At 38.2% G+C, this 144,179-nt stretch overlaps 1 protein-coding gene, 1 non-coding gene and 1 pseudogene across 6 annotated transcripts; 1 reads left to right on the forward strand and 2 right to left on the reverse strand.

The window, feature by feature from the left end:
• Positions 1 to 12,542: 12,542 nt before the first annotated feature.
• LOC129463391 (uncharacterized) lies at positions 12,543 to 12,623 on the reverse strand (annotated as a pseudogene).
• A 5,743-nt stretch (positions 12,624 to 18,366) lies between these two features.
• On the reverse strand, positions 18,367 to 83,998 carry FOXN2 (forkhead box N2). 5 transcript variants are annotated; one of them, XM_055240862.1, is made up of 8 exons: positions 83,799 to 83,884; positions 70,081 to 70,222; positions 64,085 to 64,264; positions 51,992 to 52,542; positions 38,839 to 38,939; positions 35,307 to 35,371; positions 24,599 to 24,667; positions 18,367 to 22,738 (listed from the first exon to the last, which is right to left on the reverse strand). In XM_055240862.1, exons 4-8 carry the CDS (start codon positions 52,526 to 52,528, stop codon positions 22,215 to 22,217), a joined length of 1,296 nt encoding a protein of 431 aa, XP_055096837.1. In that variant the 5' UTR covers positions 52,529 to 52,542; positions 64,085 to 64,264; positions 70,081 to 70,222; positions 83,799 to 83,884; the 3' UTR covers positions 18,367 to 22,214. The 5 variants fall into 5 exon arrangements, with proteins under 5 accessions (XP_055096837.1, XP_055096838.1, XP_055096836.1 ...); XM_055240863.1 differs by having other exon boundaries at positions 64,085 to 64,267; XM_055240861.2 differs by lacking the exon at positions 64,085 to 64,264 and having other exon boundaries at positions 83,799 to 83,939.
• On the forward strand, positions 57,931 to 58,070 carry LOC129463395 (U4 spliceosomal RNA). Its single transcript, XR_008651164.1, has one exon. It is a non-coding gene; the product is annotated as a U4 spliceosomal RNA (small nuclear RNA).
• Positions 83,999 to 144,179: the final 60,181 nt, after the last annotated feature.

A 144,179-nucleotide genomic window follows, 5' to 3' on the forward strand; every position in this document is an offset into this window, starting at 1 on the left:
ATCCAGAGGAAGATTTATTAAAATTTCCATTCTAATTGAGATTTTGTCAAATTTTCTACATATTTCTAACAATTTTTACTTTGTTTTAGCTATAAACATTCACAACTATTATAACATCTTCTTCATGGACTATGAAAGAATGAAATATCCTTCCTGGCCAGGTGCGGTGGCTCATGCCTGTAATCCAAGGACTTTGGGAGGCCGAGGTGGGCGGATCACCTGAGGTCAGGAAGTCAAGACCAGCCTGGCCAACACGGTGAAACCCTGTCTCTACTAAAAATGCAAAAAATTAGCCGGCGTGGTGGGTGCGCACCTGCAGTCCCAGCTACTCAGGAGGCTGAGGCACCAGAATCGCTTGAACCTGGGAGGCAGAGGTTGCAGTGTGCCGAGATCCAGCCTTGGAGACAGAGTGAGACACAGTCTCAAAAAAAAAGGAACAAAGAAAAAAAAAAAGAAATACCCCTTCTTATTCTAACTTTTTGCCTTAGATGCTGTCTTCTCTGATATTAATTTTACTACCTTTATTTTTTGCAGGGGGAGGCTTGTTTGCTATGTTTGTCTAGTCCTTTATTTATATTTTTAGTGTTTTTAGTTTTGTTTAAATATGTCTTGTTAACAACATACCTAATTTTGTTCTTTAAAGAAATCATTTGAAAGGCGTTAGCAGGAACTTTAGCATATTCACATTTACTGTGGCCACTGTTTCCACCACATTTTAAGTTCCTGCGTGGGGATCTCCCAGCATGCAGGGATCCTTTGTCTAACTGGAGAGACAAAGAAGTAATGCAGATGATTTGAGCTCCTAGAATGTTGGCCTTCAGAATTTGTCTGATCCAATCTTCTCTTTGACTTATGAGGAAACAGAAGGATACCAGATCATGCCATTTAATGGCAAAGCTTGAACTAGCAGCTAAATTTGAACATAAGACTGTGATATCTAACATAATTTCATGAAGATCTTGTTAGGGTCAAATTAAATCAGTTATAAGTCAGTACTGGCTTTCCCCCTTTTTCGAAAATTTATGACATTGTTTGGCACTCAATAATGTTTAATGTCATTGCACATTTAAAAGCACAGTGTAGTCTGCTGTTTCTCACGGAGTGATCCTGTACTGCTGAAGGCACAAATAAACACTTTTAGATATATTCACGTACATTAGGACAAATATGTATTTGTTCTACACATTAAGGAGTATTATGAATAACACTAAGATAAAAGTGCATCAATCTAAAGAAAAATATTAAAGAAATAGCACAGGTGACAGTATGAAAAATATGAAGGACAAGTTTGGGATATATTTGTTTCAGGATAAAAACGTTTTCAGAATAAGAAAACTGGTTTGATATCCTGGATCTGCCCTTTGTGAGGATTAGATAAGATGTAAAATGCCTGGCTTAGTAAATCTTTGGCTGTATTTTCTCTAGTTTATCTTGTGTTAGTCCTGGCTCCTTAATTAGATTGTAAAAACTTTCAATGACAGAACAAAATACAGGTTGCAAAGCAATAATCACTATAATATGAGATTTTTATATTCCAGAAGAAAAGTGGTCACAATGAGCCAACCACGGCCTGGTTATTTCTGAACAGGATCAAATTTTTATTTTTGCAAACTCATTATAGTCATCAACTACATTGGCACCAACATTGAATACAGGTTTAATGTTACTATGGGTAAGGCATATAGCAAGGGCAATGGAAATGGTCTTTGCTCTCTACATGATTACAATCTAAATTAGTCTCCATATTGTGCTAATTATAGGGACACTTGGCTATGCTTTTAACTAGATGTACGAATTGGTTAGTTATTTGGGTCTCAGTTTCCTCAACTGCATAAAAACTGTTGTACTGGATAACTTGTGAGGTTTCTTGGCCAGGTACAGAGGCTCATGTCTGTAATCCCAACATTTTGGGAGGTTGAGGCAAGAGGACGGCTTGAGATGAAGAGTCATGCCACTGAACTCCAGCCTAGGCAACAGAATGAAATCCTTTCTCAAAACCAAAAATCAAAAATCCCTGTAGGTTTTCTGACAATTCCAATGTATTATATAACTCTCCTATTGGATTCCCCTAAGTAAATACTGTTAATTAATTAATCAATTGACTAATGCACTCATGCAAAGAGACATGTGCACTTACTCTGTGCCTGATACTGTTAGAGAAACATGGTACCCACTGTTCTCAAAGAGCCCACTTAATAAATGCCTGTCAATCACTTTTTGATCTGACTAAAAAACAGTAGGGTTTATCTTAAGAAAATCATTATTACTGTGTAACTGTTTGGCGGCAGAAAATAATATTAAACAATTAGCTCTCACAGGCTGACAAAATACTTGCTTCATGAGAAAAATTTTAAATGACATTTTTTCTGGAAACAAACCAAAACAATCTAAATGAGGCGATTCTGGAAATCCAGTTTGGAAACAACATCACCAGTTCACACCTGGGTCTGTCCAGCCTGTGCTAAATTCTACAGCAAGAGTCAAGTGAAAGAGGAGAGACAATCTTGCAGAGCTTTTGGCTAGTGGGGGCCACAAGATATACTTGCAGTGCCCCCCACCTAAGAGCTCACAGAACAATTTTGCGCAAATTAGGAAAAAGCGCCTCCTCCAGGCAGACAAATTACAAAATGGCACCCCATCAGGGCAACCAATTAGATAAAGATACCCTTCTCCAGACTGCCCTAACAAGGGTATATCTTGGCAAGGGGGCACAGGCTGATTTCAGTCCCACTCACCCCCTTCTGTAGTGTGGCTTTGTGCAGAGCACAGACTACAAGACCTGTGCAGCAGCCTGGCTTATGGGGAGCAATTGAATAACAGTTCTAAACACACTGGGGGGATCCTCATGTGACTTAAACTGTGACCCTGTGAAAAAGCAGTTTTAAAGATTTCTAACTCCACCAATCTTTTCAAACTGAGTAATGTTCTTAGTCTAAGAAGGAAGTTTCCTCACAGTGCCTGAAAAAACATGGCTTTAGAAACAAGCTGCCTATTCACATTAGGCTTTTGTCCAGAGATTACTGCCATTTCAGCAATGAGACACCCAGACAGTGTGAGGGTTAAATGTTTTAAGATTCTCTTCCACTGAAGGCTGGATCTTGTTGCCTAGTGACTGCTGCGTTGCTTGCTGCTGTCACTCACCTTGTCTCCGGAGTTATCCTACTCTCATAAGGAAGGTTATGATTGGACAAAGGTGACATCATAGCAAATAAAAGAAAGGCATCTCTTTGTCAAGACAGCACCAATAAGATGACTCAAGAGTTGGTAGCAAAGTGTTTCGGTTCCTTTGTTTCATTTCTGTAACATAGAGCTAATAAATTTGATGAAACATTTTCTCCATTTCTTTCGGAACCAATATTGCAGGTATTAGTAGTGGATTTTTGCCCATAAAAATATTTTTTGACAGCATATGGATTGTCTTCACATCCATTTAATCAATCCTAGCCCAGCCAAAGCTATTCTCTGCCAAGCACTTGGTCAGCACTCGAGAAGCTGAATAGATTACAGGCAGAAAATGACTAGCAGGCAGCTCATTATCACACCATTGGTTACAGAGTGGAATTTCACACAGGGCAGGTTCTTCTTGGTGCTTATCTGAGAAGTACCTAAAGTGGTTCCAAAGCATCAATTTCTAGGACAGCCTTATAATAAGACTTCAGAGTACATACATGAGGCATCGAAAGAGTAAAAGAAAAAAAAATCGATTAAAGTTAAAAACATTATCTACTTTTAAAACCAAGCAGTTGGAGAAATCTCACACATGTTTAGATAATAAACAAACATAAGTTCTTTGATTACTTTTGAATTGACTTCACACATTTTGCAGTGCTTCGAAAATCAAGCCTGATAGTCTTTTATTTTATTTTTAAATTTATACCATGTACTCTTGAATATTTCAGCCATTGAAGATATTAGTTATGCAATTGCAGTGTTGGTTGCAGGTTCATTATTGCCAAGCTGCTATATTAAATCATCTGTTAAATGCTTTCTTTTCTTAGTAAATATTCATGATACAGCATAGCCACAGCTGCTATAATTGAATAATTGCTTCCAATTAATGCTCTATTTCAAAAGCTGCAACTCCATATAGAGCTTATAGTTGAGTCGTAACAAAGGCAAACCCCCAAGGGAAACAGAAGAGAGTGAGAATTCCTTTCTGCAATTCTACTAGAAAGCAATTAGAGAGAGAGAGAATACTAATGAATTATATATGGCCGTGCTTTTACCTCCACTGATAAAGAGACTGTAGTATGTCAGCTGAAATGTGTCAGTACACCGTTGCCTCTTCCAACAGCTGGCTGAAAGTATTTAAACATTGTAATTTCTCATTTGAATAATCAATGATTGTTCTTACAGTGAATTAAAGCTGACTATACATTTCCTGGGGAAAATTCATTTAAATAAGGGAAAGATAGTATTTACACAGAATCAGATTACAAGGAAACACAGAATTATCATCATATACTTTCATTCAAGAAAAAACAATTTATATATAATTTCCCTTAAAAATTCAGATTGGTGTGCAAGTGAAGGCAGAAAGTGGGTGGCAGTCCTTTAAATTAAATCAATATGATGTGAGGTGAAGTTTTCCTACTGACATGCTTCTTGTTCATTTGACTAGAAAGATACCAAAACATGTGAGTTCTTAAAGTGTGTGCTGGCTGGCAGTTACTTGAAAGATTAGTAAGTGTTTCAGCCAAATTATGTTGTTGTAGAATTGATAGGACTATAATTTGATCAAGATTCAGCTTCTTACTTACTTTTTATGAGATGCAATACTGTAAGCATTCTCTTAAGGGCTTACTTGAGAATGCTTGAATTACTTAATGAAATCTATCAGGCTAATTGTAAAGTTACTCTTCTCTATTCCCTTAATGTCCTAAAAAACTTGGATGGCTTAGTTCCAATTACATTTAAAAGCAGTAAGTATATATTTTAATATACTTTTCAGTAATGTAGGCTGACCTTTAAACAAATGAGAATAGGTAAGATTTTACCATATAAAACCATTTGTTAATAAAGTAAAGTAATCTTTGGGAGGCCAGGGCAGGAGGATCGCTTGAGGCTAGGAGTTCAAGACCAGCCGGCACAACACAGTGAGATCCCATTGCTACAAAATAAAAAATAAAATAAAAAAGAAATTAGCAGGGCATGGCGATGCATGCCTGTAGGCCTGACTACTCAGGAGACTGAGTTGGGAAGATTGCATGAGCTCAGGAGTGTGAGGTTACAGTGAGCTATGACTGTGTCCCTGAACTCCAACCTGGGTGACAGGGCAAGACCCTGTCTCTAAAAAAAAAAATAAGTAAATAATTAAATAAGGTGCGGTAATAAGGATACCAGTTTAGAGAAACAACTCCTTCTTTCTTAACTTCCTGGATTATATGTTTCATGATTTAGGAGTTATTTTGGCTTGAAGGGTAGCTATAACAGATTATAGTACATAGGATATACTGTTTTGTCAGAAGGTATTTGACTAAGAATTTGTATTTAAGATTTGCTATGAGCAATCTTCAAATCTCATGACACAATCGTGACTCTTTAAAATGTACATTTGGTTCCCTGCTCCCCTGATCTTAGGTTCTAAGTTCTTACCACAGCACCGGCAGAGCTCCACACATGACATGGTCCCTGGAACCTGAATGTTTCTCAGTTGTCATTTCCTACGAGTCTTTCCATCACAGTTTCCTCCAGGTACAGTAGCTCTTACTCTTGCAGTTCCTGTAAACACATGCACTTCCTTTACCTTCCCTGGTTCCTGCCTAGAGGCTCCTCCTCTAGATCCTTGCAGTCTCCTGCACATCATTCCATTCCCTGCTCTGCTCAGATGCCCAACTTATCTAAAATAGCAACTGTCAACCTGATTCTACTTCCTCTTCCTCACCTTATTTTTCTTCATAGCATTTATGACTTCTCATATTTTATTTCAATTTCTTATTTTATCTATTCTCCTCCCACTAGAACATAAGCTCCATGAGGGCAGAGACTTGTCGTTTTGTTCGCTACCAACTGCCAAGGCCCAATACAGTGGTGGGGCTTTAACAAGTGCTTCATGTGCTGGGCGTGGTGGCTCATGCCTGTAGTCCCAGCACTTTGGGAGCCGAGGCAGTCGGATCACCTGAGGTCAGAAACTCGAGACCAGACTGACTAACATGGAGAAACCCCGTCTCTACTAAAAATACAAGAAAACTAGCCAGGCGTGTTGGCGCATGTCTGTAATCACAGCTACTTGGGAGGCAGAGGCTGGAGAATCACTTGAACCCGAGAGGCAGGAGGTTGTGGTGAGCCGAGATTGTGCCATCGCACTCCAGCCTGGGCAACAACAGTGAAACTCCATTTCAAAAAAAAAAAAAAGTGCTTCGTGTTCTGGCTGGGTGTGGTAGCTCATGCCTATAATCCCGGCGCTTTGGGAGGCTGAGGCAGCTAGATCACTTGAGGCCAGGAGTTTGAGACCAGCCTGGCCAACATGGAGAAACCCTGTCTATACTAAAAACACACACACACACACACACACACACACAAAATAGCCGGGCATGGTGGTATGTGACTGTAGTCTCAGCTACTTGGGAGGCTGAGGCATGAGAATTGCTTGAATGTGGGAGGTGGAGGTTGCAGTGAGCCAACATTGCACCACTGCACTCCAGCCTGGAGACCCCGTCTCAAAAAAAAAAAGTGCTTCATGCTGATTTGTTTAGCAAATGAATCAATGGCCAAACATGTTCTTGTGCTTGTATATTCCTATAATCTAGAGGCAGTAAAGCCTGGTAATTAAGGCACAAATTCTGGAATCAGACTTGGTTTTTTTAATCATTTACTAACTAGTACAACCATGGGCAATTTAAACTCCTCAAGTCTGCGTTTCTCCATCTATAAATGGTAACATTTACCTCATTAACTTCATAGTGTCGATGTGAGGATTAAATGAAATAACAAACAATATATAAATGCTTGGCTTGGTGATTGCCATGCTTGGCAAATAGGAAATACTCAATAAGTAGTAGTTATTCCATTCCATTCCATGTATTCTCTTTTTTTTTTTTTTTTTTTTTTGGAGATGGAGTCTCTATCACCCAGGTTGGAGTGCTATGGCATGATCTCGGCTCACTGCAACCTCCATCTCTCAGGTTCAAGTGATTTTCCTGCCTCAGCCTCCTGAGTAGCTGGGATTACAGGTGCCCACCACCATGCCTGGCTAATTTTTGTATTTTTGGTAGAGATGGGGTTTCACCATGCTGGCCGGGCTGGTTTCGAACTCCTGACTTCAGGTGATCCTTCTGCCTTGACCTTTCAAACTGCTGGAATTACAAGCGTGAGCCACTGCACCTAGCCTACATTCCATTAATATCCTTAATGAAGTTTTTTTTTAAAAAGGCCATTGAACTTCTAGTGACTGATTCGCCACATCCACCCAACCCTCCTCAGAAACCTTTTAATATTTCTTTCTTTTTCTTATTTATGTATTTATTTATTTATTTATTGAGACAGAGTCTCACTCTGTCACCTAGGCTGGAGTGCAGTGGTGTGATCTTGGCTCACCACAACCTCTGCTTCCCAGGTTCAAGCAATTCTCCTGCCTCAGCCTCTCAAGTAGCTGGGATTACAGGTGCACACCACCACGCCCAGCTAATTTTTGAATTTTTTGTGGAGACGGAGTATCGCCGTGTTGGCCAGGCTGGTCTTCAACTCCTGACCTCAGGAGATCACCTCGGCCTCCCAAAGTGCCAGGATTACAGGTATGAGCCACTGCACCCAGCCACCTTTTAATACTTCTCTCTAATCCATCTCATATTCTACATGGGAGTCATTAGTACCAGTTGAAGGTTTTTTTATTCAGCCATCAGCTCTGAAAGTAATAGAAATTGTCCAATTTATTTCAATTTTTCACGTTAATAACAAATTTGTATTATTTCTCTTACTCTGCAGGTCAAGCAGGACAAATTATTTTTGTTTTGCAAACACTGAATTAGAATACCAACAAGCTCTTCTCCCATCTGCTATATGTGCATGATTCTTAATGCTCCCCACCCAAGCCCATGTCCTAGGCAATCACTGATCTGCTTTCTGTCACTATAGAGAGGATTAGATTTGTCTTTTTAAAAATTTCATGTTAATGGAATCACATATGTGTATTCTTTTGAGATTGGTTTCATATACATTGTATCAGTAGTTTGTTTCTTTTTATTTCTGAAAAAAATTAAAAGTTTTTTGCTCCATTGTAGGAATTCAGCATAATGTGTTTATTCACCTGTTTTTCTTTTTTAATTTTTATTTTGTTTTGTTTTGAGATAGGGTCTCGGTCTGTTGTCCAGGCTGGAGTGCAGTGGTGTGATCACAGCTGACTACATCCTTTGCCTCCTGAGTAGCTGGGACTACAGGTACACAACCACCATGTCTGGCTAATTTTTAGTTTTTAATTTTTTTGTGTGTGTGCTATCTAATAAATCTTTGCCTGCCTCAAAATCAGAAGGATTTTCTCTTACGTTTTCTTCTAAAAGTGTTACACTGTTAGCTTTTTTTTACATTTACATCTGTGATTGATTTCAAATAAATGTTTATGTATGGTGAGAGGTAGGGGTCAAGGCTTATTGTTGATACATATCTAATTGTTCTAGCACCATTTGTTGAAAAAAATTATCTTTAATCCTTTGAGTTAACTTGGTACTTGTCCAAAAACAGTTACTTATATATATGTGAGTTTTTATTTTCTGAACTATTCTGTTCCATTGATCTATATATTTAGATTTATGCCAATACCATACTGTTTAATTATTGTAGCTTTATAGCAAATTTTAAAGTCAGGTAGTATAAGTCATCCAATTTTGTTTTTCTTTTTTTCAAAAATATTTTGGCTATTCTAAGTCATTTGCATTTCTTTTTTTTTTTTTTTTTTTTTTGAGACGGAGTCTTGCTCTTTCTCCCAGGCTGGAGTGCAGTGGCACAATCTCGGCTCACTGCAAGCTCCGCGTCCCGGGTTCACACCATTCTCCTGCCTCAGCCTCTCCGAGTAGCTGGGATTACAGGCGCCCGCCACCACGCCCGGCTAATTTTTTGTATTTTTTAGTAGAGACGGGGTTTCACCGTGGTCTCGATCTCCTGACCTTGTGATCCGCCCGCCTCAGCCTCCCAAAGTGCTGGGATTACAAGCGTGAGCCACCGTGCCCGGCCTGTCATTTGCATTTCTATACAAATTTTAAAATCAGCTTGCCAATTTCTTTAAAAAAAAACCAGCTAGGATTTTGATTGAGATTGAATTAAATGCATAGATCAATTTGGAAAGAATTGACATCTCAACAATATTTAAGTCTTTGAATCCACGGACACAGTGTTTATCTATCCATTTATTTAGATCTTTCAAGGTTTTATCAGCAATGTTTTCTGGTTTTCATTTATTGTACATGTGTTGCGCATATTTTGTTAAATTTATCCCTTTGTATTTCATTTTTTGTATGCTACTGTTAATGGTATTGCTTTTTAAAATTTAATTTTCCAAAAGTTTGTTGCTAATATAAATACAATTGATTTTTTAAATAATGACCTAGTATCTTGTGGCATTGCTAAATGTACTTATTAGTTCTAATAGCCTTTTATAGATTCCTTAGGAATTTTTACATACATAATCATGGTGTCTGTAAATAAAGATGGTTCTATTTCTTCGTTTCCATGCTATATGCCTTTTATTTTCCCTCCTGCTCCTCTTTTTCCTCCTCTTCCTCCTTCTTTTTTAGTTTTTCACCTTATTGCAGTGGCAAAGACCCTCAGTACAATATTGAATAGAAGAGGTGAGTGTGGACATACTTGGCTTGTTCATTATTGGGAGAAGGAGTCAGTCTCTCACCATTCAGTATAATGTTTACTCTAGATTTTCAATAGATGGCTTTTATCAGGCAGAAGAATGTCCAGAACTGTAAAGAGTGTGAGCTTTTATATTACTTTCAAGCTAACAGGCTAGCCTGCAATAGTTTCATGGATGCTGGCAAGAGACATCAGACTTCTGGGTCAAAGACCAAAGAATTTCTTATAGCTCAGCAAGCAACATCAGCTTCATGATCACATTGGTTCTCATCACTCCTTTGGGGTTATGCTGAGTAGCCCAGGTGGATGCTGCTTAGGAAATCTGAATATTTTATAAAGGGTACAAGCAAACTTGTCCAACCTTTGCCCCAGAGTAAGCCATTATCTTTATGATACTGGACAGCAAACAAACTTGTCCTCTTCTCTGGAGAGAGACACTATATCTACTTTTCATGGCTGCTCACTATACAAACATCCTTGAAAAGACAGTCTGGAAAAAAACACTGTCAGTGCCTCTGTTTGAAAGACATGCAAAAATGTATGACACTCTCCTTTGCACTCATTAGGATGATTATTATGAAAATAAAACACATAACAACAGAAATTAAGTGTTAGAGAGGATACGGAGAAAGTAGAACACTTGTGCATTGCTGGTGGGAATATAAAGTGTCTTAACTGCCGTGGAAAGCAGTTTGGTGGGTCCTCAGAAAGTTAGGCACAGAATTCCCATATGATCCAGCAATTCTACTTCTAGGTGTCCCCAGTAAATTGAAAGCAGGGACTCCAACAGTCACTTATACATCAGTGTTAATAGCAGCATTATTCACAAGAGACAAAAGGTGAAAACAACCCAAATGTTCATCAACAGAAGAATGGATGAACAAAATATATTGTATACAAACAATGGTGTTTTATTTAGCCTTAAAAAGAAATAAAATTTTGACACATGCTACCACATGGATGAAACCTGAAAACCTTATGCCAAGTGAAAATGAGCCAGACACAAAAGGTAAGTTACTGTATGATTGATTGCATGTATAATGAGGTACCTAGAATAGGCAAACGCATGGAGACAAACAGTAAAAAGAGGTTACGGGGGTGGGGCAGGGAATGGAGAGTTAGTGTTTAATGAATACAGTTTCTGTTTGGGATGATGAAAATGTTCTGGAAATGGGTATTGGTGATGGTTGCATCACATCGTGAATGTACTTAATGTTACTGAAGTGTACACTTCAAGATGATTAAAATTTTATGTTACATATTTTACTAGAATTAAAAAATTGCAAAAAAAAATACATCCATAGAAAATTGTCTTCCAGTAAAAGCACTTCCTTTAATTTCTGGTTTGGTTAGAATTTTTTTTTTTTTTTTTTTTTTTATTATTATACTTTAGGGTTTTAGGGTACATGTGCACAATGTGCAGGTTTGTTACATATGTATCCATGTGCCATGTTGATTTCCTGCACCCATTAATTCGTCATTTAGCATTAGGTGTATCTCCTAATGCTGTCCCTCCCCCCTCCCCCCACCCCACAACAGTCCCCGGAGCGTGATGTTCCCCTTCCTGTGTCCATGAGTTCTCATTGTTCAATTCCCACCTATGAGTGAGAACATGCGGTGTTTGGTTTTTTGTCCTTGCGATAGTTTACTGAGAATGATGTTTTCCAGTTTCATCCATGTCCCTACAAAGGACACGAACTCATCATTTTTTATGGCTGCATAGTATTCCATGGTGTATATGTGCCACATTTTCTTAATCCAGTCTATCGTTGTTGGACATTTGGGTTGGTTCCAACTCTTTGCTATTGTGAATAGTGCTGCAATAAACATACGTGTGCATGTGTCTTTATAGCAGCATGATTTATAGTCCTTTGGGTATATACCCAGTAATGGGATGGCTGGGTCAAATGGTATTTCTAGTTCGAGATCCCTGAGGAATCGCCACACTGACTTCCACAATGGTTGAACTAGTTTACAGTCCCACCAACAGTGTAAAAGTGTTCCTATTTCTCCACATCCTCTCCAGCACCTGTTGTTTCCTGATTTTTTAATGATGGCCATTCTAACTGGTGTGAGATGGTATCTCACTGTGGTTTTGATTTGCATTTCTCTGATGGCCAGTGATGAGGAGCATTTCTTCATGTGTTTTTTGGCTGCATAAATGTCTTCTTTTGAGAAGTGTCTGTTCATGTCCTCTGCCCACTTTTTGATGGGGTTGTTTGTTTTTTTCTTGTAAATTTGTTTGAGTTCATTGTAGATTCTGGATATTAGCCCTTTGTCAGATGAGTAGGTTGCAAAAATTTTCTCCCATTGTGTAGGTTGCCTGTTCACTCTGATGATAGTTTCTTTTGCTGTGCAGAAGCTCTTTAGTTTAATGAGATCCCATTTGTCGATTTTGGCTTTTGTTGCCATTGCTTTTGGTGTTTTAGACATGAAGTCCTTGCCCACGCCTATGTCCTGAATGGTATTGCCTAGGTTTTCTTGTAGGATTTTAATGGTTTTAGGTCTAACATATAAGTCTTTAATCCATCTTGAATTAATTTTTGTATAAGGTGTAAGGAAGGGATCCAGTTGCAGCTTTCTACATATGGCTAGCCAGTTTTCCCAGCACCATTTATTAAATAGGGAATCCTTTCCCCATTTCTTGTTTTTGTCAGGTTTGTCAAAGATCAGATAGTTGTAGCTATGCGGCATCATTTCTGAGGGCTCTGTTCTGTTCCATTGATCTATGTCTCTGTTGTGGTACCAGTACCATGCTGTTGGTGCTCTACACGTTCAGAGAAACTTCTCTAGTAACACACTATAGAAATGATCCCTGAAAGTATAGTCTTGGTTAGAATTTTTATTATGAATGATACTGAATTTTGTTAAAAGCTTTTCTATCTATTGAAATGGTCATATTTTTTCTTCTGCCGAGACCAGCTCAGTTGTGGAGACCCTAACCCAGCGGCGCTAGAGGAATTAAAGACACACACACAGAAATACAGCATGTGGAGTGGGAAATCGGGGGTCTGACAGCCTTCAGAACTGAGAGCCCCAACAGAGATTTGCCCACATATTTATTGACAGCAAGCCAGTGATAAGCATTCTTTCTATAGATTAACTAAAAGCATTTCTTAGGGGAAATAAAGGGATGGGCCAAAACAAAGGGATGGATCTGGCTAGTTATCTGCAGCGGGAACATGTCCTTAAGGCACAGATCACTCATTCTATTCTTTGTGGTTCAGGAACGCCTTTAAGTGGTTTTCTGCCCTGGGTGGGCCAGGTGTTCCTTGCCCTCATTCCAGTAAACCCACAACCTTCAGTGTGGGCGTCATGACCATCACGAACATGTCACAGTGCTGCAGAGATTTTGTTTATGGCCAGTTTTGGGGGCCTGTTCCCAACGTTCTTCTTCTTGCCTCTGCTGATATGGTGAATTATAATGATGATTTTTAGTATTGAACCAACTTGCACTCCTAGGGCCAGCCCCATTGGTTATTGTCTCTTTTTTATATTACTGAATTTTATTTGATTATATTTTGTTAAGAATTTTTGTGTCTATATTCATGACGAATATTGGTCTGTAGTTTTTTGGTAATGTCTTTTTTTTTTTTTTTTTTTCTGTGAGACTGAGTCTCACTCTATCGGCCAGGCTAGAGTGCAGTGGCGCGATCTCGGCTCACTGCAGCCTCTGCCTCCCAGGTTCAAATGATTCTCCTGCCTCAGCCTCCCAAGTACCTAGGATTACAGGCACGTGCCACCACACCCAGCTAATTTTTGTATTTTTAGTAGAGATGGGGTTTCACCATATTTGTCAGGCTAGTCTTGAACTCCTGACCTCAAGTAATCCACCCACCTCGACCTCCCAAAGTGCTGGGATTACAGGCATGAGCCACTGCACCCGGCAGGTAATGTCTTTACTCAGTTTTAGTATTAGGTTAATGCTAAACCTATAGCCTCATAAAGCAAGTTATGAAATATTTTCTTGTCTTTTTTTTTTATTGCTTTTAAGGAGTTTGGGTACAATGGTATTATTTCTTCCTTAAATAATAAATATAATTCATGTGAAGCCATGTGGACTTGGAGTTTGCTTTCAGTTTTTTTTTTTACCAGACTTTTTAAAGAGTCATTTTAGAGTTAAAAAAATTGAGCAAATAATACAGATACTTTCCATATACCCTGTGCCCTGCACAGTTTTCCCTGCTGCTAACCTCTTACACTAGTATGGTACATTTGTTACAAGTAATGAACTGCTATTGATACATTATTAACACAAGTTTATACTTTATTTAGGCATTCTTAGTTTTTAACCTAATACCATTTTTCTATTCCAGGACCCCATTCAGGATGCATCCCATTTAGTTGCTGTGTCTCTTTAGGGTTCTTTTGGTTATGAAAGTTTCTCAGACTTTGATTGTTTTCAATGATCTTGACAGCTTTGAGGAATACTGGTCAGGGTTGTTGTAGAATGCCAAACTACTAGAATTTGTCTGATTTCTTTTTAAAAATTAGGCTATGAGTTTTGGGAGGCAGATGACAGAAGGAAAGTCCGTTTCTATATAATATCAAGAACACGTGCTATCAACGTCAGTCATGACTGCTGATGTTGACCTAGGATGCCTGACTGAAGTAGTGTCTGTCAGGTTTCTCTACCGTGAAGGTACTACCCGCATCACTGTCCCTTCCACATTAAACTCTGGAAGGAAGCCCTTATGCAAGCTCACATTTAAGAAATGGAAAGTTATGCTTCCTCCTTTAGGGTGGAGTAGCTGCATAATTTATGTGGAATTCTTCTGCATGGGAGATTTGTCTCTTTTCCCTCATGTATTTACATATTCAATCATTTATTTATATCAGTATGGACTCACAGATATTTATTTTATACATTAAGATATAAGACTACAATTGTTTTGTTTTGTTTTTGAAATGGAATCTCGCTCTGTAGCCCAGGCTGGAGTGCAGTGGCATGATCTCGGCTCACTGCAACCCCTGGTTCAAGCAATTCTCCTGCCTTAGCTTCCTGAGTAGCTGGGATTACAGGTGCACACCACCACGCCCAGCTAATTTTTGTGTTTTTAGTAGAGACGGGGTTTCACCATGTTGGCCAGGATGGTCTTGAACTCCTGACCTCATGATCTGCCCTCCTCAGCCTCCCAAAGTGCTGGGATTACAGGTGTGAGCCACAGCACCTGGCCAAGACTACATTTTTATTTTGGTGCTCATATTGTTCTAGCTTTGGCCATTGGAAGTACTTTCAAGTGCCAGTTGTTTTAGGTTTTGTTTTTTAATTAATAGACTTTATTTTTTTAGAGGACTTTTAGGTTTATAGAAAAATTGGGTGGAAAGTACCAAGAGGTCTCTTATGCCCTCCTTTGTGCCCCCTACCACAGCCCCAGTTTCTCCTATTATTGTCTTGCATTAGTGTGGTACACTTATTACAATGGATGAGCCAGTATTAATACATCACTAGTAACTAAAATCCATAGTTTACATTAGGGTTCACTCTGTCTGGTTTTAATTTGTGGGTTTTGACAAATGTATAATGATAATATACACCATTACAGTATCATGAAGGATGGTTTTACTGCCTTAAAAAGCCCTTGCTCCCCCACAACCCCTGGTAACTACCGATCTTTTTACTGTCTCCATAGTTTTATTTTTTCTAGAATGTCATATACAGCCATGAGCTGCATAATAATGTTTCAGTCAAAGGCAGGACAGACCACATAGATGACAGCGGTCCCATAAGATCATTATGAAGATGAAAAATTCCTATCACCTAGTGATGCCTTAGCCCTCATATTATCATAATACATTCTGTGTTTATGGTGATGCTGGTATAAACAAACCTACTGCACTACCAGTCATATAAAAGTATAGCACATACAATAAGGTACAGTACAGGATACTTGAAAATAAATGACTATGCTATTGGTTTATATATCTACTATACTTTTTACCATTATTTTACAGTATACTCCTATTAAAAAAAAGAAAAGCTAACTGTAAAACAAACTCAGGTCCTTCAGGAGATATTCCAGAAAAAGGCATTGCTATCATTGGAGATAATAGCGCCATACATATTATTGCCCTTGAAGATCTTCCAGTGGGACAAGATGTGGAGGTGGAAGACAGTAATACTGATGATCTTGACCCTGTGTGGGCCTAGGATAATGTGTGTGTTTGTGTTTTAGTTTTTAAGAAAAATGTTTAAAAAGTAAAAAGAAAAATTTGAATAGAACAAAGCTTATAGGATATGAAGAAAAAATATTTTGGTACAGCTGTACAACGTGTTTGTGTTTTAAGCTGTGTTATTACAAAAGTCAAAAAGTTAAAAAAAATTTAAAGTTTACAAAGTTACAGTAAGCTAATGTTAATTTATTGTTGAAGAAAAAATTTTTAAATGAATTTAGTATAGCCTAAGAGTAGTGTTTAGAAAGTCTACAGTAGTGTAATGTCCTAGGCCTTCACATTCATTCACCATTCACACTCACTGACTCACCCAGAGCAACTTCCAGTCCTGCAAGCTCCATTCATGGTAAGTGCCCTATACAGGTGTATCATGTTTTATCTTTTATACTGTTTTTACTGTACCTTTTCTATGTTTAGATATGGTTAAGATACACAAATACCATTGCGTCACCACTGTCTACAGTATTTGGGACAGTAACATGTTGCATAGATTTGTAGCCTGAGCCATAGGCTATCTACTATATATTCTAGTTGTGTAGTAGGCCATACCATCTAAGTTTGTGTAAGTACACCCTATGATGTTCCCACAATAAGAAAACTGCCTGATACTTTTCTCAGAAGGTATTCCTGTTGCTAAGCGATACAAGATTGTAGTTGGAATCACAGAAATGAGCCTTCTAAGGCTCAGTAGTGAACCTTTCAACTAAGTCAAAGATTGGCTTCTTTCACTTAGTAATATGTGTTTAAATTTCCATCATAGCTTGATATCTCATTTTTTTGTTTTTTAATTGTGGTAAAATATATATAACATTTACTATTCTTGTATGTACAGTTCAATAGTGTTAAGTACATTCACATTGTTGTGAAAACAATCTCTAGAACTCTTTCATTTTGCAAAACACAAATTCCATGCCCATTAAACAACTTCCCATTCCCCTCTTCTTCCAGCCCCTGGCAAACATCTTTCTACTTTCTGTCTCTATCAGTTTGACTACTGTAGGTACCATACAGCATTCTTCTTTTTCTGACTGGCTTATTTCACTTAGATATAATGTCCTCAAGTTTCATCCATGTTGTAGCTTGCGTGAAAATTCCCTTCCCTTTTGAGGTGAAATAATAATCCATTGTCTGTATGTGCCATATTTTATTCATTCATCTATCGACAAACATTTGTGTACCTTCCACCTTTTGGCTATTGTGAATAATGTTGCTCTAAACATGGGTAGACAAGCATCTCTTTGAGAACCTGCTTTCAATTCTTTTGGGTATGTGCCCAGAAGTAAAATTGCTGGTCTATTTTTAATTTCTTGAGGAACTTCCATACTGCTTTTCAGTGACTGCACTATTTTGAATTCCACACTACTTTCCATAGTGGCTGCACAAGTGTTCCAATCCTTGCCAACACTTGTCATTTAGTTTTGGTGGTGTTTTTAACCTTTTAATAGTAGCCATTCTAATGGATATGAGGTGGTATCTCATTGTGATTTTTATTTGCATTTCCCTAGTAACTAGTGATGTCGAGGATATTTTCATGTTCTTTTTGGCCATTTGTTTATCTTCTTTGGGATGTCGATAGCTTTTAAAAAAATTGCTGTATAATAGTCTGCTGTCTGGATGTACCAGTTTATACATTTGCCTACTGACAGACATCTTATTTGCTTTCAAGTTTTGGCAGTTACAAACAACGCTGCTGTAACAATTGTGGGCAGGTTTTTGTTTAGACATGTTTTCAACTCATTTGGGTAAATATCAATGAGTGTGATCTGTTTATCTTTTCTGGTGAGGTGTCCGTTCAGGTTTTTAGCCCATTTTTAGATTGGGTTTTCTTATTGTTGCATTTTAATTCACCGAAGTTGTTGAACTTATTGGCATAAAGATCTTGATGACTTTTTTTTTTTATTTGAGATGCAGTCTCACTCTGTTGTGTAGACTAGAGTACAGTGGTGGGATCTCAGGTCACTGCAACCTCCGCCTCCCAGGTTCAAGCATTTCTCATGCCTCAGCCTCCTGGGTAGATGGGATTACTGGCGTTCGCCACTATACCTGGCTAATTTTCGTATTTTTGTAGAGACGGGGTTTCATCATGTTGGCCAGGCTGGTTTCATATTCTACTGCATTTTTCCCAGTTATATTTCAAAATATTTCAGGTATATGTAAATTAATAGGAAAAGAAGTTTAACTTTAGGAAGACAGTAATTTAATGTTTTAGCTTTCAATAATTAACATCTAAAAACCATAAAAAACACTTTAAAAAAATTTTTGAAATTACACTGTATTTTTCATTTCCTTGACTCCAATTTGAATGGAAAGTGTGTGTAGAAGTATAAGCCATCACATCTGCCCTACCACCCTTCTCCTGTCCCACCCTATCCTACAACAGATCAGAGAAAGCACAAAAAATGTTATAAAACCAAATTTATTATGCAATACTTTCTCATAATGAATTGCATCTCTTTGGTAAAAATAAACTTTATAAACATTTTAATAATCAGAGATTAGATACAAAAACTAAGTATTTGTAAGTTGTTTTTAATATGAGCAAAGACTGGCAACTGAGAAGTGGTTCACTTGTGACTGGTCATCTACTGGCAGTTATAACTCAAACCGGGACAATTTTTATGCTACATCAGAAAAGGATAAGGAAACAGTTTGATAACAAATTTGTTGAATCAGAAAGCATTCTTACACTTTCATTTCAAAATAAATAATAGTTACAATCAATTGGCAATTATACATTTTCATACACTATATGATGGCAACATAATACTTTAAGCACTTAGTTTAATAAGAAATGTACAACGATTTAAAAAATAAGTTTTGACTATGGCACTGGCAGTTAGATGCAAAGAATATGCTTTAAGAAAAAAATGGCAGGTATAACATTAAAATACTCGAATTCGCCTTTCAATAAATATTTTTACTACATCATTAACATACTGAAGTAAACTTGGTTTAAATCAAAGCTTACACATTTCAAACTAAAAAAAAAATAAAAAAAAAAACACCTGTAAGATATATGTAAACCAGAAAGCCTCAAAGTTTCTTAGATAAATGCTATGATCTTCACAAAAGGGTGTTAAGTTGTTGTAGCATTTAAGACAATGGTCTTTACAGCTTTGTGAAGTATTCACATCTGTTGCTTAAATTGCTGGGAAAGGCCTCCTGGTCTACCAAAACCAAAACACATACATTCCCTCCTTAACACATTCTCTAGTTTGACTTTGTGCTAAAGTATATTTAACCAAACATCTAGTATGAGCCCTTTACATAATGCCTCAGAAAGTAGCAAAAGGAAAAAATATATATACTAAACTTTACTATATACAAAGGAATCCAAGTTAAAAGAAGTCATGCTGGCCATGAGGACAGGAAAGGCTTGAAGGTGGAAAAAGGGAGGTGATCTACCTTTTCCATGAATTCAGGTAATCTGTTTTCTTTCTCTGAATTTGAAAAGTAAAATAATAACTGATTTAGTAATATATTGCACAAAAAAACTTCAAAAATATATATTCAAGAAACGCTGATTCTGTTTGGGATGTGAAGATGAACAATTGTGTTGAATCAAAGCTTTTTACTAGGGATCTATTATAAACTGGAATCAGCTGCAACAAAACATACTCTTTTGACATAAGGCAAATTATATGTTAGCTTATATCACAGTTTTAGGATATGTTGGAAAACATGTAACCTCCTTGGAGTTTCTAAGTTGACTTTATTACAGGAAAATTTGTATATTATAGGGAATACAATTTCCAGGCCATAGGACTTGGAATGACTCTACTTAATTGTGTGGTTATTAGTCATGTTTCTCAAAACACCTGAGGAATGAGAGCATAATCTCAATGGAAGTAGTAATTGGAGGACCATAATTTAAAAGTTCTTCCCCTTGAAAATAACTGACTTGGTATATTAGCAAGTGGAAGGTGATGCATTAAATTATGTTTAAGAAACTGTAAAATATTGTATAACCTCTCCCTGTTAGCTTTCAGTGCACAAGGGTTTATCATCCTGGCTAGTGATGAATATAACTTAAATATTTAAATTCATGGGAAGAGTGAATAAAAAGGAAGAGAAAAATCAAAAGATGTGAAGAATTACTGTTAACATACATCAAGACAAAATAACTTTGAAGATCCCCATTAGAGCTGGAACTAACTCTGCTTCTCTTAGATCACTTTCCTTTTCTTATAAAGAGTAATTATCTAATGGACAGAAACCAGGTAGCACATTTGTGATACAGAATTTCAGCAGAACAAAATAAATTGGTGCCAGATCACTGAAACACTGTTCCTAAGGTCTATCCGGAGGCTATGGTAAATAACTTAAAAACAGTTATTAAAATGATATGTATAATCTATTATTTATACTGTGGTTAAAGCATTTTTGGGTTTTTGGTGTTTTATTCACTGTCTATAATAAAAGTTAACTTGGTTTAGCCATTTTCTGTAGATGTGATCGATCTAAAGAAAAAACCCAAATACCTCATCCTGCATATTTAAGAGTTTTCATTATTAACAAATTTAAAAATTACTATATTTTGACAGCACCAATTCATTAATGTGGCTATCCAGGTTAAATTAAATTTAACATGGAAACAGAACAGAGAACATTAATACTGTTATCCCTGACTTAAAGTCTTGTCAATTGAAAAAAAAGTTTTTAAGACCATTTTTCTCATTTGACAGTTTTGCCAAAATAAAAATTAAAAGTTAAAATATTTCTATCTTAAAAAATGCTTTATAGTCATAGAAACAGCTGAAAGCAAATCAACATCATGACCCTGACTGTGCATGTGTGTGTATGTATGTGTACATATGTATACAATCTATCAGAATAATGAAAACAAGGTCATTGTCTATGACTTAGGACGTAGCATAAGACTGAACTTTTAGAAAGTTGCTTCCACCAGTGTAAAAAAAAAGATACAATAAATAAGTTTAGTTCAGCATCCTGTTGTTTCTGAATAATCTAATCAAATTATACAAATGATACTATGAAAAACTGTCTCATATAAGCAGACTGTTCAAATAGTTAAGATACTTAGTCAAAGCACTTTTGGAGTAGTACCAGAAAATCTTTTTTCTCATGGATCAATGGCACTATAGGTTATTACACGGCCTCCTCTAAAGGGTGTATTGCATAAGATCAAATTTTATATGAATTTTGAAATTCATGAAGGTATTTTGTCTGTAAAATTGCATTAAATCTATTGATTTAATTTGGTATACTTATAAATTTAATTCATACAAAGCTTGGACAGAAGTTTTTTCCTAAATGACCTACTTTATTTATGATAACATGCAATCAGTACTCAAAATGTTTCATTTCACTCCATTCCTATTATAAGATTCTCAGAATACAGTACATGTGGCAGGCAAATGAAAGATCTCTTATTACAAGTGTGTCAAAATGGGTGTACTCCATAGCACACTTAATTGGCTACATCCTCTCACTGGATAACTTATACTCAACAAAGGCAGCTAGTGGCTAAAACTTAATGTTTGCAAAGCACTTTGGGAAAGAATAAAAGGCCCCAATAAATGCTATGCAGTATCTGTGAAGTAAAAACACTTCAAAGCTACCATTCTAATAGGAATTGGGAGTGTTCTTGAATGAAATGGCACCACAAAATTGTCTTTTCTAAATCTTACAACTCCTTGTTGTATTCTCTACCTATGTAACCAAAAGAAACTTTCTAAACATCAGGATGTTTTTCAATTTATGTTTGTCTTTGCTCACACGACAACAACAAAAAAATTAAAAACAAATTAAGACAAAGTAAAAAAAATTTCAATCTTATGTTACCGGATTGTGTGTCAGGAGAGAAGTATATGAAAAATACATCAGCAAAATTTTTAGCTGGTTCAGTAACTATAGTTACAGATTGGAAAAGAAAATGAAAAAAATTTATAGAGTTGCCAAATCTTACATTCTGACATATTAACAGAAGAAAGGATTTTTGTCCCACAAGTTTAAGACAGAGGCTGGGGATTTTCTTATATAAAAATTTTCAAATCTTGGACACATTTATCACAAAAATTATGCTTTTAGGACTTCACATCATGTATTTCTGATCAGGCATGATCCTAACAGCAATTGTTTAATAAAAATTTTAAAAACCAAAAATGTTTTTAAAGAAATAAGTAATTAGTATCCTTTCCCTACCCTAAAACTAATGAAGTCCATTATGGCTTTGATATCCCTTGTAAAGAATTAAGTGAAAGAGTATTGCCACACTTTAAGTATTTCTATTTTTTCCGTTGCTTTTGATTTTGTGTCTTTGCAGTACTTATTAGGGAACCTAAACATGTACGAATTCCAGCAAGGTGGAGCAGAGATCCAGCTGCCTCTTTGAGCTCCTCATCAATTTCTCGACATGTCTGTTTTCGCATCTTTTTGCCTGACTGCCCTTTTTCAGAGATTTTTGCACAAGGCTGTGATGCATAGCCACTGTCTCCAAGAGGATCATCTTCATAATCAACGTCTGTATCTTCTTCACTGTGAAATCCTTCACTGCCATCACTTCCCACATGGCTATTCTTTGGAATAAATTCATATACCTCATCCACAGAAGACAGGGAAGACACGCTAGACCTGGATGCACAACGCTGTGCTGCCATGCTACTTGCACTGTAATTGTGATCTTCTTTTGGATCAATGCTGGTGGCTAAAGAATCACTCTCTTGTAATCGCACAGCACTGGGATGATGAAATGCATTGCCGTAACTCCTCTTTTTTTGCAATGCTGTTTTAAGAGGAAGAGGCTTCTCACCTGTGGAAAATAAAAGTTCCATCAATAGGTCAAATGTGGGCCGGGCGCGGTGGCTCACGCTTGTAATCCCAGCACTTTGGGAGGCCGAGGCGGGCGGATCACGAGGTCAGGAGATCGAGACCACGATGAAACCCCGTCTCTACTAAAAATACAAAAAAATTAGCCGGGCGTGGTGGCGGACGCCTGTAGTCCCAGCTACTCGGAGAGGCTGAGGCAGGAGAATGGCGTGAACCCGGGAGGCGGAGCTTGCAGTGAGCCGAGATTGCGCCACTGCACTCCAGCCTGGGCGACAGAGACTCCGTCTCAAAAAAAAAAAAAAAAAAAAAAAAAAAAAAAAAAAAAAAAAAAAAAGGTCAAATGTGTTTGGTTGCAAAAACAGACCAATTTTAAATTAGTACATTACTCTTGAGCAGCAAATGTTTTAGATTCATGATGCCTTGTAGATTTTTTATTTTTTTACCCAGATCACATCATTTTGCAAGCATTAATTTGAAACATTTAAAAACCATTTAACAATGTCTTGACTTTTCTATAGAATATATAACTATTTTGAATTGCTTACAAAGAATGCCTCAATATGAATGTACCACTGTTTAGCTAATCACTTTCGTGTTAATATTTAGGCTGTTTCCAATTTTTCATTAGTATAAATCATGCTGCAATACAAATCCTTCTGGATGCCTTTTCTTGAATATATGCAAGTAATTTTTAAAAAGAGATATAAAAAAATTGCTAAGGGATATATACATTTAAAATTATAATTGGTATTCTCAAATTGCCCTCCAAAATGGTTGTACCAATTTACTCCCAACAGTGTATGACAAAACTTATTCCCTACTTAACACCATTCTCAATTACTTAAATTTTTTACAATTTTATGGACAAAAAAGTTACCTCAATATTATTTCATTTTGTGTTTCCCGAATTTCTAGAGAAGTTGCACATCTTTTCACATGTGTATTGCCCACATACATTTCCTCTTCTAAGATCCACCTAGTCATATATTTTGCTGACTTTTTGGTTGAACTGTTTTCTTATTTCTTACTTGTAGAATCCTTTTATGTATACACTTGATACTAATCCTTTGTTATATATGGAAAAAACATGTCTCCAGCATTTTATGTCACTTTTCTTACATATATTTTGTTGTCAGAATGCTTTTTCTTTGGAGACAGAGTCTCACTCTGTCACTCAGGCTGGAGTGCAGTGGCATGCTCATGGCTCACTGCAACCTCCACCTCCCAGGTTCAAGCAATTCTCCCATCTCAGCCTCCTGAGTAGCTGGGACTACAGGCATGCACCACCACAATTGGCTAATTTTTCTATTTCTTGTAGAGATGGAGTTTTGCCATGTTGCCCAGGCTGGTCTGGAACTCCTGGTCTCAAGTGATCCACCTGCCTTGTCCTCCCAAAAGTGCTAGGATTACAGACGTGAGCCACCATGCCTGACCAGAATGCTAAAATTTTGATGTTTTATTAAATTTACCCATTTTTTTCTTTATGGATTTTGCATTTTGTATCTTAAAGAAAGCTTTTCCTAGTCCAAGTTCATAAATATACTTTACTTACTATATTTTCTTGTTTATAGTTTTCATTTTTACTTTTAGCTCTTCGAGCTCATTTTCTAAATACATTTTTCTTCATTTCTTGGTCAATGTAAGAAAAATCACAGCATTAACTTCAATCTCTCAATTGCTCACATAAACTAATGAAAGTATAATAAAACAGAAACTGAGTTACTCAGATCAAAATACAATTTGGTTGGAAAGAAGTAATTTTGTCTGTAATAGTTATTTTATAGTCTAGTTTAAATGTGAAAAGGCACTAAAATTTTTTTTTTAAAAAGGCATGATTACTTACATTCTAAAATTCCTTGTTCTATAGAAGTATTTAAAAGCATCATTGCAGCAGCAGCATCGATATCAGATTCTGAAAAGGGAAAAAATAATAATATTAATGTTCTTTATAAAGGAGAGGCTATTGTAAGTATTTGCAGGCCCCTGAAGATAACCAGTGTTACAATGTTGGTGTATATTCTAAGAAAGCATAAACACACATTAAACAAAAATGAGATATTATATATTATTCTGAAGTCTGATTTTGTTCACTTAAAATCACGAAACAGTTTTGTGAACAATACTGTATAAAAGAGATGGAGAGGTACCAGAAATAATGCAAGCTCTCTTCTTTAATTATTCACAATGAAAACGAAAACTTAAACTGTATTTCAGTAAGGTTTCCCCTTAAACAGACTAAATTAGCTAAGAATGTACATCGTTACTCCTTTTTTTTTTTTTTTTTTTGCATTTTTACTTGTATACTATCATTACCTATGCATATCTGCAGTTATGAAGTACTATGTTAATTACATGCCAGTTGCAGGAGATAAAAATATGCAATTCGTCAGTCTAGGTCATGTAAACCTATAAATGCTAAGTGAATAATTATGCAGAAACAAAAAGCATTAGTATTGTTTTTAGTCATGATTAGGGTTAGGGTTAGGGTTACAAGTAAGACCAATTTATATAATATTCATGAAGTCAAATGGATACTCCATTAAAAATGGGCTTTAAAAGACTGGCAAAATCAGCAGGTTCTACAACAGATAACGTTACGCTCTCATACCTACTTATATTTACTGCTGTTAAGTTCTTCATCTTGGTGATACATTAGTCTGAATAACTAAAGAAAAGCAAAATGGTATAATCTAAATTACACCATTAATAATTAGAAAAGTTAGAAAATGTTTATAAATTTTAGCTTACAAAAAGACATTTAAAGTAAGACTCAGACATGAAATTTCTAATCTATATCTGAAAAGTGGAAATTTTTATTACCATAAAGATTTCCTATTTACTTTCAATGTCTAATTTAAAAGTTATTGTAGATAATAAAGCCATGAAGATACTGACTTGTTTTCTCTCCAACTAGACCATAAACTCTCTTAAGGTAGGAAATGCTATTGTTATTGATAACACTAACAGGCTTAAGCAAATCAGATGTTGGCCGCTACGAGACAGCACATAATACTATACCTCTTTTTCCCCAAGTAAAATGTGACCTCATGATCCACAGCTAATATCTTACTGAATGGGGAAAAGCTGAAAGCGTTTCCTCTAAGAACTGAAACAAGAAAAGGATGCTCACTCTCACCACTCTTAGTCAACATAGTACTGGAAGCCCTAGCCAGAGCAATTAGGTAACAGAAAGAAATAAAAGGCATCCATGTTGGAAGAGAGGAAGTCAAATGTCCCTGTTTGCAGACAATAGGATCTTATATATAGAAAAAACTAAAGATTCTACCAAAAAACTCTTAGAACTGATAAAATCAGTAAAGTTGCAAGATACAAAATTAATACATAAAGTCAGTAATATCTCTGTACACAAAACAACAAACTAGCTGAAAAAGAAATCAAGATGGCAATCTCATTCACAATAGCTAGAAAAAATAAAATTAAAATACCTACAAAAAAGTTGAAGACAATACAAATAGACATCCCATACTCATGGATAGGAAAAATTAGTATTGTTAAAATGACAATACTACCCCCAAAGCAATCTATAAATTCTATCAAAATACCAATGATATCCTTCACAGAAATATAAAATAATCCTGAAAGTTGTATGGAACTACAAAAGACCCCAAATAGGCAAAACGATCTTGAGCAAAAAGAACAAAACTGGAGGCAAAATATGAACAGACCTCAAAATATACTACAAAGTTGTAGTAACCAAAAAAGCAAGGTACTGGCATAAAAATAAGACACATAGACCAATGGAACAGAATAGAGAACCTGGACATTAATTCACATATTTACAGCCAACTAATTTTTTTTTAATGTATTTTTTTTTTTTTTTTTTTGGAGACAGTCTTGCTGTGTCACCCAGGCTGGAGGGCAGAGTGTTCTTGGGTCACTGCAACCTCCATCTCTCAGGTTCAAGCGATTCTTGTGCTCAGCCTCCTGAACAGCTAGGATTACAGAGGCGTGCCACCACACTCAGCTAATTTTTGTGTTTTAGTAGAGATGGAATTTCACCATGTTGGCCAGGCTGGTCTCAAACTCCTGGCCTCAAGTGATCTGCTTGCCTCGGCCTCGCAAAGTCCTGAGATTAGAGGCATGAGCCACCGCGCCCGCCCCAGCAGACTGATTTTTGACAAAGGTGCCAAGAACACTAACTGGGGGAAAGACAGTTTCTTCAATAAATGATACAAAGGAAACTGGATATATATCTACAGGCAGAAGAATGAAACGAGACTCCCACTTCTCATCCTATACAAAAATCAGCTCAAAATGGATCAAAGGCCTAAATGTAAGAACTGAAACAATAAAACTACCAGGAGAAAACAAAGATGAAACACTTCAGGACATTGGTCTGGGAAAAGATTTTATGAATGAGACCTCAAAAACATAGGTAACAAAAGCAAAAATAAACGGAATTATATCAAACTAAAAAGCTTCTGCAGAGCAAAGAAACAATCAACAGTGAAACGACAACCTACAGAATGGAATAAAATATATGCAAACTACTCATCTGACAGGGGATTAACATCTACAATATAAAAGGAACTCAAGCATCTCAACAGGAAAACAAACAAACCAAAATCCTCTAATTTAAAAATGGGCAAATGATCAGAACAGACATTGCTCAAAAGAAGACATACAAATGGCCAAGAAATTTAAAAAAATTAAGAGGAAAGGGAAATAGAGTGTTCGGTAAAGTGGTTACGATTTTAAATATAGAGGTCAGAGAAATCCTGAAGGAGAAGGTAGGCTACAGTTGGACAAAGACCTCAGGGAGGGAAAGAATGATATCTGAGGGAAAAGAGTATTGGGCAGAAAGAAAAGCAAGTACAAAGGATTTGAATCAATGATGCCCACATGCCACATCCAAGAGGCTAGCAAAAACAATGACCTCTCCAATTCCTGTCTTTTAGGATGAAGCCTGAGACAATTCTTTTTCAGTTCAGTATTCTAACACGTCTGAAGAAAAGATGCAGCCGCTAGCCCATATTGTGTCTCTGTGTGAGTTGGAAAAAACGTAAATCTTCCTCCAGGTGAATGGTTCCCTATTCAAGGCACACAGCTAGAAGAATGGAATGTGGGCTGAATTTCAGGCCCCACTCACGGCCTTAAGCCAGGTGGACTTGCAGAGGGCACAACTTGCATGGCATTATGCAAAAGCCCCAACAGAGAGATTACTTCTCCATAAACTAATTTTTCTTTTTTTTTTCTTTTCTTTTTTTGAGACACAAGGTCTCCCTCTGTCACCCAGGCTGGAGTGTAGTGGCACAATTATGGCTCACTGTAGCCTCAACCTCCCGGGCTCAAATGATCCTTCCACCTTAGCTTCCCAAGTAGCTGCGACCACAGGCATGTACCACCACACCTGGCTAATTTTTATTTTTATTTTTTGTAGAGATATGGTTTTACTGTGTTGCCTGAGCTCAAGTGACCCTCCCGCCTCAGGCTCCCAAAGTGCTGGGATTACAGGTGTGAGCCACTGTGCCCAGCCTAATTTTTCTTTTTAATAAAAAGGATCTACCTTGTTTCCAATTTTATAAAAGAGGAAGGTGATGGTAAAATAATCTAACAAGGAAATGCATTATAATGAGAAACTAATTACAGAAACTTTGTCTTATAAATGAAGCACCTATAAATTCTACTTACTAAAAAATTAGTATATCTCTAACTTGACTTCTTTTTTTTGAGATGGAGTTTCACTCTTGTCGTCCAGGCTGGAGTGCAATGGCGCCATCTCGGCTTACTGCAACCTCCGCCTCCTGGGTTCAAGTGATTCTACTGCCTCATCCTTCTGAGTAGCTGGGATTATGGGCACTTGCCACCACACCCAGCTAATTTTTGTATTTTTGGTAGAGATGGGGTTTCATCATGTTGGTCAGGCTGGTCTCGAACTCCTGACCTCAGATGATCCACCCACCGTGGCCTCCCAAAGTGCTGGGATTACAGGCGTGAGCCCCCCACCTGGCCTAACTTGACTTCTTTTAACAAACATCCATTATGATTCAAGGAACATTATTTTGAAACACAACACCTAAAACTGATAAGAGGCTTATCCTGATAACATAAGAAAGCTACATGAACACCATTTCTGAATATTGTAAAGTGATAACAAAATTAAGTACTGTTTCTATAAAGTAGAAGGGTAGGAAAAATACTCCTTAGATTTATTTATTGTACATAACTTATTACAGCCAAATTAATTTGAATTCTCCAACATGAAATTAACTTTGTGAAACCAAACACTTCTTTGCAAAAGGATTTTGCCGGTATCTTATTTGTTTAAAACATTTATAAGTATGCTTCCTGCAATGCCTTGCCAATTAACTGTGAAAAAAAAGTTTAACTTCAACATTAAAAATAAGCAATGAATGACCCAAAACACCATCATAATTGAGAACACCTGATTATCAATGATTTGTCCAAGGTACAATCTTGAACTTCGTGGAACAAAACCAATAAAAATTCTCTGGGTAGAACTTACAATTTTTAATTATAGTACCCAATCTATTTTTGTTGATTGGTTCGTTATTTATCAACAGGGTCCCACTCTGTTGTCCAAGCTGGAGTGCAATGGTGCAATCATGGCTCACTGCAACTTCCACCTCCCAGGTTCAAGTCATCTGCCCACCTCAGCTTCTCGTGTAGCTGGAAACACAGGTGTGCACCACCACGCCCAGCTAATTTTCATATTTTTGGTAGAGATGGGGTTTCACCATGTTGCTCAGGCTGGTCTTGAACTCCTGAGGGATCCATCTCAGCCTCCCAAAGTGCTGGGATTACAAGCATGAACCACCGCGTTCAGCCAATTTTGCTATTAAATGTAAACTGAAGACTCATTTGTTTATTGTCACATTTGAAAACACTTCATAATGGTAATTTTTCATTGATAAAGTACTTTATGCTATTTTAAAGGTGGCTCTGTTTTTAAAAACAATAACACTATTAGCTATATTATCTAACATATCCAGTTCATAAGGAACCAAAATTTGATAGTTTCAAACATGCTACTGATTTCATAACTGGTTCAAACAAAACCGTGTCAAAACCGTGAATTTGGCTAAGTGTGGTGGCTCACGCCTGTAATCCCAGCACTTTGGGAGGCCAAGGTGGGTGGATCACTTGAGCTCAGGAGTTCGAGACCAGCCTGGCCAATATGGTGAAACCCCATCTCTACTAAAAATACAAAAATTAGCCGGGTGAGGTCGTACGCGTCTGTAATCCCAGTACTTGGGAGGCTGAGGCAGGAGAATCGCTTGAACCCAGGAGGTGGAGGTTACAGTGAGCGGAGATCGTGCCACTGCACTTCCAGCCTGGGTGACAGACTCTGTTTCAAAAAACAAAAAATGAACAACAATTTTAAAAACCTGTTAATTTGTGCCTGTTGGTTTTTATTTCCTTAATCTTGATGGTGGGAAATTATTAAAAATAATTAAAAACAATTCAAAGACACTAGTTTTAGCCATATGAGAGTAAGGTTATAAGTCGAGTATATTTCTGTTGTTTGATTCTCAGTCCATTTGTGTAAGGAATGATATGAGAACTATAGAAATAATTCAAATGGTATAAGCTTTGTAGTAACTACAAAAGGATTTATTGTCTCTATCAAAACTAATATAAACATTTGCAGAGCATCCAGATGAAGAAGCTGTCTCTTGTAATTCTCTGAAGCAGAATAGTTTCAATAAATTACCAACACTTTAAGCTGTCTGGACCACTGGTTTAGTTTCATTTCAATAACACACAAATCTTAGATTTACATGTAGCCCTAACATCACCATCAACTATCTTAATTTTATATCTGTTTGTAGTATACCAGGTGCTTTTAGCAGTTAGTATAACTACTAAAATTTACTAACTGGAATGTGAGTTCCATTTTTGTCTGCTTTGTTCACTGATGTACCTTGGTGTCTAGAACAGCTCAGTAATATTTTTAAACAGGTGAATTTACTCTAAATACACACCAAACCAAACTATTGACCAAAAAAAATTTTGTTCTGCTATCTCAGTATGAGAAGCCTGTGTCTCCTGCTATTTATTATACAATGCCATAACACTGATATTGTCACATAAAATTAGTCATTGTAAGTTGATCAAGAGACAACAAACACACTGTTGCAGCTGTTTAGGCTGATAGCAGTTTCTGGAGTTCTAAGCCTAATCTCTCCCCTTAGTTTTCCGTGTCTAAAGGTAGCTGTAATATAATGATCAGTAAAGATGATTCTATGAAGTGTTAGATGAATATATAAGTTTTAATATTGGAGGCCAATGATAATACCTAAGTGATCTTTATAAAACATAAAACTGACAATGTCACTTCACTATTTAAAGTTCTTCAGCAGGTCTCCCAGTGCCACTTACCTAGTAGGAGTCAGGCTTTGAATTTAGAATTATTCAATCTGAATCCTTCTTTGCCACTTACTAGTTGTGTGACCTTGAGAAGTTACTTCATCTCCCCAAACTTCAGTTTGCTTATTTGTAAAAGAGGGGCAGCAATACCTCAGAGGGTTGTTTTAAGGATTAAATTATATAATACATGCAAAGCATCAAGTAAGCAACTTAAGGCTTATTAATTGTTGTAGGCAGAGGAGGATGTTGAAAGTCCTTATTATGCTAAATAAGCTCTTAAACTTCTGCTACATTTGCCTTGCCCACGCAAATGACCGCATCTACCTGATCTATATCAACGTGCCAGACAGATTCCTAGCAACTGCCAGACATCTTTCTCTATTGTTACGATTCTCTCTGCCAGGGAGAACTTTTGTTCCACAAAGTCTGAGGTTGTACCTTGGACAAATCGTTGATAATCAGGTGTTCTCCACCGTTTTTTTTTTTTTTTTTTGGAGTCTCACTCTGTCGCCTAGGCTGGAGTGCAGTGGCGCGATCTCAGCTCACTGCAATCTCCACCTCCCGAGTTCAAGTGATTCTCCTGCCTCAGCCTCCCGAGTAGCTGGGATTACAGGCATGTGCCACCACATACCCAGCTGATTTTTGTATTTTTAGTAGAGATGGGATTTCACCATGTTAGCCAGGCTGGTCTCGAGCTCTTGATCTCATGTGATCTACCTACCTCGGCCTCCCAAAGTGCTGGGATTATAGGCGTGAGCCACCATGCCCAGCCAAAGTATATATTTTCTAAGAGCAGGGCCTGGGTCTCTCATCTATGCATATCCCAAGGAACCTCCAACAGTGTCTGGCACAAGGAGTGTGGCTCAACAGTATTAGTTGTAATGAATGTCTAATCCACTTGGTGTTTTTTAAACTTCTCTCTAGAAATAATATAAAGAGGCAAGAGAAAATTTCCTCAGAAATATACCCCAAAACAACCAAGTTCAAAAATAAAATTTCCTAAATTTTTGTGAGGTTTTATGTTTTCTTCCCTTAAAATTCATGGAGAATTTTGTATTATATTCCAGGACAGATGTCCATTTGTTTTAACCTAGAATGCCAACGACCTCCCCACTAAGTTAATTATTACTAGAGGAATAGGCCTAAGACTCATGCATATAGGAATGGAGGTAAGGTGCTGGTAGCACTAGACAGATGATGCATAATATGTATAAGTCATTAGATGAAGAAGTACCTGTGCCCTACTAATGAAAAACATGCAGCTGAAACTAGCAGCAAAAACTTGTGGAAATGTCTGTTCCCCAAAGAAAGAAATAATTTGGATAGAATAGAACAAGGGCAAGAAAAGATTTTAAGTAGACTCCAGAATTCACAAAGAAAATGTTCTCAAAATATGTATACGAACTGAGCTTTAGAGAATAAGTGTCAGACTTTATTGAGGCAATACAAAGATAAAGGCGTTTTGGCAATAGCTAAATGTAAAGAGAAACCACATTTACTGATGTAGGTAACAGGAACATGGATATTTGTCTTATGTTAACACAGAACATTATTTGAAACAGATCCCCTATCCATTTAACTTCTTTGCAGAGTTCTCTAGAACTTTTTCATATTCTTTTCCTCCTTTATTTTTAAAGATATCAGCACACTGCTTCTGAGGCTCAGTTTAGTATAGTTCCAAAGACCCAAAATATTTCTGATACACAGAAAGGTTTTCATCTGAAATTTTCTATTTTTAAAGGTTATGAAAATGTCTCTAGGCTCCAAAGCAACACTAGAAAAACTGATTTTAATATACTACTAACCTACAAGAAGAAAAAAACCCACTAATTCAGAATTCTGATATGCTTTTAAAAAGTCAACTTATTACCTTTTAAAATTAAAGTTCTTCAGATTAAATAACCTACAGGAGAAATATCTTCAAGCATATTCTAATTCAAGGGATGACAAACTTCTTCAGTAAAGGGTCAGAAGGTAAATATTTTAGGCTTTGCATGCTAAGAGGCAAAACCCAGGATATAATATGTAGGTCTCTGTTGCAACTACTTAACTCTGCTGTTGCAATGAATTTTCACAGTCTTGAAATGTTATTGTTATTTGATTTTGTTTTCTCCAACCATTTTACAAATGTAAAACCATCCTTAGCGCACGGGACACCCAAAAACAGACGTCAGGCCAGATATGACCATGGGCCATAGTTTGCCAACCCCTATTCTAGTCTAAGACCTGAAAAGGTAATAACTCTACTGATATTACTAAAAAATTCAATCCTATTTTCAATGAAAAATACCCATAAAAATAAATGGAAAAGGGATATAAAACTGTATACACAGTGTCAATCTAGTATCTGGAGAAAAAGTATGTGTGTGTTTATCTATGTGTCCCTGTACATACATGCATGCAAGTGTATCTATTTACATATGTGGCATTAAAAAAACCCCAAAGGAATTATATCAAAATGTTAACAATAAAATTAGCCAGGTGTGATGGCACCTGTAGTCCTAGCTACTTGGGAGGCTAAGGTGGGAAGGTGGCTTGAGCCCAGGATTTTGAGGTTGTGGTGAGTCATGACTGTGCCATTGTCCTCTGGCCTGGATGACAGGGTGAGAACCTGTCTGAAAAAAATAAATAAATAAATAAAAATAAACAAAATATTAACAATGGGATAAATGACTTTACTTTCTCTTTGATAATGTTTTTATTGCCCAAATTTCCTATAATAAATATATAATACTTTTTTAAAGTAGAAAAATGTTAAACAGCAACAACAAAACATCCCAAATTTTTATCTGAATTTTTTATGATTTAAAATACAGTCATGTGCGCCTGTAGTCCCACCTACTCGGGAGGCTGAGGTAGGAGATCACTTGAGCCCAGGCATTCAAGACCAGTGTGGGCAACATGGCAAGACACCATCTCTTAAAAATAAAACAAATAAATAAAATAAAAATGCAGTCATGCTTTGTTTAATGACAGGAATATGTTCTGAAAAATGTACTGTTAGGTGATTTTGTCATTGTGTGAACATCACAGAGTATGCTTAAACCTAAATGGTATCGCCTACTACACACCTAGGATTGCTCCTGAGCTACAAATCTGTACACCATGTTACTGTACCAAATACTATAGGCAATTGTATCACAAATGGTATTTGTGTATCTAAACACAGAAAATATACAGTAAACGGTCTATTAGTTTCTGCGAGGGGACAAAAAAGGGGGTACAATAAAAACACCATATAAATATTTAAAATGGTACACCTGTATAGGGTACTTACCATGAATGAAGCTTGAAGGACCGGAATTGCTCTGGGTGAGTCAGAGAGTGTGAGTGGTGAGTGAATGTAGAGGCCTAGGATATTACTGCACACTACTGTAGAGGCCTAGGATATTACTGCACACTACTGTAGACTTTATAAACAGTGTACACTTAGGCTGCACTAAATTGATTTTTTAACTTTTTCTTTCTTCAATAATACATTAACCTTAAGTTTACTGTAACCTTTTACTTTATAAACTTTGTAATTTTTTAAACATTTTTACTCTTTTGTAATAACAGCATAAAATACAAAATACAGCTGTATAAAAATATTTTATTTATAATCTATAAGCTTTTTTCTATTTTTAAATTAACATTTTTTAACTTTTTAGTTAAAAACAAAGATACAAATACACACATTAACCTGAGCATACACAGGGTCAAGATCATCAATATCACTGTCTTCTGCCTCTACATTTTTGTCCCACTGGAAGGTCTTTAGGGACAATAAACACAGGGATCTGTCATCTTCCTGTAACAATGCCTTCTAGAATACCTCCTAAAGGACCTGCATGAGGCTCTTTTACAGTTAACTTTTTTTCATTGGTGGAAGGGGTATACTCAAAAATAACAGTAAAAAGTGTAGTAAATACATAAACTAGTGACACAGTTTATTACGATTATCAAGTATTAACATATGTACATAACTATGTGCTATACTTTTACAGGACTAGCAGTGCAGTGAGTCTGCTTGCACCAGCATCACCACAAACTTCAGTAAATGCGTTGTGCCACAATGTTACAACACGCTACCAGGGTACCAGGCAATACAAATTTTTCAGCTCCATTATAATCTTAGGGGACCACCATTGTTATGCACAGCCCGTTGTTGACCAAAAGATTGTTGTGTGGTGCATGACTGTATTGATACTCACACATACCTTTGAGGTTTCGCACCTGGTTCTGCTTGATTACAGAGCTTAAATAGTGAGGTGATAAAGAACCACTGAAAAACAAACAGAAAAGCAAACGTGCTTATAAAAATTTTTACTTCACTTTTTTCCCCCTAATTTTTGACAGGTTCTCTCTCACTCTGCCACCCAGGCTGGAGTGCAGTGGCATGATTTCAGCTCACTGCAGCCTTGACTTTCTGGGCTCAGGTGATCCTCCCACCTTAGCTGCCTGAGTAGCTGGGACCACAAGCATGCACCACCATGTGTGGCTAATTTTTTTATTTTTTTTTTGGTAGAGAAAGGGTTTTACCATGTTGTGCAAGCTGGTCTCAAACTCCTGGGCTCAAGCAGTCTACCTGCCTTGGCCTCCTACAGTGCTGGGATTACAGGCGTGAGCCACTCGCACCCAACTATTTCACTTTTTCTAGAACTTAGTCACAAATACAGCTAATTTCTACCACCAAAAACAAACTATTTTTACGTTGTTTTCTTTGCTAATACTACTCAATTTAGAAAGTCTGCCAAAGCAGAAAAAGCATAGGAGCCAAAATTAAATCACAACTATTTGGATGTTCTTAGGCAAAATAATTAATCTCTTAGTTTCTTCATCTGTAAAATAGGAATAATTAAATCTCCCACATAGGCTGTTGTGATAATTAAATAAGAATAATGCATTTAAAATGCCTGGAACCATAGATGATACATGATAGTTACTGTTTGGTTTTGCCTTGGATGCTTAAGTTTGATGTAATACTAATATAGGTATTACCACAGAAATAAAAGCATTTACCAAAATTCACAGTTAAGGAACACTTGGTAGTGATAGCAAACAGGTATGTTCCTGATTTTATTAATAAACATAAAATTAAACTTTCTATATTCATGGAAAGACATCAACAGTTCTTTTTTTAATCCAGGAATTAAAATATTTTTGGGAAAAACTACTTCTCTTCTTTGGAATTTATGATAGTATGAAAAAAAATCTATTTGTTAACTAAAAGTTTATTTCCTATTCATAGTTTTACATATACTGTATCTCACTCTTTTCCTCAGACTTACAAATTCTTATATGCAAGGGCTACACAAAAGCATGTCAGATGGAACTGTTATTTTGCCAAACAACGTAAAGGGGAAAATGTTTCATTTTATATTAAGGGTTTAAAGTCAAAAGGTTATATATAACCCTTACGTTGTAGTTTAATCTTTTTTTTTTTTGAGACAGAGTCTCGCTCTGTCGCCCAGGCTAGAGTGCAGTGGTGCAATCTCGGCTCACTGCAACCTCTGCCTCCTGGGTTCAAGACGATTCTCCTGCCTTAGCCTCCCGGGTAGCTGGGGTTACAGGCATGTGCCACCACACCCAGCTGACTTTTGTATTTTTGGTAGAGACAGTTTTCAACATGTTGGCCAGGCTAGTCTCAAACTCCTGACCTCAGGTGATCCACTGGCCTCGGCCTACCAAAGTGCTGGGATTACAGGCTTGAGCCACCTCACCCGACCATAGTTTTTATCTTCTTTTAAAGCCACAAGATCACTTTTAACATTTAAACTTATGATTAAGGCTAAAAGATAGAAACATGAAAATACAATATATCAAAGACAGCAAAATATATTTGTGATGGTTTAGAAAAAATGGTGCCAATTCTTTTATATAATCTTTTTTTTTTTTGAGATGGGGTCTCAGTCTGTCACCCAGGCTGGAGTGCAGTGGCACCATCTTGGCTCATTGCAACCTCTGCCTCCAAGGCTCAAACGATCCTCCCACCTCACCCTCCTGAGTAGCTGGGACCACAGGCGTGCACTACCCACGCCCAGCTAATTTTTGTATTTTTGGTAGAGACAGTGTTTCGCCATGTTGCCCAGGCTTAATCTTCAGTTAAAAAAAAAAAAAAAACCCAACACAGCTAAGTAAAACACATAGGTGAACATCAATAGAACTCACCATTAGTTTCTAAATTATTATTTAAAATGCCTCATAATAACCAAAATTAATTAATAAAGATATCAATTTCCAAATGAGACTATGAAATCTGGTAACTTCTTTTCTAGGTTTCATTTCATAAAGATAAACCACTCAGTTATTCTTTTTATAATGATCCATCTAATCTACAAATATGGTAAAGAAGCTTAAAATCTCAGTGAGTGAACATATTACTGATATTTCAACTTTAGCCTTCCCAGCTATTTACTGTATTCCAGCTACAACCACTCCTCTACAAGTTATCTAACAATACTTAAAGAATTCAAATTAACCACTGTATGAAACGTTGATGAATGCTGCAGCTGGGAGTTCATTATAACTTTCTCTCTACTTTTTTGCATGTTTACAAATTCCATTTATTACTTTATTAAAAATCTTTTGAAATTTTTCAAAAAACAAGTTAGCTATTATAAACTACCCTTAAAAGTATTTTAACCAAATCTGGGATTTTCAATTCAAATGAAGGTACATGATAAATTGTAGAAGACTCTAAAGTCTTCTTTAGAAAAAGGAAAAATCAGATTTAAGAAGGTCATATTATTTTCCGATTTAACTTAAAATGAGGAAGCTAGAAGATCAATAGGGGTTACTGGGATTGAAAACAAAGACAAGGAAAATTATAAGCAAATACAGTACAATTCTATTTACCAGAAAAAATAAAAACAAAGTTCAAAGCATTATTTTATTTGCCAAACATTTAAAAATTTTAGACTTGAACATACTTTTCAAACATTAAGTACTACCAAAAAAAACCTAAAACAGAAAAAGAAACCTACATATGTATATAAAATGTTATAACGACAAACTTCATAATCTTATTAAAAGATTTTAAATATATTTTTAATTTCCTTCATTTTTAGGTTAGCATTAGCATTGCAGACAATTAAAATGATCTGACCTGTTTGTAACTGAAATTATATTATAACTTTCTTTAGGGTTTACTTATACTCAATACTGACTATATTTCCCAGAGTGTTATGTTCTCAAGTAACCAATTTCCTGTTTTCTAGAAACACAAATTAGACCATAAGGAAAACTAACTTAGGCTAATGTCTTATCCATAAATACTTCTTAAAAAAAAAAAAAAAAAGAAGAAAAGAAAAAAACAGGATAAGCATGGTGGCTCACGCCTGTAATCCCAGCACTTTGGGAGGCAGAGGTGGGAGGATCACTTGAAGTCAGGAGTTAGAGACCACCCAGGCCAACATGGTGAAACCGCGTCTCTACTAAAAAGACAAAGATTACCTGAGAGTGGTGGTGCGTGCCTGTAGTCCTAGCTACTAGGGAAGCTGAGGTGGGAGGATCACCATAACCCAGGAGAGGGAGGTTGCGAGCCAAGATCTTGCTACTGCACTCCAGCCTAGGTGACAGAGTAAGACTCTGTCTCACAAAACAAAACAAAAACTAAAAACTAAATAAAACATAAATACTTCTTTATACAATAAAAAAACAGAAACAAAATACCCTGGACCTTGAAGTTTCTCCATCTCACACAGTGAAATCCTGTAAATCACCACTGACAGTTATACGGAAGATCCTTACTTTTGTGAAGATGCTGAAGAAAAAGGTTGCTTCTTCAGTGCCTGGATAAGATTGGGTTTATATTCCGGATCAACACACCATAAGGAACCTTTTCCATTAACCTAGAATAAAATGCACAAGAATAACTAACTAGGAACTTTTATACATAAACAGTCAGCGTCTAAATGTTTTAAATAAATGTGCAGGGGGAAAATAATCTCTAGCACCTTTTGAGTATGAAACTAAGGTTGAAGTGAGCTTGCTATGTGTGCACTGTAGTGACTAAAAGTCATCCTATGATGTACAAAACTTCCTCTAATTCACAAGATTAGTGAGGTTCAAATGTTATTACCTTCTGGTTTTATATTATGCCTTTTCTACTTCAAAAACTCTTTCTTAAAATTTGAATTACCTTTACAACTACATTAACAATTATTTAGATAACGAAATTTACTTGTTTCCCATTCTCATACTCCTTTTTGCATGTATCAAATCATCTATGATATAAGCTATTATGATTGCTATTAAGATTTAATGTGATGATCTCCAGAGTCCTTCCATTTCCCACACTCTTTTTCAAGGTAATACTAATCTATTACTGAGGCTCTTTTATCTCTGAATATCGTTTCATAATTTTTATAGCAGAATGGCAAAATGAAAGAACACTGTTCTATAGGTTCAAAAACCAAGGTCCCGATCACTACTTATTGACTGGCTATGTGACATTGGGCAAATCATTTAATTTTTGAGAGTAAGACTTCTCATTTACATTTTACCCATAAAGTAAAACAACAATGCAGGCCACTTCACTGAATTGTAATGAGATTCAAATAAGAGGATTTATAGGCAAGAGACATAGCTGCAAAATAGGTGAATATTAAGGGGCCATTCTGAAACTGACATACATAAGGGTTTGCTGCATGTTGGTTGAATAATAGTATGTTCCTACTCCTTTACTTTCCACAGAGGAAGGAATTTTGAAAAAAAATCAACAATAAGAAAAAAATAAATTAGTTCTGAATAAAAGGCAAAAGTCAGGTGGTAAAAAAACGGGATAAAATAAATTCAGGAGAGAATAAAACCTTTTGCCTGTGAAAAGGTGCAGCAATTGACTGTAAGGCAGTTTTTTACTATGCTGGCAATTTACATAAATAGAAAAACCATGGTTGTCATATCACACTGTCATAAAGAAAGAAATGCACTGGATTATCAGGAGAAACATTTTCCTGGTGTTTAGCAGCAAGATATCACATTAACTATACTAAAAAAGTATTTGACATTTTCTTTTTTTTTTTTTTTTTCAAGAAAAGACAAGTTTTACAAATGTATTTTTGGATTAAATGAAACTTCTTAACTGAGCTATATGTTCAGTCACCTGGACCAAATGATAAACGTGTTTTGATGACAGGGGAAAAAATGTTAGCACCAGGCCAGGTGCGGTGGCTCACGTCTGTAATCCTAGCACTTTGGGAAGCCGGCGCAGGTGACTGATTGTGCTCAGGAGTTCAAGACCAGCGTAAGCAACATAGCAAAACTCTGTCTCTACAAAAATAGAAAAAATTTGCCTGGTGTGGTGGTGTGCGCCTATAGTCTCAGCTATTCAGGAGGCTGAAGCCAGCCTGGGTGACAGAGTGAAACGCTGTCTCAAAAAAAAAAAAGAAGAATTAAAATGTTAGCACCTACAACATCTTTTGCCCCAAAGCCAATTCAGTTTCATATAGAAAAGATATGCAGCATTACTTTTCACACACAGACCAAGACAATTATTTTAATAATGCTAGCTATGCTCTATCTTGGAATTCCTGAGATTACGCTCCTAGAAATTGTTTAGTTCAAGTCTACTTTTCAAATTCTGTTGTGAGGGGACTGCAAATTGTTTTGATCACAGTAGAGTTGCTATTTCCTTGAAATAGCAAATTGGAAAAACTGGTATTGAAAACGTGCAGTTTCAGGGCAGTTAAGTATCTTGAGTATGGTCTCAAGTAACAGTCTGGTTTATGTTACCATGGCAGCACTTCCTTTCACTGGGTCTGTTCATGAACTATCATGAACAAGAGATAAAACTCTGTATTTGCTAATCTACATTTTAGAGTCTACAGCAAAAAGAAACTTATTTTTAACTAATTTTCCACTTGAAACCTTTGCTCCTATATTATTGGGCTTAGATAAGAGCATACAAACAATAACTGTTTAAAACTAAATTTGCCTATAACAAAATAGTCTTCTGTGCAACAGAAACAGGAAATGAGCATTCTCTCATTTTATTATTTTGCGTTTTAGAACTCTAAGGCTTCTGAATTTACTTGGTAGAGAACTGCTAAAGGTTTTGAAGAAACTTTGAATATACTAAAAGGTGAACTTTAAAAAGACTTGTCTTAACAGAAGTGGTAAAGACTAGATTGGGAGAAGAGGCAATGTTCATTATTCCTAAAATGTTTTTATGAACTTATCCTGTATATTTTAATAGAGTTGCTCACCTTGTCTACTACCAAAAAGAAGGCAAAATGGCAAGGCCTAGATAAAACTATAAAGTGGTAATGATTTTCAGTGGCTTTTAGAACCTCTGAGTTAAAAATAATTAACTGATTAAAATTTTACCACACTAGGAAAAAATCTAGTTCCATGTTTCCCAGCTAAAATCTCACAGTAATAATGTTTAAGATGGGCTTTATAAAAATTTAGAAAAGTACATACAAGACTTGGATGTTAATTTTTTTTTTTTTTTTTTCCCAGACAGTCTCGCTGTGTCACCCAGGCTGGAGTGCAGTGACACGATCTCAGCTCACTGCAACCTCCGCCTCCCAGGTTCAGGAGATTCCCTTGCCTCAGCCTCCCAAGTAGCTGGGATTACAGGTGCGCACCACCATGCCCGGCTAATTTTTGTATTTTTAGTAGAGACGGGGTTCCACTATGTTGGCCAGGTTGATCTTGAACTCCTGACCTCAAGTGATCCACCTGCCTCGGCTCCCAAAGTGTTGGGATTACAGGCGTGAGCCACCATGCCTGGCCAATTTTTATTTTTATTTATTTTTAAAATTTGAGACAGAGTCTTGCTCTGTCATCCCGGCTGGAATGCAGTGGCACGATCTTGGCTCACTGCAACCTCTGCCTCTGGGTTCAAGTGATTCTCGTGTCTCAACTTCCCAGAGTGCTGGAATTACAGGCGTACGCGCCACTGTGCCCAGCCAGATGTTAACATTTAAAACATAAAGCCCAAACCAAAGCAAGCTGAACCAAAACAAAAGACAACCACATATAATTTTAATAAATTTAAAATCCAGAGACAAATAAATACCAAACCAGGATTGTTAGACCTGTCTTTTCAGAGTAGTAAAAATGGTATGATGATAGGGAGAAAAAAATCTGATCAGCAGCTGTATCAGCGGCTATCATTGCCACTTCATAGTTTGATCTAGATCTTGCCATTCTGCCTTCTATTGGGATTATCATCTCTAGATAACAGCCATTCATCAGAAAAGTGTTATCAAGGTTGCCAAATCCAATTCTAACATTTAATGCAACTAAGTATATTTGACTTCCACAGATTGGAAGAAAAATACTGTCATTCTGTCACAAGAAACGTTTCATAAATTAAAAAAAGAAAATCCACATGCATTCCCAAATCTACTTGAATGTATCTCTTTGTCTAAATCTCAGACATTTAGGCAAAATAGTTAACTGATTTTTATGAAGATGATTTACAAGTTCCTTCCCTCCCACCCTGACTTGTGGTGATAGCTTGCTAATTTTTATGCCAATATATTACCATATTTATCCCTTTTTTAAAATTGTAAGATGATTTCTCTCCTTTCTGTTATCAAATTCTACCTATACTCTGGATTGCATCCTTTCCCATTCTCTAGCTCTCACTTCCTTAATTTCTTCCTTTCTCTGAACATTCAAAACACTCAGGTTAATTACATTAAAAATGTATACATTTAAAAATTATAGATGTGACCAACTCCCTTTTGAGTACTACCACAAATCATACTATTGAACATATGGTTTTCTTTTACTAAAAATAATACCACTGTGAATATTATCACACACATCTTCTTTGTGCAAGTATGAATGTTACTCTAGGGGAGAAATCAGAATATGATCTGCTAGATCAAAGAAGAGCCCATTTCTAATTCTAGTAACTACTGCCAGGGTGCCCTCAAGAATGGTCATATTAATACACTCCTATCAATGGTGTGAAAGTATCAATATTTACTCATGTCCTCATCTTATTCGATATTATCAAATATTTAAAATTTCTGAATTCTAATAGATAAAAAAGCATTTTTTGTTCCTTTAATTTGAATGTCCCTTACACACATTACTAGTAAGATAAACATCTTTATGTTTATTGACTATTTGTGTTTCCTCCTCTGTGAACTGCCTATTCATACACTTCCCCATTTTTCTATTAGATTTTCATTTTCTTATTGAATTATATGAGTTTCTTCTATAATGGTATACTGTTGATAGTAAACATCGCTTCTCAACTCCACATTTAATGACATGATGTTGGTAGCTTGAAATTGGCCATGATGGAAATATTATACCACGGAAATCTGCAAAATCTAAACAGCCCATCCCTAGCCAGTTGTTAAACATTTATCAGCACAGCACTTTTTTTTTTTTTTTTTTTTTTTTTGAGACGGAGTCTCACTCTGTTGCCAGGCTGGAGTGCAGTGGTGCGGTCTCAGCTCACTGCAACCTCTGCCTCCTGGGTTCAAGCGATTCTCCTGCCTCAGCCTCCCAAGTAGCTGAGATTACAAGCACACGCCACCACACCCAGCTCATTTTTGTATTTTTAGTAGAGATGGGGTTTCACCATGTTGCCCATGCTGGACTTGACCTTGTGATCCGCCCACTTTGGCCTCCAAAAGTGCAGGGATTACAGGTGTGAGCCACCGTGCCCAGCCAGCACAGCACTTATGCCCAGCCAGCACAGCACTTATTACATATTTTGAATCCTAATCTTTTGGCTGCTACTTTCTCAACAACTTCTTCTTAGCCAATCATTTTCAAGTGTTCTGCAACAACTGACACTGTTGGCCATTCACACTTAAGCTTAGCTTCCTTGGCTTCATTACACCATACTTTTCCTAGATTATTCCACTCAAAAGCAACGCTGATCAATTCCAAACTTAAGAGCTGTAATCTCACCACATCACCTCTATTCCTGCCTAACTTCTAAGTACCTAGTAGATGGTTACCTTTTATGTATCATCATAAGTATAAACACAATAGTTCTAAGAGTATAAAAGAATTAAGTGACACAATTCAAGAATAAAATCACTAAGGAAATTCTAAATGCATAAACAATAGCAAACAATGACACTGCTAACTATAAGGGTAAATTTAAACGGAGACTATATAAAATAATTATGAAATATGTATAGTGTTTAAAAAAAGACAGAGGATAACAATACCAAAATAACAGAGGAAAAATAAAGGGAGATCAATTTCAAAGAAGGCAAAGAGAAGAGGAAGGATAGGGAGATGATTTTCACTGTAGCAGTGTTTATAACAAAAAATTAGAAACCTAAATGTTCATCCACATCACAATTAAAGAGAATTATGCAATAAGATGAGAAAAGACACTGAGCTTTTAAAAGGTTATTGAATAATATCACTCCCCCCTTTCTCTTTCTGACACACACACACAACTTTTTTTTTCTGCAGCGGTATCTCATTGTTTTATTTATTTATTTATTTTTATTATTATTATACTTTAAGTTTTAGGGTACATGTGCACAATGTGCAGGTTTGTTACATATGTATCCATGTGCCATGTTGGTGTGCTGTACCCATTAACTCGTCATTTAGCATTAGGTATATCTGCTAATGCTATCCCTCCCCCCTCCCCCCACCCCACAACAGTCCCCAGAGTGTGATGTTCCCCTTCCTGTGTCCATGTGTTCTCACTGTTCAATTCCCACCTATGAGTGAGAACATGCGGTGTTTGGTTTTTTGTCCTTGCGATAGTTTACTGAGAATGATGATTTCCAGTTTCATCTATGTCCCTACAAAGGACATGAACTCATCATTTTTTATGGCTGCATAGTATTCCATGGTGTATATGTGCCACATTTTCTTAATCCAGTCTATTGTTGTTGGACATCTGGGTTGGTTCCAAGTATTTGCTATCGTGAATAGTGCCGCAATAAATATACGTGTGCATGTGTCTTTATAGCAGCATGATTTATAGTCCTTTGGGTATATACCCGGTAATGGGATGGCTGGGTCAAATGGTATTTCTAGTTCTAGATCCCTGAGGAATAGCCACTCTGACTTCCACAATGGTCGAACTAGTTTACAGTCCCACCAACAGTGTAAAAGTGTTCCTATTTCTCCACATCCTCTCCAGCATCTGTTGTTTCCTGACTTTTTAATGATCGCCATTCTAACTGGCACACACACACTCTTAAGTGACTATTCTACTAAGGCCTTGACCTCAGAGAGCTCTCATATCCTCCCTAATGGGAGAAGCAAATCTATACATAACTGGGATATGTATGTTATAAAGGTAAAAAACAGAATGCTATAAACACACAAAATGAGTACAAAAAAGCAGGAAACGCTTGAGAGGTGACTTCTGAGCTGGGCTTTGAGGAAATGTTATCTCCAACGACAGTGAATTACGAAAATGCAGTGTAGATAGAGGAACAAAATAAACAAGGACTATTTATAGTATACTGGAATAGCAAGTAGTCTTGTGGGGGTAGATCATGGAGTAGTGAAGAAAAAAAACTGCAAAGACAGGCAGAGGCCAAACTGAGGAGGGTCTTGAAAACTATATTAACAAGTTTGGCTTTTATTTAGTAAGTCATATTTACTAAAGGTTACTAGTTACAAAACCTGAAGTAAAAATGAGGCTCAGAGAGTCTAACTTCACCAAGTCACACATCTATCTGGATCTAGGAACATACCTGAATCCAATCCTTCATGTTGACTCCTCAACTTATATAATAGTTCAATTTGATGAGAAATGAGGGGAAGACCTGAACTAAGGCCAATGTTATGGTAGAAACTAAAAGAAATGGCCAGAATAAAAAAGCAACTTGTAGGTATTTATAGGTGCTACCAGATACTGTTTTTTCTAGAATCTAACCCCTGGCTTTGACAGGCTTTCTAGACCAGGATCAATTAATACCACGTATCTCACTTTTTTGGTTATAAAATAAGGAAGTTCATCAGGATAATGTCTACATTCCTTTCAAATATGACATTCAAATAACTTAGGCATTGCAAAGAGCAGGTACCCAAGATGACTCAGATTTCTAGCTGAGACCCAAATAGATCCTTGGAGAAGAGAGAAGAATAAAGTCCAATTTTGGACACACTGAATTTGAGATACCTCCAGATCTAATAATTAGTTGCAAATTTAGGTCTGGGCTTTAGGAGAAAGATCTAGAAGTCATTAGATTACAGATGACATATTAAGCCATGGGAATTAATCAGATTATTTAAGAAAACACTAAATCAACAAAAAAGACAAAATAGTGAACACTAAAGTTTAAATGGCAAGTGGTAAAAGAAAAAGATGGAGAGTCCATGCAGGTAAACAAAGAATTACGCACAGTGTTATACAAATCAAAGAAAAGATGAATTCCCAGAGCTAATCATGTCATATAATGCAGTTTTAGGTTGAATAAGACAGAAAAGAAGTCAGTGGATTTAGACATAAGGAGGGCAATGATTACAAAGTGTTCAAATTCCACATCTTCACTGAAACTATCTCTGCATGGTACTACTAACTGTAACATTCCTTTGGCAAATGAATTCAGGTATTGTTTAAGATAATATATTGCTCTATCATTCGCACTGTCACAAGTCAAATACAGAGAAACTCCATCACGCTCCTGGCTTAAAAACTGTCACTGGTTTGCTCTCAAAACTGAAGTCCAAACAACTCAGCATGATATTCATCACAATTCTATTCTGCATCACTCTGCTCTTCCACCCTGCTCTCATACATTCCTCACCAACAGAGAATATGCCTACTGCCCCAAACTCCCGGCAGAATATACTATTGCCCTTTGGCATATGCTACCCTTCTAAAACCTGTTCTTTTTTTTCAAAGCACACTTCAATGGCAAACTTTTCCATAAAAATTTCCCAAATCTTTTAGTTTAGGGGGTCCCCAACCCCCAGGCTGGAGACCGGTACAGGTCCATGGCCTCTTAGGAAACAGGTCGCAGAGCAGGAGGAGAGTGGAAGTTGAGAAGCATTACCACCTGATCTCCGCCTCCTGTCCGATCAGCCCATGCATTAGATTCTCACAGGAGCTCAAACCCTATTGTGGACTGTGCATGTGAGGGGATCTAGGTTGTGCGCTCCTTATGAGAATCTAATGACTGATGATGTGAGGTGGAACAGTTTCATCCCAAAACCGTATCCCATGTCCCCACCTCAGGCTGCAGAAAAACTGTCTTCCACAAAACTAGTCTCTAGTGCCAAAAAGTTTGGGGACCACTGTGCTAGGTAATAATTAATCAACTCCTCTCTGACTCTGTTCATGTTGTTATTATTACATTTCTTTCTATATTGTATTATGATTAACTGTTTGCCTTCTTACTTTTTAAAACTTAAACTCCTTCACGCCAGGAACCATCTCACCACTGCACTCCAGCGTGGGCAATAGAGGGAGACTCTGTCTCACAAAACAAAACAAAAAGCATTAGATTCAACTTTGGCCGAGTGCAGTGGCTCACACCTGTAATCCCAGCACTTTGGGAGGCTGAGACAGGTGGATCACTTGAGCCCAGGAGTTAGAGACCAGCCTGGACAACATGGCAAAACCCTGTCTCTACTAAAATTAGAAAAAATTAGCTGGGCATGGTGGTACACGTAGTCCCAGCTACTCAGGAAATGGAGGTAGGAGGATTGCTTGAACCCTTGGAGGTTGCAGTGGGCCGAGATTGTGCCACTGCACTCCAGCCTGGATGACAAAGTGAGACCCTGTCTCAAAATAAAAAAATAAAATAAATCGTAACAGGGTCCATCCTGTGAGGTGAGATGTAACATATGAACTCTTTCTTTTGGCAGAGCATAGAGATTGCAGTCGTGAAAGAATGTAAGAAAAAAAACACCACCCAAATTTTAAAACAAATTTATTAAAGACCAAATGTGAGCTAGCATGACAGCTTAGAATCCCTGACATTCCCAGAAGAAGAGGAGTCTGCCTCCACTAGGCTAGGTCTTTTTCCACTGGCCTCCATCTGGTGCTCCAGAGGAAGACTGCAGGCAGGCCAGGAAGCCTAAGAGAGAAACCCTTACGAATGAAGACAGATGTACAGAATCTGCCAAGGTTTAGGCAAAGATCATCCATGTTCTAGACCCTGAACAAGCACAAGGTGAAGATCAGGTGGTGTTGTAGGATAGACACAAACCTACCTATATCCCGGTCTCTTCCCTAATACAAAGCAAAAGCTGTCTGCCACTGAGGAAGAGGCAAAATACTTCACCCACTCTAGTCCCAGGCAAAGGATGGCTGTTGCTAAAAGAGAAGTATAAAACCTAGCTATCCCCATATTTAACAAGGCAATGTGCCATGTGCCACTAGAAAGGCAGAAAATCTGCTCATGCTCAAATCTGCTGATGATACAGAGAACTGCTGCCACTGGGAAAGGGAGTGGTCACTCACTTTTGCCCAAGACCTCCCACTAATACTAGGCTGAGTTTCTCTACCATAATGGGAATGAGTAGAAAACTGGCTTGAACTCTAGAACAGTACTGTCTAAAAGGACTGTTGATGATGACAGAAATATCCTATAGCTGTTCAATATGCCAACCACTAGCCACATGTGGATAAATGGCTACTGAAGAATGCAGCTCTAGACTCTATCTTTGCCTAAACCTTGGCAGATTCTGTACATCTGTCTTCATTCATAAAGGTTTCTCTCTTATGCTTCCTGGCCTGCCTGCAGTCTTCCCCTGGGGCACCAGATGGAGGCCAGTGGAAAAAGACCTAGCTAGTGGATGCAGACTCTTCTTCTGGGAATGTCAGGGATTCTAAGCTGTCATGCTAGCTCACATTTGGTCTTTAATAATTTGATTTAAAATTTGGGTGGCTTCTTTTTCTTACATTCTTTTACGACTGCCATTTCTGTGCTCTGTCAAAGGTAACAGTTCATATGTTACATCTCACCTCACAGGATGGACCCTGTCACATTTTATTTTTTTGAGACGGAGTTTCACTCTTGTTGCCCAGGCTGGAGTGCAATGGCATGATCTAGGCTCACCACAACCTCCGCCTCCCAGGTTCAAGCGATTCTCCTGCTTCAGCCTCCCGAGTAGCTGGGATTACAGGCATGTGCCACCACGCCTGGCTAATTTGTTGTATTTTTCGTAGAGACAGGGTTTCTCCATGTTGGTCAGGCTGGTCTTGAACTCTCAACCTCAGGTGACCCGCCCACCTCAGCTTCCCAAAGTGCTGGGATTACAGGTGTAAGCCACCATGTCCACTTTATTTTTTTATTTTGAGACAGGGTCTCACTTTGTCATCCAGGCTGGAGTGCAGTGGCACAATCTCGGCCCACTGCAACCTCCGAGGGTTCAAGCAATCCTCCCACCTCTATTTCCTGAGTAGCTGGGACTACATGTACCACCATGCCCAGCTAATTTTTTCTAATTTTAGTAGAGACAGGGTTTTGCCATGTTGTCCAGGCTGGTCTCTAACTCCTGGGCTCAAGTGATCCACCTGTCTCAGCCTCCCAAAGTGCTGGGATTACAGGTGTGAGCCACTGCACTCGGCCAAAGTTGAATCCAATGTTTTTTGTTTTGTTTTGTGAGACAGAGTCTCCCTCTATTGCCCAGGCTGGAGTGCAGTGGTGAGATGGTTCCTGGCATGAACGAGTACGTTTTGCTACTGAAAAATGCAGCTCTAGACTCTATACTGGGTAGATGGAGAGACTGTCTGCTCCTGGGGGAGGCACAGAAAGACTCACACCTGAAGCACAGGCAGGCAGAACCTGTTTAAGACTAATGCTGGAGAAGAACCCAGAATCCTACTCTGCCCCATCCAAAAGCCTTGCTCCAAGTAACAAGCAATAGCAACCTAGTGCTGTAGGGAGGGCAACAGAGAGAGCTATCTTACCTCTCTCCCACCCTCAAATGTGGCACAAGCTGGAAGATGAAGTTGTAGCAGTAATGCTGAGACAAAAAAATCATCTATTGCTCCAGGCCTCACTTTAAACACAAAGTATTGGCAGTTCATCTCTGTAGGAGTCTGAAGAGTGTGGTGTACTGACAGTAATTACTGCAACAACAAACACTCAAAACTCTTCTCAATTACTAACTAGACTGACCAAAACCTGTTCACACTAACAGCCTAACAGAAGTAGAGGCATGCCTATTTCTGGGTAGAAATATTACGTACTTCCGTCCCTGCCATTCTTTTACAATGTCTGATATTCAATCCAAAATTATAAAATACATACAAAAACAAGAGATTAAAACAGTTAGCAAAACCCAATCCAGAGATGGACCAGATATTGAAACTGACAGACATTATATAACGACTATAATTAATATGTTTATGGATCTACTGGGGAATTTTAGCAGAGACAGAAACTTCTTTAAAAGGAAAATGAAAACATTAGAAATTAAAAATATGAAGAAGTCCTTCATTGGGGCTTATCAGCAGAATGAACACAACAAAGAAAAACAGTGAACCTATAGAAAAATCAATAAAAATTATCCAAACTAAGAAAGAAAGAGTGGGGGAAAGGCAAAGCAGTCAAGAGGTAAGACAAATAGCAAATGGTCTAACATATTTTTACTTGGAGTCCTAAAAGTAGGAGTGAGGCAGAAGAAATATTTGAAGAGATAATGAGCAAAAGTCTCCTAAATTTAATCAAAGGCAATAAACCATACATTTAAGAACCACTGAGAAACCAAAACAAGATAAAAATAAAGAATAACACAACTAGGCCCATTATAGTCAAACTGCTGAAAAGCAGTGATAAAGAGAGAAAGAAAAAATACTGAAGGCAGCAATTAAAAAAAGAGACATTACATAAAGAGGAATAACGACAGCAGACTTCTCACCAAAAACTATGGGAGCCAGAAGACAATAAATCATCTTTAAAATACATAGAAGAAAAAATGTCAACCTAGAATTCTAAACCTGCACCCCACAAAAAAGTTTAAAATAACCATTGCCAGCAAAACTGAATAATGAGAAATTTTAAATAAACTTCTCCAGGCAAAAGGAATTAATCCAATAGGGCATCAGGCGCCAAGCAACTTTTTCTGTAAAGAGCCAGTTAGGTGAAATGGTGTAATATTATTTGAAGGTGAAAACCTGAAAACCATATAGCAACCACTAACATACATAAATAATAAGCCAATAGTAGAGATAAAATTGAAGCATAAAAAAAAAAAAAAAAACACACGCACACACACACAAAACACCTTGGCCGGGCACAGTGGCTCACACTGTAATCCCAACACTTTGGGAGGTCAAGGTGGGTGGTGCTTGAGGTCAGGAGTTCCAAGACCAGTCTGGACAACATGGCAAAACCCATCTCTATTAAAAATACGAAAATTAGCTGGGCATGGTGGCACACACCTGTAGTTCCAGCTATTCTGGATGCTGAGGCATAAGAATCGCTGGAACCCAGGAGGTGGAGGTTGCAGTGAGCGGAGATCGCGCCACTGTACTCCAGGTTGGGTGACAGATTGAGACTGTCTCAAAAAAAAAAAAAAAAAAAACCAAAAACCAAAACCAAAAGCGAAGAACACCTCATCCCAAAAAAGGCAGGAAAAGTGGAAAAGAAAATCAAATAAATAGCAAGGTGATGGATTTAAACCCAACCGTATCAATTTCATTAATTTAAATGGTCTATACTTGGATTATAAGGCAGATTATCATATTGAATAAAGAATCAAATACTGATAGTTATAGGAACACTACAGAAACTAGAAACAAAGAACTAAAATAATAAAAAGACTAATCTAGGTACCTATAGTAGACAAAACATAATTCTGCTAAATTTATATCAATATTTAAGAAATTTTAAAACATCTCAAGTGAAAACAAATGAATATAATTCAGTTCAGCTGAAGTAATTTGATTTTGACTACTTGTCTCCCCGATTTCCAGATATTTTAACGGCTCCATGTTAATTAGTTCCCCCACACCTCACCAAATACAGCAATGTTCATAAACACTGACCTTGCCATGGCTTCTTTCCACTTTCTGAAAACATTTATTCAGGGACAGATTATGTCGAACAGAATTCTTCCAGCCTGTTGGTGCAGTAGCAAAATACGGAAAATGGTCCAGAATCCAGCTATAAATTTCTTTGACAGGCAAACATTTATTTGGAGAGTGCTCAATAGCCATATAAATGAGAAGACTAAAGGAGTATGGGGGCTTTGAAGTTGCTGATTTTTTTTCTGGGTTCTGGTAGCAAGCTGGTCCAAAGGATGGCACATCATCTCCCTCTATGTCATACAATGGACTAACAATTGGAAGACCCTCACTTCCGAGGCTGAAGTTTGTTAGAAGATTAGTACTTTCATGAAGCCAGTTCAAGTTTGTGAGTTCATCATCTGCTGACTCACTGTCCACTAGAGTGGCCTTTGGCCTGGCAGCATCAACAGCTTCAGGCAAGCTTCCCATTTTGTAAATCTGGCTTAATCCTGCAATCTTTTCAGCTCCTGGGGTTTCAGCTCTCTTATCCGGAGTCATTCGAATTACTGGACCCATTTACTCTTATAGTTCTGCAACAAAGGAAACAATTATCAATGTAATACTTTAGATTCTTAAACTCTGGGAAAAAGAAAATACATATGTAAATATTCCCAAATCAGAGAAATTTTGCAGTCAATTATCCCACATAATATTTAAGCACCACATTTGTATAATGAAGATACTAATGGTTATAATACAAGGAAAATAACTTATATTCATTGAAATGGCTGTAAATAAAGTGCAGCTTTATAGGACCAGGTGTATGGGTGACATTAACACAATTAAATAATGTATTTTAAATACTTAGTAAAGTACCTAGCCCATGCTAACCACCCAATAGGAAGTAGCTATTATTACTTAAAATGGACAGGCTATTTCTTTGAATTACGACTTTATATGTATCTTAAGAATCTATGATTTTACTATATACAAATAGTTGAATCTTGAAAATAATAAATTTGAAATTATTTAAGCAATATTTTAAAATAAACCCTTTCCTCAAATCTCAAATATTTACTAGAAAAAGAAACTATGCATACTATTTTTACAGCACATCATACTAAAAAGAGATAACATTTTTATTTCATTATTTATTTTGAATCGACAAATAATGATTATATATATTTATGGGGTACAATGTGATATTATGATACATGTATATACTGTGAAATGATTAGATCAGGCTAATTAATATATCCATCACCTCACATACCTATTTCTCTTTGTGGTGAGAACATTTTAAACGTTCTTTTAGGAATTTTGAAATATACATTATTATTAACTACAGTCACCATGCTATGCAATAGGTCACTAGCACTTCCTCCTCTTGTGTAACCAGAACTTTGTACTCTTTGACTAACATCTCCCCCTTCCCTACACCCTCCTCCCACCCCCACCACCCGTATCTGGTTACCAACCATTCCACTCTATACTTCTGTAAGTCTAACAAGATAACACTTCTTATTCACTAAATTTATTATTAGCCAAATTAAATTCACTATAAGTTATCATTTCTTTTTAAAATTCCAGTACTTTTAAACTCTGCATTCTATATCATCTCAAGTACTGACATTTCAAGGCTGGCATTCTCTTAGTAAGGTATGAAGTGTCCCTGTACTTTCAAGGAGAGCGAAAAATAGCTGTTACTATTCTTTTTGCATTTCTATTTTCTCAAATTATTTTTGTTTTGCATTTTAAACACCCTTCTATTCAAAAACTTTACCATGAGACAATAACAGACTAGAGAAGAAAGCAATAGGCTAATGTGCTATTTAATTAATTTTCAATGGCTCATAAAGATAACTCATTTCTAAATTCAGTGAAAAACCGACTATTATCCTATTCAACCCACTTATGCTTGTGTAACTGAAATAATTGGAGGGGGGTACCTCCAGAGTTTTATTTTGCTTAAGACATAGATGGCAGGTTACTTCAAGAATTCTGAAAACCGGCTAATTTTATTTCTATTTTTTATGTCAGTTATGTAAAAGAGAAAAACTGGTTAATTTTAGATGTAGAACAGTTTATGTGGATTCTGGGAGCTACCACCAGAAGTAGTTAGCCTCAGAGCACTCCATTATCAACAGCCTTAGATAATGCTTTAGTGCCCAGGCATTGTGCTAAACAATTTACATATGATATCTCAATTAACTGTCAATTAAACCCTATAAGGTAGGCACTATTATTAATTCAACTTTATTGATGAGGAAAATTAATCAGGGAGGTTAAGCGTAAGTGGAACTGTCAGAATTTAAATCCAGGCAGAGTGACTCTGGAAACAAAACTCTAACCACAATATGTGCTGGCAACAGTATGTACACAACACCCATGAGCACCAATGACTCAAATCCTATTCATTTTAAATCTTAACAGCATTCTTTCCATATCCAGTTCTTATCTCTCTCCTGTGCACCCATAACTTGAAACATCAAAACACTGTAAAAATGAAAACATCAAACGGTAACGGATTTGGTTTCTGTTTCAATCTCTTATGAAAACCACACATACATAAACATTCACATATATGAGCACACAATGTATTTCAGAACTGATATCCTGTACTATATAAGTGACCAAATTATTCATTTTATCACCAAAGTTTCTCTATTCATAGACTTAAAAACATGACGAATGAGAATTGGTTGAATAATGTCTTGCTTCCTTAAAAAACAAACAAAAAACCACTCTTTAGCGTACCCAGTGTTCAGTTAAAGAAGGGAGTGATTAATTTCTAATGTTTCACTTTTGCCTTGTCACTTAAATCTCCATTTATCTTCCATTACATCTAGAAATTAGAAAGTACCAAACAGCAGTGGCTAACATTTGCTGAGATTTTACTACGTTACAGATTCTATTGTCATAGCCTTAAAATGCATCATCTCTACGTACTCTGAACTACTCCTTAGTTCAATATATGTCCTTCCTTTCCAACTGTGAATTCCATGAGGAGCAAGTCTTTTTTTTTTTTTTTTTTTTTTTTAAAGAGACCAGGGTCTCACTCCGTCACCCAGGCTGTAGTACAGAGGCGATATCATGGCTCACTGTAACCTCCACCTCCTGGGTTCAAGCGATCCTCCTGCCCCAGCCTCCCAAGTAGCTGGGACTATAGGCGCACACCACCATGCCTAGCTAATTTTTAAATTTTTTATAGAAACAGAGTCTTGCTATGGTTGCCCAGGCTGGTCTCAAACAATTGGCCTCAAGCAATCCTCCCACCTCAGCTTCCCAAAGTGTTGAGATTACAGGCATGAGCCACCATGCCTAGCTGGGATAAGAGTCTTTTACTTTTGCATTCCTAATGAATCTTATCAAAATGTTGAGTATGAGTAGACACTCAAATCATAATTATTTCAGATAGAAATGAACTCATAATACAAATTATTTGTCTATTCTGCAAAATGCTGCACTAACTGCCTTGAAGAGTTAATTTATTTTGGAAATGAATTTTTAATGGTAGGAAACATCCTAAATGGTAACAATAAAAAAAACTGAAATTCATTGTTAAGAATAAGGAAATGGAAATGAAGTAAGCCATTTCCCTAAGGTTCTAAAGCTAATAAAAAGCAGAGCCAAAATTATAAATGAGGCTAAGTTCAATATTCAAATTTCTGGCCATTAGAGTCACTCTCAATCGCTCAAGAAACTTGTATTTTTACCAATACTACTTAAAACAGAAATAGTGAGTTTTATTAATGTAACATACTCAAAAATCAGTCTCTTGATAACTATTGACTAAATTTTCTCATAAGTAATTTAAATGGTTGCAAGTATGTTATTCCTCTGAATTACAAGTTTACAATAAAATTTCATTACTTTAAGATGTAAAGAAATAGTATGGCAGCAAATATGCCAGAGTTACAGAGTGTTAATCCAAGCAAAGTTTAAAAACCAAGTATTGACATTATTAAAAAACAAGTACTGACATTATCTTAGTAAGGTTTGAACTGTCATTGTGTTTTCAAGAAGGAAAAAAAGCTGTTTCTAAACTATCCTTATAGAACACTTTAGAGCACTATCCACTTAGATGAGATCAGGCATGTTTAGGGTGCTATGACCATAGACAGAGCACTATCCATTTGGAACACCAAGTCCACCACAATGGATAAACAGGCAAATGATCTTTTCTCACATATTAAATACAAATAGCAAACAAATACATAAATTAAAAAATTCTATAAAAAACTTATTTTAAAAAATATAAAATAAACAATTTTGGGCAAGGACCTAGGGCCATTTTGGAAAGCTAACTGGAAATGTGTATCAAGAATTATTAAAAATTTCATTCTTTGACCCAATAATTCCAAATGTGTCACTTTGTGAAATAATCTTATGTAGGGAAACAGATATTCCCTTCCCAGCCCACGATGTGTGGAGAGACACACAGATATTCATCCAAGAATTATTAAAGATAACAGAAAACTATAAACAACTTACATTTTCTATAATAGAGAAATAATAAACTAAAGCCCATCTATTCAATCTAATATTTAGTAGCCATTAAAAATGACTGACTTGAAGAATGTGAATAAATTAAAAAGCTTATAAAAACCAGTGAAAAAGTAAAAAATACATACAAAAAAGAAAACGGTTGTTTATATTGCTAATTTTTGTCTGTTATTCTATTTTCCAATTTTTCTTTAATGTGTTATTATTTTTATAGTTTAAAATGAAAACAAGCTCAAGGGAGAAAAGGCTGTACTACATTATTTTTAGTTGTAGTATTTCCATTTCACACACAAAAATCAAATCTTAAAAAGGTCATGGACTTATGAGAGAGCTCAAGTCAAAAACAGAAGCCACCTCTTGTATTCTTAGTACAGCCTGTTCTGTTACAAACCTTTTCCATAACACGAATTAGCCCATTGGTAAATAAGGGAATGATTTTAGTATAATGTAAGTCATATTGGTTTGTACATGATTCTTCTCAGCCTATGTTTTTGTACTACCAAATAACAACAGCTGAACCCAAAATAGGCTAACACAGTGGAAAGCAGCAAGCTGCTGAAAAGACAGTATGGTACACAATTCTCATTCAACCCATGTTCTTCCTCTTGGCACAGCTTGGCCACATGCTCTTTCTTGGAAGTGATTAATGAGCTCTTCTTTCCAAATCTTTATGCATTTTACCCTGGCGTCCATCATCCTGTAGCTTCAACCCTTCCTTGCACAGTGTTCATCTTTTTTTTAAAATCCTAAACTGACCATATTACTTGTTTGTGAAAAATTTCATATATGTTTTAATATATTCTAGTATTCTCATTAAGATTTATTTTTGTTAGCATTCTGGTTACAAAGCTGCATATTTTTCACTTTAGAGTGAGTTGGCCCATCAGCTGTGCGCAATTTTAGTGTTTTCAGGAATATATAAATATGCAATATTACTACAAAAAGATCTGTATATTTCACAATAAAATCAAGAAAACTTTCCATTTTATTTATTTTAAAAATTATAGTCTTATGAGAAACTGCATCTTAAAATGAAATGAAAACATTCACTAGCAGAGCATTAATAATATGCATGGTCAGTTTGCTTCATAAAGCCAAATGCATAAATAAAAGGAAAGCTGGGCCTGTGATGTAACATTTCTTTTTATTACTCCTTTAAGAACAGTATTTCAATGAACCACATAAAATTGTGATACATAACAAATATTACTCAAAATAAAAACCCAAAATAGTATGATGTGGGATTTAAAAAATATATTCTAATTTTTAGGAGTATAACTAGCTTAATCCAAGTAATTAATATAACCACTAATAAACAAATTTCTAAGCCAAGACACTGCTATCCAAAAAAGTAGATAAATGTACTATACACTTTAGCAAAGTACACATTTGTGTTAAGGCTCCCATCTTCTACATTCTAAAAAAGAAAAAAAATTATTCACAAGGAGAATTTTTAAAGTGGAGAGCGTTCAGGCTTTGCGCAGTATCAGTATCGTAGCCAATGAGGTTTATCTGAGTGCAATTATTGCTAACTGAAAACTTTTCCCAATACCCCACTGCAATTACTTGCAATATAGTCAGCACTGGCAATTTTTGACAGTCTCTATGGAGATGTAAATAAATAAATAAAATAAGAAAAATAAATAAAAATAAAAGTGGAGAGTTCAAACCAACCCAGTACAATCACTCTGGAACCCCTCTAGAGCTTGACTGTGTGCCTGCCATGGCGGTATCTTGAGAAGATGGCTTGGGATTTAAAAGTACTATTTTTTTTTTCACAGTTGTGCAGCTCATGCATTTCCTAAGGTGTCTAACAGAGATTTGCACATCTGCATATTATGTTCAATGTTATAGTGATATCCTACTCTAGGATAAGAAATATAAAATTACATATTGGAATTCTCTGATCAATTCCCAAAAGGTCATAGGAGAGCATTTTTGCTTAGGTTGGTATTAACATTGGTAAGAGAGAAATGCTTCAGAGACTACATAAGGGAAACAAAGCCACAGAATTTTCAGCACTACCTAAAACATAATATGCTGCATTACAGAGAATTAGATGTGTCACAGTGATGGCCTTTTTTGCCCAAAATAACTAAGAAACCTACTAAACACAAAATGTTGGTTTAACCAATCAGAATTTTGACTTATTTTTCCACATTTTTAACTCATTAAAGACTGAGTTAATAAAAGGTTTTTTCTTTATACTTTTCCCAGATGTTAGAATCCTTAAACATTACTTAGCCTTCCACATTTAAACATCATATAAAATTAAATTATATGGAAGACATTCTGAGACTTGTTTTTTCCCCCATCGAATTCATTAACATTATTGTAGCGGTAATTCATTTTTATAGAGACTAGTATTCCATTTTATGAATATTCAATAATTTCTTATACTCTTAAGGAACATTTAATTGTTTATGTTTGGGGCTATTACAAGTACTACTGTTATGGAAGTCTTTGTTCATATCACCTGGAATACAAGTGCCAAAAATTCCTCTTGAGTATACATCTAAAAGTTGAACATATGTCAAGAAGTAGAATTATTTGGTCACAGAATAGTCTTCAACTTTAATTGATGACAAACTGCTTACCAAAAAATGCTGAATCAGTTACCACTAACCAGGAATGTATATACCAAATGCTTCATGTACTTGCCAAAATTTTTTTGCCAATCTGATGACTACTGTATTAGTCCATTCCTACGCTGCTAGAGGGATATATCTGAGACTGGGTAATTTATAATGGAAAGGTTTAATTGGCTTATAGTTCTGCATGGCTGGGGAGGCCTCAGGAAACTTACAATCAAGGCAGAAGGGGAAGCAAAAATGTCCTTCTTCAAATGGTGGCAGGAGAGAGAAGTACTGAGCAAACTGGGGAAAAGCCCCTTGTAAAACCACCAGATCTTGTGAGAACTCACAAGAACAGCTTGAAGGGACCACTCCCATGATCTAATCACCTCCCACCAGGTCCCTCCTCAACACGTGGGGACTACAATTCGGATTACAATTAAAGATGAGATCTGGGTGGGGACTCAGAGCCAGACCATATCAACTCTGAAACTGTATCTCCTTGTAGTTTTAATTTGCATTTCCCAGACTAGTAACAGGGCGGAACACCTTTTCATTCATTCACATATACCTGTATATGGATATATAGAATATGAATATATAGATATATATGAACATATAGCTATGAATATCTATACATATACCATTTGGATTTATTCTTCCATAAAGTATCTATTGAAGCCTTGTGCCCATTTTTTTATGGGTTTTCTTAATGATTTGTAATGTTTGGATACTAATATGTGATGCAAGTATCTTTCCCCAGTAGATGACTTGTCTTTTCAATCTCTTTATTAGTTGCTTTTAATAAGAAATTTCTTTACTTTCACATGGTGGAATTTATTAACCCTTTTCTTTATGGTCTGCAGTTTGTTTTATAGTTTTTGCCTTTTACATTTAAATCTTCAACTCACCAAAAATGTATACATGTATTTTTTATCCAATTTCATCTTTCACAGACAAACATAAAATTGTTCCAGCACATTTATTAAAAATTTCAGTCCAGGCGCGGTGGCTCATGCCTGTAATCTCAGCACTTTGGGAGGCAGAGGCAGGCAGATCACGAGGTCGGAGATTGAGACCATCCCGGCTAGCATGGTGAAACCCCGTCTACTAAAAATACAAAAAATTAGCTGGGCCTGGTGGCAAGCACCTGTGGTCCCAGCTGGTGGGGAGGCTGAGGCAGGAGAATGGTGTGAACCCAGGAGGCGGAGCTTCCAGTGAGCCACGATCATGGCACTGCACTCCAGCCTGGGCAACAGAGCAAGATTCTGAGATTCCGTTTCAAAAAAAAAAAAAAAAATTTCATCCTTCCTGTTAGGAGAACCTATTCACCATCAGTCCTTAGCGTCCCTGTACACTCTCACCTGTTAAGAATGCAAGGCCTTTTATCTGGGCCATTTCTCAGTTTTTTGTTTGCTGCAAGCAAACCTGAGGTACGATTCAATATCTCCTACTAAAGAACAGGCCAACTTCCAACATTTCTTCTCTGATGGATGAGATATTGAGAAAATTTTTTTAATTTCCACGTGATAAAGAAAGTTTTTTTGTGTTACCTATTTCTAACTTAACTGAGTTGGTATTATAATAGTGTATACGGTATCAATTTTCTAAAATTTGTTGAAACTTGTTTCATGGCCCAGTACATGATTAATTTTCATAATGATTCATGTGATGTTTCTATGGTGCGTGGATGAAATATATGTCCATTGGATGAAGCTTGTTAATCGCACTGTTTAAATTTTCTATATTCCTACTAATCTTTTTTTGGGGTCTGCTTTCTATATCAAATACTAAGGCAGATATATTACACTCTCCTGCTATACTGGTAAAATTTTTCAATTTTTTCCTTGTATATCTGCTAATTGTTTGCTTTATTTTGTGGCTATGGTTATTAATTGCATGTAACTTTAAAACATATATATTCCTGCCAAATTAGCCATTTCCCATTATGTATCAATTCTTTTTGTCTTTAAGTCTATTTGAAATTATATACTAGCTTTCTTTCCATTAATATTAGCCAGGCAGCAGCCTAAGTGTCCATCAATGAAAGAAATGGATGTGGTACATATACACATGAAAAAGAATGAGATCAGGCCAGGCGTGGTGGCTCACACCTGTAATCCCAGCACTTTGGCAGGCAGAGGTGGGCGGGTCATTTGAGGTCAGGAGTTCAAAACCAGCCTGGCCAACATGGTGAAACCTCATCTGTACCAAAAAAAAAAAAAACCCCACAAAAATTAGTGGGACATGGTGGTGTGCACCTGTGGTCCCAGCTACTTTGGGAGGATGAGGCAGGAGAATTGCTTGAACCCGGGAAGTGGAGGTTACGGCGAGCTGAGATCACACCACTGCACACCAGCCTAAACAACAAAGGGAGATGACTCCGTCTCATTAAATAAAAAAAAAAAAAAAGAGAGATCCAATCATATGCAACAACATGGATGGAACTGGAGATCATCATGTTAAGTGAAATAAGCTAGGCACAGAAAGACAAATGTCGCATGTTCTCACTTATTGGTAGGATCTAAAAATCAAATGAATTGAAATCATGAACATAAGAGTAGAAGGATAGTTACCAGAGGCTGGGAAAGGTAGTGGGGGATTAGTGAGAGGGAGGTGGGGGTGGTTAATGAGCACAAAAAAAAAAAAAAAATGAATAAGACCTACTATTTGATAGCACAATAGGGTGACTATAGTCAATAATAACTTATTTGTATATTTTTAAATAACTTAAAGAATGTAATTAGATTATCTGTAACTCAAAGGATAAATGCTTGAAATGATGGACACCCCATTTTCCAGGATGTGCTTATTTCACATTGCATACCTGTATCAAAACATCTCACATACCCCATAAATATATACACCTACTATGTACACACTAAAATTAAAAAAAAAAATTGCCAGGTGTATATTTTTCCATCATTTTACTTTCAACATTTTCCTTAGTTTCCTTGTAGTCTCTATCCTAAACCCCATATAAATGAATAATGTTTTTAAAGGCATGCATGTATTTCGATTTACTTCTACCATCCTTTTTGGTATCCTGCTCTTTCCATGTTAATTTTTCTCTTTCTTTTTTTGCCTTCTTTGGAATGATTCTTTTTTCTCATTCCATTTTTTTTAATCCTCTACTAGTGTGGAAATTATATACATATTTCTATCACTGAAATGTTACCTTATGAATTTTGATATATACTTCTAAAAATCCAGTTATCTTTAGTCTGCTCCTAAACAATAAATATACACACATACACACATACAGACACACACACACACATATATACATATACATATATATATATATTTTTTTTTGGAAACAGAGTCTTGCTCTGTCACCCAGGCTGGAGTGCAGTGGCACAATCTCAGCTCACAGCAACCTCTGCCTCCCAGGTTCAGCGATTCTCCTGCCTTGGCCTCCTGAGTAGCTGAGACTACAGATGTGCACCACCACACCCAGCTTTTTTTAAAAAATATTTTTGGTAGAGACTGGGTTTCACCATGTTGGCCAGGCTGGTCTTGAACTCCTGACCTCAAGTGATCTGCCCACCTCGGCCTCCCAAATTGCTGGGATCAAGGCGTGAGCCACCGTGCCCAGCAACAATAAAAAGATCTTTAAATGCTAGCTCCAATCACCTTCTCCTGGTTTATAACACAGCTTTTTCTTTTTTTTTTTTTTTTGAGACGGAGTCTCGCTCTGTCGCCCAGGCTGGAGTGCAGTGGTGTGATGTTCGCTCACTGCAAGCTCTGCCCCCCGGGTTCATGCCATTCCCCTGCCTCAGCCTCCCGAGGAGCTGGGACTACAGGCGCCTGCCACCACACCTGGCTAATTTTTTTCTATTCTTAGTAGAGATGGGGTTTCACCGTGTTCGCCAGGATGGTCTCTATTTCCTGACCTTGTGATCCGCCTGCCTCAGCCTCCCAAAGTGCTGGGGATTACATGCATGAGCCACCGTGCCCAGCCAATATAGCTTTTTCTTAACTTCATAAGATGCTATTATTATTTATGGAGTCCACTTTTATTCACCTATATAATTGTCACTCTCTTTGACCATTTCTTCTTAAATCTCAGATTTTCTACCTCTGATCATTTACTTCTGCTTAAAAAATAGTCTGTCACTGAATTTTCACATTTTATTTGTATGAATGTCCTTATTTTGCCCCGATCTTTAAAGATGTTTTTGCTATAGAATTCTACGCTGTTATTTTGTCTTGCGTATCATTTCATAGTCCACTACTATTTCCATTACTGTTATCGAAACCTGATATTCCTTTGGAGGTAATCTGTCTTTTCTCTGAAAAATGTTCCCTTTATTAACCTCTTTTATATTTTCCAATTTCTTGTCTATCTTTTGGTCTAAATTTCTTAAGATTTACCTTTCATTATGCTAACTTTTCAACAGTATATTTGCTTTTATACCTATCCATTGAATTTTAATTTCAATTACTATTTTCATTTCTAGAACTTCTGGTTCTTTTTCAACATGTTTGCTCTTTTCTTCATTTCTAAGCCTGTTACTAACATATTAAACGTATTTATTTTCTATTTTACGTCTGATAATTCCAAAATGTGAACTATTTGCAGATCTGACTCAAATTATCTTATATTGTGCCTTTTTCCTTGCATGGTCTGTAATTTTTATTATAAGCCACTTATTTTCATTAGAACTTTACCAATGGGAATTCTTTGATAATGATGATTATATGTTAGGTTGTATCAGGCCCTTGGGAGTAGTAACAGCCCAGGATCATTTTAAATTCTTAAGGCTTAGTGTGAATTCATGCTGCAAACTGGTGTGAGAGCTGGTTTGTGGTAGCACATTTTCGGTGACATCTTTTCGATCTGCAGCAATATTCTAGAAAAAAATTTCTCTGTAGAAACCCTGGTGGCATAAAGGGAAATAATTTCTATATCACCCTTATAAAGGTACAGTTCAATGGGGCTCCACATTAATGAGGAAGACTATTTCCTGCTAAATGCTCCACCTTGACTGGGTCTAGGCTTTGCTTCCTGATCCCTGAGCCCCACAAAGCCACGAACAGAGAAGCTCACCTGATTTGGCAAATATCCTCAAGGCAATAGCCAGGTTCAGAACTCAGCCTGGCCTAAGTACTCCCCTTTGAGCCAGAGCACTGATGCATTTAAGATTTTATTTTATCCAGCATTTTAGGTAATTTTCAGCAGAAAGCTAGGGGTACTTGGTACCTTGATCCAGGTACGTGGTTCACCATGCTGCTGGAAACAGATGTTTACATTAGTTTTTGATGACAGTGTCACTAAAGTACATTATCCTTTATTTTAGCACATAATTTCTTATGTTTTCCTTTCTGCCTCAGCACACTTGAGAAGTTTGACGTACTTCTAACAAGAGCTGTCATCATGACAATGAATCTCAACTGGAAGTATCCCTGGAGGTAAAAGATTAATGGATACATTCTACTGGCCACACAAGTGTTGCAAATTTTCATTTTGTGCTTTCATTTCAATAATAAAAAATGTGTTTTACCACTTTCAAAGAGAAAAGTGAGAGGCATTTTTAAAGAAAACTGCCTTAAGAACTAAAGTTGGAGATTCTCAAAATGAGATTTTTTTTTTCTTTAAAAGAGATCCGTACTGAGAGAGGCACTGCTCCATACTGAAAGGTCTCAAATTGCTATATTTAAGTTACCAAATAAACCTTACTTCCATATCTTAGTCCTCAATGGTACTGTATGTAGTCAATGTACCTGATTATACAGGTCTGCAATCCCTTATCTAAAAACCTTAGGGCCAAATATATTTCAAAATTCAGAATATTTTGGATTTCAGAAAGGTAATATGACACACTCACACACACACACACACACACACACACACACCCCTCTCACATCCTAGTGAAGTCAGAGGCAACACCCCAAAATAAATATGTTAATATTTCTGTGGCAAAACGTATATTCACAGTAAGAGGGGTTGTAAATAAAGACCACCAATACCCTTACATCCACTCAGATCATGTTCTGCCACTATAAGGGTTAAGAAAACTTTTGGCTTCCGGAGCATTTTGGATTTCTAAATCATGGAAATGGACTTCTAGATTTATTATGTTACAGAATGGAAAGCCAGGTAAATTTCATTAGAATTTCATATAATATCACAGATCTGAATAAAATCTTAATAAGGGTAAAGAGCTCACCTTAAGGGATATGAATTTAATGCATAAACTTCGTGATTCCCCCCCAACAAATACTTGTAAGTCTCTTTTTTGTCTATCTGTGTTTTAACAGTTGAGGATACAGAGTAAGTAAACTCCTGGTAAGGAAATGTATCATGAATTACTATAATGTCAGAAGTACCTAAATGTATATGGGAATTTTAAATGTAGAAATTTAAATCCATATAAAATGTATATAGGAATTTTAAATGCTAAAGCTAAAGTATTAGCTATATTGGACTATGATTATAGTATCTCTGCATCTAGTAATGTAGATAAAAGGTAGAGAAAGAGATGTATAAGAGATACACTATTCAGAAGAAACTCTCCTGGTTCTTTTCTAAGAGGCTTCAAATCAGAAACTTCTTGCTTCTACTACATGCATGGCTCTGTTGTCATAGTTAGAGTCTATGGTAAATATTATATAACCATAAAAGGAGAGCCTTCTTCCTTTAGAAAGAAAGGATTAACATACATAATACTAGGAGATATTGGGCAGAAACTTGAGGAGGCAATATATTTGAAGTTGAAATTATGAAGGATAAGGAACTTCATTAATTTAAAAATTCAAAAAGGAAAATATAAACCATTTACCTTGATATTAATCACATCTGGAGACAGTGAACCAAACGATTATCAGCACGAGCTGTGAAGAAATATTGCTTGGCTTCAAATCCCAGCCCTGCCTTTCACTAAGCTATGAGACCTATCAATTTAGAATTATACTACCTACTTTCATAAGATTCTTAGTACAAATTAAACAACAAAAATAAAGCACTTAGAACAGAGGTACAGAGTAAGTATACAATGAATATTCGCTGCAGAGATGGTAATGATGGTTATTACTATTATAAATTTTAAAAATTATTAGCTTTCTTCCTACAGTAGGTGTATAAATATTATAACTTCCAAATATAAAAATTAGGGTACAAAATCAGTAACAATGCTTTATATTTTGAAGTTTTGAAATTAAAAACACTTTGTCTAGTGTTAAGGATAGATCTCCCTCACGACCAATGACATCCACTGACGAGGTGGCCACATGAGATCAGGACTTCTTGGAAGAGTGCCACAATACGTGTTTCATCATTTTCTTTATGATTCGACTTTCACTTCCTTATTATATTTGTCTCCATGCACTTTGTTTGCAGATATTTTGCCAACCATGCAACATGATAGAACCATTCTTCTAATCCTTGTAGTTTAATCCAAAAGAACTTAAAACATATAAACTTTTAATATTTCATTATTAACGGCCAAGAAAGCTCTAAATTACTTTATTAACAGCTTTGTCTGATGCCAACATTCTCACACACAAAAAAAAGAATTTATGAACAATAAAAATAACTATACTACCTCTGAAATAATCATGAGTTTTCACTATTAATGCCATTCTCAAAAACAAAAAGACACAGCAACAAATGTAATGGCATCATGAAAACAGGACAGGAATATAAATATCTCCTAGTTACATTCATTGTATCCAACTAATTTAGAATGTACTATTCTGTTTCAGAATTCTTAAGTTAAAATACTCAAAATAATAATTTTCTATCCATTTTTGAGATACTACTTTTAATAAATGCGGTAGATCTAAGAAAAACATAAAAATAACATGGTTAATTTCAGCCTAGCAGCTACAGTACATTAAAAATATGAGTATATTAATATACAATTTATTTGATGACCAAAAAAAATCCAGCTCAGTTCAGAAATTCTCATGAACATAAAGGTTCTGGGTTTTTTTCTTTCTTCTTCTTTTTTTTTTTTCTGGTTCTGTCGCCCATGCCGGAGTGCAGTAGCATGATCAGAGCTCACTGCAACCTCAAGCTCTTGGGCTCAAGCGATCCTCTCACCTCAGCTCCCTGAGTAGCTGGGACAACAGGTGTGTGTCACCACACTCAGCTAATTTTCTGTAGAGGCAGGGTCTCCCTATGTTGCTCAGGTTGGTCTCAAACTCCTGGGCTCAAGTGATCCTCTTGCCTTGGCCCCTCCCTAATTGTAAGGATTACAGGTGTGAAACAGTGTGCCTGGCCAACAGAATTGATTTTTAGTGTATTCTTTAATAACTTACATAGGTCCACAGCAAATAAGGAATAGCTGCAATTAACTTGGTTTGATTAATTATGAGTTCAATACCTTTAAAAAGTGCTTTTAAAGTTTTATTATTGAATCTCTTCCTGCTACATTTTCAATTTTAATTGTTTCTATCTTACCTATACTATAGTTCTTAGAATCCTAAATCTATGTTGTTTCTAAATCATTGTTTACTTTTTTAAAATTTATATTTCATCCATTATATGGTCTAAGAATTCTTACTGGGAAATAAAATATAGCACTGAGAAAAGACTCAGATTAAAACAAAATACAATAGTCAATTCTTGATAGCCCAAAGCAAACTTAGGCAAATTTATTTTTTCCTTGTACCCTTGAGCCAGTCACTGAATATCTTTCCTTATTACCTCTTTCAGTAATGAAGAACATCAATTGTGCTGTTTCTAATAAGCTTTACTACATGGAGTGGAAACGAACCATGCCATCTGTTATTTCTACTAGAACTGGAAAGAAGTTGAAACCAACACTTGAATAACTGTACCAAGGGGCCTGAGGAAGACTGTAGTCAGTCCCATGCTTTAAGCAAGGAATAATTAACCTCAAACTATATGGCAGCATCTAGCCTACAGAAAAAATTGTTTCTCACCATTTTGACCCTACTACTCCAGCTTCCTACTTAAAATCATTCTCATTAAATACTATGTGAATCCTGAAGCACATAAGAATAGGATTTTTAGGTTACATTTAATTTAAGTTTACAATCTCTAATTCTTTTTAGGTGGTCTTAAGATATTTGGAAACTTTATTTTATTGACTTGCTATTTTACCACCCACCAAGAACTGCATGTCATCAGCAAATAAAGCAATTTCACAAATGTCAAAAGAGCAACCAGAAAGCGGGCATCATCTCAGATTTGTGGCTTTCTTATCCAATCACTCTCAAGTAACCAATATTAAAAAAACAAATTGACTGAGGCTAAGATAACCCTAGTAAAGGGAAAGAGGTAGTCATTCACTGAATTCAGATCACTAAACAATGTTTTTCATAGAAAAGGAAATGTCTACTACAGAGCTATGGCAAAGCCCAGAAATCCAAATGTTTGTGAATTTTATGGAAACTGCCTAGCAATTAGTTCAATTATTCACTGCAATTTATTTAAGCTTTGCCACTAAGATTTAATACATAATAAAAGAAATTTCCATTCAATTTTCCTCTCCTTTCCTCACCTCCAATATTCTTAGGAATGAACCATATTTATTAATTATAATAAGGTACCATTTCTCAAGACTGGAAGCCACAGCATTGTATTTCCCAGATTTATTCAAAAGTATAATCTGCTTATTATAATAAACTTGACATAATATATTTTAGCAGCTTATAGATACTAATATTTTCTAAATCTGAAGACTTCCTCATTTTTAAAAAGGAAAACAATTATTTATTGATTTTTATTTTTCTTTGTAATTAAGGTTGGTTCTCACTCAAAAAAGGCAAACAATTTTCTTCCTGTTAATTTGTCTAGACAGTAGCAAAAATAAAGTCTAGCATTTACTGAACACACATTATTTGCAATGCACTGTGTAACAAACCTAACAGCCACTACAGCTTTAAAGATATTCTATAATCTCAGAATATCTAAAAACACTGGTAAACCTCATGTAAGAAAAAAAAAGGCATATAAAAGGAAGGAACTCACAACTTTTCCTATTGATTTAACAATACATTTTTTGTTTTAAGATTCTCCATTATAAATAATGTCTATTCCCATAAAATCCAATACTGAGATTAGAGGGTAAAATCAAATCCCAAATGTACTGCAGAGAGATGTATATTTGATTATAATGCTACATGATGTCATGTATCCAGGAGAACTGAAGCATTATGGTCTCTTAGGGATAAAACTGCCTCTTGGTCGTAGATTTAGGTGACACAGCATGTGATCCATTGTCTCTAAACAAAAAATGTGTGCAGCTGCATTTTCTAGTCAAGGGGGATGGGAGTGCAGAGTACAAAAGGGTCAAAGATCTGTCTCATGGAGAAATTGCTTCTCAAATGAGAGTAAAAAATGAAATAAAAGTGAGTGGGGGGAAAACCTTTCTCCAACTCATACTAAAAGCAGATACCACTAAAACTGAAAAAAAGAAAAAAAAAATATATATGTGGCAACCTTCCACTGAATTTACTTTTCTCCTATACTAACTTGCCCAGATTCAATTTGTAAACCATGTGTTTAGACGCCACTTCTATTTAAATATTAATAATTTTCTGTCAATTGTACACAGTGTATAGACTTCCTCTACACAATGTTGCTGCATTTGTCTCAAAAAGAAAAGTGTAGTCATTCGTCCCTTTCTTGGGGAAGTTAAAATGAAGCAATAACTTACAAACCTGATATTTTCTGCATAAAGACCAAATACATTAAAATGAGTCCCTAGCACATAATCCTCCTCCCTTTCACAGAAACACGGATTTCAAAAAGCAGTACCACAAAAGATCTAAACTGAGTAAAAACTGTTTTAAGAAAAATGGCTATTTTTAATAAACGTTAAAAAAATTGGTGACTAAATAATTTATAAAGTTCTATTATCTCAAACATAGCACTTATATACCCTACATGTTACTAAATACAATAGAAAAGAACCACTACTAGCTCTTAGAGTAAATCTGACTTAGAAAACCCATCTACTTAAACTTTAGGATTGCTATCAGCCACATCTAAACAAAACTATGTTAAAAGTAGAAAAAAACTGACAGCACGGAAATCAAAGAACAAAAACAATTAAAAGAGAAAAATATACTTACCATCTAGAATCAGAAGTAATATCACCTGTACTATAAGTCATACAGTGACCAATTATTAGCCAACCAGCACTATGGTTTTTTGACAGATTTGTACAGTCAGCCCTCTGCATCTGTGGGTTCTGTTATCCATGGATTCAACCAACTGCGCATCAGAAATATTTGGGGGGAAAAAAAGTTGGTTGTGTTTGTAACCAACAGATATAGACTTTTTTTTCTTGTCATTATTCCCTAAACAATACAGTGTAACAACTATTTATATAGTATTTACATTGTATTAGGTATTATAAGCAATCTAGAGACTTAAAGTACAGTATATGGAAGGAAGTGGGTAGGTTATATGCAAATACAACACTAGGTAATACACAAAACTTGACCATCTGTGGATTTTGGTATCTTCAGGAGGTCCCAGAATCAATCCCCCATGATATCAAGGGATGACTATATTGCACTTGAAAAACAACACTGAAAGGAACAAAGTTATAGAAACCTAAAAAGTCAACAGAGCTAATGTCCTAAAGGACAAATCTGGTTGGCATTTGAATATAAACACGTGGTCTTGTCATCAAAATTTATGTATATTTCAATGCCTTGAATATAAGTCATAGTCATGCAGTAAATCACCTATAGCCAAATAAATTGCTCCACTGAAAAGAAGCATCTTTTAAAGTATATTCATGATCAGAAATAAATCTAATAAATGCAGACAATGATATCTTACTAATAGCCCCAATGTCAAATTTGGAAAGCAAGAGCAAAACTTAGGACTCTATACTGATTGATTTAATATATTGACTTTATATGTAATTCTAAAAACAAAACAAAAATATAATTAACAGAATTAAATTGATTTTAAATAGGGCTACATTAACCTCATGTACTCTGACTTAAAAATATATTTATGCTAAAAAATTATTAAAGATATTAATGTTATTAAAGACTATCTCCAGCTGGGCATGTTGGCTCACCCCTGTAATCCCAGCACTTTGGGAGGCCAAGGCAGGTGGATCACCTGAAGTAGGGAGTTCAAGACCAGCCTGACCAACATGGAGAAACCCTGTCTCTACTAAAAATACAAAATTAGCTGGGCGTGGTGGCGCATGCCTGTAATCCCAGCTACTTGGGAGGCTGAGGCAGGAGAATTGCTTGAACCCAGGAGGCAGAGTTTGTGGTGAGCCAAGATCATGCCATTGCACTCCAGCCTGGGCAACAAGAGTGAAATTCTGTCTCAAAAAAAAAAAAAAAAAAAAAAAAAAAGACTATCTCTGATCATTTTAGAAAGTAATACTTTCTAAAATAAATGTTTCTAAATAAACTTACATGGAATATAACCTAAATTCTAAAAAGCCATATCAACTGCAGCTACATATAGCTAAGTAGTCTAGTGGTCACTACTAGTAGACATGGTTAGCAAGTGAGTAGATGTTAGTTCTATTTGCTACTATAAATACTGGAAGAGAAAATTACTATTTTTTTTTCTTTTTGGAGACAGATTAATGTTTGCAGTGTTTTGTTTTGTTTTAAAAACCTGTTGAATTTGAGACATTTGTGAGATATCCAAGTAGGACAGGCATTTGGGATATACATGACCTAAAGTTCAGGAAAGAGGTCTGGTCTGGAGATAAATTTTGGAGTCATTAAATCTGAAATATCTCTGAAATCTGTCCACTTTTCTCCATTTTCACTGTCACAACTATAGCCTAGGTCAACATTATCTTTCATCCAGACCACTCCAAAGGTAGTATAGGTTGAATACTCACTCCTTATCCAAAATTCTTGAGACCAGAATGCTTTGGATTCGGGATTTTTTGGGACTTTGGAATATTTATTTGTATATACATGATGAGATACTTTAGGGATGGGACCCAAGTCTGAACATAATATTCATTTATGTTTCATATATATCTTACACAAATAGCCTGAAGGTAATTTTATTTTTCCCTTGGAGATGCTGAATAAACTATGTGTTGTGCACCTGCATTTTAACTACAAACCATCACATTAGGTCAGGTGTGGAATCTTCCACTTGTAGCATCATGTTGGCACTCAGAATTCAGATTTTGAAGCATTTCAGATTTTGGATTTTTGCATTAGTGATGCTCAACCAGTATACATGAATGGAAACCCCTATGGTGTGTTCTGCACAACCACACACAGTAGCTCCTACAGTATCTTCCTAAATTAATCTCCCTAAACTTATGCCAGACTCTCTCTTAATTTGTTCTCTGTAATATACTAATGTAATACTGCAAAATGTAAATCTAGCAATGTCCCTTTCCTGCTAAATCCATCAAGGGGACCCTTAGGTCAAAATCCTTAACCTTGTATACAAGACTCTGCGTATTTTAGCCATGCTCTAATCTTTCAGGTCACATTTTTTGCCACCCTTTCCCTTGTTCTCTCCATTTCAGATATCTGAATAGACCATGCTTTCTCCTCTCTCAGAGCCTATACAAATCCTACTCCCTCTGCCTGGAACACTCTTCATTCCAACTAACCCTGGCTAACTGCTATTTATTATTCACACCTCAGCTTGGAAATCTTGGGAGAAGAAGGCCGGGCATGGTGGCTCATGTCTGTAATCCCAGCAATCTGGGAGGCCAAGGCAGGCAGATCATTTGAGGCCAGAGTTTGAGACTGGCCTGGCCAATATGGCAAAAACCCCATCTATACTAAAAATACAAGTATTAGCTGGGCGTGGTAGCGTGTGCCTTTAATCCCAGCTAGTTGGGAGGCTGAGGCACGATAATCATCTGAACCCGGGAGACACAGTTTGCAGTGAGCCAAAATCGCGCCACTGCACTCCAGCCTGGGCGACAGAGGAAGACTTCATCTCAAAAAAATAAATAAATAAATAAAAGAAATCTTGAGGGAAGAATTCTCTAAAATCCCAGACTATGGAGAGGCCCCAGTTCTACTCTCCCATAGTACTCTAACCTTTTGATAACATTTGTCACACCTGAGATGGTTTAATACATATCTTTCCTGACTAACTGAAAGCTTCATAAGGGCAGAGCTAGTTGTCTGTTTTGTTTACTGCTCAAATATTTGTTGTCTGGCAAATCTTGGTTCTAGTTCTGCTAGTACGTAATTTTGCCATCTGTAAAATGAGATGTTAGATTTTATTCTAATAATCTAAATTCTAATCAAAACTGAAATTCAAATATTACTACCTTTCCTATACATACATGTGAGATCTACATTTCCTCTCTGTATTTATTCCACATACACTCACATTATATTCCATATATACTCACACATGTATGTGTACATTACAAATACACACATACACACAGAATGAAAGAGCTAGTACTTTCATAAATTAAAAAAACTCATTGAATGCTTATTGGTAACAGGTATTGTTGTAAATACTTTACTAGTATTAACTCTTTTAATCTTATTCATAACAACCCTATCAAGTAGTTGCCATTATTAGTGTCTATTTTATATGCAGAAACACATACAGAGAAGGATTAAACGGTGTGCTCCAAACTGGAAGTATTGGCTCCAGAGTTCACACTATTCACTACTACGCTAGCCTGACATCCTGCCTAGATTGCTTTTTAAGTACAAAAGACCAAAAACAAACAAACAAAAATCAATAACTGATTCAGTATCTATATCCTCAAGCTAATGCTTCTGTATTAGAAGTCAGTCCAAACTATACTAATCCTGTTCAAATACATTTCTCTATATGCTTGCTTTTGATATTCTAACAACTGGATTGTCTACCTTCCCTATCACTATTCAGTCAAACCCTAATATTTAAGGCCTAATTTAAGGACAACTCCTCCACATAATTCCCACCCCAGCTTTTTTCTGTTAGTCTTTAAATCTCTCCATGTTCCAACTGCATTTACATTTCCTCTTTTTCCTGTAGTTATTTATGTTAAGAGACCAAAAGAAACAATAGACATGAGATCACTTCATAAACACTAAAGTCATTTTATAAGATACTTAATACACACCAAGTCAAAAGTCTCGTTAACCAAACAAAGAAAATAGAAAACAATGGACTCAATATCCCTAAGCAGAGTACTTCAAAAGCAAGCACAACCTGGCTCTAACTGGCTGCCAATTTGAATAGAAGTACAAACGGAAAATTATACCCAAACCATACCACATCATTAAGTTTTCTTTTAACTAAACAAAGAAACCATTTTAATCAAACTACATGAAACAAAAAAATTGAAGGATAAAATATGATATTCATTAAAATATTTACTGGTCCAAGCACTTTGGGAGGCCAAGGCAGGCAAATCACTTGAGGTCAGGAGTTCAACACCTGCCTGGCCAAAATGGCAAAACCAGTCTCTACTAAAAATACAAAAATTAGCCGGGCAAGGTGGTAGGTGCCTGTAATCCCAGATACTTGGGAGGCTGAGGCAGGAGACTCACTTGAACCCAGGAGGAAGAGGTTGCAGTGAGCAAGATCGTGCCACTGTACTCCAGCCTGGGAGACAGAGCGAAACTCTGTCACAAAAAAAAAAAAAAAAAAATTACTGAGCAATTTATCATTCACATACAGAATACTATGCGTTATACTATGTTTTCCATTCTACTTTGTGACCTTTTCACTTTCTAAATTTCAGGTCTCTACTTAAGAGATAGTTGATGATATATAACAATAGTATAACAAAAGAAAACTTTTAAAATATTATTTTAATTCCATCTGAACAGTATTTCAAAGTAGTAATTGAAGGAAGTCAACAGTAAATTCATTTGTATAAAAAGCACTACTAAATTGGATAGCCATATGCAGAAGAATGAAACTGGACCCATCTCTCACCATATACAAAAATTAGCTATAGAAAAGATTTAAATGTAAGACCTGAAACTATATTATAAATATTCTAGAAGAAAACCTAGGAAAAACTCTTCTGAACATTGGCCTGAACAAGAATTTATGACTAAGAACTCAAAAGCAACTGCAACAAAACCAAAAACAGACAAATGAGACTTAATCAGCTAAAAAGCTTATGCACAGCAAAAGAAATAATCAATAAAGAGACAACCCACAGAATGGGAGAAAATATTTGCAAACTATACATGTGACAAAAGACTAATACCCAGAACCTACAAGGCACTCAAACAACTCAACAAGAAAAACACAACTGTATCAAAAAGCAGGAAAAGAGCATGATCAGCAACTTTTCAAGACATAAAGCAGCAAACCAACACGAAAAAAATGCTCAACACCACTAATCATCACAGAAATGCAAATTAAAACTACAATGAGATACCATCTTACACCAGTCAGAAGAGCTATTTATCAAAAAGACAAAAAATAACAATGCTGGCAAGGATGTGGAGAAACGGGGAATGCACATACTGTTGGTGGGAATGTCAAGTAATACAGCCATTATGAAAAACTGTATAGAGGTTCCTCAAAAACTAAAATCAGAACTACCATGACGTTTCAGGTGACAGATATTCTAATTATCTTAATTTGATCATTATACGTTGTAAACATGTACCAAAATATCACATGCACCCTCAAAAATATATCAATTATAAAAAAGAAAAAAACAGAATATTTAAAAATATTGATACACCAATAAAAAACCTCCATTATGACTAAAGTCCACTTCATCCAATCCCTACACTTTGGGGAAAGTAAGTCCCTACTCTTGTGTTCTCATAATATCCTTGAATGTACGTTTAGAAGAATATGTCTCATAATGCAATTATTTACTTACATGCATCTTATTCCCAGCACAGTATAAATGAAAGCATTCATACTTTCAAGAGATTGAATCCCACAAAAAGTTACAACTAAAAAAAAAGAAACAGAATAAAATAACATCCCTATAAACAATAAAAGCAAGTCTGAAAGAGATGCTCAAAGAGATAAAAATGAACTACTTCAAAGTAAACTTAAAAAAAATTATGAGAAATCTGTATCAGATATATATATTATATATATATATACCTCAAATATATCAGAATTAGAAAAGCTCAGAAATGAGGTGATAGAGCTCAAGAAAGAATTTAAAATAAAAGGGAAAAAATCATTTCAGAAATGAATACTTAAAGGATTACGAGAAAAAAATGTATTGGAGAAAATCTTGGAGAAACAGTAGGTGTAAAGAAAGAAAGCTTAATGAAAAAGAAAAAAAGGAGGGGGGAGTGCAAGAATCTGCACGAGCGTGAGCATGAGCAAGAAAACAGGCTTAACTATAGCATCTAGGGATACATACTTGAGTAATAAAACCAAAAACTTAATTCATTTTCAGAAAAACCATGACAGTGGTTACTTTTTAAAGGACAGGGTTACACAGGTGCTAGCCTTATAATTCACTAAGTTACACATTTGTTTTGTGTGGTTTTCTGTATTTGTTTCACTTTACAATTAAAAAAAAAGAATTTAGGAAAATAAACTGCTGCTGCTATTAATTTAAATCTACCTCCAGCCCAGGCACAGTGGCTCACGCCTGTAATACCAGCACTTCGGGAGACCGAGGCAGGCAGATCACCTGAGGTCAGGAGTTCGAGACCAGCCTGGCCAACACGGTGAAACCCCCATCTCTACTAAAAATCCGAAAAAAATAGCTAGGCGTGGTGGCACATTCCTGTAGTCCCAGCTACTCCGGGGGCTGAGGCAGAATTGCTTGAACCCCGGAGGCAGAGACTGCAATGAGCCGAGATCATGCCACTGCGCTCCAGGCTGGGCAACAAAGCAAGACTCCATCTCAAAATAAAAAAGGAACTTACTTGCTATTCTAATTATGTATAATTATTTGCTTACAGTTCTATCTCAGCCACTAGACCTGTAGTCAAACTTTCAATCTTATCCCACAATAAGAAATGTATTTTTTTCATAGAGACCCACAATATACATACATATATAAAACAAAAATTTCATGAAATATTACTTTTACCCTTACCACGTATAATGTACTAAAATTTTTTAGATTGTTTTTTAATAAAAGCTGGTCACAATTTCATGAAATAATACTTTTACCCTTACCACATAAAATGTACTAAAATTTTTGTAGTGTTTTTTTTTTTTGAGATGGAGTGTTGCTGTCACCCAGGCTGGAGTGCAATGGGGCAATCTCGGCTCACTGCAGGCTCCACCTCCCAGGTTCACGCCATTCTCCTGCCTCAGCCTCCCAAGTAGCTGGGACTACAGGCACCTGCCACCACGCCTGCCTATTTTTTTTTGTATTTTTAGTAGAGACGGGGTTTCACCGTGTTAGCCAGGATGGTCTCGATCTCCTGACCTCGTGATCTGCCCACCTCGGCCTCCCAAAGTGCTGCGATTACAGGTGCGAGCCACTGCGCCCGGCCTAGATTGTTTTTTAATAAAAGCTGGTCAAAATTTCCCACCCCAATTCAGTCACCCATTTAAGAAATACTACACTAGAATATAAATCCTTGTTGGCAGAACTCAATATTTTCATTTTTACGCTCTAGTACAGACCATAACATGTAGTGCACATTTAAATGTTCAAATGAATGAATAAATATAGTAGATGCTGTACTAAAAAACTGAGACAGTATCTTCATTGCTTTGGGGCAAGTTAAAAAAAAAAAAAACAAAGGAGAGAAAAGCGAAAGAGTGAGGCTCTCAAGTCAAACTGACCCACCAGCCACCAACATACTTAGCAATCTCTGACAAATGACTGAACCTCCTTGAGTCCCAGGGAATAATACCACTTAACTTGCTATAACAATAAAGTAGCAACATTCCTGCCACAGAGTTTGCATTCTATAAATATTAGTTTCTCTCCCTACCTTGTATTCTTCCCTACTCCTTCATAGGAACAGATCAAGATATAAGCATCTCATCCTAACAAATACTCATTTTTTTTTAAAGACTTCAGATTGTAGTACAAAGATCAATGATTTTTTTCAAGTCTGAGAGATTTCGGTAAATACCCAGTATTACATTTACACAATTTCGCATTATCCGTTTATGAGAATATGACACTCCTTACAGCATTATTGAAAATTAAATTACGGCCAGGTGCAGTGGCTCATACCTGTAATTCCAGCACTTTGGGAGGCCGAGGTGGGCAGATCACTTGAGGTCAGGGTTCAAGACCAACCTGGCCAACATGGTGAAACCTCGTCTCTACTAAAAATACAAAAATTAGCCAGGCGTGGTGGCTTGTGCCTGTAGTCCTAGCTATTCGGGAGGCTGAGGCTGGAGAATTGCTTGAACCCGGGAAGCAGAGGTTGCAGTAAGCCAAGATGGAGCCACTGCACTCCAACATGGGCGACAGAGCACAAATCCGTCTCAAAAAAAAAAAAAAATTAAATTATATACTCATGTGTCTAGTATAACTATGCCAATACATAGTAGACACAATAAAGACTGCAGTTGTTGCTATGATTATTAATAATTGTTCAATCAGCATAGAAAGAGGTAGTATATAAACTGAATTTTTAAGGATGGAAGGGTTGGACAAAGGCATGGTGCAGTCGAAAGGACCAGTAAAATCTTAATTATAAGAAACCTCTTCCCCTTTTTTTCCGTATTTCCTCTTTTAAGAAAAAGAAACAAACTACAAGTATATAAATGTGTCAGTTTCCTCAATTCTCTATCTCCAAGGTTATATATGAAACCCAGAATAACCACACTAACCCTGTATAACGCAAAATTTAATTTAAATGTTGGCCAGGTGAGGTGGCTCATGCCTAAAATCCCAGCACTTTGGGAGGCTGAGGTAGGAGGATCCCTTGAGCCCAGGAGTTTGAGACGAGCCTGGGCAACATAGTCAGACCTCCCCTCTACAAAAAAAAAAAAAAAAAAAAAATTAAAAAATTAGCCAGGTGTGGTGGAGCGCCCCTGTGGTCCCAGCTACTTGGTAGGTTGAGGCAGGAGGATCACTTGAGCCTAAGAGGTGGAGGCTGCAGTGCACTGTGATTGTTACCACTGCACTCCAACAGGGTTGAGTGTGACCCTGTCTCAAAAAAAAAAAAGAATTTAAATATATAAAAATTCTGTTCAGTGGGCTATACAATTTAAAGTGTATTAATGACATATTTTAGAAAGAATTTCAATTAAAAGTTCAAATTAAGAGTGTTTTGTAGTTAACCCAGTTTACCAGAAAAATATTAACTGAAATCTTTACTCAGTAAGTCTTTAATAAAACTTTATTCTCCAATAAAATTGGCATTATTTGGTTAAAAACATTCCCAATAACATTCCCAATGTTAGGATGGCAGCACTCTTCTACTCTTCTATTAAATATACAGTAAATTCCCTCCAAAAACGTTTATTATCACTTTGAAAACTTTGATTAATGTTTATTTCCTCAGTCTCATTTTCTTTTTCCATAAATAAATAAGCATGGCTTCTCATAGAGAGACCAGGGTCCCTGTTATTTTCCCCATGTGTTTTCTCCAACACACCTTTCAAAGCATTTCTCAGAAAAAAAAAAAAAAGGCTTTTGAGTGGCAGAAGCACCAATACCTGTAAAAATACTAACAAGAAGGCAAGAATTTTCTTCTAACACCTGTAAACATTTTTAAGATAGGAAAATAGTTAACAGTAATTAAACTATCCCAGTGATTTAACAGTAATATATCTACTCGGGAAGAATTAAAGTAATTTTCCATTATCTGTGTTGGGAGCAAAGAGATGGCTATTTTTATGGTACATATATTTAAACTTTATGCTAATACCATATATTCTAAATGTTTACTCAAGAGCTTTTATTGATTATTTAGCCTTTTAGGGCTTCAGTAATTTTATGTTTATAAACTGTTAACGAAATCAGGACCTAAGGTGAGGAGATACATCCTATGTGATATTTAAATCAGGCAGACTCCAGAAGAAATGTCTCTCTTGCTCACCACTGTATTCTTAGCACCTAAATACAATAGATACTAAATAAACATCTGTCCAAGTTTAAGTATTCGTTTATAGAAAGGAAAATTAGGTTGAGGGAAATTAAAAATACACGAATCAAAATTAGGTTAAGGTTTTTGAGTATGGCATGTACTTAGTGACTTGCTTCCAAAAGAGTAGAGATCGAAAGGAGGCAGGAAAGTAGGCGAAACTCCACAAAGACCTCAACCACGTGATCAAGGTAAGCATCATCAGTTTTATCATGTTGTTAGTTTGTATCCTGGATATGATGTGATGAGACTGGCACTTCATCTCTGTTATCTTCCTCCCTAAAACTCATAATCCCAGTCTAATCATCAGAAAAATACCAGATAAATCTCAATTGAGGGATATTCTATAAAATGTCTGACAAGTACTTCTTAAAATTGTCATAGTCATCAAAACAAAGAGAAGTCATAGAAAGTGAAATTCCGGAACAAAAAAAAAGACATTAGGGAAAAATTAGTGAAATAGGAATGAAGTATGTAGTTAAGTTAATAGTACTGTAACAATTTTGTTTCCTTAATTGTGACAAATGTACCGTTGTAATGTAGGAAATTGAACAGGAGAAACTGGGTGAGGTATACTCTGTATACTAGCTTGCAACTTTTCTGTAACTATAAAACTATTCTAAAATAAAAAGTTTATTTAAATAGAAAAGTTAGGGTAAGGGAAATAAAGTATATATGGATCAAAATCCCTTAGAAGCAAATAATAATAAACATTCTTTTGATTCCTTTATATTTAGTGGCAGGACAGGGATAGCCTTCTCATTTAGAGGAAATAAAATTATTAATAAAACAATACTATAAGCTGAGCACAGTGGTTCCCACCTGTAATCCCAGCACTTCGGGAGGCTGAGGCAGGCGGATACCTGACATCAGGAGTTCGAGACCAGCCTGGCCAACATGGTAAAACTCCGTCTCTACTAACAATACAAAAATTAGCCAGGCTTGGTGGCAGGCACCTGTAATCCCAGCTACTCCAGAGGCTGAGACAGGAGAATCACTTGAACCCGGGAAGTGGAGGTTGCAGTGAGCCAAGATAGCGTCACTGCACTCCAGCCTGGGAGAAAGGTTGCCAGACTCCATAAAAAAAAAAAAAAAAAAAAAAAAGGCAATACTATAGGCCATACGCATTGTACACATCTGTAGTATCAATTTTGAAGTCACATATGACCAAACCAAATGCTCCTTAAATGTTAGTTTCCCAAAGCATCAATCTTTGTTCTCAACCCTTCAAAAATTCTTTTTTTTTGAAGACGGAGTCTTGCTCCGTTGCCCAGGCTGGAGCGCAGTGGCATGATCTCAGCTCACTGCAATCTCCACCTCCTAGGTTCAAGCAATTCTCCTGCCTCAGCCTCCCGAGTAGCTGGGACTACAGGCATGCCCCACGAGGCCCAGCTAATTTTTGTATTTTTGGTAGAGATGGGGTTTTGTCATGTTGGCCAGGCTGGTCTCAAACTCCTAACCTCAGGTGATCCTCCCATCTCAGCCTCCCAAAGTACTGGGATTACAGGCACGAGTTGAGCAATCCTTTTTTCAAGAGATGGGAGTCTGGCTATATAGTCCAGGCTGGACTTGAACTCCTGATCTCAGGAGAGCCTCCTGCCTTAGCCTTATATAAGTATTTTATGACCTCATTTACTTTTCTTTCTCAACTAAAAATTGCTCTCAGTGGTTAGCATATATACTCATTTCTCAATCGCATTGTCTTTTCTGCCCTGAGGCCTAGATATCACTTCAATATCTTTATCTATTAACTTTTCTGATTGAGCACCATTGTTATGGGGTAATTAAAATTCCAATAAAATGGTGTTGCTATAACTTCTCTATACAGTTCTTGTGCAGATTTTAAATGGTTCCTGTGGTTTAACATTCTTTAAGTAAAATTGATTCAAATAAAAACATACATTACAGAAATAATTCAAATCTACCAAAGCATTCACAAAATGAAACGATGCATTAGTAAACAAGGATTGTCCTTAAATTCAAAAATTTTCCAAACTCTCCAAAAGTTTATTTTTATCTTCAACTCTTTGACCTTCTTTTATATATTCTAAAAATTATATTTCATTCTCTTAAAATCTGTTCATGTTAACATTCATATTAACTTCACATTTTTCAAAAAAAGCTTTAAAAAGCACATATATACACAAATCACTACTTCATCCCTAAAAAAGTATTTTCACTGGTAATTTTATTTACGTATGTTTAGATCACAATTTTTATGTAAAAAGAAAAAAACAGACTTCTAAAACTATCAAAAAGAAATCCAGATAATGCAATTATTTCTGATTACATTAGAATCTCTCATTAATGGTTTTGAAATTCAAGTAATATTTTTTCCCAAAGTTGGCAAACTCCATAATGCACTATTCTACTATTCTCCATCACTCTATGATGGTACCTAATAATGCTGAGGTTTTAAAGATAGATCAACAAAACAGCAGAGAACGGCAAAAAACGTCGGTATACACCTTAGCAGAAATGCAAGGTAACAGAGGTAAGTCTTAAGATTCGGATGGAACAGGTACAGGCATGAATGGTTCAGCTTCTCCCACCAAGATAAACGTACATGCGAAGCGACAGCACAGTTACAAAGCCCCTGGCTACCAAAGAAACCTCAGCCCCTAGTGCCGCTAGCGCACTCTATTACACTCAGCCGGCCACGTGGCTGTCATAATCAGAAAAAAAGATAGGAGGAACAGCTTCAACCTGTAAATACTTAATCGCCCTCCTCCCCTCACCTCGGAGTTGGGGTAGGAGAAAGAAAGTCTGTGGTCATTTCTTTGCACGCTAAAACTCTTTTTTCCCAGTAGGGAGAAAATGAAGTTCAGAGACTGCTGTAAAGAGACTTTAAAGCAGAAATCCAGTGCAAGAACACTGCGAGAGTGTGGCTCCTCAGCGAGGCAGACACCCCAACTCCCGAGAGCTGCGGTGGAAAAAGAGGCATTTTGCAAAGGTGCAAAAGGGGGTGGAGTTAAGTAGAGTGGAGGATGGAGCACGGAACACATGGGCTGCTTTCCCCTAACTACCACCGTCCTGCCGGGTTCCACACAGGCTGCTGCGGCAGTGGGGCAAACTTGAAAGGCTGAAGGCCTCTTCCACCGCAGACCTCTCACCTTGCCAGGAAAGAGGACTGAAAGGCAAAGGTAACCACGGCCCCAAAGGAGGCGGCGAACAGGAAGTGTCCATATTGCAGCGCTGAAACAGCTCCCAAGACAGCCACCCTCGGAGGCCCCCTCGAGGCGGTGGAGGGGGGAGAGGGTGCCGCGGTAGCCCCCATACACATCCGGGACCCGCCTCTGCCCACCGCAACGCCCGGCCGCCCCCGGCACCTCCCCGGGCACTACTTGGCGGGGCCCAGCCAGTCCCAACTGGGGCCGGACCAGGACTCCGAGCCCGGCTTGTCTCGCTCCACTTCAAGCCAGAGGAGGGGGCGTTGCAAAGGCTCCGAGGTGCTTGGGGTACTTCCCTAACAGCAGATTCCAGCCCCGAGCCGAGCCCTGACGGTCCTCGGGGCCCCCTCCACGCCTTCCCGGAGAGACTACACCCCTCGCCGCGGTTTCCGCCGCGCGACAGCCCCTCCCGGGCGATCATTACCTCTCAGGAAAAGCTCCTAACTCCTCACAAGCCACACTCCCCTCAGTTCGACATCCCCCGGAGCCCACACACCACCCGATACGCGCGCCGGGAACACCCTAGCGCCGGCGCAAATTCCTCACGGGACAAAAATGTCCGGGCGCGTCACGGGACAGCCGCCTCCGCGCCCCACGCCTGGCGCGGGTCGCTCGCGCTGCCTCCGCGCCCGGGAGCTGCGCCGCGGGCTGGGGCGGGGAGGGCCGACCCCGGAGGGCACCGCTCCGCTCGGGACTCACCGTCAGCTCGGCCGACCGGCCGGGAAGCGAGGGACCGGCCCGGGAAGACACAGTATGGCACAGCACCGCAGCTGTTCCTGCAGCTTCCAGCAGTCGCCTCCGGGAAGACGCGGCTACCAGCAGGCAGCAGCAGCTGCAGTGGCGGCCCCGGCAGCACCACATCCCCCTCCCGCTCGCTTCCTCCCCCTCCCTCCCCTTCCCCGCTGCCATGGCAACGCGGCGCCAAGGAGATTAGCCCCACCCCTCCCTCCCGTCCCGCCTCCCGCGACCCGGAGGTAGGGGGCTCGGCCGGCCCCTCCCGGTTCCCGCCCACCTCCTACCAAAGGGACGGGCCTGGGACCCGGCTGGCTGCTCGGCACGGCTGCTGAGGTGGGGGTGAAATGCAGGGGCCGGAAGGGCGGGGCTCACACGGAAAGCAGGGCGGAGGCCCTGTAGGCCGGTGCGGGTTTCGGGCTGAGCAGGGCAGGGGAAAGCGGGAAAATGGAAAGGCCTCGCCTGTCCGAGGAAGGACCTATAGGAGTGCGGCGGCGGCGCGGCGCGGCCGCTGAGTGGCCGAGGAGGCGCGGGGGCGGGGTTAGGCTGCTACAGGCCAGGACGGCCCTCGGTGCCTGTTCACCGGCTGCAGAGACCTTCTTCGACACCCCAAGTTATGTGGGTTTCCGCAAGACCTTCCGCCATTGCCCGGGCTTTGAAAGCGCTTTAGGAACGGTAAAGCATTGCTGTAACTTAAAGTAGTGTTACTCTGGCTTGACTGAAATGTTCTGTGGAAACAAGTCACTGTGTTTGCGGTAGGGAAAAAAAGACTTAGAGATCAAATCCAAAATTTATTGTGCATAGCATTTACAGAAGCTAAGGACTTCACATGCATTGTCATATCCATAATAATAACATAGCTTTGCCACATGAAATACAGGAGTGCTCATTTAAACCTAAATTTCAGATAAATGGAGATTTTTTTTAATATAAAAATATCCCGTTTGGGATATACTTCCTGTCTATTTTGGTTCGTTTTACTAAATCTGAGAACCCTATCTAACTCATGGAAACTTTACAGATACGGAAACTGAGGCTTAGAAGTGGAAACTTTACAGATACGGAAACAGACTTAGAAAAATGACCCGTCAAATGTATGAGAAGTGGCAGCACTAAGGCTCTAGTTTGCTACGAATATGATCCTGATAATTAAATCTCTGAGTTTCTCTATCAATATCTTCAAAAACTAGAGTAGTGATACCTATCTCACAAAGGTGTTGAGTAGACTAAAAGAAAAGGTATACGAAGCCCGGATACTGACTGAGCATGTTCACTGTGTGTCCAGGCTCTGAGTAGAAGGTGAGCTGTGTATGAAACAAGCTACCTGCTGACAATAAAACAAGTCAGGCTGTGGGCTGATAGCTACAGAAGAATTATGGGCATCAGAATATATTTTAAAAATATAAACATTTGATCCCGTCATTCCACAGATGGAACGCTGCATTTATATAACTTGTTTAGTCATCTACCAGTTCCATTTGTCTTTCTTGCGCTGTCCTGGAGGGCCTCACCGCTGCATTCAGAGGCCACAAGGCAAATGTACAGTTGCTTCAATTGGAGCAGGAGTTGCTGTGACTTCTCCCTTCGGAGCAATCACCGTTGCCCACTCATGGACATACTGAAGGAAATTCTTGGAAGGAGGGTGTAGTAGAGAGGGAGCAGGGGAAAGAACGAAGGGAAGATTGAAAGAAGATGGAGCCACAAAGGAGCCACAGCCTCCTCACACCTCAGTCTTGTTTTATCTCTGCCAGCCATTGTTGTGGTGGCTACTAACATAATATATGTTAATCTTCTTACAAATTATTTTACTAATATCTTACTTGATATATTGAACTTTAATTATCTTTCTCCTCATTGCTCTTACTCCATCTATGTATTTATTTATTATTTTTATTTTTTATTTTTTTGAGACAGAGTCTCACTCTGTCGCCCAGGCTGGAGTGCAGTGGCGCAATCTCGGCTCACTGCAACCTCCGCCACCCGGGTTCAAGTGATTCTCATGCCCCAGCCTCCGGAGTAGCTGGGATTATAGCGTGCGCCAACATGCCCAGCTAATTTTTGTAATTTTAGTAGAGATAGGATTTCACTGTGTTGGCCAGGCTGGTCTCAAACTCCTGAGCTCAGGTGATCTCCCTGTCTCAGCCTCCCAAAGTGCTGGGATTACAGGCGTGAACCACCGCGCTGTGCCATCCATCTATTTTAAAATCAAGTGGCTAAGCAGTCCTCTTTAACTGCAAAATAATCACAGAATTTGAGAGCTGGAGGATACTTCAGAGATGTATCATCCAGGAACTCAATCTATTATGAGAAAACAAATCCAGAAAAGTTACGTAATTTGTCCAAGATCAAATGATGAATCTACTGCACCCTCATTCTCTAAATTGCCTCTCCTAATCCTCTTACCCACTGATTCAACCCAGAAAGTCTGGGCATATTTAAATAATCTTTGTGAGTAAGGCAGAGGTGTCAGCAAATCTGTTATGCCCTTAGTTTACAGTCCAGGGATACTTGTATACCTACAGGTTGTTTTAGAGGACTTTGAACATCTGCCAAGGAAAAGCCCTGATTAAAGATAATGATGATTCAGAGTGAGTAGCTTTTCCCAGGAGTTCGCAACAGTAAAAAGGCTAGGAAACAAGAAGTGAACTCTAGGAAAAAGATGATCCTGGCTTTAAGATCTCTTGTGAAGCTTGCTATTCTTCTGTCTCCAAAATATTTCAAAGAAACATATTCAGTGATAAACTTTACTGGAAGACAAATGCATTAGAAAATATATTGTTTAAAATGCCCCTATGCTTAGGCTAAAAAGTGATAGAAGCTCAAATATTTGTTTATGTTTTAAATGTATTTATCATTGTATAATGCTACATAAATTTAACAAAAGACTTTTTGATCATAAATTGATGATTCTAAAAATAACCAGTTTGTCAATAAGGAGTCTAGACTTCAAGCCCCTTGAGGTCAAGAACCATGTTTTTCTATAATCTAATTTCTAAGAAGAGCTTCAGGTACAGTGGTGATGTTCAATAATGTTTGTCAATAAAATAAGTAACTAATCTCAAATTTTACGATACCAGGAGTAGTATATAATATTCCTAAATACTGGTCTGCCACTTGGGCTAAAAGGTTAGAATTATGAATAAACGTCTAATTTTTTTTCCTGAAGGATCATTTTCAATGCATTTTTTAGAAGCAACTACCTATATTTAATGATATCTACATTTTTGTAAGACTTAGTATTAACAGTAATTTGGATCAATCTTCAACAAAATATAAAAGATACCAGCCTGAAGGCGTGAGAAAGCCAAAAAGTTAATGAGGAATTACCAGGCCATGATCTGGGGAATGATGGACGTCAATTCCATAGAGGGCTGCTGAGAGGATGAGCAGGAATGGGGGACAGAGATTTGAGTTCAGGGCATACTAAGAGAGAAAGAGGTGAACTCTGTAGAAGACCCCTTGCTTTGGACTGGGAATTCAAAGGGTTCCATCATAAAAGTAAAAGGTCTGTAGCTCAGTTTCAGATCACCTCAACCTTGAAACTGGATTAGGATAATTCCTTTGAGCTCATGCCCACAAGCACTTGGCAGAAGCAAACTAAAATCCTTTCTGGAGTAAAATAATATCATTCTAGGCCTCAAATAATTTCTACAGATAATTTTGAAATCACAATGCCTCGTACACAATTTTTAAAAATCAGTTACCTAAGGAAATAAGAAAAATATAGCAGAAACAACAGAGAACCAAAACAGACCCAACAGGGGTCAGGTAGTGAAATTATCAGGTACAGATTTAAAAATGACAATGCCTACTATGTTCAAATAAATCAAACACAAGATTAAATATGTGGGCATACAACTAGAAACTTGAAAAAAGAGCCAGATGAAAATTTTGGAACAAAAAAATTTACTAACAAAATAAAGACTCAATGATGGGTATAAGAGCATATTAGGCACCGATAAAGATAGAATTAGTGAACTAAAAGGTAAGTCAGAAGAAACTATTCAGAATGAAGCACAAAAAGGAAAATGATGGAAAATATAGAACACGTAGAAGATAGAGTAAGGAAGTTTAATATGAACATAAATGACATTCCAAAAGGAAAGGAAAAGGTATTCAGCCTAAATAATATTTGAACCAATGAATCTCCATCAGGATTTTTTTTAATCCACACAGCTGATCTATAGACACATCATGAAAAAATTGCTAAAATCTGAAGACAAGAAGAAAAATCTTTAAGAGCAGCCAGAGAAAAGAGAGGACTTAAAAAGAAAATTAGACTTGCAGTTGCCTTTTTAACAGAAATAGCTGAAGCCAGAAAATGATGGAATGACAACTTTAAAGGGCTGAAACAAATATTTTTTAAGAATGAAAGTAAAATTAAGGAATTTCCAAAGGAACAAACAGTATTCACAGTGGCATTCCATAGGCAGAAAGTAAATGATCCCAGTTATAGATATGGTAGGAAATAAAGATCAAGAAAAATGATAAATATATAGGTAAATCTAAATGAATATTGATACTGACTATATAAGACTATGATAGTCTTGTTTTCTGTATTTAAAAATATACAATAGGCTAGGTATGGTGGTTCACGGCTGTAATCCCAGCACTTTGGGAGGCTGAGGCAGGAGGACTTGAGCCCAGGAGTTAGAGACAAGACTGGGCAACATAGTGAGACCCCATCTGTACATAAAATTAAAAAATTAGCCAGTCACGATGTCTCATTCCTGTAGTGGAAAGCTTCTTGGGAAGCTGAGGTGGGAAGATTGCTTGAGCCCCATAAGCCACCATTGCACCACTGTGCTACACTCTAGCCTGAGCAACAGAGGCGCTCTTAAGACACACACACACACACACACCCGCACACACACACACACACACACGAAATAATGGTATATGTCAGGAGAAGGTAAATGGAATCAATTGTTCTAAAATCAGTGCATTTTCTAGAAGTACGGAAAAAGTGATAGTTAATATTAGACTCTGGTAAGTCAAGAATGCATCTTATGAGCTTTAGAATAATCATTGAGAAAATAGTAAGAAACTGTGTATTAGTCAGGATTCTTCAGAGAAACAGAAGTGGAGGCTTAGTAGACTAAAAGCTGTAAGGTAGAACAACAGGCCAGAGACTCAAAGAAGAGTTGTAGTTTGAGTCGAAAAGCAGTCGGCTAGCAGAATTCCTTGTTGCCCATGGGAGACAAATCTTTGTTCTATTAAGGAATTGGATAAGATCTGCTATGGAACATAATCTGCTTTATTAAAGTCTACAGATTTAAATGTTAATCTCATCCAAAAAACACCTTCACAGAAACATTTAGAATAGTGTTTGACCAAACATTTGGACACCAGTGGCACTGGCAAGTTGATTCATAAAATAAACCAGGACACTATGCAATTTCCAATCTAATTTGAGGGTGTGAGGAAATAAAAAATAATCTAAATGCAAGATGGAAGAGAAATAAGAACATATGATAGAGCAAATAGAAAATTGTTGTAAGATGGTAGACATAAACCCAAATATATCACTAATTACACTAAATGAAAACAGATCCTAATTTAATGACAAAGATTGTTTTTGTTGCCTATTGTTATATAACAAACTACCCCAAAATTTAGTAGCTTAGGCCTGGCACGGTGCCTCACACCTGTAATCCCAGCACTTTGGGAGGCTGAGGCAGGTGGATCACTTGAGGTCAGGAGTTTGAGACCAGCCTAGCTAACATGGCGAAACCCCATCTCTACTAAAAATGCAAAAAATTAGCCAAACATGGTTGTACCCACCTGTAGTCCCAGCTACTCAGGAGGATGAGGCACGAGAATCACTTGAACCAGGAGGTGGAGGTTGCAGTGAGCCAAGATGGTGCCACTGTACTCCAGCCTGGGCAACATAGCAAGACCCTGTCTCCAAAAAAAAAAAAAAAATTTAGTAGGTTAAAATCAAAACCATTTTATTATTTTTCCAGATTCTATGGGTCAGAAATTTCAACAGGGCATAATGGAGAAGGCTCTCTCTTCTCTGGGTGATGTCTGCTGGGGCTGAAATATTCTAGATAGCTTCTTCACTCACATGTCTAGCACCTAGCTAGGATGGCTCCAATGACCAGGGGTTAGAACAGCTTGACTGATATCATATGTGTGGGCCCTCGGTTCTCACAATTGATTGGGTTCTTTGGTTTCTCTACAAGTAGTTGTAGGACTTCTTTTCCACATGGCCAATCCATGTAACCTCTCCAGAAAGATAGCCGACTTCTTACATGCAAGCTCAGAGTTCCCAAGAAGATTAGGCTTAGAACTAACACACTGTCACTTCTGTTACATTCTATCAGATAAAGGAAATAACAGGCCTAGAGTCAAGAGGAGGAAACTGCATAAGGGTGTAAATACTAGGAAGTAGGATGAACCTGGGGCCACCAATTGACGTAACCAACTACCACAGATTGTCACTGGGCAAAAATAAAAACCCAACCACACGCTGTTTACAAGGGGCATAATCTAGAACATAAAAATACAGAAAGTTTGAAAGTAAAAAATAGAAAAAAAGTAAACCATGCAAAATTACCAAAAGGAAGCTGGAATAGCTAAATTAAGTAGATACTAAGACAAAAAGTACTGGGGCTGGGTGCGTTGGCTCACGCCTGTAATCCCAGCACTTTGGGAGGCCGAGGCGGGCGGATCACGAGGTCAGGAGATCGAGACCATCCTGGCTAACACGGTGAAACCCCATCTCTACTAAAAAATACAGAAAAATTAGCTGTGTGTGGTGGCGGGCGCCTGTAATCCCAGCTGCTCGGGAGGCTGAGGCAGGAGAATGGCATGAACCCAGGAGGTGGAGCTTGCAGTGAGCCGAGATCACGCCACTGTACTCCAGCCTGGGCAACAGAGCGAGACTCCATCTCAAAAAAAAAAAAAAAGAAAACAGACAAAAAGTACTGCTGAAGTGAAAGGGAGACTCTTCATAATAATGAAGACTTAATTTGCCAGGAAGATAAAAATATTCTAAATTTGTATTCCTCCAATAACATAACCTCAAAGTATATAAAGCAAAAATTACAGAACTACGAGGAATAAAAAATCCAGAATCTTAGGAGGAGATGTTAACATATTCAGTTACTGATAAAACAGACAAAAAATTCAGTGACTATGGGTCTGAACAACGCTATTAGCAAAGTTAAGTATAAGGACATATGGAATACTTTTCTACAGTCCTTTACACATGAAGAAATTCATTAGTTTGTTATTTCTGCTTTGGTTCGTGAAGCTGGTAAGGATATCAGAGGATCCTGAGCCTTCAGGCTGCTTAGAATCTATCCCTATTTTACAGATAGATTGTGTACCTTTACCTCATTCATTAAATAAACATATTAACTACCGACTATGTTCCAGGCCCTGCACTTAGTACAGAGATGAAAACAGTAGTTAAAACTACAGACAAGCAAATCAGAAAATATAATTGTGGTATACAAGTGCAGTGATAGAGCTTTACATAAGTAGTAAATGGGAATCAAGCCCTAACTCAGCCCTGGGAGATGTCTGAACAAAGATTGAAGAGAGAAGAATATAGAGTAGAGGTAGGAATGGGAGTGGTAGAAGGAGGGGTGGAACCATATCTAGCAAAGCCTAGTGGGGAAAGAGCATGATTATTCAAGTCAGAGAACTGCCAGTCATTTGGAATGTCTGGAATATAAAAGGTTGCTCAAGTTAGGGATTATCCGGTTGCAAGAAACAGAAACTCATGCCAGCTGGCTAAAGTAGGAGAAATGAGTATAAAAATAGGCAGGGATTATGTGAGACACAACTGTGGGAAGCACAGCCAACATTACAAGAACTCTCCCCTTTCTCTCTCTCACCATCTAGTCTTGACTTTTCTTTGTGTGTCTGTTTCACTCTCTGCTCACTTATATGCTTACATGTGGCCCATTATGGCTATCCCAGATACGGGCCTTGGCTCTCCACCTCTGCCACCAACCCACTTTGTCTAACTTTCCTGCTTAGCAACCCACAGTTATTACCTAACACAGCCTCAGGGTCCCACTTCCAAATTCCCAGGAGCTGTAATCAGAGTGATGCAGCTTCTACATGCTTGTAGATCAGGGGTCAGCAAACTATGGCCCTGGGGGCCAAATCTAGCCTGCCTTCCACTTTTGTACATAAAGTTTTAATGGAACATAGCCACACACATTCATTAACATACTATCTATGGCTGCTTTGGCACTACAGAGACAGAGTTGTGCAACTGAGACAGAAAACCAATGGACCGTAAGGCTGAAAACATTTACTATGGCTACCTTTCCAGAAAAAGTTTGCTGGCCAGGCAAGGTGGCTCACGCCTGTAATTCCAGTACTTTGGGGGGCCTAGGTGAGTGGATCACCTGAGGTCAGCAGTTCAAGACCAGCGTGGCCAACATGGTAAAACCCCATCTCTACTAAAAATACAAAAACTACTCGGGCGTGGTGGTGCGAACCTGTAAATCCCAGCTACTTGGGAGGCTGAGGCAGGAGAATCGCTTGGACCCGGGAGGCAGAGGTTGCAGTGGGCCGAGATCACGCCACTGCACACCAGCCTGGGCAACAGAGTGAGACTCAGTCTCAAAAAAAAAAAAAAAAAAAAGAGAGTTTGCTGACTTTGCAGTAAACAGGTCATGTGGAGGTGTAGAGCTGTATAAAGATTTACAGGGAGTCAGCTCTGGTAATGGAAGCTCTGAAAATGGATGACCCCTTTGTGTCTCTTCGAAAAAAAAGGATAATGGTGGGGAAAGAAACAGTGGCTGTGGAAGTATTTTGAGAAAGGAACGGGTTGCAAACTAACACAGGAAAGAAAATAATCATTCTCAAGTGTATGCTAAATGTTTTACACAAAGGGTGAAAGAGTAAAAGACCGTAACTTCTTACTCTGGAGAAATTCATTAAGATGCTAAATTTAGGAGCGCGTGTCACCTGTAACTGCCTTTAAATAACTCACTTGTGGCAAATTTCCCAGACCCTCCAAGCATAGCTCTTGCTGAGATGAACTGGCTGAGGCATAATATTTGCTGAATGTACAAAGATTTTTAAATGCATGTCCAGAAGGTTAAATATTGTTTACCTTCCAGAGAGAAAGAGAGAGAGAGAGAGAGAAGGTACTGAGAGAAAGAGATGGATAAATAGAAAGAGGCAGATAGACTGAGACTTGGTCAGGGAGGAGACAATAAAATCTAGAATTTACTATTTTGGTAAATTTAAGATCATTGTGGGGAAATCTTTGATAAGAAACACTTTTTCTGGGTGAGTAGAAAAAATATTAGATTTTTTAAAACCCTAAGATTCATGGCCAGGCACGGTGGCTCACACCTGTAATCCCAACACTTTGGGAGGCCGAGGCAGGTGGGTCACTTGAGGGCAGGAGTTCGAGACCAGCCTGGCCAACATGGTGAAACCCCGTCTCTACTAAAAATACGAAAAATTAGCCAGGAGTGGTGGCGAACACCTGTAGTCCCAGCTACTCAGGAGGCTGAGGCAAGAGAATCGCTTGAACCGGAGAGACAGAGGTTTCAGTGAGCCGAGACTGCGCCACTGCACTTCAGCCTGAGTGATAGAGCAATACTCTGTTTCAAACAAAACAAAACAAACCCCTAAGCTTCAGATCCTTACTACTCCAAGTGTGGCCCAAGCACACTCAGCGGTATTGGCATCACCAGGAAGTTTATTAGAAATGCCAAATCCAGGCTGGGTGTGGTAACTCATGCCTGTAATCCCACTGCTTTGGGAGGCCAAGGCGGGTGGATCATCTGAGGTCAGTAGTTCGAGATCAGCTTGGCCAACATAGTGAAACCCTTTCTCTGCTAAAAATACAAAAATTATCTGAGTATGGTAGTGGCACGCCCCTGTAATCCCAGTTACTAGAGAGGCTGAGGCAGGAGAATCACTCGAACCCGGGAGGTGGAGGTTGCAGTGAGCCGAGATCATGCCGCTGCACTCCAGCCTGGGCAACAGAGTGAGACCCTGTCTCAAAAAAAAAGAAAGGAAGGAAGGAAAGAAAGAAAGGAAAAAGAAATGCAAAATCCCTGGCCCCATTCTAGACCCAGTGAATAAGAACCTGCATTTTAAAAAATCCCATAGATGATTTTGTTAAAAAAAAGTTATTCAATGACACTTGTTAAAGCATGGTAAGGCAGACTTTATTCAGAACCATCATGATAGGTATAGGGACCACTGCAATGAGATTTTGCAGTGGGGATGAGAGACTGGGCTCAACTTAGAATACAGCAAGGACAAGTGGGAATTTATAGCCAAGGAGCAGGTAGGGGCCAGTGGATGAAAAATTACTAAGAGCAAACATCAGCAGTAAGGAGGATTCTGGCTAAACTAACCTAAGAAGGTTTCTTCTGCTATAGACAGGCCAGGATAATCAGACATCCTCTGGAGGATGGCAGAGGATGAAGAATCTAGTCAGATGCTAAAGGTGGGAGAGGTTCTTGCTAAACTGATGTAGCAGAGTTCTTTGCTAAAAATGGACTTTACAAGAAAGTGTACAAATATGCTGGAAGAAGGTTTGGTCGAGCAGAGAATTTTTGTCAATTCTAATTACATTAAAGTGAGAGAAGCAATGAATTAGTACAGTAGTTTTCAGATGGTTTAAAATGGAACAGTTGTTTTGTTTCATTTTCTTTGAATGAAATCTTTAATAAAGCCCAATTCATAAAATAGATCAAAGTAGACCTGTTCTGATTGAAGATGGGAGGATGCTGGAAGGCAGGGAAGGGCTGGAAAACTCAGGCATGTTTATTCAATGTTCCTCCAAGAACACAGTTTGAAAACCACTGATCTAACAGAATGAGCAGAAGTAATAGAATCTTCAGGCCCAGGGTCTGTTAAACTACCAGGCTGTTTTCCAGCTCCACCTCATTGAGAACTACTACAATGAATCCATGTTAGGGATGAGACATGTCCTGTTTTGAAAGAGTACACATTTTTAAAAACTTGAGAATCACTGATATAGATCACATTTTTCAACTCAAAAATAAAGCGGCCAGGTGCTGTGGCTCACACCTGTAATCCCAGCACTTTGGGAGGCCAAGACAGGCAAATCACTTGAGGTCAAGAGTTTGAGACCAGCCTGGCCAACATAGTGAAACACCCTCTCTACTAAAAATACAAAAAATTAGCTGGGCATAGTGGCTCATGCCTATAATCCCAGCTACATGGGAGGCTGAGGCAGGAGAATTGTTTTAGCCTGGGAGATAGAGGTTGCAGTGAGCTGGGATTGTGACACTGCACTCCAGCCTGGGCAACAGAGCAAGACTTCATCTCAAAATAAATAAATAAAGCATCTAGGGCTCAGAAGGTGACCATTGAAACTTCATTAAAACACAGCTACATTTAAAGCTATACTAATTGCTAACAAAAGAAACAAACCTAATATTCAATAAATCTTAGGGACGGGGACCTGGCAAGATGGCAAAATAGGAACAGCTCTGGTCTGCATCTCCCAGCGTGACCAACGCAGAAGGCGGATGATTTCTGCATTTCCAACTAAAGTACCCTGTTCATCTCATTGGGACTGGTTAGACAGTGGGTGCAACCCATGGAGGGCAAGCAGAAGCAGGGTAGGGCTTCGCCTCACCTGAGAAATGCAAGGGCTGGAACCTCCCTCCGCTAGCCAAGGAAAGCCAAGAGGGACTATGCTATCCGGCCGAGATACTATGCTTTTCCCACGGTTTTTGCAACCTGCAGAGAAGGAGATTCCCTTGTGTGCCTACACCACCAGGGCCCTGGGTTTCAAGCACAAAACTGGGCAGCTGTTTGGGCAGACACCAAGCTAGCTGCAGGAGTTTTTTTTTTTTTTTTTTTTTTTGGACCCCAGTGGTGCCTGGAACCCCAGCGAGAGAACCATTCACTCCTCTGGAAAGGGGCCTGAAGCCAGGGAGCCAAGTGGTCTTGCTCAGCGGGTCCCACTCCCACGGAGCCCAGCAAACTAAGAACCTCTGGCTCAAAATTCTTGCTGCCAGAACAGCAGTCTGAAGTCAACCAGGGACAATTGAGCTTGGTGGGAGGAGAGGCATCCGCCATTACTGAGGCTTAAGTAAGTGGTTTTCCCCACACAGTGTTAAGGAAGCCGCCCGGAAGTTTGGACTAGGCAGAACTCACTGCAGTGCGGAAAAATGGCTGTGGCCAGACTGCCTCTCTAGATTCCTCCTCACTGGGCAGGGCATCTCTGAAAGAAAGGCAGCAGCCTGAGTCAGGAGCTTATAGATAAAACTCCCATCTCAGTATGACAGAGCAGCTGGGGGAAGGGGCAAGCTGTGAGCACAGCTTCAGCAGACTTAAACGTTCCTGCCTGCTGGCTCTGAAGAGAGCAGCAGATCTCTCAGCACAGGGCTCGAGCTCTGCTAAGGGACAGACTGCCTCCTCAAGTGGGTCCCTGACCCCCATGCCTCCTGACTGGGAGACACTTCCCAGCAGGGGTGGACAGGCACCTCATACGAGAGAGTTCCAGCTGGCCTCAGGTGGGTGCCCGTCTTGGATGAAGCTTCCAGAGGAAGGAGCAGGCAGCAATCTTTGCTGTTCTACAGCCTCCGCTGGTGATACCCAGGCAACAGGGTCTGGAGTAGACTTCCAGCAGACTCCAGCAGACCTGCAGAAGAGGGGCCTGCCTGTTAGAAGGAAAACTAACAAACAGCAATATCAATATCAACAAAAAGGATGCCCACAAAAAAACCCCATCCAAAGGTCATCAGCATCAAAGATCAAAGGTAGATAAATCCACGAAGATGAGGAAAAACTAGCACAAAAATGCTGAAGATTCCAAAAACCAGAATGCCTCTTCTCCAAATGATCGCAGCTACTCTCCAGCAAAGGCACAAAACCGGACGGAGAATGAGTTTGATGAACTGACAGAAGTAGGCATCAGAAGATGGGTAATAACAAACTCCTCTGAGCTGAAGGAGCATGTTCTAACCCAATGCAAGGAAGCTAAGAACCTTGATAAAAAGTTACAAGAACTGCTAACTAGAATAACCAGTTTAGAGAAGAACATAAATGACCTGATGGAGCTGAAAAACACAGCACGAGAACTTCATGAAGCATATACAAGTATCAATAGCTGAATCGATCAAGCGGAAGAAAGGATATCAGAGATTGAAGATCAACTTAATGAAATGAAGTGTGATGACAAGATTAGAGAAAAAAGAATGAAAAGGAATGAACAAAGCCTCCAAGAAATATGGGACTATGTGAAAAGACCAAACCTATGATTGATCGGTGTACCTGAAAGTGATGGGGAGAATGGAATCAAGTTGGAAAACACACTTTAGAATATTATCCAGGAGAACTTCCTCAGCCTAGCAAGGCAGGCCAACATTCAAATTCAGGAAATACAGAGAATACCACAAAGATATTCCTCGAGAAGAGCAACCCCAAGACACATAATTATCAGATTCTCCAAGGTGGAAACGAAGGAAAAAATGTTAAAGGCAGCCAGAGACAAAGGTCAGGTACCTACAAAGAGAAGTCCATCAGACTAACAGCAGATCTCTTTGCAGAAACCCTACAAGCCAGAAGAGAGTGGGGGCCAATATTCAACATTCTTAAAGAGCAGAATTTTCAACCCAGAATTTCATATCCAGCCAAACTAAGCTTCACAAGTGAAGGAAAAATAAAATCCTTTACTGACAAGCAAATGCTGAGGGATTTTGTTACCATGAGGCCTGCCTTACAAGAGCTCCTGAAGGAAGCACTAAACATGGAAAGGAAAAACCGGTACCAGCCACAGCAAAAACATACCAAAACATAAAGACCAATGACAGTATGAAGAAACCGCATCAACTAATTTGCAAAATAGCCAGTTAGCATCATGATAACAGGATCAAATTCACACATAACAATATTAACTTTAAATGTAAATGGACTAAATGCCCCAATTAAAAAACACAGACTGGCAAGTTGGATAAAATATACAGCACACTCCATCGGTGTGCTGTATTAAGGAGACCCATCTCATGTGCAAAGACACACATAGGCTCAAAATAAAAGGATGGTGGAAAATTTACCAAGCAAATGGAAAGAAAAAAGAAAGCAGGGTTTGCAATCCTAGTCTCTGATAAAACAGACTTTAAACCAACAAAGACTAAAAAAGACAAAGAAGGGCATTACATAATGGTAAAGGGATCAATGTAACAAGAAGAGCTAACTATCCTGAATATATATGCACCCAATACAGGAGCACCCAGATTCATAAAGCAAGTTCTTAGAGACCTACAAAGAGACTTAGACTCCCACACAACAATAGTGGGAGACTTAACACCCCACTGTCAATATTAGACAGATCAATGAGACAAAAAATTAACAGAGTTATTCAGAACTTGAACTCAGCTCTGGACCAAGTAGACCTAGTAGACATCTACAGAACTCTCCACCCCAAATCAACAGAATATACATTCTTCTCAGCAGCACATAGCACTTATTCTAAAATTGACCACATAATTGGTAGTAAAACACTCCTCAGCAAATTCAAAACAATGGAAATCATAACAAACAGTCTCTCAGACCACAGTGCAATCAAATTAGAACTCAGGATTAAGGAACTCATTGAAAACCACACAACTACATGAAAACTGAAGATCCTACTCCTGAATGACTACTGGGTAAATAACAAAATAAAGGCAGAAATAAATAAGTTATTTGAAACCAATGAGAACAAAGACACAACATACCAGAATCTCTGGGACACACTTAAAGCAGTATTTAGAGGGAAATTTATAGCACTAAATGCACACATCAGAGAGCAGGAAAGATCTAAAATCAACACCCTACATCACAATTAAAAGAACTAGAGAAGGCCAGGTGCAGTGGCTCACGCTTGTAATCCCAGCACTTTGGGAGGCCGAGGTGGGTAGATCACCTGAGGTCAGGAGTTCAAGACCAACCTGACCAACATGGAGAAACCCTGTCTGTACTAAAAATACAAAATTAGCCAGGCATGGTGGTGCATGCCTCTAATCCCAGCTGCTCGGGAGGCTGAGACAGGAGAATTGCTTGAACCTGGGAGGCAGAGGTTGCAGTGAGCCAAGATCGCACCACTGGCTGGGCGCAGTGGCTCATGCTTGTAATCCCAGCACTTTGGGAGGCCGAGGCGGGTGGATCACGAGGTCAGGAGATCGAGACCACAGTGAAACCCCGTCTCTACTAAAAAAAAAGTACAAAAAAAATTAGCCGGGCATGGTGGCAGGCGCCTGTAGTCCCAGCTACTCGGAGAGGCTGAGGCAGGAGAATGGCGTGAACCCAGGAGGAGGAGCTTGCAGTGAGCCGAGATCGTGCCACTGCACTCCAGCCTGGGCTACAGAGTGAGACTCTGTCTCAAAAAGAAAAAAAAAAAAAAAAAGATCGCACCACTGCACTCCAGCTGAGGAACAAGAGCGAAACTCCATCTCAAAAAAAAAAAAAAAGAACTAGAGAAGCAAGAGCAAACAAATTGAAAAACTAGCAGAAGACAAGAAATAACTAAGATCAGAGCAGAACTGAAGGAGATAGAGATATGAAAAACCCTTCAAAAAATCAATGAATCCAGGAACTGGTGTTTTGAAAAGATTAACAAAATAGACAGACCTCTAGTCAGACTAATAAAGAAGAAAAGAGAGAAAAATAAAATAGACACAATAAAAAATGATAAAGGGGATATCACCACTGACTCCACAGAAATACAAACTACCATCAGAGAATACTATGAGCACCTCTATGCAAATAAACTAGAAAATCTAGAAGAAATGGATAAATTCCTGGACACATACACCCTCCCAAGACTAAACCAGGAAGAAGTTGAATCCCTGAATAAACCAATAACAAGTGCTGAAATTGAGGCAGTAATTAATAGCCTACCAACCAAAAAAACTCAGGACCAGATGGATTCACAGCCAAATTCTACCAGAGGTACAAAGAGGAACTGGTACCATTCCTTCTGAAACTATTCCAAACAATACAAAAAGAGAGAGTCCTTCCTAACTCATTTTATGAGGCCAGCATCATCCTGATACCGAAACCTGGCAGATAGACAACAAAAAAAGAAAATTGCAGGTCAATATCCCTGATGAACATCAATGCAAAAATCCTCAATAAAATACTGGCAAACTGAATCCAGCAGCACATCAGAAAGCTTATCCACCACGATCAAGTTGGCTTCATCCCTGGGATGCAAGGCTGGTTCAACATATGCAAATCAATAAACGTAATTGATCACATAAACAGAACCAATGACAAAAACCACATGATTATCTCAATAGATGCAGAAAAAGCCTTCGATAAAATTCAACGTCCCTTCATGTTAAAAACTCTAAATAAACTAGATATTGATGGAATTTATCTCAAAATAATAACAGCTATTTATGACAAACCCATAGCCAATATCATACTGAATGGGCAAAAGCTGGAAGCATTCCCTTTGAAAACCAGCCTGAGACAAGGATGTCCTCTCTCACCACTCCTATTTAACATAGTATTGGAAGTTCTGGCCAGGGCAATCAGGCAAGAGAAAGAAGGCATATTCAAATAGTAAGAGAGGAAGTCAAATTATCTCTGTTTGCAGATGATGTGATTGCATATTTAGATAACCCCATCGTCTCAGCCTCAAAACTCCTTAAGCTTATAAGCAACTTCAGCAAAGTCTCAGGATACAAAATCAATGTGCAAAAATCACAAGCATTCCTATACACCAATAATAGACAAACAGAGCCAAATTGTGAGTGAACTCCCATTCACAATTGCTACAAAGAGATTAAAATACCTAGGAATACAACTTACAACGGACGTGAAGGACCTCTTCAAAAACTACAAACCACTGCTCAAGGAGGTAAGAGAGGACACAAACAAATAGGAAAACATTCCATGCTCATGGATAGGAAGAATCAATATCGTGAAAAAGGCCACACTGCCCAAAGTAATGTACAGATTCAGTGCTATTCCCATCAAGCTACCATTGATCTTCTTCAGAGAATTAGAAAAAATTACTTTAAATTTCATATGGAACCAAAAGCGAGCCCATATAGCCAAGACAATCCTAAGCATAAACAACAAAGCTGGAGAGAGACATCATGCTACCTGACTTCAAACTATGCTACAAGCTTACAGTAACCAAAACATCATGGTACTGGTACCAAAACAGATATATAGACCAATGGAACAGAACAGAGACCTCAGAAATAACACCACACATCTACAACCATCTGATCTTTGACAAACCTGACAAAAACAGCAATGGGGAAAGGATTCCCTATTTAATAAATGGTGCTGGGAAAACTGGCAAACCATGTGCAGAAAACTGAAACTGGACCCCTTCCTTACACCTTATACAAAAATTAACTCAAGATGGATTAAAGAATTAAATGTAAAACCTAAAACCATAAAATCCCTAGAAGAAAACCTAGGCAATACCATTTAGGACATAGGAATGGGCAAAGACTTCATGACTAAAACACCAAAAGCAATGGCAACAAAAGCCAAAATTGACAAAAGGGGTCTAATTAAACTAAAGAGCTTCTGCATAGCAAAAGAAACTATCATTAGAATGAACAGGCAAGCTACAGAGTGGGAGAAAGTTTTTTCAATCTGTCCATCTGACAAGGGTCCAATATCCAGAATCTACAAAGAACTTAAAGAAATTTACAAGAAAAAAGCAACCCCATCAAAAAGTAGACAAAGTGGCACAAGACAGGGATGCCCTCTCTCACCGCTCCTATTCAACATAGTGCTGGAAGTTCTGGCCAGAGCAATCAGGCAGGAGAAGGAAATAAAGGGTATTCAATTAGGAAAAGAGGAAGTCAAATTGTCCCTGTTTGCAGATGACATGATTGTATATCTAGAAAACCCCATTGTCTCAGCCCAAAATCTCCTTAAGCTGATTAGCAACTTCAGCAAAGTCTCAGGATACAAAATTAATGCACAAAAATCACAAGCATTCTTGTACACCAATAACAGACAAACAGAGAGCCAAATCATGAGTGAACTCCCATTCACAATTGCTTCAAAGAGAATAAAATACCTAGGAATCCAACTTACAAGGGATGTGAAGGACCTCTTCAAGGAGAACTACAAACCACTGCTCAATGAAATAAAAGAGGATACAAACAAATGGAAGAACATTCCATGCTCATGGGTTGGAAGAATCAATATCGTGAAAATGGCCATACTGCCCAAGGTAATTTATAGATTCAATGCCATCCCCATCAAGCTACCAGTGACTTTCTTCACAGAATTGGAAAAAACTACTTTAAAGTTCATATGGAACCAAAAAAGAGCCCGCATCGCCAAGTCAATCCTAAGCCAAAAGAACAAAGCTGGAGGCATCACGCTACCTGACTTTAAACTATACTACAAGGCTACAGTAACCAAAACAGCATGGTACTGGTACCACAACAGAGACATAGATCAATGGAACAGAACAGAGCCCTCAGAAATGATGCCGCATAGCTACAACTATCTGATCTTTGACAAACCTGACAAAAACAAGAAATGGGGAAAGGATTCCCTATTTAATAAATGATGCTGGGAAAACTGGCTAGCCATATGTAGAAAGCTGCAACTGGATCCCTTCCTTACACCTTATACAAAAATTAATTCAAGATGGATTAAAGACTTATATGTTAGACCTAAAACCATTAAAATCCTACAAGAAAACCTAGGCAATACCATTCAGGACATAGGCATGGGCAAGGACTTCATGTCTAAAACACCAAAAGCAATGGCAACAAAAGCCAAAATCGACAAATGGGATCTCATTAAACTAAAGAGCTTCTGCACAGCAAAAGAAACTATCATCAGAGTGAACAGGCAACCTACACAATGGGAGAAAATTTTTGCAACCTACTCATCTGACAAAGGGCTAATATCCAGAATCTACAATGAACTCAAACAAATTTACAAGAAAAAAACAAACAACCCCATCAAAAAGTGGGCAGAGGACATGAATAGACACTTCTCAAAAGAAGACATTTATGCAGCCAAAAAACACATGAAGAAATGCTCCTCATCACTGGCCATCAGAGAAATGCAAATCAAAACCACAGTGAGATACCATCTCACACCAGTTAGAATGGCCATCATTAAAAAATCAGGAAACAACAGGTGCTGGAGAGGATGTGGAGAAATAGGAACACTTTTACACTGTTGGTGGGACTGTAAACTAGTTCAACCATTGTGGAAGTCAGTGTGGCGATTCCTCAGGGATCTAGAACTAGAAATACCATTTGACCCAGCCATCCCATTACTGGGTATATACCCAAAGGACTATAAATCATGCTGCTATAAAGACACATGCACACGTATGTTTATTGCGGCACTATTCACAATAGCAAAGAGTTGGAACCAACCCAAATGTCCAACAACGATAGACTGGATTAAGAAAATGTGGCACATATACACCATGGAATACTATGCAGCCATAAAAAATGATGAGTTCGTGTCCTTTGTAGGGACATGGATGAAACTGGAAAACATCATTCTCAGTAAACTATCGCAAGGACAAAAAACCAAACACCACATGTTCTCACTCATAGGTGGGAATTGAACAATGAGAACTCATGGACACAGGAAGGGGAACATCACGCTCCAGGGACTGTTGTGGGGTGGGGGGAGGGGGGAGGGACAGCATTAGGAGATACACCTAATGCTAAATGACGAGTTAATGGGTGCAGGAAATCAACATGGCACATGGATACATATGTAACAAACCTGCACATTGTGCACATGTACCCTAAAACCCTAAAGTATAATAAAAAAAAAAAAAAAAAGAAAAAAAAAAAAAAAAGTAGACAAAGGATATGAACAGACACTTCGCAAAAGAAGACATTTATATATGGCCAACCAACATATGAAAAAGAGTTCATCATCGCTGGTCATTAGAGACATGCAAATCAAAACCACAGTGAGGTACCATCTCATACCAGTTAGAATGGCAATCATTAAAAAGTCAGGAAACAACAGATGCTGGAGAGGATGTGAAGAAATAGGAATGCTTTTACACTGTTGGTGGGAGTGTAAATTAGTTCAACCACTGTGGAAGACAGTGTGGTGATTCCTCAAGGATCTAGAACCAGAAATACCATTTGACCCAGCAATCTCTCTGGGTTTATACCCAAATGATTATAAATCATTCTATTATAAAGGCACATGGCCACGTATGTTTATTGCAGCACTATTTACAATAGCAAAGACATGGAACCAACCAAAATGCCCATCAATGATAGATTGGATAAAGAAAATGTGGCACATATACACCATGGAATACTATGCAGCCCTAAAGAAGAATGAGTTCATGTCCTTTGCAAGGACATGGATGAAACTGGAAACCATCATTGTCAGCAAACTAACACAGGAACAGAAAACCAAACACCGCATGCTCTCACTCATAAGTGGGAGTTGAACAATGAGAACACATGGACACAGAGAGAGGAACATCACACACGGGGGCCTGTGTGGGGTAAGGGGAAGGAGAGCATTAGGACAAATACCTAATGCATGCGGGGCTTAAAACCTAGATGACGGGTTGATGGGTGCAGCAAACCACCATGGCACATGTATACCTATGTAACAAACCTGCACATTCTGCACACGTATCCCAGAATTTAAAGTATATATATTTAAAATCTTAGGGACAACAAAATGCTGAAATCCCATACCTCTTCTCTGGTCCCTCCATAATTAGCAGTCAAATGGAGAGACAGTGTGTGCAGTTTTTTAAAAGCCCTCGACCTAGACAGAATAGGGTTTGAATCCTGGCTAAATGTTCAGGAAAAGCAGTGTGTATTAAAGAGATTTCAAATTATAACAAACGCAACTTTTTGCTCCACAGTGGTGTTGCATTTTATTTAGAGTAAGGCATTCTTAGTAATGATGGTCAATTGCTTCAGTCTGTCTTTTTGGTTGTATAAGGCTCAAACCTGGGAGCCATGTTGGTTTGTTTCATACCTTCAAAATACATTATATCTAGAACCTGATCCTTTCTTCCTACCACTACTGCCACCACCCTTGTCAAAGCCACAGTCGTCTCTCACCTGAATAGCCTCTCACCTGAATAGCCTCCTAACTCCCTACTTCTAGTTTTGCCCCCAGAAGTATTTTCTTAACACAGCAGCCAGAGTGATCCTCTTAAAATTTGTCATTTCATGTCACTCCTCAGCTCAAAACTCCTCAATGGCTCCCATTTCACTCAGAATAATAATACCAAAATCCTTGTAATAGCCCATAAAGTTTTACATGATCTGACTACCCCTCCCCACACCATTTGCCTCCCTGCTCTTTCTTGACAGTGCCAGGCACAACCTGCCAGATCAGCCGTGTTCTCTGCCAGGGATGTTCTTCCCCCAGATACCTGCTTAGCTAACCCTCTTCTCTCTTCTAAGTCTCTGCTCAAATTTTACTTATTCAATGAGGCTTGCCTTGCCCTTCTTATTTAATACTGCAAATTATTAATACCTGCAACCACAAACCAGGAATCTCAATCCCCTTTCCTTGTTGTACTCTATTTTTCCCACGACAGCAATCATCTTTCAGCACATTACATAGCTTATTTATTATATTTTGGTTAATTCTGTCTCCCCTACTAAAACATAAGCCTCACAGGGGCTGCAGTGTTTATTTGCTTCACTGATGTGTTCCAAGCATTTAGAACACTGTTTGGCTTATAATACACACCCAACAAATATTTGTTGAATCAATTAATTAGTTTTGTGTTTACTAGTTTTACATGTGTTTGTTGTACTGTCTTATTTGAGCAAAGACTAAGCCAAATTGACAATTATTTAAGAAAGCAAATAATTACATGAATTGAGGGGTTTTCCGTTTTCTTTCTACTTCTGTTTTTAATTTCTTCTTGATACTAACATAAAAATTCCCATATGTCCTAAATATAACTCTACTTTAAACTGATGTGCACATTTCCTCACCTAAGAGTTCATCTTCCTCATGTTGTATGGTAGTACTTATACCACTTCCACTCCCTTTCTAGTCATTAGCAATCCCCAATTTGTGAACAAAACAGAACTTTATTTCCAAATAGCCATTATTTTTAGGTCTGCCTAGTCTGATACATTGGCTGAGAGGCACTCATCGTCAGGCCAGGAGCCTGTGTAGGGACTATTGCAGTGAAGAGATGAGAGAAGGGGAATAGCAGCACATAGGGGATGATCTGTGAGTTGGCCCTCTATGGGAAAACATAGAAAACTCTCTACCCACCCCAACCCACTGGTGGAACAGGGGAAAGAAGAAAAATGAGGGGGGCATTAATAAAGTTGTGTGCTATAGAGTGTGGTTTATAAAGCCCTCCCTTGGCTCCTTTACAAAATGTTCAGTAAAATCTCCATTGCTTTAAATATTTGAAGGGTGGGTTTTCTTTTCTTTCTTTCTTTCTTTCTTTCTTTCTTTCTTTCTTTCTTTTTTTTTTTTTTTTTTTGAGATGGAGTCTTGCTTCATCACCCAGGCTGGAGTGCAGTGGCATGATTTCGGCTCACTGCAACCTCTGCCTCCCAGGTACAAGCAATTCTCCTCCCTCAGCCTCCCGAGTAGCTGGGACTACAGGTGTGTGCCACCACACCCAGTTAATTTTGTGTTTTTAGTAGAGACGGGGTTTCACCATATTGGCCAGGCTGGTCTCGAACTCCTGACCTTGCCATCCACACACCTTGGCCTCCCAAAGTGCTGGGATTACAGGTGTGAGCCACTGCACCCAGCCAAAGGGTGAGTTTCCTTTTCAAGGGATTTGAACGTGTTCTGATTTTTACTTTAAGGTTGGCATGGAGCAAAAATGGAGGCTTCACATGACAGGGTTACATAAGAAAAATTTTATTTGTTGGATTAGCAGAATTAATAAGGACCTGTTCAAGTATTCAAGGGAAGTGTTGGAAGAGGGACCATAAAAGTGACAAAAATTCACATAATGAGAGTGCTCCTTTTGGGTGAAGAATCTGACTCCCCAAAACATCTTTTACAAAGTATAACGTCACCTAAGAAGGGAGAAATTGGTAGGGTTTATTCCATCTTTCATTAACTCATTTATTGAGGTTAGTTTCCTTAATAAACAGTGAGCAAAGCCTCGAGAAAAGAAGGCAAAAGGAAAGCATTCATAGTTAGGATGAAAGTGGAGTTTCAGAAGTGCTTGGAGGTCAAGTACATTGCCAACAGGGTTAAACAGGCATTGGCACCACAGCATGTGCTCAGGGTCATGGGGAGGGGACAGAGTGGAAGGTGCTGGCCCTTTATGTGAGAGACTGGATCATGTTCTCTTAGATTGCATCACATTTTTGCCTAATATGATTTTTGGCCTAAGGTTTTATGTTCACATGCAGCCTCATCTCCTGCTGGCCTCTTATTTCCAATGGAGAGTTTGCTGTCATTTAAGCAAGTTCTTAATGATGTAGACAATTTGGAGCCCTAATTTAAAAAAAGAATGTGATTAGGTATACACAATACAAGACAGACTGTTAAACCCTGAGTAGGGAAATAAAGAAATAAAGAACACAGAGAATACTAAAGAATCTGAATTTTCTCCTCAAAGAAAGTAAAGGTCTCGTCTGGAAACACAACACACATATTGTTGGAAGGTAATCAACAATTACCAGTGATAAAAAAGAGACAAACAAACCAAGGATAACACTGGGATAGCTGGAGAAGGCCTTAAAGAAAAGGTGGAGTTTGATTGGGCATTGAGGATTGGTGAGGATTACTACTAAATGGAATGTGGAAGAGAAAAAGAAATGATGCCTTCTTGTAACTGAAGGACTGACTGAGAGACTCCAAAAATTAGACACATAATCATCTGTATTTCATGTAATAGCAAAAAATCCTTAGAAATTTAAAAGTTTTTTTGTACACAGTGTTTTCCCATTTGTTTCTTTATCAAAGCTGTATGTTTATGGAAGAATTACCTTCATCATTTTGACTGGTTGGCACTATACCTTGACTTGAATCCTACCAGTAATACCATTTTCATCTAAAAAGACATTTCAGAGCAGATATAAATACATACCTGTAAATACACACAGGTATCTGTGATCTCATTTTTGTCATGCCCTGGAAGTAAGTATATAGTTTGGTAGATAGGGCTGGTTTCATAGGTGTAACCAGTACAGTTCCATAGGACCTGGTGCTCAGAAGGGCCCTGCTTTTGGGGTTTAATGTCTGCATTCTCCTTAAAAATCTTCGTAATCTTTATCTTTGACTTTGTGTTTTTAAGTGAAGTTCGATGAGACAATGGAGCATATGATGGGGGCTTGGAACCTTGGCTCACACATGTCCCCCCTCTTGCTATCTCCTTGCCTCCCAGGAGGGGTTCTCAGCTGCTAGCTCTACCATGTTCCAGCAGCCAAAACCCTGCCCAGCCTCCCTCTTTTTGCCCCTGCCAAGTGACCACTTCTACCCAGGATAGCAACCAGGTCATGGAGGTGGGGTTGCGATCTGCTGGCACCCTCTGCCTCCAGCAGGGACCGTGGTATGTTTGGGAAAGGTCTGAGTAGGGTACATGCACCTAGTAGCATCTTGGGCCAGGGCATGACTGTAGCATCCCTGCTCTAGGCTGTTAGCACCATAGTACATTTGATGGGTGTCTTGGCAGGTTCAAGTCTCTCACCCACCCATGATCTGGGTACTGAATATCTCCTGGTGTGGAGGTTATAGTCTGTAAGGAGGGTGCCTGTGTCCTGTGGGTTGAGTGGCAGGCCATGTGAAGGGGAGGTTGACTTCCTGTTCTTTGCAGGGTGCAGCACGTTGGTCCTGCAGCTGATAAGCAGGTGAACCTGGCAGCTGGTAGACAGTGAAAACATAGCAAATCCAGGAACAGGGTCCCGGGCACCTGTGAGTGTCTCTATTTGCCCTCTAAGCATTCCCCTTGCAAGGGAGCACAACATTAAGCAGCAAATAAAAAACACCATGACAAGTTGAGAGAAAGAGAAACATCTGAAGAAAGAAAAGTTTTATATTTTAGTACCCTTAATGGCACTCCCACCTCTGCTTTTTGAATAAGGCACTCATATCTTCATTTTTCACTGGGCCCTGCAAATTATGTAGCAGGTCCTGTCTGTAGGCATTCTGCTTCTTTTTTCATTCTAGGTAATGGGACATAACATCAGAGATGGTGATATGCCTTCCATTAATGAAAATAAGCCAATTTTTACAACACGTAGTATTATTAATCTTCAATTACATGTGATGGGTTTAGCAAAGGGGAAGCAATTTTTCTCATACTCATAAGACTCGCTATGTCATTAAATTCACTTTACTGTATGATTTAACATTAATAAGCAGGAAAGAAAATTTAGTAGTTGTCAGTAAAATTCCATTTTAAATTGCAGTAATTTCTTTTCTGGATGTTCTTGATATCCAGCAATCATGATATAAAATGTTGCTTATGTATAGGTGTTATATTACATAAGATAATTTATTTTCAGTACTGAGGCAGTTAAGTTTTCTGTTTTTGTTTTTGTGTTTTTGAGACAGAGTTTCACTCTTTTTGCCCAGGTTGGAATGCAATGGCGCGATCTCGGCTCACTGCAACCTCTGCCTCCTGGGTTCAAGCGATTCTCCTGCCTCAGCCTCCCAAGTAGCTGGGATTACAGGCGCCTGCCACCATGCCTGGCTAATTTTTTTTTTTTTTTTTGTATTTTTAGTAGAGACGGGGTTTTACCAGGTTGGCCAGGATGGTCTCGATCTCTTGACCTCGTGATCCGCCCGCCTCAGCCTCCCAAAGTGCTGGGATTACAGGCATGAGCCACTGCGCCTGGCCAGCAGTTAAGTTTTCTAAGAATAAAATAAGCATTAAAAATAATTGAATCTTTGAAATATGCATTTCTTGCTGATATGATTGCTGTCTCTTGTATTAGGAAAGTGATGTAGCTTGGTAGAAAAAACTCAGGATTCTGAGTTGGCTCTCAATTTTCTTTTCTTTTGTTAGACCTTGAACAAGCTAGAACATTCCTAAGGTTTATTCTAATCCTAGAGTTCAGTGAGATTTGAATAGCATGCTTTAAACACACACACACACACACACACACACACTTTATTTATTTGAATGAATACCACTACTACTAAATTATCTTTAATAATAATAGGTCTTGAAATAACAATGGGTCTTGAAATATGTTTGCTTGAAAGGAGTAGAAACCCACTAAATTAGCTCAAGTTAAAAATCTTCTTTGAGAAATTGTGTCTTATGGAACAAGAGTATATGAAATATACATGTACGAATATTAAAAGTAAATAGAGTAACCACCACCAGGTAAAGAATACAGCACAGCTGTGACTTAAAAGGCCTTTATTTGGCGTGGTGGTGGGCGCCTGTAGTCCCAGCTACTCGGGAGGCTGAGGCAGAAGAATGGTGTGAACCTGGGAGGCAGAGCTTGCAGTGAGCTGAGATCGCATCACTGCACTCCAGCCCGGGTGACAGAGCAAGACTCTGTCTCAAAAAAAAAAAAAAAAAAAAAGCCCTGATTTGCCCCTGTCTGAAAATATCTCCCTCCCTCTCCTTGAGAGGCAACCATTATGCTGCTCTTTGAGATAATTATTCTCTTGTTATTCTTTATAGATTTTACCATCTGTATATGTGTCCTTACATAATAAATTACTTTAAAAGGAGCATTATAAAAATATCATCTCATGGTCTACAAAGAAAAGGAAATGGAACAATCAGGAAAGACAAGAATCAATACAGTTTTGGACTGTCAGTACAAGGAGTCCAGTGTCGCATCATTAATGCAGTTCAGGTACTAAAATATTGAGTCAGAGAGTCTGATTGGCTGAAATAGCTTGTTTCTCCTTGGTCAGGTATCCACCTCTGATCCAATCAACTGTGGCTCGTGAGAATGCAGTGTAGTAGAAACAGGGCAGCCAGGACCAAAAAGGCCCAGGCAGGGTTTATTCAAAGGTGATAGATGGTTCAGGAAATAGCTAGATACAATATATAATTCCACCACTGATGATGTCACCTTGAGAAAGTGTAAACTACCATTGACTTTATTTTTTATTTTTATTTATTTATTTTTGAGATGGAGTTTCACTCTTGTTGCCCAGGCTGGAGTGCAATGGCACGATCTCGGCTCACCACAACCTCTGCCTCCAGGGTTCAAGCAATTCTCCTGCCTCAGCCCCCTGAGTAGCTGGGATTACAGGCATGCGCCACCACGCCCAGCTAATGTTGTATTTTTAGTTGAAGCGGGGTTTCTCCATGTTGGTCAGGCTGGTCTTGAACTCCCAGTCTCAGGTGATCTGCCGGCCTAAGCCTCCCAAAGTGCTGGGATTACAGGCATGAGCCATGGCGACTGGCCGACTTTATTTTCTTATAAGCAAATACTGCATTTCACATTCTTTTAAAATATATCTTCAGGTCCCTAAAAGAAAAATTACCAATCTTAATTCAGTTAATCTGGCTAATGGAATAATTTATCCCTTTTATTTACTGGGTGTTTCTTTGGTGTCTGTGTTGCCACTTAATAGAGAAATGCATTGAGTACCTCACCAATTGCTATGTTGCACTGGACTTCTGATCTCTGGCCATACCTATGTCTTCCTCCTTTCCCAAACCACTTTAGAAACTCAAATGCAATATGTTAAGTAAGAAAAATTTGACGGAATAAAATACATTCTTGTCTATTTGATATTATATAATATAAAACATAAATTGTGTATTGGGGATGAATTAATTATATCCATCCTCTATTCCAAAAGATTTTGACTCCTGCTTCCATCACAACAGAGACTTTACTGGCCCATTTGTACTATGTGACACTGCCCCCTCCCCTGAACTTAGGTAAGGCAGTCATGGATGAACAATTTGATGCCCCAAGGAGATGCACCCCACTGCATAGCTAAAAAAGTTAATTTCTCCTTGTTTCAGTATTTGAGAGAGGAGACACAGAAACCTAGGGAGTAAGTAGCTACATCATTTTTAAAGAGGAGCCCAAGAGGGTGAATTGCCCTGTTCCCACCCTTGCCTTTTCCTTGAATTCTGTGAGTTTAGATTTCTTAAAGTACAGATCAAGAGTATATTCAACACTTAAACTTATCTGAGTGGGAAAATTGCTCTAAAACAAATGAAAACATGTTTTTAAAAATATTTTTTCATTTAAAAAACTAAGTTATTTCCTAAAACAATAGTTGTCACACTTTAACATGCATTGGAATCAGCTAGAGGGCTCGTTAAACACAGATTGCTGGGTCCTACCCCCAGTTTCTGATTCAATACATCTGAGATGGAGCTGGGTCATGATAGTTCAAATTCCTATCAAGCTCCCACATGATGATAATCTTCCCAGTCCAGGGACCACCACTTGAGAAACAATGCCCTAGAAATAATCATCTGAGAAGTATATCTAACATAACCTTTTTCATTTTAGCCAAACAGTAAGATTCTATGCAAGAGTGCAGTGGTTAAGAGCTCTTACCCTGTGTATTAGATCGTTCTCGTGCTGCTATGAAGAAATACCCAAGACTGGGTAATTTATAAAGAAGAGTCTTAATTGACTCATAGTTCCACATGGTTGGGGAGGCCTCTGGAAACTTACAATCATGGTGGAAGGGGAAGCAAACACACCTTTCTTCACGTGGCAGCAGGAGTGAGAAGTGCTGAGCAAAGGGGGAAAGTCCCCTTACAAAGCCACCAGATCTCATGAAAACTCACTCACTATCATGATAACAGGATAAGTAAATGCCCTTGTGATTCAATTACCTCCCACCAGGTCCCTCCCACGACACATGGGGATTGTGGGAACTACAATTCAAGATGAGATTTGGGTGGGGACACAGCCAAACCATATCACCCTGGAAGACACCTGATACCCTAAATGCAAATTTTAGCTCTACCACTTACAAGCTTGGGAAGCCTGGGCAAGATACTTAACCTTTCTGTGCTTCTTCATTTGTAAAGTGGAGATTGCAATAGATAATACCAATAGGCAGCCTAGCAGTACACAATTTCAGGGATCCCATTCACAAAGATCACAATGTGAATGGCATTGATGAGGATCTACCTCATGAAGTTGTGATGATTAAGACTCTTGTAAGGATTAAATAAAATGTAATGCATTGAAGGGTTTAGAATGGTGCCTGGTACATGGTAGGGACTCATTAAGTGCTACCTATTATTAAAGGTTGATACGGTTTGGCTCTGTGTCCCCACCCAAATCTCATTTTGAATGGTACTCCCATAATTCCCACATGTTGTGGGAGTGACCCTGTGGGAGACAATTTGAATCATGAGGGTGGTTTCCCCCATACTATTCTCATGGTAATGAAAAAGTCCAATGAGATCTGATGATTTTATTGGGATTTCCACTTTTGCAGCTTCCTCATTTTGTCTTGTGGCCACCATGTAGAAAGTGCCTTTCACCTCCCATTGTGATTCTAAGGCCTCCCCAGTCATGTGGAACTGTAAGTCCAATTAAACCTCTTTTTTTTCCCCAGTCTTGGGTATGTCTTTATCAGCAGTGTGAAAACAAACTAAAACAATGGCTCATGTCTTGCTTATGCAAAGAAAATCCTAAATGCATGTTGCTTTGATTTGAATGTGTCTCCTCCAAAATTCAGGTGTTGTTAAAGTGCTAGTCTTAAAAGGTAGAGTGTTTAAGATGTAATTAGGCCATGAGGGTTCTTCCCTCATTAATGGGATTAAGACCCCTAGAAAAGAGGCTTCACGCAATGGTCAGTTAGCTTGCCCTTCTGTCGGGAAGGATGCAACAACGAGTCCCTTATCAGACAAGATGCCACTGTCCAGAGCTGAGAGAAATAAATTTCTGTTCTTTATAAATTACCTGGTCAGTATTATTCTGTTATAGCAGTGCAAAATAGACTAAGACACACGTCATGGTAACTGTATCCTCTGTTAACAGTTAAAGGAATGAAGGACTACTGTGCAAGTGTAGTAGATTAAACATTTTTTTTTAATAAGAGATGTATGTTTTGTCACCACTATTCCCAAATAATATTTTAATATCCTGAAACATTAATACCCTATCAAGCAGTAGTAGGGGCTCTGTATAGATTGGACTTGAATGGCTTTTAAAATTTGGTCAATTTACTCTCCAGCATGTGTTCTGATTTCAGATATTACCGAAGTGCATAGGTGGTAGATTGCACAATTTTACTTGACAGAATAAGAGAGTGCTTTAAACAAGGAAACAAGTTGAAAAAGAATAAAATTGTATTTGGAACAGTAGGAGTAGTACAAGCCAGGTGAGCTTGGTGCCATTTAAAAAAAAAAAAATCCTTTGAGACATGTGTGTAAATGTTCATAGCAAAGTTATTCATGAGAGTCAAAACCCAGAAACAATCCAAATGTCCATCTGCCAGAGAATAGATTTTTTAAAATGTGGTATATTAATTGTCTATTGCTGTGAACAAATCACCCCAAACTATAATGGCTAAAAACAATGGGAAATCTACCTTACTTAGCTGGGTAACTCTGACTCAGTCTCTCCTGAGGTTGAAGGCAATGTGTTGGCCAGAGCTATAGTCTCATCTGAAGACTGTACTATAGAGAAGGGGTATCTGCTTCCATGCTAACTCACGTGGTGCTAGCAGGCCTCAAGCTTTCACTGGTGGTTGCCCAGAAAAATTAGTTGCTTGCTATGTGGACCTCTCTATAGGGCTGCTCACAACATGGCTACTCAGTCCAAGGGGCTTGAGAAAGTCAGAGAATGAGAGCTCCCGAGATGGAAGTCATAGTCTTTGTATAACCAGGTCTCAGAAGGGACATTCCATCACTTCTGCCACATCCCGTTGATTAGGAGTAAGGCACTAGGTCCAGCCCATACTCAGTGGGAGGGAATTACACAAGGGCATGAATACTAGGAAGTAGGAATCATTGGGGACTATCTTAGAAGCTGCCCACAAGTGTGGCATATCCATACACTAGAATATTATTCAGCAATAAAAAAGGAACAACCTGCAGAGATATGCTACTAGTAGGTGAACCTCAAACACACCAGGCTAAATAAAAGAAGCCAGACATAAAGACCATATATTGTATGATTCCATGTATGTGACATTCTGAAAAAGGCAAAACTACAGAGATAGAAAGCAAATCAGTGGTGGCTTAGAGCTGGGGGGTGGGAATGGGGGAAAAGGGAACATTTGAGGGCGATAAACATGTTCAAGACTGAGTTTTAGTGATGATTGCACACCTCTAAGTTTAATAAAAAGCATTTAATTGTACGCTTACCAAAAAAGATGGAATGGGATACAAAACAATTAGCCTGTACTCAGGAGAATGGCGTGAACCCGGGACGCGGAGCTTGCAGTGAGCCGAGATTGCGCCACTGCACTCCAGCCTGGGCGAAAGAGCGAGACTCCGTCTTAAAAAATAAAAAATAAAAAAAAAAAAACAACAATTAGCCTGTACTTAAAAAAAAAAAAAAAAAAAAAGTCAGTGTTGTGAAAAGGAGAAGAATTATTTCAGATTAAAAGAAACTAAAGAGGCATGACAACCAACTACTATGTATGAACCTGGATTGAATCCTGAAGGGGGTGAGGGTAGAGAAGGGTAATGGGAGGATGCCATAGGACATTATTAGGAAAACTAGAAATAATTACATATGGACAGTAGATTCGATATTAACATTGTATCAATATTAAATTTTCCAAATAATTGTCTCTGTGGTTATATTTCTTTGTTTTTAGTAAATATATGCTATTTAGGGGTAAAGGGACATATTTTCTATAACTATCTCTCAACTAGTTCAGAAAAAAAATATGTGCATACAGAGAATGGAGGAGTGATACAGCAAATGTGGTAGATTGTTAACAATTGATAAACCTGGGTGAAGCGTATATGGGAATTCTTTACACTGTTCTTGCAACTTTTTTATAAGTTTAAAATTATTTCAAAATAGAAAGTTAAAAAAAAATCTTTGAACCAAATTCTTTCTCTGTCCCTCAGCTTCTAGCTAGGATCAAATACAGCTACCAACATAAATAGTAAAACTAACTGGAGAAAGAAAGAAACAAATTATTTTTTACCTCCTACTACTTATAGGCTGCTTTTATTTAATTATCATAACACTCCTTAGAATATCGGTTCTCAACCTCAGTTGGACATTACAATCTCTTGGGGAGCTTTAAAGCTTCCCATTCCCTGGCAACAACCACACTGATGAATTTAGAAGCTCTGGGATGCACACAGTTGTTAGAAACAAAATGCCTGTTCCTCGATTGTTAGAAACAAAATGCTTGTTCCTTGGAGCCGCAAAGAAATAGCACTCAAACATAAATTTAATTTTCTCAGCAATGCAATTTTTACTTCTGTAGAAGGGTGCGAGTCACGAATGGAGTAATGGCGAGAGCATACCTGAACAAGGGAGGGGAAGGGGTTCTTATTCCTGACGCAGGTAGCCCCCAACTGCTGTGTCTTTCCCCTCTTGGTGAGGGTTGGACCGCACAGTCTAAGCTAATTCTGATTGGCTATTTTAAAGAGAGCAGGGATATCAGCCAGAGTGGCAGGGTGGGTAGTTTGGCAGGAAGGACGGTTAGGAACAGGTAACTAAAGGTGACTTAGGTCAGAGCTGGTGACCAGGGGTGACTCAGGTCAAAGCAGGTGACTGGGATGAGTCAGGACAGAGCAGGTGACCAGGGGAACAGATGTGAAATACTGATTAAAACTGGTGGAAAAGGTTGTTTACTGAAACTAAGAGGAAGTTAAACTTTAAAATGGAGGATAAAGAACTGAACATACTGACATACTGATTCTTTGAAGAGAAATCTAGAATTCACTGTATCCAACATAGTCATCAGTATTTTTAAAAGTTCTTCAGATGATTCCATTATGCAGCCAAGGTTGAGACCACTGCCTTGGACCTAAAGCTTTATTATCTCTATTTTACAAATGTCAAAGTTGAAGTCCAGAGAGATTCAGTAACTTGCCCATGGTTAAAAATCTTCTGGAAGTGGCAACAAGGATAGAGGTGGACATGGGCACACAGAAAGAGGGAGGAGGGCCTATGTGACACTATTGCAAGTTGTCCCCACTGCACCTTCTGGCTGCCTTCTGTTTTCACTCAGCTTTCCAGAGCCTGACCAGCAGGCGAGAAGCTGAGTTATGCACTGTAAAATACAATGAAACCTGCTTATAAAATGAACATGAGCACGTAAAAGCTAGTGAATATGAAAAATTATGTGAAAGCACAAAGCTGCTTTGTAAGGGTGAAATCAGGTGATGGGAGTAGGTTCAATCAAGAAAGACTTCTTTGATAAGTGGTCAAGAAAGAGAAATTGATATCCCTAAACATGTCATTGTCTTCTGTTTTCCTTTTGGCTCTTCCTTAAATTTCCTTCAACTAGATAAAACAGATCTAAATTTTAAAAACCGCAATATAAGAAATTTGGAAAAGACTTCACTCCAAATTTAGAATAGTTAAATATATCTCCTTTAAGCTATGTTTCTTGATAACTTGTAAATCATTAGGAAGAATTATGTCTCATTTTAGTTAAGTCCCATCTATTAATTTTTCATATTGCTGAACAGATCATGTTCACATAATAATCCTTAATTGCTACCGTTCCTAGGTTTCCCAAACATTTTAAAATAAGCCCTTCTGGAGTGCTATTTAAGCTGAGAAGGGGAAATTTGACCCACAGTTTATCACCTAGCTCATTAACATGCTAATATGACTACAATTTGCATTTGACTAGGGGGTTGTTCTTTCACCCCTGTAATCTTGTTGGCAGAATATCACAGTTTTTGGTTGATTTTTTTTTAAAAAAAAAACAAATTGTCTATCTACACTAGGGAAATAAGGTGGAGGTAATACAAAAGGCTTGGAAGTGAATTAATTGCTCTGTAACAGTTCCGCATTGGTTTAGACCCTTAGGTGGTGTTATTTGCACAGCTCTCGCAAATGCTAATGATCAATTCACATTGGCATTTAAACAAAATCAACCCTAAGACATTTCTCACACTTCCTAATGAATGATTTCTTTTTTCTTAGTCTCAAGTTCCCCAAGTCCTGCAGTGATCTAGGATAGCTCTACTTTGATAATTAAGTGTGTCTGGGGCCTTCCAATAGCTTTCTCAGTTAAGTAGTTCAGAAAGAACTAACTCTTTTTCTAGCTGCTTTACCGTTCAAAGCATTTACCTTGCTGTGGATATACAGAGGAAGGAAATTAATACTGGATCTTATTGATACAATCTTACTGATAATAGAGATTTTTATTATAAAAATGTAATTAAATATTTTATGTAATATGTTATTTTGAAATATTCTAAAAATATTTTTAGAAAGCCTGTGATAAAAAACACATTCACAAAGAGGCAGATATCTCTGGTGTAATGACACCATTGGTTTCTATATGTGTGCCAGTATAAGGATAGATATATAATTATCCAAGAGAAACATTTATGTCTTTAGGAGATACCGAATACTAAATAGGTCTCTCAGCCCAACTGGTTAGATGAGTGTCCCTTTTAGTGCCCCACTAAATTTCTTGGCAACAGGTTCACATTGGTTTTCTCTGTCCTGGGACAAAGTGCCTAATAAACTTGCCTAAGATAATGAAGGTACTTAAATATTCGTCAATTATGAGTACAAAATAATTAATTGGTAATTGGTACTGGTACAATTTCTGTGATGCAAATAGGAGTAGAGATTATTTTGGGTGGGCTGTAATGGAGTCCTTTCCAGTCACTTAGATGACTTCCTACTCCATCTCTGTTCAAGTAGGAAGATGACTTCCTACTCCATCTCTATTCAAGAAGAAATACCTGTTGATAATTCAGAGGGAGGGAGGAAAATGAAATGAATGACGTGAATCATTATCAAGCATCTACTATATGCAGGACACTATGATAAACACACTTAACCTATGTTATCTCATTTAATTCTCTCAGCAACCATAAGACAGATTTCCCTACCTGACAAATGATGGAGGTTCTGTAACTTGCTTAACTAACATGATAAGTTGATAGAGCAGAGATTCAAGTACAGTTCTATCCATTCCAAAGCCTGCTTTCTTTTCACTACACCATGTTGCTGTCAAAACAAAAGAAAGAAAAATCTGATAAGAAAATACATCTAAATATTTGATATCTTGTTGAGGGAAACACAACAAGGTTTGGGATTAGACACGCCAGAAAGGGTATATTGCTCAGGATATTGCAGAAGACTAGAAGATAGCTAGAAATAGAAACAGGAGAATCCAGACTTCTCAGGGACCCAGAACTAAGAATAGAATATACTTGGGTAACTGAACAGACTGAAGGCTCTCAGTAATAGAGCTCTTCTAAGTTGAACAAAGATGAACTCTGAGTCTGTATTTGTGCCTGTGGTTTTGAAAGAACAGTCTTATCACTTGTAGTAGTAGCTTCAAGAAGATTAGCCTAAGTACATGTTGCTGCCTTGGGAATTCACCAAGAGGAGAGTGTGAGAGAAAGGCAGGAACACATGTGAGGGGTTTTCACTAGGGTATATAACAGCAATGAAATTGTTGGGACAAAGGGTATGAAGATGAGCATCTTAGGTCGTTCCAAGTATTACCAATATAGGAGAGGACAGCTGTTCCTAAGAAGTTGCTCCAAGAATATGACCTGACCTCTCTATGGGACGAAAATGAAACTGCCTTCGCTTCATCAACAATTCACTAACCTCATCAAGAACATGGTGGGTTCATCATGAATGTGGCACTGGATTCTGGGAGAGGCCAGTAGATCCTCAGGATGGTTCCTGCCTTTGAGGAGCTGATTTTATGATGTAGAGCTGGAGCCTAAGTCCTGAAACACTAAATACACCTCCTGGATGGTGAGTGCATGTGAGGGGCAGCCTCGGGAAGTCAGGGAAAGGAGAGATGTATGGAACCTGGTGACAAACAAGGCCTCCTGAGGGACTGGAGCTGGATCTTGAAGGACAGGAAGGTGAGAGGACATGGATCAGGACAAAGAAGAAAGAAAAGAAATGCTGGTAGGACCATCTGGCCTTGGATCTTCTAAGCTCTGATATATATACCTTATTCACATCATATACATATGACATATGTGTGAATGTGGGCATGTATATATTTATTTATACATAAAGAGTACATTATGCAAACATTACGTGTAGTAGTGTAAGTTAATGCAACCACTTCAAAGGGCCATTTGGTAATATCTGTGTAATTTGCACCCTTTTTCTCAACAATTTTATTCCTAGCTATATACCCTAGAGACAGTCTCCCTCATGTGCTCAAGGAGACAGGAATAGAACAGTCATTGCCATGTTTTTAACAGAAAGATATTGGCAACAACTTACATGCCAATCCATAGGAGAAAGAATAAATGAATCATGGCATATTCATCCCTGGAATATCTGTGATACAACAGTTAAAATCAATAAAGTAGAGCTATATATATCGATGTTAATAAATCTCAAAAATGAGAGAGAAAAAGCAAGTTGCAGGAGAATATATTCAGAATAATATTTACACAAAGTTTTAAAAATATGCAAAACAGTCCTATATATCACACATATGTAATAAAAATATGCTACATAACGTATATGGTCAAAAATAGAAAAAAACATTTTACCGTAGTGGTAGCTCCTGACAGTGAGGCAGTTGAATACAACTGGGAAGGGGGCTTCAAAAGTGTAATATTTTATTTTTAAACTGTAGTGGACACATGAGTGTTTGTTTTGTTGATCTTTAATATTTTGTATGCCTGGATATTTCAACTTAAAAACATCAGAGAGGTAAAAAGATCAGAAAGATATACAGTGAAATGTTTTAACAGTATTTGTTGGGATTATATGTGGATTAAAATATCATCTTTATATTCATTTTTATTTTCTAAAATAAATGTATCATTTTAATTTAATATTTTATAAGTAAAAGGCCGGGCGTGGTGGCTCACGCCTGTAATTCCAGCACTTTGGGAGGCTGAGGCAGGCGGATCACAACATCAGTAGTTCGAGACCAGCCTGGCCAATGTGATAAAACCCCATATCTACTAAAAATATAAAAATTAGCCAGGCGTGGGGGTGGGCGCCTGTAGTCCCAGCTACTTGGGAGGCTGAGGCAGGAGAATCGCTTGAACCCTGGAGGTGGAGGTTGCAGTGAGCTGTGATTGTGCCACTGCACTCCAGCCTGGGTGACAGAATGAGACTCCATCTCAGAAAAAAAAAAAGAAAAAAAAATTTTATAAGTAAAAAAGTAAAGAAAAAAACAGTGCATTACAGAGACATGGTATATTTCAAGGGCCTAGAACAGTAACTGACACATATTAAAATCTCAAAAAATATTTACTGAATAAATGAATGGATGGATGAATAAATGAGACCATAGCCACACAGGCTGGCAGGAAGGAAGAGGAAGCTAGGAATGGTGGTGGCAGGCTAGCGCCTGATGCAGGTGGTCCTGTATGGTACAATGCACAGTAGCCATCTTCCTGTTTCTAAGGAGAACTAACTCAGGTATAAACATGTTCATTCTGGTAGATAGGGTTGGGCAGAGGCAGAAATGCTGATTTGGTCACTTTTTCCCTTCTCACCCATCCTATTTCTACCTTCTTCCTCTTTCCTACCTTACCAGTAGTGCTGAGATTCCATCATTCCTAGCACCTGAGCCTGCCTGTCTATATGTAAATGTCTGTATGTAAAATGCGTCTACGTAAAATGTCTATATGTAAGTAGTGTCCATGGTTTAAACAGCTAACCTAAGTAACTTGGTTTGTGTCTAGACATGAAATGGATAAAAGCTAATTAATTTTGAGAATCAAACTCTAAAACATCATCTCAAACTGGTCAACATTCGGAAAGCTAGGTCTGAGTCACCACAGGCAGATTACATAGATTCAGCAATACATTCATTTGCTTCAAGTGAGTCCCTGTTAGTATTTTTACCAAAGTTCTTATGCCTCCAATCTGAATCATATATCACTTGGTAAGATTCTGCTTTATTAAATTGACTAACAAGGTAATTCTTTGGGCTGAGGCGATTTTAGGAAGATACAACAAGAGTCTGCACAGAAAATAGCAGTAATTTTCTAAATACAACCAAGTCAATTGTATCTGTTGTGCACTAAGAGAAAGACTCCTGGGTTTTAGTAGATAGCCCACTATGTAATCATCCTGGCTGAATAGCCTCAGATACTTTGTTTTGAAGGGAGTGCAGAAATCCTGCAGGTTTAATTGCCAATAAATCAGCATGACCTCTACTCCCTGGCAGGCCTTTTCTACAATGATCTTTTCAACCAGAAAATGAAGAGATGGATTTTACAGTGTGTGCTTACTGCCTATGGTAAGATAAGAGAATTACACTTGCCGTTTCCTCCATTACAGGCTACGCTAGATAATGAAGGACTCTATTAATGACATGTTCTGTTTACTTTTAGGTTATTTTCGTCTTGTATTACAGTTATTTCTTTTCATTATTATGGAGGACCATCTTTAAAAAAAAAAAGCTATCATTTGTGAGTTCAGTATTTTACCATCATCAGATTTCATTCCCTAGTTAATTCACAAGAATTTGCCTGAAAATATTCTGGCTCACTCACAAAGCTATTCACAAACTGGTTGAATTGGATGTTGCATTTAGCTGATTTTCAGATTTATTTTGAAAAGTATATATTTTAAATTAATATTCCAATACATGGCTATAATAAATACAGAAATTTTAACACTCATCCATACCCAAATGTACCACAAACTTGATGTTTATACTGTGGAATTGTTTGTGTGTTTATTTTGAGTAACATTCTGTGGTATATATTTATACATTTAGATTTTCAATTGTATGAACGCTATAAAAAAACACCAAAATTTAAAACCATTAAACAATATTAGGTTCTACTTCTTACTTAATTTCTGAGTGCTTCTGTTGTCTATTCTGAATTTAGGATAGTGCTTTTCCTGCCTAACCACAGGGAGCTGAACCGAATGATCTCTTGAGGCTTTTTCCAGCTCCAAGATCTATGATGCAACCTGCTGTGTCAGGAGGTCATGTTGTTTTGGGCAGTGTGCAGGAGAATTCTGTTGTTCTTTAAATATATATCTAAAAAATGTATTAAGATTGAGAAGATTTGGGGACTACAACAGCAATGACAGTTTTTTAATCTCTCAAAATCCTAGCATAACAGCAAACGGATTCACTAGATAGCAAAACCAAAAACATTTACAATAAAATCAGGTGATAAAGCATCCCTGGAAAACCCCAAATACCAGCAGTGCCCCACTTACTCACAGTTTCGCTTTCTGTGATTTCCCATGGCACAGTACAATAAGATATTTTGAGAGAGAGAGAGAGAGACCACATTCACATAACTTTTATTATAGTATATTTTTATAATAGCTCTATTTTATTGTTGTTAATCTCTTACCACAGTAAGAGATTTACAAATTTACTTTTTTTTTTTTACTAATTTTATTTTTTTATTTATTTTACTAATTTTACTAATTTACAAATTAAACGTTATCATAGGTATGTATGTATGGGAAAATAAAAACATAATATATATAAGGTTTGGAACTATTTGCAGCTTCAGCCACCCACTGCGGGTTTTGGAACATATCCTCCATGGATAAAGGGGGACTACTATACAAGCAGATTAGAACAAATCATTAATATCTGTAAGATCTGCCATTTGTGTGGGAGAAAGCAGAGGAAAACAATAGAGCCCCTGATAAACCCAAGAACAGAGTAGGAAAAATAGCCAACAGATGTTTAGTGAGTGCAAAGTGCAACAGACCTATTTGAGAATAGTAGCTGAAATTTGGAGGCATTTTCTCCCACTCCAAAAGCAGATGAATACAAGAAGCCCACATTAAGGGTGGAATGAGCTAGAACAGTTGGGCCACGATGAACTTATAAAACTGACCAGACAGGGCTTCCTTCCAAAATGGAGCATGACCCAGACTTCTGAAATTGGAATCAAAATGAATCAGGATAAAGACAAAGGTAAAGGTAAAGGATAAAGATAAAGATAAAGATCAGGTTAGAGACAAAGAAAAGAAGACCCACAGCTAGAAAATCTCAGGAGGCAAATAGTTACTTTTAAAAATTACTTTATGAAGACAAAACAAGGAACTTTCCGAAGTTAGCAAAACTACCTTCAACTATGTCTCCCAAAAGTTCAGAAAAACCTTTTTCACATAAAATGAGCAACAAATCAGTTACTATGCAAAAATAAAAAGCAGAATGATATCAGTTCAGTCAACAAAAGCACACTGGAGACGTGTGTCCACAGAACACATCAAGAGTGTAACTTCCAGTTTCAAAATAAGCTAAAAAGCATTAAGAAAATAATGTAAGACATGGGAAAATCTATTAATCAGATTTTTAAAACTCAGAAATGAGATGATAGAACCTGGAGAATTAGAAACAAAAATCACTTAAGAAATAAAGTCTTAACTAAAAAAAAATACAAGAGAATATACTACAGATAATGCCGTAAGAGAAAAGAGAGTGAAAGGAATAAGGATTTTAAAAATAAAAAAAGTTAAAAGAGAATTCAATAGAATGTGAAAAAATTGACGACAAAGAAGATCCAACATATAGATAATAGGAAGTCTCCCATATGAGAAATCAGACTGAGAGAACTGAACAGATACTCAAAACCATAATTCAAGAACTTTCCTGATATAACAAGAAAAAATATTTTAAGTTACATGTTGAAAGAGCACACCATAGTCTGAGAATAGTCATTCAGAATAACTAACACCAAGACATAATTTAGTAAAATTCATGGACTTAAAACAAATGGGAAAAAAATCTTTAGACATTTAGGCAAAAACAAAAACAGAAAAACCCTCAAACCCATGTGATTTTATGAGGCAAACACAGATTAGCAAATTTGTAAATAATACTTCATGCCAGATAAAAAGGGAGTACCATATTTGAGACACTCAAAGAAAACGTGAGCCAAGGATTTTATATCCATCAAAGCTGACCTTCAAATACAAAAGACAAACATTTATCAACATGCAAAAACTCAGGGAATATTGCTTTCACTTTCTTTCCCTGAGGAATCTGCTAGAAAATGAACTTTAGACACCAAAATGGTTAGAGACATTGACATAAGGAATGCTCATGAGCATTAGCAAATAATTACTTGTAGGACTAAGACTAAACAAGTGGTAATAGGGAAAGCATAGTACGTAATGGCTATCTGACAACGTCAATACAGTACAACTATTAAAACTGAGGGGAGAAGGGGGAAAGAATATATGGAAACAATTTTAGCTGCTCTCAGTAAATGTATATTTTTCTGAGCCTGTGATATGTGTAATACAGGATAAAGTAAACAGCAATTATCAGATATTCTCTGCCCTTGAGAAGTGGGTTTTTTTTTTTTTTTTTTTTTTTAGAGGGGGTCTTGCTCTGTCAACCAGGGTAGAGTGCAGTGGTGTGACCTTGGCTCACTGCAGCCTCTGCCTCCCGGGTTCAAGTGATTCTCCTGCCTCAGCCTCCTGAGTAGCTGGGATTACAGGTGCCTGCCACCACACCTGGCTAATTTTTTGTGCTTTTAGTAGAGATGGGATTTCACAGTGTTGGCCAGGCTGGCCTCAAACTCCTGACCTCAAGTGATCCACCCACCCTGGCCTCCCAAAGTGCTGGGATTACAGGCATGAGCCACTGTGCCTGGTGAGAACCAGGCTTTCTTGTGTGAATACAGGAGGATTAAAAAACAAACAAACAAAAAAACTGTGGTCCTGAATCTGAATTGGAAATGTTACTATTACTCAGAGGTATTTTATATTTGAAATGTGTGCTTTTCTGTATGTGTTGTTTTAAAAACAGTTTTGTTTAAGGAGATTTTCTTTTTCAACCTTGATATCTCTGTCCACAGAAGAGGCCTAAAAACAGTGATCAATCCTGTAGTGATTAGCACCCATAAAAGCCAGATTGTGATTTTTGAATAGCATTCTCATTTAAAGAAACCAGGGCTTCTTGGAGAAATGGCTAATTTCAAATCTTGGGAAATGTATTAGTTTGCTAGGGCTGTTGTAGCAAAGTGCCACAAACTGAGTGTCTTAAACAACAGAAATTTATTGTCTCACAGCTCCAGGCTATCTTCTCCCTGTTTCTTCACATTGTCTTTCCTCTGTGTGTATTTCTGTGCCTCAATTTCCCCTGTTCATAAGGATATCAATCATACTAGATTAGAGCCCACTCTAATGATCTCACTTTGATTTGATTACATCCATAAAGATTCTCTCTCTCAATGAAGTCATATTTTGAGGGACTTGGGGTTCGAATTTTAATATATGAATTTTGGAGAATATAATTACACTCATAACTGGCAGTCAATATACAAGATGAGCCTCAACTATTTTGTCATACTAGATAGTGGGGAACCTATCAAGACTTACCAGGGTCTGGCTGGATGCAGTGACTTATGCCTGTAATCCCAGCTCTTTGGGAGGCCGAGACGGGTGGATCATTTGAGGTCAGGAGTTCGAGGCCAGCCTGGCCAGCATGGTGAAACCCCATCTCTACTAAAACAAAAATTAGCTGGGCATGGTGGCAGGTGCCTGTAATCCCAGCTGCTCGGGAGGCTGAGGCACAAGAATTGCTTGAACTCAGGAGGCAGAGGTTGCAGTGCGCCAAGATTGTGCCACTGCACTCCAGCCTGGGAGATAGAGCGAGACTGTCTCAAACAAACCAACAAACAAAAAAAAGAACAAGGACTTACCAGGGTTATGTCCAAAGACCCAGGAGCCAGCCTAAAGAGATTTACATTGGCCAAAGACAGGATGATAACAATTTGAGCTTCAAAGTTGATAATAATTTATTAAAACTCATCAATTATAATTAAATACATGTATTCAAAGTTATATATTTATACACATATACGTATGTATAAATATAGTTGCTTGTTTTAAGTTGGTCTTCTTTAGAAGATGATAGACAACTAATTCATTGTCTTGAAAATTAATAATGGAAAAGAATTAAGCATTTGTGCTACCTTATATGAGCAGTACCATTATATTACTAAATAGTTAATGAGGGAAACCATCTTTATATAAAACTATTTCAACAAGTAAATTAAAAAGAAATGATATAATTAAAGTGTCACCACTTTTTAACCTCCAATGATTTAATGGATATAGGCACTGAGCAACCAACAACTGCTGACGGTACAAAAAGAGACAGGCAGACATGTCTCCATATGAAAGAAAACACCATCGCCTAGTCTCTTCCCAAAGGAATCAAAGTTGAGTATGATCATATCCCCAGATCTAGCTGCCAATCTGTGGGAAATAAAGAGGACAGAGAAATTGGTTGAACTGCTTCATGAGTGCATAATCAGCAACATTCAGAGTGTAGGGGAGTAGATGGTGTGGGTTCCTCAACAGATAGGGTGTAAAGAAGAGAACTGGAAAAGGAACCTATAACTTGGAACAGAATTAAAAGAAAAAAAAATGTTAACAGACAAGACAAAAAAATAGTCTAGGGATGCACATGTGATGTTTTATTACATTTGGGTGATAATTCTGTAAAGAAAGTAAATTGCTTTAGTACCCAGATAGTGGTTACTTTTGGGGAAAGAGGAGGTTATAATTTGAATGAGCATTTGGAGAAGCTTCTGGGCTGGGGTTGGGTTGGCAAAGTTCTGTTTTTTGGCTTGGATGGTGGTTACAAAGGTGTTTGCCATAATGACTCATAAAGCTATACTGTACATTTTTTGTGCATATTTTTCTGTACCTGTCTTTGTTTCTCAATCAAAGGTTTGTCTTCTTTTTGTTTCTATTTTCCTTAACAGTAACACAAAAACACAGAGAGCTTTGGAAGAGACTTTTGCTGTACGTTGCTTTCGTTTTAGGACACTTGTCAATGTCTTCCAAAAGTCCTAGTGTGACCCCATTTCTCCATTAAATTCAACAAGGACTGTTCCTGGAATAACAGACAAACACACATTTTATCTGCAGCCTGACTTAAGGACGGTGTAGGAAGAAAACAAGAAAGAGGCCAGTAAAGTAGGAAATAAAAAGTCTTGCCATTCAAGATATTCTTGCAAAAAATATTAAGTGGAACTCCTGGGAATGTATATATATAGGTATGGCAGTGTGAGTATAGTGGTATCACAAAATCTTTCTGAGAAGCTAGAGGATCCCTCACTCTGTTCAGGTCTGCATCCTCAACTCTATTCAGATTAGGCAAACAAAACAGCTTTGATTCATTCCATCTATTGATCTTTTGACTTTAAGATGTTAAGGGGCCACCCGGAGATCAATTTGTTACCCTTATCAGTCTTTAAGTCTTCAGCAAAGCTCTCTCTGAAAGCTAACTTTCCTGAAGTGTCATTAAGGCAAAGAAACAGCATCCACTTTATATCACAATAACTCATTACCTGTGATGAGTGAGATGAGGGCCATGGGATCTGTATCAATCAGACAATTTGAAAGTATTTATTGAGCATAGATTTTTCTACAGAGTCTCAATTCCAAATATGATGTCCTATTGTATGACTGGAGTTGGAGCTCTAAATATATGGTCACCATAGCTATATTATAAAATCATTCTATGTCTTTCCTTCTTCCTCTAATGAAGGCAGTGCCACTCTTACAGGTAGATCTGACAGATTAATTTAACACATTTTAAAAACTTTTAAATGATTAGAACCAGACCCAGACGATCTGAGGATGTGCCTCAGAATCCCCACGGTGCCACTTGGAGGAGTAGGGTTAGTAAGCATGCAGTGTTATTTAAATCCTATCAATTTTTAAGGCCTAGTTCAGCAGTATCTCCCTGTTTCCAAGTACCTTAAGAGCATTACAAATGGAACTGCTCATAACCCAGCTTTCATTATTGTCATTATTACTATTGAACATTGTTTTCCATTCACTTTATGACAGTTAACTTTGTGTCTCTATCTGGTTGCAAAGTTTCCTGTAGGCAGCAATTAGGCCTTCTATTCCTGTATTCTCCATTACATATAGAAAGCACTCAATACTCATTGATCTCATTGATTGATCCTTCATTTCATCCATTTATTCAACTGACAATTTTTTTTTTTTTTTTGAGATGGAGTCTTGCTTTGTTGCCCAGGCTGGAATGCAGTGGTGCGATCTTGGCTCACTGAAACCTCCACCTCCTGGGTTCAAGTGATTCTCCTGCCTCAGCCTCCTGAGTAGCTAGGATTACAGGCACATGCCACCACGCCCTGCTAATTTTTCTATTTTTAGTAGAGATGGGGTTTCACCATGTTGGCCAGGCTGGTCTCAAACTCCTGACCTCAAGTGATCTGCCTGCCTCAGCCTCCCAAAGCGCTGGATTACAGGCGTGAGCCACCGCACCTGGCCTTCAACTGACAAATATTTATTAAGGACCATCAATTTATAGATGTAGGGTTATAGCTGTGAGCACATCTGTGCTCTCATGAAACTTCCATTTTAGTGGTTGGAATAAGTAAAAACACCAGGGTACTTTCATTTTCTTTTCCAAATTATGAATCCTAAAATGACCAACTTCACCGCAGTAGCAGAAGTTAAGGTGCACTTTGTACAAAGAAAGTTTCCAGCACATTCTGCTGCTTAGTGCTATGCTAACAAAACAAAACAGGCTCACCAGGTGTGAATTCATTCTGATCACTGTCCCCTTCAGAGAGGTGCTTACTTCAAAAAGCCAAGTATTACCTTTCAAAGTCCTGAGGTGGGAGGAGTTCACAGTTTCCCTTTGGTTCCCTTACTCCTTCCCATTACTTTCCCTCAGACATATACTACTTTATATAATATAGTGATATACGTATATATGTGTATACATACATGTATGTGTATATGTGTATACATATGTATGTGTATATGTGTATACATATATGTGTGTATATATGTGTATACATATATGTATGTATGTGTGTATATATGTGTATACATATATGTATGTGTGTATGCATATATGTATGCATATATGTATACACATGTATGCATATATGTATACACATATGTATGCATATATGTATACACATATGTATGCATATATGTATACACATATGTATGCATATATGTATACACATATGTATGCATATATGTATACACATATGTATGCATATATGTATATGATGTACATATGTATGTGTGTATTTTTATTATTTATTTATTTTAGAGTTGGGGCCTTGCTCTGTTGTCTAGGTTGGAGTGTAGTAGCACCATCATAGCTCACTGCAGCCTTGGACTCCTGGGCTCAAGCAATCCTCCCACCCTTAGCCTCCTGAGTAGCTGGGAGTACAGGCATGCACCACCACGCCCAGCTATGTGGGTGTATTAAAGTCTGTTTCTCTTCCCTGCATTCATAGTGGTTCTAGGGAGACTTTTATTTTAAACAGTCGTCACCCCAGTGCCCTTTGTCCTCTGGAGCGATTTCTCAAAGGCAGGGCAGCAACAAAGCTGTAAACCTTTGCTTTTGATTCTCTTTTTTGATGCTGGAAGTTTCTCACCACCTACTTTTTTTTGTCTAAGCAGTAATGGCATGTGGGAAGCCTGGGAATCTGGCTGCTTCTCAACTGTTGTTATTTAGGTCATCAGTAGTGTTGAGTGGCAAATTTTATAGCACTGTAACAACAGTAATACTGATTCGCACAATATGTGTTTTCCTTGTTATATTTGTTTTGACAAAATAATCTTTGACAGAAAGGAGAACTAAAAAAGTGAATATATTTGTTCCAGGCTAACTGTCCAAACTTCATGATGCACACAATATAAGAGTCAAAACTCCAGCTTTAAAAAAGTAATTATAGTGCACATTGGTATAGTGCTGCATATAATGTTATAAATCAATTAATAGATAGCTACAAAGACACAGGTATCTTCTGAATGAAGATGAAAGTGGGAAAGTCACAAGGATGGCCCACAATAAATATAAAATCACCCCTGCATCCCACTGCAGGGGTATCAGGCCAAGATAATAGGTACAATAATACTTGTTGAATGAATGAATTTAATTCACTTCTTTTATCCACAACTCCCAAATCCCTAATACTTCAATAGTGGATTATCTTTGAAGATAAGGACACGTTATGAATAGGAATAATAATAGGATTATAACAAATCACATATTATTTTAAACTAGTATCAGTATGGTCAGAATTTAGGGTCTTAAGCCAGGGTTCATGTAAATAATTGTTCACTCACTCTTTGTGCATCATCTGAGTAATCCAATTACAGACAGATGGGAAAATAAGTTTCCAAAACAGGAATCAAGAGCATTTTTCTTGTTAGAAATGCACATTCTCAATATTTCCCAGGTTTGCTCTAGGTGATCCATTTTTGATACCCAAAGAATTGCTATCAGAGGTCTTAATACTCAGAAGTGGGGCTAAGTGTCTTTGAAGAACTATGAATTTATGGATTGTCATGTGGGGTGATTCTTCTTATTTGTCCAAATAGAAAGGGCACATGGAAAGCAGATGGCTGCCATTCAGCACAGAATGGCTCCAGATGACAGTCCTGTTCCCAAGTTGAGCTCTGGGGAAGCTCAAACCAAGTCGACTGTGGACAATCGATGGGTAACTGTAGTCTTTCCTACGTAGACTCTGAGCTGAACTTTATGCTGCATTATCTCCTTGTGAAGAGTGATTTGTTTACTGAGCAAGAGATTTCTGAAATGATTCAAAGTCCTAAAGGTAGAGAGTAAAGGATTCTTGTCAAACAAGTAGAGTTCACATCTCTATTCCAGACCAGGAAGAGCAGAGAAAATATAGACATTTCTTAGGTTTCTTGTTTATTCATACAAATGGAACAACAGAAATGCAGTGATCCTGGAGAGTCTTAGGCTGAGAAATAGTTGGTCTCATCAAATGAGTTTCTCTAAGAGTAGATCATTTGGGGGCCCATATGTTAGACAGCTAGTTGAGTATTTCTACCCCTTAAAGATATGGCAGTTTACAACCCTTGAAGGACAATTAATTCTGTTAATATGTTGGTACTGACCAGTGAATTCAAACTATAATTTCCTCATATGACATATTTGTAACAGCCAGCTTGTTTCTCCCTTCTATTTCCGTAGCCCACAAAGCTAGAACACTCTTTCTAATTTGTCTAACTAGTGAGTGGAACTCAAAGTTTTTAGTCAAGAAGAACTTGAAACCTGACCAAGTTTCCAAGCAGAATGCATAACGCACGTTGACTACAGAGTTATATGGGAGATTGTCCCTAAAAAAAGTGTGAATCATAACTGTATAAATTAAAATAAATCTGTGTGTGTACTTAAATAATAGGTCTTTCTAAATTTACCCCAACTTCTCGAGCTGTGTTGAATCACATTTGCATTCATTTATTCATTCATTCGTTCATTTAACAAATATTTATGAAGCACCTACTATATGCCAGGCTCTAATCTAGGTGCTAGGAATATAATTGTGATCAAAAAGATGAAAATTGTGAGTCTTACATTTAGTGTATTTAACAATAATGGCTTCAGCATATAAACAACATTCACCAAATTAATTCCATGATTGCTCCAAGTGACCCATTTTACTTTAGTCTGTCTCTGACCACTCTTGGTTCTCAATTGTTCTTCAGTTTATTTACTGCCTAATTACTTTAGTTTGGCACATGTATTGACAGACTTTCAGATCAGAGTCTGCACTTTGTTCTTTGTATTACAAGCAACTACCTTTCCCTTCTGGCATGGTTCCCTTGACAATAAATTACCCAGTAATAAACCTCCTGACTTGCACCCCCAGAGCCTACCACTTTTCTTACAGCCCATACATACCGGAGATGGCCTAGGCCACAAGCAGATGCTAGACAGTAGACTTGTGCTTTGTCCTAAGCTCTAGAATGCATGGTTGTGCACAGATTCTGCTTGGCCCAGGGAAAGCTGAAAATAAACACGGTAGTTCCAGGGCAAAATCAAGAAGCAGATGAAGATAACTTTCATACCTTAACTTCCTGTTTCTTTCCCTTTCCTCACTTGGTACATTTTTTTCTATCATTTTACATACTGCTTTGTCAATTTAGGAACCAAGAAAAGGGGATGTTTCTTCTCTGACCTGTTCCTTCTGCCCCCATGGAAGGGAGCCCTGGCTGTAGCAGCTAGAGGCTTGCTCCCTCTGAGCTACTAGGAGTGGGGAAGATCCATTCGGATTTCCTTCCCTGTCCCCTGAGCTCTAAGTCCTCATTAATTATGCTGTGCCTTAAGCCTCTTGGACACCAAGAGCCAGAGCAACCACCCACAGGCCTACGTCTCTGTATAATAATGGTAAATAGCATTAGTTGAGTGCTTACCATGTACTGGGCTCATACTAAACCCTTCACATGCACTATCTGCTTAATCCTCCCAACCTGATGAAATAGGCATATTATTGCCACATTATGAGATCTGAGTGGAAATTTATTTTACTGTTGACCAGGCATAGAGTGGAGTTTTGGCTCTAGGGGCTAGGGTTCAAGAGAGAAAGTGGGCTGGGCGCGGTGGCTCAAGCTTGTAATCCCAGCACTTTGGGAGGCTGAGGTAGGCGGATCACTTGAGGTCAGGAGTTCAAGACCAGCCTGGCCAACATGGTGAAACCCCACCTCTACTAAAAATACAAAAATTAACCAGGCATGGTGGTGCATGCCTGTAATCCCAGCTACTTGGGAGGCTGAGGCAGGAGAATCACTTGAACCTGGGAGGTGCAGGTTGCAGTGAGCTGAGATCACACCACTGCACTCTAGCCTGGGCAACAGAATGAGACACCGTCTCAAAAAAAAAAAAAAAAAAAAAAACAGATAAAGTGTTTTATGTTAGTTGTGTATTGCTGGGTACTCCCAAAAGTTACCTCAAGTTTAGCAGCTTAAAACAACAAACATTTATTATCTCACAGTTTCCAAGGGTAAGAAATCTAGGAGCAGCTTAGCTGAATGTTACTGGCTTAGAGTGTCTCATGAAGTTGTAGACAAGATGTTGGCCAAGGCTGCAGTCATCTGAAGGCTTGATTGGGATGGAGGACTGGCTTCTAAGATGACAGACACTCGTGGCTCTTGGCAAGAGTGGTAGCTGACCCCACTCATTGAAAAGACCTGAGTTCCTTGCTGGATGTAGGAAGACTGGAGAAGACTTCAGTTCCTTGCTTCATGGGCCTCTTCTCTAGGCCTCAAGCCATGGCAATGGGCATCCCCGAGAAAGTGCAGTACGAGAGAAAACAAGGCAGAAGCCACAATGTCTTTTGTAACTTAGCCTTGTAATTGACATTTCATCATGTCTGCCATATTCTATCCATCACATAGACCAACTCTGCCACAATGTAGGAGAGAACTACCCAAGGGCGTGAATACCTGGAGGTATAGATCATTGGGGGGCCACCTTGGGGTTGGCTACCACATCTTCTAAAGCTAAAACCACAAACTAGCTCTCTTCCATATTAAAAAACCAAGTCTTAGAGTGCCTCTTATTGGCTGGCAATATCTGGCTTTATTGATTAGGTATTATATAAGTGCTGGGCTGGTTAGAAGTGTTGTCTTCCTACTCAGGTGAAATGCCTGCTCATTGAACGTCTTAATGTGGCATCATCTCTAACAAAATACTTGTATAATGCACATACATCAGCCACAGTGCCTGGGTCAGCCTCCACGGTATCTTCAGGGCAAGCATCACTTTCCATTTCCCAAAAGGAACAGCTACTTTCTATTTTGTTTTTGGAAAAGGAAGGTAGGGCAGAGCCATCAATCTTAGCTCCTAAGATTGGAGCCAGCCATCAATCTTAGCTCCTAAGATTGATCTTAGGAGCAGTTTAGGGAGGGTCAGAATCTTACAGCCTCCAGTTGCATGACTCCTAAACCATAATTTCTAATCTTGTGGCTAATGTTAGTCCTACAGAGGCAATCTAGTTCCCAGGCAAGAAGGAGGCCTGCTTTAGGAAAGGGCTGTTATCATCTCTGTTTTAAATTGTGAACTATAAACTAAGTTTCTCCCAAAGTTAGTTTGTCAGTTGTCTTTACTGAGAAGTGTAAGTGGGGTACCCAATTTGGGATTATTAGTTGTTATTTTAGCAGAAGTCAGGTTCGTGCCACTGTCAACCTGGCTATGTTAAGGGTTTGTGATCCTCATTTTATAGGCTTTGGGAATTTAGATATTTGCTCAAGGCAACACTGCTGTTAAGTGGAGGAAACAAGGATTGTAATACAGGCAGTAAGACTGCAGATGCCACTCTCATAACCACTACTCTATTGCACTCTACCCTCAAACAGGCCATAGCCTCCTAATTCCTTCCAGCCACCAGCCCCAAACCCAAGAAGCAAAGGGAAGGGAAGCTAGAGAAGGAAATGGGTGCTACTCAAGAGGCTCTTGAGGATGTGTATAGTAGGTCATCCTAGAAGACTGGAAGGTAAACAATTTGTAACTGCCCAAGGGGTTTACCTTGCCCGCTGCCTAGACAGAGCTGATTTCTCAAGACAGAGGAATTACAATAGAGAAAGAGTAATTGACACAGAGCTGGCTGTGCGGGAAACTGGTGTTTTATTGTTACTCAAATCAATCTCCCTGAGACTCTGGAGCAGTTTTTAAGGACAACTTGGTGGATGGGGGGAGTCGGGAGTGCTGATTGGTTAGGGATGAAATCACAGGGAGTTGAAGCTGTCTTGTTGAACTGAGTCAGTTCCTGGGTGGGCCACCCAGGATCAGATGAGCCAGTTTATTGATCTGGGTGGTGCCAGCTGATCCATCAAGTGCAGGGTCTGCAAAATATCTCAAGCACTGATCTTAGGAGCAGTTTAGGGAGGGTCAGAATCTTACAGCCTCCAGTTGCATGACTCCTAAACCATAATTTCTAATCTTGTGGCTAATGTTAGTCCTACAGAGGCAATCTAGTTCCCAGGCAAGAAGGAGGCCTGCTTTAGGAAAGGGCTGTTATCATCTCTGTTTTAAATTGTAAACTATAAACTAAGTTTCTCCCAAAGTTAGTTCAGCCTATGTCCAGGAATGATCAAGGGCAGCTTGGAGGTTAGAATCAAGATGGAATTGGTTAAGTTATATCTCTTTCACTGTCTCAGTCATATTTTGCAAAGGCAGTTTCAATATGGTTAGGTCACAAAAATGCTCAGGGATAGAGATGGAATGAGAAGGTCAATGAAAGGGATCTCCTGCTTCTGATGGGCTGATTCAGGGTCTTCATTTCCTATTATGTATGAAAGTGACAGAGGAAACCTGGTTTTGGTAAAAAAAAAAAAAAAAAAAAAAAAGTTGCAAGCGTACTTTTCATTGATGCTGAATAATTAACAGAATAAAAGGAAAACATATGAACACTTTCTTTGGCAGGATAAAGGGAACACAGCTGTAGTCATTAATGTAAAACGTTTCCCATTTATGTCTGGTTAATATAATTACTTTCGGGAATACATGCAAGAGAATCATGGGCCCGGAAGTGAATCTAGCAGACTCTAAAACATGTTTCCACTGGATATTTCTCTTAGCGCTGGCTCTGCCCTACCTTCCTTTTCCAAAAACAAAATAGAAAGTAGCTGTTCCTTTTGGGAAATGGAAAGTGATGCTTGCCCTGAAGATACCGTGGAGGCTGACCCAGGCACTGTGGCTGATGTATGTGCATTATACAAGTATTTTGTTAGAGATGATGCCACATTAAGACGTTCATATGTATCTTCCTCTTCTGTGAAGCCTTCCCTGATTTTGCCATGGTGATCCAGGTACTCTCTCTTCTTGTTTTGCCCACATAGAAGTTTGGATTAAGGGTAAGAAAGGAAAGGTCATGTTAAAACATGGAGCATTTAGGGGTGAGGAGGGTTGCATTGCTCTAAGGATTGTTGGGGAACTCTCAGACTTCCCAGTTAAACTTTCAAGTTCTTGGTTCTCATTTTCCTTCAAGAGTAAATCTAGGGTGGGATATACTCCCTTCTTGCTGTGCACCAAAATAAATACACTGGCCCTTTCCATTTTAAGGGCTTCGTTTGGGACTAATTATCATGGAAAAACAGAAGGTAATAACAAAAATAGCAACATGGGGAAGTACAAAGTCTCCAAAAAAACTGACATGGTGTTCAACTTTATCCTTATCTGTTACCCAGAAATGTAGATAGCTTCTCTTCTGCTGTCAAGGGCAAGGCTGTCATCAGAACTTCTCCTTTCTGAACCTTTTCCCTCCCTTATCTTGTTCCCACAGACCCCCTTCTCCTTCTCTGAGGGCCTCTTTGAAGATGTGTAAGAGCATTTTGGGTGTGGACACATAAACATTCGTGTGCTCCCAGAATCATTTACTGTCAGAGTCATTAAAAAAAAAAAATTCTCTTCATCTCTCTCAATGCCTCCCTTGTGCCTCTAAATTTTTTTTTGCAGTAGAGCTGAGAGCAAAAAAACTGTGGCTGGGGAAAAGGGACATGGGGATGAGGCAAAGATGGGGGCTATGTGTAGGCACCAAAGGCAAATTATACCTACTTGGCCATTTTGCTGAGGGCCTTTGGTAGTTAGTCTGAGTGGGGTGCCCCGGACATCATTTCTAGGTGAAACATTTAATAGGCTGCTCTAGGTGTGTATTCTCTATAAATGTAGATATGGACACTATAGATGTTAGTGTGCAAATGAGGAATCCAGCCTGGTATAACCTAGAAGCCAGTGCCAGTGACACCACAACTTGATAATATCACACAAACAGAAATCTTGGCAGCCTTGGTTTGCTAAATGAGAATAAAACATACTGGTCATTTCTAATAGGAGAAGAGAGAGTATATGCAACGTCAGCTTTTAAAAATGTCTCTGGCTGGGTGCGGTGGCTCACGCCTGTAATCCCAGCACTTTGGGAGGCCGAGGCGGGCGGATCACGATGTCAGGAGATTGAGACCAAACTGGCAAACATGGTGAAACCCTGTCTCTACTAAAAATACAAAAATTAGCTGGGCATGGTGGTGCGTGCCTGTAATCCCAGCTACTTGGGAGGCTGAGGCAGGAGAATCGCTTGAACCAGGGAGTCGGAGGTTGCAGGGAGCCAAGATCACGCCACTGCGCTGTAGCCTGGCCACAGAGCGAGACTCCGTCTCAAAAAAAAAAAAAAAAAGTTTCCAACTGTTAGTGTGCTTAATGCATTCGGCAAGAAAAGGTGAACTCTAAGTTGGTGAAGGTGGCTGATGATGCTAAATTGTTTGGAGACATTAAAAAACAAAACAAAACACTGAAAGATTCTGAGAAACTCCAGATGGACTAGAACATGTTGACAGAGGCAGCGAGCAGCCATATGACAGATTAAGTCTGACTTGAGTCTTCATAATTTTTAAAAGTAAGTGAAATTCTCAGAAAAGCTAAACGTGCTGAAAGAAGGAAAGCACTCTAGAATTCATAATTATCTGTCCAGGGGTTGAAGAACTGTTTAGAGTACGGATCAGCCCAAGGGTAAAATGGGAACAATGGGCTTGTTGCCCCATCCAAGTTAGCTGGGCGTTCTGCTCCTATCCAGCCATACAGAATTGCTTATGGTTCCCTGAATACACCATGCTGGGACCCCTCCCTCCCAACCCTACCATTCTTATTACTTTCCATCTGTGACAATTATTACAGTTTGTAATTAGATATTTGTCTGATAATTTGATTGTCTGATTTTGTCATTCTGCAAACTTCAAGAACAGGGACTTCGTTCTGTTCAGAATTGTATCCCTGGCCAGGCATGGTGGTTCATGCCTGTAATCCAAACACTTTGGGAGTTCGAGGCAGGAGGATTGCTTGAGGCCAGGAACTCAAGACCAGCCTGGGCAACATAGTGAGAACTTGTCTCTACAAAAAAATTTAAAAATTAGAAAAAATTAGCCAGGTGTGGTAGTGTGCACCTGTAGTCCCAGCTACGCAGGAAGCTGAGGTGAGAGGATTGCTTAACCCCAGGAGGTAGAGGCTGCAGTGAGCTGTGATTGTACCACTGTACTCACGCCTGGACAACAGAGTGAGACCCTGTCTCAACAACAACAACAAAGGAATTGTATCCCCAATGCCTACCTAGTGCAAGCTCTTAATATGTTTAAACAGGTGAAGAAATGAACCTTTGCACATGTTTTTGTCCCTCTTCTTGGAATATTTTCCCTCTTCCTATTTGGCTGGTAAACTCATATTTATGTTTTTCAAAACTCAGCTTGTGTCACCACTCTGAAACACTGCTCCTGCAGAGGAAATTATAGCCTCTTTTCTCTCTATGTCTTCTAAGCATCTGGACTGCTACACTCATAACACTGTACTGCAATTGTTTGTTTATGTGATTCTCTTGACAATTCGCCTATGAGCTCCTTGAGGTCAGGGACCGGATCTTATTTATCTTTTTATTCCCAGTACCCAGTGGTATTCAGTAGGTGCTTATAGATATAATCGATGAACTTTACATTTTCTAGCCATCTCCTCCAAGGAGAAGTCCATTTAGGGGCAGTGCTGAACTAAAGAGGAGGAAGGTCAAACTAACATACCTGCCCAGGGCCAGGCTAATTTGAAGGAGATAGTCCACTCCACTGAACATCAGAAAAACTCAGGAATTGGTGGCATTAGGTACCTGGAAGACAGAGGCTAGGTGAAGTAGTGAAAATAGGGAGTAAGAGTGTGTAAGAAGCCCCTAGACATCTAGGTTCCCACCCAATCTACAAAATAGGAATACGGGTTTATGGAAAAGCTAAGATAGAAAGTCTTAGGAAGTCAGGTACCATACAGAGGAGAGCTGGCAGTGAGGTGCTAGAGTCTGAAAAGAGGAAAGTAAGACCCTCCATGCCCTTCTCTGCCAGGTTTAGCGGCACTCCCTCTTTCCCCTCCACTCATAGAGACAAGGTGATCCTTCTCTGGAGAAATCGAATACCACCAGAGAAGAGACCTACTTACATTAATTGTAGGGACACCAAATGAAAAAGTGTGCTGGCCATCTGTTTATAATCTAGTAAAGGCCATCAGAAGACAGGGCCACCAACATAAAAATAGCTTCCAAACATCTTTCAAATGCTTTGTTTTATTTAATATAATTTGTTAGCCCAAAAGTATCTGAGACAGATCTCAATCAATTTCAAAAGTTTATTTTGCCAAGGTGTAGGACGTGCCCCTGACACAGCCTTAGGAGGTCCTGATGACATGTGCCCAAGGTGGGCAGGGCACAGCTTGGTTTTATACATTTTAGGGAGACATGAGACATCAATGAATATGTGTAAGATGTACATTGGTTTGGTCCGGAAAGGCAGAACAACTCAAAGGGGGAGAAGGAGCTTCCAGGTCATAGATAGATAAGAGACAAAAGTTTGCATTTTTTGAGTTTCTGATTAGCCTTTCACTGACTACACAATTTACATGTGAGAATAGAGTAGAGGAATAGAGACTCATGTCAGTCCACCTTAGTGAAACAATAGGGCAGAGTAAGCAGTCAGATAGGCAGTTGTCTCAGGTGAACAGAGGGATGACTTTGAGTTCTGTCTATCCTTTATCCACAAGGAATTTCCTTGTGAGCAAATTGTGAAGGAGGTATGTAGCTTAAAAAAAAAAAAAAAAAAAAACTCTTTGTAGCTATCTTATTTAATAATAAAATGGGAGGCATTTTGTCTGATACAGTTTCCAGCTTAACTTTTCCCTTTGGCTTAGTGATTTCGGGGGTCCCGAGATTTATTTTCATTTCACAAAATGAATAGAAAAGATACACAAAAATCACTGGAGATGTGATTAAATCCCCCAATAACATAGGTGGAAGCCAGCAGAATAAAAACAAAAATTCAGAGGAAGACAAAAGGCTTTCAAAGAGAAAAAAAAATCATTCCAAAGGATTGGAGTAATAGAATACTGCTGGACTTCTCATCAACATTGAGAGCTGGAAGCTAATGGAATAATGCCGTTGAAAATCTGAGTAAAAATGATTTTTAACCTAGAATTCTATACTCACCCACCAAAACAAACCTTTGATTATGGGTGAGGATAGGATATACACATTTTTATAAATGTAACATCACAAAAAGATGTTCTTTTCACATATCCTTTCTCAGGAAACTACTGGATGGTTTGTTCCACCAAATGATAAAATAAACCAAGAAAGATCCAAGGAACAGGGGATTACACACAGGAGTCAGGTGAAGGGCATCTCCAGAATGATGACCAAAGGAAGTCCCTGAAGACCAACAGATAAGACTAGGCCAGGTGGCAAGCCCAGAAAGTAACCTGTGTGAATTAGGTGGGACAGGGGGCTCCAGGAAGGATGGTGCCAGGAGGAAGAAAATGGAACTACTATTAGATTATCTAAGAGGTTGGTCATGTGAAAGTTTGTTGAGGAGCATTTTACACAGCTGTTGGTTTATTGTAGGAACACTTACAATTGGTTCAATGAAATCTAAGCAAATGAAAAAACATAAGCAATTAGCAATTTCAAAATAAATTAAAAGATATGCAAGAAAAAATGTAATCTCAACACCTTTCTTGATTCATCAGAAAACAATATTTACAGTCATATTAATTGAACTGAATATGGATTTTACCAAAAGATGTGATACAACTACGTTGGGAGAAGGGGCAGAGGAAGAGTAGTAGCGCTAATAGCCTCACCACCAACCAAAAGAAATCAATAGATAATATCTAACTTGATGAATATAGAGAGAATCACAAATCCAGGAACTGGAGGCAAATAGAAACAGCTAATACAGATGAAAGTGATTGTCTCTGGATAATAGGATGTTGGGGGTGGGATAGAGCTGCGTGAAAATATGACTTTTTTGTTATAAGCCTTTTGAACTACTTGACATTTTAAGCTATGTACATATATTGCTTTGATAAGTAAAAATTAGTTTTAAAAGAGCTATCATATGAAAAGGGTGACAAATTATTAGCCTGCTTCATTGCTCATGTGTCTCATGGCTGTTCTCTTCTGTCTGTAGGATGGAAGATGTGGTCAGAGAAAGAGTCAGGGACAGGTTATGAAGTGCTTTGTGTGCCAAGCCAAAGAGCTTGGGTTTTATTGTAAAGGGAATGAGGGAGCCTTTGGAGATCTTAAACAATGGAATAATAGGATCAGAAGGATCAGACACACTCTCTAAGCATTAGTTTCCTCATCTGTAAAATGACGAGTTGGCCTAGGAAAAACCATTCTGCCACTTTCCCCTACCAAACATTTTATTGTAAAAAATTTTAAATGTCGTATTGGTTACTACTTAAACAATGTATTTCTTAGTTAGTTATTTTTACTAGCATTTTATGTATTATTAAATTATAAACTATTTAAATTTATTATGAAAAATTTTCAGAAAAATTAAATTAAAAGAACTATACAGTAAACATCCATGTAACCACCTAGATTCTGCAATGAACATTTACCATATTTGCCTTCTCACATAATGATCTATCTCTCTGTCAGAGGCAGTCAAACCAGAACGACTCCATTTTGAGTGAGGCTAGAAGAATGAGGCTGGGACTTGCTGGGTTGCATTCCCAGAAATTTAGGCATTCCTAGCCTCTAGATGTTTGTGGTTAAGGGAACAAATTAATAATGTTTACCAAAACAGACCCTGACTTGAGAGTGTCCAGATATCCCGAATCTGGAGAATAAAGGCATTCCTAATTTTGCTTTAAAGATAATAATATCGATTCTTGCAAAATATAGTAATTAAGAAAATTAATTTTCTGTCACAAACCCTAGTGGCAGAGCACATCTCCCCATATATACAAGCATTGTACCTAGGGTGGGTGCATTCCGCCTCTTACTTTTGGGAACATGCTACTCTGTCTATGGAGTAGCTGTCCTTTCACCACTTTACTTTTTTAATACACTTGCATTTACTTTGCACTGCGGACTCGCTCTGAATTCTTTCTTGCACAAGATCTGAGAGCCCTCTCTTGGGGTCTGGATGGTGACCTCTGTCCTGTCTATCTATCCTTTTGTCCACCCATCAATCCATCTGATATTTTTGATACATTTGTGGACATCAATATATTTCATCTCTAAATACTTCAGCATGTCTATCATTTATTAGAGTTCAATATATTTTTAAGAGTGTTTTGGGTTTTTTGCAAATCTTTAGTGTACCATTCCAAAGTGTTGACAAATACATATGCTTGTATGACCCACACTCTTATCAATATATAGGATATTATCATCACTCCAGAACGTTTTATCATTATTCTGCCACTTTTGAATTTCTTTGCAACTGTAAAATCCCAACACAGGGTAGGGTGGTGATATTTAAGCCATTCCATGAAAATGGGAAGGAGTAAGAGAGGAATATGGGGTGAGATTTTCAACACAGGTTGAGGTTCCGGGAAAATCAGAGAAGTTGACAAGATGCGAAAGGTTCATTGTGGTGAAAGTTACTAGATAAAGCTTTAAAATCTACTGGCAAAGCCTACACCAGATGACCTCTAATATCCCTTTCAGCTCCAATGCTCTTTGTTTCTGGGGTTTGGAAAGCAGACTTTATTTTCAATGAATTTCGCAATCATTTAGTGTGCAGCTGTAGCAGGTACTGAAAGGCTTGCAGCTACTACTAATGCCATCTGTCAGTGGGCAGAATTAACCTGCTTTTACCCTGGCTCAGGGCTTTGGTTATATCTGTCTGATTTTGTAAGGTGGAAGTTGTTAAGTGGGAGTCTGTTAATATACCATCCTTGACATCTGGTGATAGCGCCTCTCACCCACCTTCTGTAAAAATTATGCAGTTAATAATTTTCCTGTCATGGACCATGATGGGCATTTGTAAATCAGCTGGCTAGAGTTAGGGTTGTAAGAACAGGAATTTCTCAATGTGAAATTAAGTAATATTAGGACCTGTAGTCTCACATTCTTCTTAGACAGACAAGACTTTAATGAATACTTAGTAAAAACTGCTATCTGGGAGAATTCTGATTAAACTCTACATTTGTACAGATCATTTATTTTCAGAATGGTGAGGATGCAGAAGTGGCCGGGTGCAATGGCTCACACCTGTCATCCCACCACTTTGGGAGGCTGAGGCGGATGGATCACTTGAGGTCGTAGTTCAAGACCAGCCTGGCCTACATGGTAAAACCCCATCTCTACTAAAAATACAAAAATTAGCTGGGCATGCTAATGGGCACTTGCAATCTCAGCAACTTGGGAGGCTAAGGCAGGAGAATAGCTTGAACCTGGAACGCAGTGGTTGTAACAAGCCAAGATCGCGCCACTGCACTCTAGCCTCAGTGACAGAGTGAGATCCGTCATACGGACAAAAAAAAAAAAAGCATTTGCCCAGGCTAGAGTGCAGTGGTGCGATCTGGGCTCATTGCAACCTTCGCCTCCTAGCGTCAAGTGATTCTCCTTCCTCAGCCTCCCGAGTAGCTGGGATTACAGCGCAAGCCACCACGCCCGGCTAATTTTTGTATTTATAGTAGAGATGGGTTTTCACCATGTTGGCCAGGCTGGTCTCAAACTCCTGACCTCAAGTGATCTGCCCGCCTCGGCCTCCCAAAGTGCTGGGATTACAGGCGTGAGCCGCCACACTCGGCCATTTGTTTATTAATTCATTTATTCAACACTTAGGAGTGTGCAGTATATTTTGGGAGAGGGCTTACAGGTGTGAGCCA

Source organism: Symphalangus syndactylus, chromosome 14 (assembly GCF_028878055.3).
Source record: "Symphalangus syndactylus isolate Jambi chromosome 14, NHGRI_mSymSyn1-v2.1_pri, whole genome shotgun sequence".
Lineage (NCBI taxonomy): Eukaryota > Metazoa > Chordata > Mammalia > Primates > Hylobatidae > Symphalangus > Symphalangus syndactylus.

Bases quoted from the DNA above. Each gene is read 5' to 3' on its own strand.
- FOXN2 (XM_055240860.2), bottom strand. From the start codon at position 52,528: ATGGGTCCAGTAATTCGAATGACTCCGGATAAGAGAGCTGAAACCCCA. The intron at 38,940-51,991 runs GTCAGTGTTTAT...ATTTTATTCTAG, and splicing joins TGGAAAGAAGCCATGGCAAG to GTTAATGGAAAAGGTTCCTT. The intron at 22,739-24,598 runs GTAAGTAATCAT...TATTTTCCACAG, and splicing joins AGAACAAGGAATTTTAGAAT to GTGAGAAGCCTCTTCCTCTT.